General features: G+C 44.9%; 2 protein-coding genes across 2 annotated transcripts; one reads left to right on the forward strand and one right to left on the reverse strand.

The window, feature by feature from the left end:
• Positions 1-20,323: 20,323 nt before the first annotated feature.
• Positions 20,324-59,114, reverse strand: LOC129332441 (cytochrome P450 2J5-like). The gene is made up of 9 exons (XM_054983574.1): positions 58,935-59,114; positions 46,764-46,926; positions 45,902-46,051; positions 38,894-39,054; positions 34,267-34,443; positions 25,948-26,089; positions 24,725-24,912; positions 23,333-23,474; positions 20,324-21,094 (listed from the first exon to the last, which is right to left on the reverse strand). The coding sequence occupies exons 1-9, from the start codon at positions 59,106-59,108 to the stop codon at positions 20,916-20,918; spliced, it is 1,476 nt and encodes a 491-aa protein (XP_054839549.1). The 5' UTR covers positions 59,109-59,114; the 3' UTR covers positions 20,324-20,915.
• Positions 59,115-86,063: 26,949 nt separating this feature from the next.
• On the forward strand, positions 86,064-111,053 carry LOC129331984 (cytochrome P450 2J2-like). Its single transcript, XM_054982710.1, has 9 exons — positions 86,064-86,246; positions 89,910-90,066; positions 91,482-91,622; positions 93,719-93,879; positions 95,914-96,093; positions 98,921-99,062; positions 105,810-105,997; positions 107,747-107,888; positions 110,878-111,053. Exons 1-9 carry the CDS (start codon positions 86,064-86,066, stop codon positions 111,051-111,053), a joined length of 1,470 nt encoding a protein of 489 aa, XP_054838685.1.
• Positions 111,054-111,593: the final 540 nt, after the last annotated feature.

The raw sequence follows: 111,593 nt of genomic DNA on the forward strand, positions 1-111,593 counted from the left end.
CGGGACCACAAGTGACGCCTGACACAGGTTGGACACTAGTCAGCTTCCCGCAAGTGTTGATGGGAAATGTAGGCATCCTGGTCTTGCAGCTTGACTCTCTGACTGCTGTCCAATGGACTTTTCAACTGTCACTTGTCCAACATTCTGCCAAGCTGCCTACATTTCCCGCCAAAACTTGAGGGAAGCTGGCAAGTGTCCAATCTGTGTCAGGCATCACTTGAGGTCCCGCTCTGAGCTGTGGTGAAGGAGAGCCCAGCTGTGGTCCCCTGAGGCCACACTCTCCCCCCCCCCAGCTGCGGCTCAAAAGGAGGCAGGAGGGGGTGAAATTCCAAGGGATGGGGGGGGTGGAGAGCCTGGAGGTGGCAATGGAGTCCACTCTCCAAAGCAGCCCTCTAGTCCAGGGGAAGGGATCTCTGTCAGCGGGAGATCAGTTGTAACTCTAGATATCCATCCACCACCTTGGGAAGTAGGGTTGCCAGCTCCAGGTAGGGAAATTCTGGGGGTTGGGGGGGAGCCTGGAGAGGGTGGCAATGGAGTCCATGCTCCAAAGCAGCCCTCTACTCCAGGGGAAGGGATCTCTGTCAGCTGGAGATCAAGTGTAACTCCAGGAGATCTCCAGCCACCACCTAGGGACTGGGAAAACGAGTTGTCAGCTTCAGGTTGGAAAATTCCTGAAGAGGGTGGAGTTCAGGGAAGGATGGAAGCTTAGCTGGATATAATTCCATAGAGTCCCCTCTCCTACGCAGCCATTCAGGGGAACTGATTTCAGTGGCCTGGAGATCAGTTGTCATTCCAAGCCTCCATCACCGGCCAGAGGTCGACAGCCTGCCTTCGATGACAGAGCAAGTCAGGTGGAGAAGAGACTTTGAGGTTGCAAACCTCTCCTGCTTGCTCAGGGGCAGAAGGAATCGCTGCCTCATGCAAGGAAATCCAAGTCAGTAAGCAGAGAATGTTTACGTTTGCAAATCATGCACCCTTCCTGCCTGTGTGCACCCTTCCTTTTCTGAGATAAATGTCTTCACAAAGTGCATGGAGAAAAGTGGCGCAGTCACTGCTATTGGTCTTTAGGTCTCAGCTAGATTCCCAAGTTCACTGGGGTCTTGAGTGTGCATGTGGGAATGTGCTTCGACATAAGCCCCACTGTGCACCACAGCATTTAGTTCTGCGTGAAGGCCCAGTGCTCTAAAGGGTCTTGCAGTTGCATGGTGGTACTTGCAGAAGGCTTTGGTCAGATGAGTGAAACAGTTGCAGCAGAGTGTATTGGGAGAAGTAAGAATGAGTCCTAGACTATGAAGGACGACTTCTTACCTCTAAAGAACTTGAATTGAACCTGAATATGAAGGGAGCAGCTGATCAACTGGTGCAGTGGGCCTACTCAGCCTAGCCAAACTATACTACCATCCTAAAGAGAGTCACCCCTTTCTAAGCCCATAGACTTCAGTGGACTTAGAAGGGTGTGTTTACGAGTGCACTGCTAATCTCCTTAGCCCTGACTCTTGGGGAAGTGCTCCAAGGGGGAGTTTTTTAAAGTTTAAATTGCCCTCGGTGAAAATGGTCACATGGCCGGTAGCCCTGCCCCCTGATCTCCAGACAAAGGGGAGTTTAGATTGCCCTCTGAGGGCAATCTAATCTCCCCTCTGTCTGGAGATCAGGGGGTGGGGCCACCAGCCATGTGACCATTTTTAAGAAGTGCTGGAACTCTGTTCCACTGCATTCCCACTGAAAAAAAGCCCTGAATATATCTACCTAATGGACAAACACTTGAATAGACTGACCTCTTGTTGAGGAGCAGCAAGGGAACGTTATATATAATATTTGGAATGCTTAAAGACTTTATGGTCAAAAGCAGGATATAAAAATAATGTTTAAGAACTCCTTTGCAAACGCTGCTGAGTCCCCACTTGCAGAAGTTAGGTGGGTGGCAACCCAAGACATGGCTTTTCCAGTGGTGGCACCTCACCTTTGAGATACCATTCTCCCCCTTGGAGATTCAACTGGCAGCTACATTACTGTCCTTTAGATGCTAAACCAAAATATCCTCCTAATTGAAGGATTCCATCTTTTAAAGATATTTTGGTCATCTTATTAGACTACTTATTTATTTGTGGGGTTTTTTTGCTTTTATTTATGTTAATTATAGTCTGGCTTTCTCACTGAGACTCAAGGTGGATTATATAGTCTAATTCAATTATGATCAGCCATAAGAGCATTCAGTAAACAATGATATTTATATTTTGTACATGGTTGGACACATCCAGCTGCAAATATTTTTACAGTTGCAAATAATAGTCATAGGAGTCACTAACCAACCATCCTCCTAATGAAAAGTTTGGATTTGGGAAGTACAAGAGCCTCACCAGGTAAAAATATGGTATTTCTGGTTGTAGACATTTTCTGTTATCCCATCAGAAACAAAAGAATATTGTTTACATTACTCCCTTGATTTGTTTAGGACAAAAGAAGGTGTTTGCATATTCAGAAAAGCCACAAGGAGATATTTCCTTCCATGTAGCCCAGAGGGTGAGGACAGTGGAGTGCAAGCAGTCAAGAGTAGAGATGGGCACGAACAGAAAAAAAAACGAGCATGATGTTCATTGTTCATTGCCATCCATGAACAGGGACTCACGAACAACCACGAACATGGCCCTGTTCATGAACATGTTCATGGTTGGCTGTTCGTGGGGGCTTGCAGGCTCTCCTCTAGCCATCATCCAAGTCAAGATCCCTACTGCACCACTCCCAGAAACCTGACCTGAGCAGGCACCAGGAAAGGTACCAATAATAAATAATAGCTTGGCCAAGAGCCTGGCAGCAGCCCTGGAACTCGAAGGGGTAGATCCCTATCCCACCACACACAAAGAAAATTCAAGCTCCGATGCACTCTATCAAAATGCCAAGAGCAGCTGTCTCTCCCTCTCCAAAGCCAGCGCTGAAAGCCCCCCTCCCCACTGGTCTTTGTTCCCTTGTAACAAATTTGGAGCTCCACACTTGAAAGGAAGACCTGCTTATCAAGCTAAATTGGTCTTAGACGGGTTTCCAGGGCAACAGCTAGAGTTCAGACAGACAATCCCTGCCTCTGATTGCCAAGGGAATTGATTGCAGGTGCCAGACTGTCTGGCTTGACGAACAGCAACGAACCGCAACGAACAAGGCTTGCAATGACCACCTGTTCGTTTAGAATGGGGCCTCACGAACAGCTTGTTCGTATTTTTGTTCGTATTTCTGTTCATGTCCATCTCTAGTCAAGAGTTCCCATCACCACAACAGTTATCTTGATTAACATACAACTGCACCATAGCTCCAGCAAAAGAATACGAACCACAGCTTTAATCTGTAATCACCCGGAAACATCACTTGCTGATAAACCTCTCCCAGCTTAATCCCCAACTGATCACAAGGTAGATTTAATAATACCTCTGTCAGGATATCACATTCTATTTGAAATAATTTCAGTCGTCATAAACATCCAAGAATTGGGATAGCAGCCGGTCCAGGTGGATATTGTTGTCTTTTTCTTTGCAGCTTTACAAACTCTACAACCAGGTAGCACAGAAAGAGCAGGGTAAAGATGGTGCTTAGAGCCAACATTTTTCTGCAGCTTTTTCTGGGTACTGAATAGTACCTGTCTATTGTGCTGTGGCGTAAGAGCAGAACCCCGGATCCTACAATTGCTCTCCCGTGGGTGTGTTTCCAATCACCGTCCACAGATTTCCATCTGCCCCTTCCTTTTGGCTTGGTTTCTTCCAATCTCACACCTGCTGTTTTAGAAACTTTCTCAACTGAAGTATGTTGAATATCTTATATAATTTAATGTTACAGCTCTTTGATATCTACAACTGATAATTAAACTGAGTTGCTCTGACTACACCCTTTAGCTTATGAAAGGCTCCCCATCTTGCCAGAGACTTGAGTCTGTCATATCTACAGCAGTAAGAACGTAAGAAGAGCCTCACAGGATCTGACCAAACGTTCATCAAATCCAAGATACTGTTTCTAACAGTACCTAACCAGATGCTTCTAGCACACCAATTTCCATCTCAGCAATTAGGATTCAGAGGTATCTTGACTCCAGACATGGAGGTTCCAGTTAGCAGTGCTCTCCAACAGCAGGTAAAAGTTACCAGTCTAATGAGCAAGTCTGTTAGACTCTTCTAACCAGCAGCAAACCATGTTTGTTTTAAGGCAGTGGTTCTCAACCTTTTTGGTCCACCTTTACTTGGTATGGTGACCCATCCAGGGCCAGTCCAAGGTTTTCTGGCACCCTATGTGAACTATGACCTTGGCGGCCATATAGTCCAGCATTCCATTTTCTGTAGTGGCTGACCAGATGTCAAGAAACCATCTAACGTCATACAAAGAGTGCTTCTGCCTCCACTATGAACCCCAAGCAACTGGCATTTTGATGTCCACTAGCTGTACAAATGGTGGCTACATTCCAGGCTTTGACCACCCTCTCATCTATTACTTCCTCTAACCTCCCTAAGACCCTCACTGTACTAACCATCAGGACACATTTCATTTGATTCTTTATGAATCAGCATGCATATGCAGTGAAGGGAAAAAAACAACTCATGCATTGTTGTTGTTGTTGTTGTTGTTGTTGTTGTTGTTGTTGTTGTTGTTGTTGTGGCATTTCTAGCCCGCCCTCCCCATCAGAGGAACATGGAAGATCCTGTTTCCAGGGTCAGACATTGGTTTCTAAAATACTTGTGAAAGCCTTGCCTCAGATTATCCAGTGTAGTTGGTTCTTCTAAGAACCACTTCACACATGACGATCTTCCTGTACAGATATTATTCTATGCAGGAAAATATGTATACCTATTATTTGAAATCAAGTGCCACATTTAGCTTACTGAGACAGCACAACTAATTGCACCCATCACAGATGAGAGCATATGTTCTTTCTCTACAAAGCTGAAGTGTCATTGGAGGGTTGGATGTCCCAGGCTAGCCTGACCTTACTAGATTGCAGAAACTAAGCAGGGACAGTCTTGATTAGAACTTGGATGGAAGACCACCAAGGAAGTCCAGGGTCACTACTCAGAGGCAGGCAATGGCAAACCATGTATGTTCATCGCTTACCTTAAGTTGGCTACAACTCGACAACACTTTCACAAGCATAAAAATGGCGTAGTTTTCAACTTCAGTGCAGTTTAAGAGGTTTAGTGCAGTACAAGCTGTAAAAGCATGCTTACTTTCCATCTCAAATTAGAAGACACATGTTGTTTTACTGTTGGAAAAGAACCACCATGCATGGAAGAAGAGATGCTACACAACAGCTGTTTACTCCAAACCATATAACACGGAGCATTAGATCATCTTTAACCACATTTTTAACCATCTCCAGAGTGTTTGACAAGTAGGCTTTCATCCGTGCCTGCATTACGATAAGACGAAAAATTCAACCCACACATTACTGATTGTGAGTAGGAAGAGTAAGAAGTCTCCTTTACATAAACATGTGATATGTGAAGAAGGTGATATAACAAAGAGACTTCTGTTCCACATGAAGTGATCACAGGGCTTCCCCTGAGGCCAAATACCTGAGAGCTAAATTACACAAGACGAATTGCACGTGTATAACACGTGAACGCACTTACATGTGTTCCCCCATTGCTTTCCTGTTCACTCACAAACCCCAGTCACACTACACGTGATCTTCACTTGATCCCATGCTCGGACTAGCACGTGTTTCTTCCCATTGCTCCCAGACTAGAGAGGAGAAAATGTGTCTTAAGGTTTGTACTTGTGAGATTTACATCTGTCTTATTATTTGCAGAATTGTGGCAAATTTGCACCTAAAACCAAATAAGAAATTATGGTACGCCAGCAACTTAAATCTGTTTTTGTATATTAGACAGTGATTTCAGGGGGGATTGCTCATGAGCCAAGCTTTTCCCTCTCTGAACATGTACAGTGGTTGTTGATTTTTTTTAATGTCAAAATTCAGAAGGAAGAGATCAAATCAGGGTAACAACTAAAGGATCTACACGGGGTAAAAGAAGGAATTTCAAAAACCACAAATCGCATAATGGATTAAATTCGCTATAAAAGAACAGCAAGTAGATATCAGAATCTGGGATGAGGAAATTAAAAAAAGGATGATTACTATGTATTAATTAAATGCTATAAATTGTACTACGAGATCTGAGTGATATAAATTATAATATGTATCATAAATAAGAATCTGTGTTGCTTAAGGCAACTCTTACGCCATTAATTCCAATGAAAGCTTGTGAAGGCATGTGGGGTAGATTTCTTGGAATACAAAAAAAGTTCTTTACAATGGAAAACTAGACATCAGGAAAGATAATTTTACCAGCCTTCTCTGTGACATGTTAGTTTTCTGTGTCCTCAGAGTTATTTCATAAAATGCCATATCTGATCCTCTGAGGTATCTGCTCTAGTCTGATGTGATATAGGACTAGGACCCGGGTTTGAATCCCTACTCTGTGTGGTTTGCTGTGTGACTTTGAGCCAGACGGTCTGACCTACCTCACAGGGTTGATGTGAGGATAAAATGGAGGAAAGGAAAACAAGGTAAGGTGTTTGGGTCCCCACCGGGGAAAAATGTGGGGTATAAATGAGGAAAATAAATAGAGCCCAGAAAAGTTTTACCACTTCTGTGACTGTTAGAGTACAGATCCTTTGAATGAGGACATCAGATGCCCTGGACGCACATGAATTTGCCCTATCCATACTCATCCCGTTCGTCCTCTGATAGGCAGCGGCTGTCCCAGGTCTCAAGCAGGGGTCTTTCACATCACCTGCTATTGGATCTTTGAATTGGAGATGCAGGGATTGAGCCTGGCTCCTTCTTCATGCAATTAAGAGCCAAACTACAAGTGACGTCTTACACAGGTTGGACACTAGTCGGCTTCCCTCAAGTTTTGATGGGAAATGTAGGCGTCCTGGTTTTACAGCTTGGCTCTCCATTACAGCTGCAAGACCAGGATGCCTACATTTCCCATCAATACTTGAGGGAAGCTGACAAGTGTCCAACCTGTGTAAGACATCACTTTTAGTTTGGCTCTAAGTCACAACAACAGACCTTGGTGTGCAAAGAACCAATAGAATCAAAATCACCATCTATGAGCTAATGTAAAGCCCACCAAGTTTCTTAAAGGATACTTTTGGTAGCTTTATTAAATCTCCACTGTATAATGTCTGCCACTGTATATGACTATTGCAGTGATGTGTATCAATGAAATATTGCTATGAAAAAGAGTTTTTTAAATAAACCAAAACTAGTGCATCGATCATAACATGAATGATAATGGAACAAGACGCACAAAATCAACAACCAGTGCACAATCATAAGAATGACAGTGGAGCAAAATATACAAAATCAACTCATAACAAGAATGATAATGGAGCAAGATGCACAAAATCAATAACAGGTAGCCGGTAACTTTCCCGTTTCGAGAAGAAATCTTCATCAGGTTCAATGAAATATCTGGCTTCTGAGTAGTTATCCACTATATACAACGCAAACAGTCAACTTCTTCAAAAGGGAATGAGTCGTATACTAAGTATGATTCTCATAGAAGAACTGAAAGAATAACACAGACTCTTTCCACAAAAAGTAAAGCATACACAGCAGGCAGAATCTATAGTGTAGTGGTTAAGAGCACGGAACTCTAGTCTAGAGAGCCGGGTTTGATTCCCTACTCCTCTACTTGAAGCCAGCTGGGTGACCTTGCGCTAGTCACAGCTCTCTGGAGCTCTCTCAGCCCCACCCACCTCACAGGGTGTTTGTTGTGGGGATAACAATAACATACTTTGTAAACCGCTCTGAGTGAGCATTAAGTTTTCCTGAAGGGTGGTATATAAATCCAATGTTGTTGTTGTTGTTAACAATCATTACCACCATACTCAAAAATATAAACCTGAATTGTGCATTAAACAAAGGAAAATCTTACTATGCCTACACAAATCAATAAAGCACCTCTTACCACTATTTCTCAAAAGCAAAGCATCTGAAATATACAAAAGTATACAAGAAAGAACCATAATATGCACGACTCTCTACTTCCAGTGGACGCAATTGCAACGGTTATCATGAATATATATACCTTCGCTTCACTTTCTTTATTCCATGCTGACAGACCAACGGGTCATAAGCAGACCAATTCAGTAATTCAAAGACACAAAATAATACAGTTCAATTAAAAATTGACCAAATAACCAAAAATAATATATACAAAGCATAAAATATGTCATTGGGGGAAAAAATCATTAAAAACCAGTGCTTTTTTTCTAAAAAAAATGTTTAGGGGTACTCTCGGAGTTGGTTTAGCGAGAATTCCAACATTTTAAAATTTTTACTTTCTTCCATTAGATTAACAAAATGTTTAGGGGTATGCGTACCCCTGCATACCCCCAGAAAAAAGCACTGTTAAAAACCATAGATAGAAATTTTGCCACAGCAAGAGTTACACTTGGGTCAATATCAGCTCAAAGCGTTGTAACTACTTCTTGTTTTGAAACACACCCCCATTTCTGAATATATAGTGAGATCCAAGTTCATGCTTCATACAGTCGTAAAAAGATGCCAAATAGTATCTAGAGTCACAAAATTGTTCAGAAAAGGGAATCCCCAACAACCTGCCTGTTAATTCCCCTAGTGGCAAAACATTTCATCTAGCCGTAATGAACAGCATTCTATATTTAGGGACAGCATTTACAGAATGTAGGTAAGATCTTTAGAACAGGGAGACCCAAATAGTACAGAGAACATACCCTTCGTGCTCTACAGCTGGTCTCCGTTTATTGAAGTGTAACATTTTGGATTTAATCGGTTTACATGCAGAGTGGTATTCCATTTGTTTTAAGGTCTCAAAAGATAAACTCAGTCTCTGTAATCTATCATCGACTAGTTTTTGCCAAAACTCCAAAAACCATCTTTAACCAGTAGAAGTAAGTAACTCTTTTCTGAAGAATGAACAATTTTGAATCTAAAAATAAACACTACAAACCAAGCTTTTGGCTTCTAATGATGGTTCCACAAATTCCAGCCGAATGGCTGGACCCGTGATATACTTTGGCAAACCAGACATGGAGTGCAAGAAGGAAATTAAACAGGATTCCAGAAGGGCATTTACTTTAACTAGAAGTTCGACTCCACCCTCTGCCATTCTGGAAGGAAAGTTTAAAGCTGTCCCTTACTCTCTTCGGCTTTGCTCCTGTCCCCTAAGAGAAATTGACTCAATGGAGCACATCTTCTTTAACTGCCCAAGTCACAGTAAAATTAGAGCGGAAACCATCAGTCCATTAGTAGAAAGATTCCCTGGAAGTTCAAACAAAATCAAACTTGACTATCTTTTGTCTGATCGGAATCACCAGACAACACGTCAAGTAGCAAGATTCTGCGCCCAGGTCTACGAGCAATGTAAATTGCATAAGGCAGACTGAATGCATTTTAACCTTTTAAACAACTAATTTATGATGATCTTATTTTTCTACTCTTATATTTATTCATCGTTCTTCTCCTGTATCCAGTCTTGACTGTTTTTAAACTGATTTGCAAATGGTCGCAGACTTGACTAAACAGGATTCAAATTTCTCATTTACTTTGGCAATTGTCAAGGGTACCCCAAATAATAGTAATGGAACTACCTTGGCCTTAAATATCTGGATGGCAGCTGGCAAGTAGCTACCTCCTGAAGTCCAGAAGAATCTCAGAAGGGGAGTGTACGGATGCCAACTTTATGGCAGCAGTCATATGGCTTGTCCATGACATATTATAAGGAAAAAGGACACCTAGATACTGAAATTTATTAACCTACTCAATTTAGTGGCCATCCATATTCCATAAGAGGTGATAAGCTGAAACAACTTTATAAAATATAATGACTTTATATTTTTTAGTTATTTATATCTAAAAACTCTTGAGAGGAATAAAGCACAAATGTGTCTAATAGGTGTTTTAGCCCCACATGAGATTGTGAGATCAATACGGCATCATCTGCATAAAACAAATTAGAAATAGGGGTCTGAAACAGGTGGGAAAGATGAAAGCATTCACCTGAAGGGCTAACTTCTACTATCGTTTATATATAAATTAAAAAGGAAAGCAGCCAAAAGACTTTCTTGGCAGACACCTCTGTTCACTTGAATTCCTTCGTTAGTTGACGGGTATTTCCACATCTTACTAGAGCTGTGTTATTCTGGTACAGTTTGTAAATTAGCCAGAGAAACTGGCGATCAATGGAGGTCTTTGCTAGTTTTTCCCATAGCCTGGCTTGAGGTATGCAATCGAAAGCATTTTTAGAACGATAAAAGTCGCAAACAATTTACCTCCAGGTGGTTTACTTCTCAGCCAAGTGCGCAAGAATAGTGCAAAGGTCCAGGACGGAGGAATGTTTTTAAAACCAGTCTGGGAAGGCATAATGACCTGGTTGTCTGTAAACCAAATTTGTATAACTAAATAGTAACTGTGTAGTTTTCCTAGGCAAGATAATAAACTAACTGGCCTATAATTTCCTGGAGAGACATGATCCCCCTTTTTATATACAGGAGCAATTATTGAATTTGACCATGATTGTGGTATAAAGCCATCATTACAGACATTTGTAAAAAAGGGGGCTAAAATCCTACTCCATCCAGAGACATTACTCTTAAAGAGTTCATTGACAAAATCTGGGCCAGGAGATTTACCCACTTTAAGGTTTCTGATAAACTGGCCACTTAGTCCACTGTTATTGGGGGCCAAGAGAGGAGGTTATCTGAAAGGCTAAGTATGTTGCTAGTTGTAAATGTAATAGGTGAGCAAAACATATTCCCAAAATTATTTCTCCACACAGAGCAATATGACAGTCCATTTGGAAAGTTGCTGCCAGGTCCTTGTTCACAAGTGCCCAAAAACCAGAGGTATCATACCACAAATTCTTGTCACAGCCACTCCCTGAATGTTGGCAACAGCTTGTAGTTCTCACACGGTTGGCAAAAATTTCTTGTGCGGCTTGCATTGCAAGATCATAAACAGAAAGCTTAATGAGAAAGTTACATCAAATGCAGCTATGTTCACTGGTTACAAAAAATTTAAGGGGCTCAACCAAGGAACCATAGCCCCTTATATGCACACCCACACATTCATACTCACACACTGCCTTACAGATCTTGCAGCCTGACACACACAAACACACACACACAGTCAGAATTCCAAAGATGCCTACAGATTCGAAAAGGTGGGGGATCCCTGATCTAGATCACCGGTCAAAAGGAATTCTACAAGAACAACTTCAGGAAACGCAGGTCAACACATCATTTGGTGAAAATCTAAACAGGCACCTATATAGCACATCTAGTTGATAGTTGCAATTATGGATTCGCTGCAAGGCAAAGAATTTCGCCCAAATGCACGAGTCGATTACATGAACCAGAATGATGTTAAATGTGTTTACGTGACTCTCAGTCTCTCTTGGGATCCTCCTCCTGGTAAATGCATCTAGTATTGCAAAAGCAGCTGCATTCTCTGCATTAGTTAAGCACATACTAGCCTTTCAGTCAACAAGACTTATTATCCTAATTAATTGTATTCTGATAATAACTCCAAAGGGTAGCAGCCAAATGAAACAGAAATCAACAGGTACTTTGAAGTCTAACAAATCATAGCCCTGCCAAGAGATATTACTTTGACTAATCTGCTGAAATGGCAGTTTGAGACAATGATTATAAATTACAATAATGGCCTTAGATTATTGTGCCAAGTTTTAGTTTCTAACCCATAGGACTTATGGGTTTGTGTTATGTGCCGTCAAGTGGTCTCCAACCTATGGCGACCCTATGAATGAAAGGCCTCCAAAACATCCTACCATTAACAGATTTGCTCAGATCCTGCAAACTGAAGGACGGGGCTTCTTTTATTGAGTCAAGCCATTCGTTTTAGGTCTTCCTCTTTTCCTGCTGCCTTCCACTTTTCCTAGCATCATTGACTTTTCCAGAGAATCTTGTCTTCTCATTATGTGACCAAAGTTCGATAGCTTTAGTCTTGTCATTTTAGCTTCTAAGGAAAATTCAGGCTTCATTTGATCTAGTACCCACCTATTGGTCTTTTTGGCTGTCCATGGAATCTGCAAAACTCTCCTCCAGCATCACATTTCAAATGAATCAATTTTTTTCCTGTCAGCTTTCTTTACCGTCCAACTTTCACATCCATACATGGCAATGGGGAATACCACAGTTTGGATCATCTTGATCTTGGTTCCCAGAGAGACATCTTTATCTATAAGGATCTTATCTAGCTCCCTCACAGCTGCTCTTCCAAGTCTCAATCTTCTTCTGATTTCTTCATTCCTGCTGGTTGATGATTGAGCCAAGAAAATCTTGAACAACTTCAGTTTCCTCATTGTCAACTTTAAAATTGTGTAATTCCTCAATAGTCATTACTTTTGTCTTCTTGATGTTCAGTTGTAATCCTGCTTTGGCGCTTTCTCCTCTAACCTTCAATGGTAGTCATTTCAAGTCTTCACTATTTTCTGCTAGTAATGTGGTGTCATTTACATATCTCAGATTGTTAATTATCCTTCCACCAATTTTCACTCCATCTTCTTCTAGATCTAACCTAGCTTTCCTTATGATATACTCTGCACAGAGGTTGAACAGGTAGGGAGATAATATGCATCCTTGTCTGACACCTTTGCCAATTGGAAACCATTCTGTTTCCCCATATTCTTTCCTGACCGTAGCCTCTTGTCCAGAGTACAGGTTGTGCATCAAAACAATAAGAGTTGAGGCACTCTCATTTCTTTTAAGAATATAAGTCCCGTGGTGCAGAGTGGTAAGCTGCAGTACTGCAGTCCAAGCTCTGCTCACGACCTGAGTTTGATCCTGGCAGAAGCTGGGTTCAGGTAGCCCCCTCAAGGTTGACTCAGCCTTCCATCCTTCCGAGGTTGGTAAAATGAGTACCCAGTTTCCTGGGGGTAAAGTGTAGATGACTGGGGAAGGCAATGGCAAACCACCCCATAAAAAAAAGTCTGCCAAGAAAATGTTGTGATGCGACATCCCCCCATGGGTTAGTAATGACTTGGTGCTTGCACAGGGGACTACCTTTACCTTTACCTATATGGCACATTTTGCCCTATAATAACCAGGGCTCTTGCTCCATTCAAAGTGTGCACACTGCACCTCCAGATCTGAACATTGTACCCTTGGGGTTACCTCCCTGATCCTCTCTCACTCCTGGTTGAGAACGCTGGATGTTTGAAGCTCTCTTCCTCCGCGGACTGTTTTCTACTCTCCTGGATCAGTAAATATACTTCCCCTCCCCTCACTCTATTCCACCTTCTGCCTAGCTTCCTACTAGTCTCTCTGTGTGTAACCATTGTGTTATCACTCCTCTATGTATGTGTGTGTGTGTGTGTGTGTGTGTGTGTGTGTATGCATTTTCCTCTTTTAATAAAACACTACTCTTTGAATCTAAAGCACCAGTCTCGTCTGCTACCTTGGGGAATGGACCCCGTAGACATTGGTGGAGATCCTGATGTTAGCCCTCTTGCATAGCCTTACTCCTTGCTGCTAATTCCCTTGTACACTGTCTTACTCACAAGGAGACCAATTCAGGTAACAAATGCTGCAGCTTGATGGCTTCTCAGGGGCCAAACTCATAGGTGTAAATGTAACATCCCTGCTGCGAAATGATTCTGTTTCTTCTATAAAACAAAAGTCCAGCAGCACCTTAAAGACTCACAAGTGCCACTTGCCATTGCAAACTTCATCAAGAATCCCCCACCAGCAGCAAAAGGCAGATATTCCAAGTGGCTGCACAGGGCGGTCAGGCAGCCTCCCAAAGGTCATGCATTCTGGAATTCCCAATCCCAAAGTACACATAAAAATGGTGTTTCAGGTTGTTCCAGTGATTTTCTAGAATGGTTTGTTTGTTTGTTTGTTTACTGCACACCTTTCTCGCAGCAATCCAATCAAGAGCTGGGACATTCCGTTGGGGATCCTACCAAACAATCTACAAAAGACACGACGTGAACTATCGAGATATATGTTGACAGCAGCCAGAATAGAACTGGAAACCAAATGGAAAGCAGAGAATTGTCCAACTAGAGAAAACTGGGAAGATAAAATGGCAGATTATGAAGTAATGGCAAAATTAATGCATTATATAAACAAAAGACTGGTTAAAGAATCTGAAAAGAAATGGGGAAAGTACTATTCATATTAGAAATAAGAAACAGATTAATTCTGAACTACAGGGTTTTTTCAGTTTCTGAGTGAAGAGAAAAGTATTCATTCTAGGCAAAGCAGACAACATGCGTGGAAGCCTGAAAGGATTCTTTGTAGTTCAGTCAGGCAATCTGTGTGAAGCCTAAACTGCGTGTTTCTGAGAGAAAATATTCATTCTGGGCAAAGCAGGCAGCCTGTGCGGAAGCCTGATTCTCGTTCTAGTTCAGTCAGAAAATCTGTGTGAAGCCTGAACTGTGTGTTTCTGAGAGAAAATATTCATTCTTTCTAAGTCGGGCAAACTGTGTGTTTGCTTGAGAGAGAAAGTCTGTGTGTATCAGAGGGCCAAGCTACAAGTGACAAATGACACTTGAACAGCAAGTGGATTGAGTGGAGGGCAAGTGAACAGGGAGAAATACACTTGCTGTTCAAGTGGCATTCGTCACTTGTAGCTTGGCCCTAAGTGAGAGATTGATCTATCTAGGTCAGGCAAGCTGTGTAGAAAGTCCTGAATAAGTCTGTGGAGTTTATTCTCTTAAAGAAGACCTGTGTGAAAAATTACTTTGTGTGACTGAGTCTATGAAAGAGAAATTTTAAGAACAGATAACTATCTTTGAAACCACCCAGCTTAAGAAATAGTGTGAAACCAATACACTTCATGTACTAATAAAGGTTTATTTTGTTTTTGGGGTTTTCTTGTTCACCCCAGAGTAGATGTGATTTCTATACATCCGAGTCTTACTCTCAGGGCCACATAGTCCCATGAAGGAGCCTAATGCTTCGGCACATTATTCAGCGAAAAATTAAATTAACTACTTTGGAATTTAATTCCCGGTGGCAGCATTATCTACCCAGAGAACAAGAGGTTTTAAGGCGAAAAAATCTAACTATATGACTCCTGACATACTTCTACACCAAAAGACACCTACTTCACAAGCCTGTAAAATCGACCCCGCTGTTCAATCTGTTGGAAACTAAGGAGGCTATAGATCAGTGGGAAGACTTTGTTCTATGCAAATTTGGTAACATTATTTTTATAAACAGCTGCCTCAGTCCCTCAAATACATTCCTCATTGAAAATAAAAGTCCCCAAACTCCAGAACCCTAAACACTACATGGTTTTGAATCCCAAGCCAGTAACATCACAATAAAAATTCCCCCTCAGAATCCTAAACCTGAAATTATAATGATTTTTTTCTTAGAGCATAGTTCTACTCTAGGCTCCCACCATTGCTCAATAGAAGAGCAAGAGCAAAAATGGGAGGAAAATCAGTTTCACGGAATACCATGATGTCACTTCCATGTCCATACTAGGAAATGATGTCATGACATTCTGTGATACCCTGGGAATTCTCCAAATTGCAATGGTCTGGGGAAATTCCTAGCGTGTCACTGATGCTGTGGAATCACAGTTTCCACTTCCCGTGTTCCCCTATTGCTGCAGGCCTGGAGCCATAAATGAAAGAGATAAAGAGATAATAACAGAATTAAACTTCATGCCAAATTTTCCACCCCCGCCCCCATGTGTAGGGGTTGCCAGGTCTCCTTGCCAACTGTCAGGAAATTGGGATGATGGTGTACTGCTTTGCCAGCCTCCAGTATCAGGTTACAGTATCTCTTTCGGTTTCTCAAAATAACAAGGCCAAATGAGTATCTGAAGTCCAGAGTCATTCAGGCTGAGGTCAGGTTTTCCAAGTATCAATCAAGGCAGCATGGACAATTCAGTATCTACATATAAATATTGCACCCACTCCCAGAAGCATCTCTTTGGAGGCGACTCTCTAGAGCCTGAACGCCCACACATCACACACCCAGGCAGCTTCTCGGGGACAGTTCTGTAAAGACTCACCTTCACTATCAATAGGCAGCTGGTGAAGAGCCAAAACACGTGCACTTTGCTTCCTTGCCTGTAATTCTGCTCTCAGCCTTCTTCTGTGGCATTTCAAACCCACAGGCAGGGCTTTTTTTCAGCTGGAACGCTGTGGAACGGAGTTCCGGCACCTCGTGAAATTAATCACATGGCCAGTGGCTCCAGCCCAAATTAGTCACATGGCCAGTGGCTCTGACAGGGGGGCGGAGCCACCAGCCATATGACCATTTTCGTTGAGGGCGATTTAAACTTTAAAAAGCTCCCCCCCTCGTTCCAACTGACCTAAAGTGATCTGTCTGGAGATCAGGGGGCGGGGCCACTGGCCATGTGACCATTTTCGCGGAGGGTGATTTAAACTTTTAAAAGCTCCCTCTTTGTTCCAGCTGCCCCAAAATGATGTCATTGTGTGGTCCTGGGAGCATGAGCGCACTATGAGCACGCGCATGTGGTACCGGGGCACCTCCTCCCACCAGGAGTAGCCCCCTGTGCTGGCAACCCGCTGAGTTCCACCACCTCTTTTCCCAGAAAAAAACGCCCTGCCCACAGGTGATTCCAGAGGGCTGGGAGAGGCTAACTGGCCTTCACCTGCTGAATTAGAGCTGAAGGGTGGAGGTGATTATGAAACAACTTTTGGCTGTAAGTCCAGGCATGCCTGCACCTCATTTCCCTGCTGGTCAGCTGCAGTTAATTCTGGGCTGGCCACACAGGGCTCCTCTTCCTCTAAGGAGTCCCCCCACACACACTGTTGCTGAGCCCTGGCTGCCTCGACAGGTGGGGGGCGCAGGCAGGTTCAGCACTTACCCTGTTATTCCTAAAATGCTATATTTTAGGCTGATTCTTTTTAAAAATAATACTTTAGGACTTAATTTATTGAAAGTTTCTAGTCCAGATATAGGGTGTATTGGAATAGAGGCAACTGAGGGTCTCTCTAGATGTGCAGGTTTTTAAAGAGTTGAGTCTGGGTTAACAGCAGTTGTAGGGAATGGCTGTTAAAAGATAAAGGTGTACCTAGACAGCCTCAAAATGCCTCCGGGGGGGAGGGCTCCTGCCTCCCCCCTCAAGCCATTTCCCTGTGTCAAAATAGCACAGAGAGAGACTTTTTCCATGTTTTTACTGCTCCATGTACAGCTAATACTACTTGTGTGTCTAGAGAGATTCTTAGTATGCCTGGATACAAGAGGGGGGGCAGAGAAAGAGAACAATGAATTTGAGAAGTTTCTAGCTCAGAAAAAGAGATATAACCCCCACACAGAGTATAATTCCCCTTTACACTAGAATCATACTCTGTGTAGGGGTTCTCTCTCTTTTTCTGATTTAAAACCTTCTCAGATTCATCATTCCCTTTCTCTGCCCTTTTTTTCTCTCTCTCCTGTTCATCTTGCAAAAAGCAAGGCGGTTTTTCAGAGCTCTCTTGTTCAAGCTTGCAAGAAATACATCCGTATGTGCAGCTGGATTAGCTAGCCTCTTGTAATAAGGAATAGTGTTATTTAGATTAGGTTTCTTTCATTGTCTGCTGCTACAAAAATTCAAGTGAATGAACCCGCTTCAATAAAAACAAATTTTATCTGTTGCAATACACTGGCCTGAAGAGGGTTTCACTACACAGGATTTCTCTGCTTCCTGACTGTGCAACTTTGCTGCGTTAACATCAACATTTTCCCCCAATAATGTGTTCTTCTTTACATGCTATCCATTTAAAAAGGGAAAGGGTTTTGTTTGAAGTCATGAATGCAGTGGATTTTTGTTTGCAGATTTCTCTTTGATTTGACTACATTGGTTAATTTTAGATAATTTGTGTGACCTTATAGGTTAGATCCAGACTAACTTGGCACTTTTCAGCCATTCTCTCTTCTCACTGCAGACGCACCTCCCGTCATTCCTGTCTGCTCCACTTGTATAAAATTCAATGAGCTGTTTTGGCTGATTGGGGCTGGGGGCGCTCTTATTCATGTGTGCCCGCTTCGGAGAACAGAATAGCAGTTTCTGGCAATTCCAGATATCTCTTCCACGTCAGGAAGGCTCCCGCACTACTAATATTTTGCAAAATGTGTAAGACTCCCCACCCAATAACAACCCCAAAGCAATTCTGCTTTGTATTAACATTCATTAATACTATTATTAATATTATTAGTACTAATATTTAGTATTAATAATCATTAATACTAAGCCCTCCTATTCCTACACATCCCTGGGGAGAGATCCAGCCCCCTTGCAACAGAACGTCAACCATATACTCTTCCTTTGTACATTTTATTATTATTTTTTAAAGTCACAAAAGAAGAACTAATTGTGCTGATCAGTGTTTCCAAGAGACGCAATATCATGAGAGCATGAGCAGACTCAAATCCATCACAGACATCATCTCTGGCTGCTATTTGACCCTCCAGTGACATCGACACAACATAAGCCTCTATGCAAACACACCACAAGCAAGGGAGGGGGAAACCTGAAGATGTACATGTCTGTAATTTGCAAAGTGACCCCCCCCCTTCCACACGTACACATAATGCTAGGTTAGCCCAAAGAAACCGACCAACAGGAGATCAAGGTCAAGCAAAAGGCAATACTTTTTTCATGTAATGCAGAATTAATATGCATAATTCACTGTTACAAGATGCAAAGATGGCCACGGGCTGACACCACTTTTAAAGGGAAGTCAGTTCATTCACGGCTAAATGAAGCCTCCATGTTCAGAGGCAGTGCAGCTTTGAACATTAGTTGTCCGGGGGCAATGGCAGGAGGGAAGCTGCCTCATTCGTTCCCTAGTTATGGGCTTCCTGGAGCCATCCGGTGGGAAGCAGGATGTTGGATGAGATAGAATTTTACATTGCAGATCTTTAACAAGTCAATCCAGTCCAAACCCATGGTTCTCCTCTGCGTAGGACCTGACCTAACTCAGCAGAGGTTTTCTTTATATATTTTTTAACAACAATAATATTAATCGTTCATTTGTATACTGTTCTTCTGGCAGGGCTGGATCGAGTGGGGGGCATGGGGGGTAGCCTGCCCCCGGCACCACCAAAGAGGGGGCGCTGGGCACGGCTGGCAGCTGCCGGGAGCGCGCCAGAGCTGGCGGCTTGCCATGCGGGAGGCTGAGTGCAGGGTTGGGAAGCCCTCGCCTACCCCGCCGATGGGGCGGCTGGCTTGCCACATGTGCAGGACCTCCCAGCTCTGCACTCAGCCACCCGCGTGGCAAGCCGGCTGCCCCAGCGCATGCCCACACCGCGGCCAGCTCCACGGTGCACTGGGAGCTGGAGTGGCAGGCTTGCCGTGTGGGCAGCATGGGGCAGCGGGGCAGGTGAACCGTGCAGAGGTCCTCCTAGCCCTGGGCTCAGCTGGCCATGCGGTAAGCCAGCCACCCCAGCACACGCTCGTGCCACCGCTGCCAGCTCCACGGTGCACCAGGCACTGGGGCAGCTGGCTTGCCATGCATGCAGCATGCCTCCCACCCTGCGTGACAATTTCATGGAAGTGACATAATCATGCAGCGCCAGGAGTACACGCGTGCTGTGTGCACATGCGGAGGGCCGGACAAGGGTTGTGCCAGGCGCCGGCAAGCCTAGATCCAGCCCTGTCTTCTCGACAGATGACTGCCCACTCAGAGCAGTGAAGAGTCAGGGCTGCTATCTCCACAATACAGCTGGGGAACTGGAGCTGAGAGGAGTGGCTTAGCCAAGGCTGCCTGGTGAGTTCATGGCAGTAGAAAGATTTGAACCAGCAAAGTGCTGGATCACAGCTCAGTTACTGGGAGTATCTCTACGTGTTACTTGGTACCTAGGGATGCTCAAATGAACCTCGTTTCATGGGTCCCCCCTCCAACTTCCCATGCACTCGCTCACACAGTCATACTTCAATTTGCTCCACATGAATACGTTCATGTGTTTGATATCTGTTCCCCCTCAACCACTAAAAGTATCCCAGTTTCCCCCACATCCATTCATTGGAATGCAGATCTTGACACTTTCTCCCACCTTAAAGAAATGCAAATTGACAATTCAAAGGAGCCTACAGGAGGTTGTTGTGGGTTTTCCGGGCTGTATTGCCGTGGTCTTGGCATTGTAGTTCCTGATGTTTCGCCAGCAGCTGTGGCTGGCATCTTCAGAGGTGTAGCACCAAAAGACAGAGATCTCTCAGTGAGATCTCAGAGATCTCAGAGATCTCTGTCTTTTGGTGCTACACCTCTGAAGATGCCAGCCACAGCTGCTGGCGAAACGTCAGGAACTACAATGCCAAGACCACGGCAATACAGCCCGGAAAACCCACAACAACCATCGTTCTCCGGCCGTGAAAGCCTTCGACAATACATCGAGCCTACAGGACTTGTTCTCACAGCAAAAACAGAGCTGAATTGGTGCTTTGCCCTTTGTAATCAATCATTTGCAGATGCCATTACACAAAGGGCGATCCCGTGAAAGTGGCATTCACAAGTGCGGAGCAAGAACAGCCTGCACGTGAATGAAGGACTACACATACAACCCTGCACTTGAGCATCCCTAGGTAGTTAGTAATGTGTAGAGAGAATCTTAGCCACAACCGTACATGTGAAATGTCTCTTAGGCTTGGAAATCTATAAAATCAGCCAAGAAAGGTAGTTAAGTAACTAAGAGCCAGTGGCCAAAATGCAGGCATGGGGGGAGCCATATAATCCTGGAGCAACTCGCCAAGCTCTACATTCAGTTCCCGTTCCTACAGGCAATTTGCGCAACGTATTTCAAATCCTTTCTTGGAAATCATGAGAGCTAGATAGAAACTTGTCTTGTCTATTAAGATTCTCGGGTTTCTGACAAAGCCAGAAGCAGAAAGCCATACATTGTTGTCTATAAGTGCCATACAGCTTTCCACGCACAAGCAACCACAAGACACAACAAAAGGCCTATCGAGGAACAGCACAGATCTCGAAGTGGTGCGGCTGCAAGGTTGCCCCCCAAATAGGTTCCGTGTTGATTTCTTTCACTCCGTCTGGCAGTCGGAAGCTGAATTGCCTCAGAAGGTTGGAGAAGAAAAGAAAGAGCTCTGTCCTTGCCAAATGTTCTCCCAAACATACTCGATGCCCTGGGGGGAAAGAGCCAGAGGAGAGAAGTAAGGAAGGCGATAAGCATTTGTTGGTTTTGGTCTTTCCCTTGGCTCATTCGTAGCATAAAGGAGCAGGTTCATAGCGTGGAGATGCTGCAGGATGCAGGCCTAATGTAGCAGCAGGAGCAAGGGGTGCCTTTCATCAGGTTCTGCTGAGAGCCAGCGGCAGTCCTTCCTGGGAAAGAAAGACTTTGCCACCGTGCCTTTGTAACATCTGGATTAAATTACTGCAATGTGCTTTATGTGAGGCTGTCTAGAAGCTATCATTGGTACAGAATGCTGCAGCCAAAGTGTTGTTGACTGGAGTAGGTCGTAGGTACCATATGACTCCAGTCTTGTTCCATGCACACTGGCTGGCTTCCAATTTGCTTCTGAGCCCAATTTAAAGTGCTGGTGTTCGCCATTACAGCCCTATATGACTCCAGGCTAGCATTCCTTGAAAACCACCTACTCTCATATAAACCTGCCCAATCTCTCCGGTCATCATCAGAGGCCCTGCTTTGGGTACCCCTGCGATCTGAAGCTAGATAGGTGACCACCCAGAAAGGGTCTTCTCAATTGTGGCACTAAAATTTGGGAACTCCATCCCCCGTTCATTTGTCCCCTTCTATCTTCCCTGTAGCCCGGCAATCCTCCTGCCCCAATCCCTCAATGTTCAACAACAGCTCAGTTGTTAAAGGTCTAAAGAGGAGAATGCTGCATCTCAGCATCGCCTTTTTGAAAGTGGCACTAAGCTTGTCCCACCCCAAGCCTGCAACTAGTGTACCATTTCCCCTTTTAAGTCAGAATAAACAAGATTTTTCTTTGCTCTGGCTTGATGATGATGATGATGATGATGATGATGATGATGATGATGATGATGATGATGATGATGTCCGGCACAGCCCTCCCCACCGGACTCAGAGCCAAGCTACAAGTGACGCCTGACACAGGTTGGACACTTGTCAGCTTCCCTCAAGTTTTGATGGGAAATGTAGGCGTCCTGGTTTTACAGCTTGACTCTTCATTACAGCTGCAAGACCAGGATGCCTACATTTCCCATCAAAACTTGAGGGAAGCTGACAAGTGTCCAACCTGTGTCAGGCATCACTTGTAGCTTGGCTCTCAGCCCAGGTCCTCCCCTCCCTGGTGCACCCGAACCCCTTACTTGAGCAGAGGCAGCCAGAAGAGGTCAGAGCTCAGCAGGTGCTGCAGAAGAGGAGTGGAACAAAGATGCCGACACCCAAAGAGCCTTCACCATCTACCCGGGCAGTAATGGGAGCCAGGCAGAGGCCAAGAGAAGGAACGCCCCAGCATACAGCAGTGGCAGGGGTGGACAGAGCAAGACCCGGCCGTCATCTGGGGGTGGGAGCATGGGTGGAGGGCGGTGGCCGTAACCTCGGCACACTGAGCCCAACTCAGCAGGCGGCCTTGTTCTGGAGGGAAAGGCCAACCAAGGGTGAGTGGCAGGCCAGAAACCCCATCACACAGAGCACATTAGAGGGAAGGGAGACTGACAAGCCAGAGACGGCAGGTGATTGGGAAAGGAAAAGGGGGAAGGGAACCAGGAGGGAGATAAAAGGGTTTCCTCCCCATGAGGCCAGGGTTGAGAGGTTGGTTGGTATTGTGAGAGAGCAAGAGAGAGGGAAAGAGAGCATGTGCAACCTGGTAGGAGAAGGAAGAGGGTCAAGCAGCCCTCTTCCCACCACAACTCTGAGTCCAAGAGAGGAAGCCCAACCCCCTGCCCCCGGCCCCCACGTGGTGGAAGGCAGCATGGAGGAATGATGGGGCAGTGAGGCGGGTGTGGCCAGGCCTGACAAATAACAATAACTGCACTTATATACCGCTTTTCTAGGCAGATTAGTGCTTCACCCAGAGCGGTGAACAAGTTAGTGTTATTATTATCCCCGCAATACAGCTGGGGAGCTGGGGCTGAGAGGAGTGGCTTACCCAAGGCCACCTACTGAGCTCCTGGCAGTAGTGGGATTCGGACCAGTAGAGTGTTGATTCACTGCCGAACCACTTAACCTTAAAAGAGAAAGTCTTGGAAGGCCTAGAAACTATGCATCAGACTAGCATGGCATGGTGTGGAAGGTTTCCAATAAAGCAGGCACATGATGCCTTCCACTTGGTCTGGTGGGGGGGGGAATCCCCATGTGCAAACAGTCCTGAATGGATGCGGAACGAGTGCCGATGCCCAATTCCCTTAAAGTAGTTTTTAACTATCTGTGCAGTTACCTATAGAAAACGGGATGAAGGCTTCTCGGCAGGTGAAATTCCCATCTTTGTCGAGGAAGTGGCTCGGATTGAACTGCCGGGGTGTCTCCCATTCATTAGGATCATACAAGGAAGAAGCCATGTTTGAAAATATTACAAAGCCCTGTGAGGACAAAGCCAAGAATTCATTTCTTTCTCTCAATTTAACTCCAGAGAAGTTGAAGGAAATGAATATTGCCCCATTTTTCAGTACACAAAGAAACATCTCTTGGCAAAAGATCTCAGGAAGAACGCAATTGGAAATCATACTAACTTTTAATCATGTAAGAACAATCCGATAATAATCTAATAATCTCACCCTATATTTCCTGGAGGCTGCTCAGATAAGCAGATAAACAACTACTGGTGGTCCCTGGCCCCAAGGAGGTTTGCCTTGCCTCAACCAGGGCCAGGGCCTTCTTGGTCCTGGCACCTACCTGGTGGAACTCTCTGTCTGTGGAGGCCCAGTCTCAACGAGATCTGTTATTATTTCTCCAGACCTGCAAGACAGAGATGTTCCACGAGGCTTATGGGGGTTGAGGCAGATGAATCATCCAAGCAGCCCCTCCCAATAGGAGGCGATATGTGCCTATAAGTGCCAGCACAAGAGGACATGTGCCAATGCTCATCCAGTCTCTGATTCTGGAGCTAAGGCCTCCTATTTGGCCTGCCTCCCATGAACTTGTATTAGACATTGCTGTGAATAAGGAACTGGGGGAAATAAAAGCCCTCTGCACCCCAAAGCAATCTTTGAATCACTCCAAAGCACACAGCCCTGAATGCCAGAGACCGTCCCCTACAAGAGGACATGTGCTAGTGCTGATCCAGTCTCTGATTCAGGAGCTATGACCTCCTACTTGGGCTGCCTCCCAGAACCTTGTATTGGGAACTGCTGTGAATAAGGAACTGGAGAATCCAGAAGGAGAATCCATTCACACACCTTTGCAACTCTATCCTTGCCCCCTTTCCCAGAAGGGGGGTTGAAACTGACAGAGGCTGTGGGGAGGTGAAGGTAAAATAAACTCTCTGAGGAGCATCTCTGCTGGCTCTAGAGAGGTGGAATTGACAAAGCCTTCCAAACTGTCTTTTAAAATTCAACTTCCCAGCTAATATTGCATCTCCATGTGAGCGTCCTTGTGTAAGAGGTCTTGTGTAGAGCAACTCAGAGATGCCTCATTATTAATCAGGACAGTTACATGTCAAGGTCTACAGGATAGACCTAGAATTCTCCTGTGTTCCTTGCATGCCAATGAAGCCTTCGTAACCAAACGCTTTAGGAACCTACACCAAAATAAAGCGTGAAGTAAGACGCTGCAAAAAATATATATTTGCACCATTTTCTCAAACATTACAAGGAAAGAGGTATCTGTTTACCTTTTTAACGGGAAACTGCCGAATCATTGTGTCTTTCATGCATAACCTGGGCATCCCCGTTGAGACAACATTGCAGAAGCGCTGGATCTCGTGAATGACAGCGTTTGTGTAGGGCAGGTTTTTGCGATCCTCATAGCAGATTGTTTGGCAGGGAGTCAAAACAGCATCTATCTCCATTTGGACTTTTGCTGAGGAAAAAACAAACCGATTATCCATACCTAGAGTTAGCACCAGGAGACACACTTATTATTCCTATATTATTAAGCAGAACAAAACAGAGAACTTACAGTGTGACAAAACAGACTTTCACACACCTCAACAAACCTTCTCTCTCTCTCTCTCTCTCTCTCTCTCTCTCTCTCTCTCTCTCTCTCTCTCTCTCTCTCTCTCTCTCTCTCTCTCTCTCTAATGATGATGATGATGATGCTCAATTTATATACCACCCTTACGGACAACTTAATGCCCACTCAGAGTGTGGGCATTAAGTGTGTTATTATTATCCCCACAACTATCACTCTGTGAAGTGGGTGGGGCTGAGAGAGGTCCAAGAGAGCTGTGACTGACCCAAGGTCACCCAGCTGGCTTCAAGTGAAGGAGTGGTTAATCAACCCCGGCTCTCCAGATTACAGTCCTACCACTCTTAACTGCTACACCAAACTGGCTCCCAAGAACCACTACAAACTTGCCTAAGAACTGAGGGGCAGGAGTCAACTTCAACTTCTTGAACATGAGGACTTCTTGTCTTTGGTCTAAGAGTGTCAGACACTGGATGAGGGGAAGAGCTAGGTAGATAATGCTCAGATACCCAAGAGTGAACCTCTCTTTCCTTTGGAGCGCATGAAGGATCAATCCCTAGCATCTCCAAGTACAGGGATTTGCGTACCAGGTTAATTTTTGGTGGGTAGTCATGTTGATCTGCAGTAGAACAGCAAGATTTGAGTCTGGTGGCATCATTAAGATGAACAAGATTTTCAAAATGTAAGCTTTTGAGAGTCTGAGCTCCCAGGGACTCTCTGTCTCTCGAAAGCTTACACCTTGAAAACTTTGTTGGTCTCTAAGGTGCCACTGGGCTAAAAAATCCTACTGTTCAGATGTTAGGTATTCAGGAAAACTGCTCTTCCTGAGATCCTGGAGAACCATAGGCAGTCAGATGATATTTAGCTAAATAGACCAGTTGGTCCAAAACAGTGGAGCATCGGGGACGGATCTCATTCTCCACTCACCTTGGATATCAGGATAAGCCACCATGTAGAGCAACGCCCAGGAGAGCGTGGTGCTGGACGTCTCTGTCCCACCCATGAACAGGTCGAGTATGCTCTGGATCATGTTATCTTCATCATAGGCTGGGTTTGGCTGATCTTTGGTCTACAGGACAAGTCATATGAAAACGGAGTGTTACACTTCTGTGGTGATATTTATGATGATAAATCCTAAAGGGCTTGTGGCTGAACATTCACATGGGGAAAGAAAGCATTCTAATGTGTTCCCTCTGTCAGGTTCTGATTGTGTTTAAGCCAAAGAGACTCCATTTTAACTTGGTCAGTGTGTCAAGTGTGCTTCTTGCAGGTGGGAAGACCGCTGCTGGGAGCCTGGCAGAGGGAGAGAGACTGTTATCGTCTGCATACCTCCGCCTTCCTGCCGCCCTTGAGAAACTTTCCTTTTCTCACCCTCGGGCCGTTTGTTTTGAGAACTAAGGGGGAGGATGGGGCCTGGGGAGATCTGCCTATTCTGTACCTAATCCTTTGCTTGGCATTCGTAACAATTCTACAGTTCAGCTAAGATCAATGTATCTTGGAATGTGTACTCTATTTGTTGACTATCTTCAGTAAAGCCTTTTGAAATCAATGGACTTTTGTCTTATTGCAAGAGGTGGGCTGAGTTGCAACTTTTAGCAAGCCACGGTCTGACACCCTCGTCATTTCTGAAAGCAAATCTCATGATGCTTGTAGTGCTGTCTCCACCTACAGTAGTTGGATACTTAGCAATATTTCAAGAAACAGAGAGCATAATAGAGATAGTTTGGTGAGACATAGAGAAGACAGCAAGTCAGAAAAGCTATATAGAAGGCAGACAGAAGCAAGCATTAAAAAAGACACTTTCCAGACATTGGAATTGCACATACTGGGTGGCCAACAGCTGATATGCGTGATCACAACCATTGGCTGAAATGAGTGATGCACAGATTTTCAGCTTTAATTAATACGAACCAAAACTCTGATAAATCATGGTTTCGTGTAGCATGTACAGAGGATGTACCTGCATGCAAAAGCCATGGGAACCATATATGTCACCTGGATAGCTCACACTCCTGACATGTGTGGTTGGCAAGCTTCCAGTACACTTGTCTGAAAATGTCTGAAAAGGGTTAAGAGGAAAAGAGTGTGGCTAATCTCATCTCTCATCCAGCTTCTTTCATCGTCTCCTAAACAACCTCACTCTTATTTTAATCTCTACTATGGTCTTCTGTATTTTATTCTCCCTTTATGATTTCGTTTCGTTTCGTTTCGTTTCGTTTCGTTTCGTTTCGTTTCGTTTCGTTTCGTTTCGTTTCTTTCTTTCTTTCTTTCTTTCTTTCTTTCTTTCTTTCTTTCTTTCTTTCTTTCTTTCTTTCTTTCTTTCTTTCTTTCTTTCTTTGCTGATAAAGCCACTTCAGGGCTGTCATCTCTGGTTTAGGAAATTCCTAGACATTTCAGGGCAGTGTCAAGAGAGGGTGGAGTTTGGGGAAGGAGCCAAAAGGAAATGTGATGTCACATCCTGTGATGCCTCGCCCTGTGATGTCACATCCAGGTCAAAAGTCTGCTAGTAGAAATCATCCCCTTCCTGTGCGGTCACTTCCTCTCACCAAAATTCAGATTTTAAATTTAAGTTTCCCACTTCATATCACTTCCCTTTACCTATTTCTTCCAGTTTATGTCATATAGGCTTCTGTATATATGTGTTCTAGGCATACTAACCTCAAATATTTGTGCTGCTATAACGGGCTACTAATCCAATTACGTACTATCCAACCTAAAAAAAATTTCCAAAGTAGTCTTCAAGTTTTTCTCAGTGTTAAGGAAAAAATCCATTCTGAAGGTCCATAGCAGAACACTTACCAACAACAGCCACATCCCTCTCTCTATCCCCAACCAGCCTTGGGCGTTTATGTCTGCAGATGAAAATCGGTTTCTCCTAATCACTAGACAATACGATGCCACAGAGGAGAAACAGAAGTCCTAAAGCATCCACCTTCTGTTGTCTTCTGTAGTCATTCTAGGACTTTGGTTTCTCCAAGACTCTATGGAATCCTATTATATAAAAGGCAAGCCATGTTCCTGACAACTCACTTCTTATCCTGGTGCACCTCCAGAGGGCACTGCCATGGAGGGAAGCCACAACAAGGCAGCCCGTCCCTTCAGAGAGCGCGCCACAGCAGGAAGCCCAGGCTGGGATCAGGAGGGGGGGGGGGGAAACAAAAACAAAAAAGGGGTCAAAAACTACAATAGGAGGAGGAAAAATAGTCAAGTAATATGTATGAATATAAGTTGTGTATATATATTTAAAGTAACCAATGCTCTAATTAAGTAAATTCATAAATAAGTGATAAAAGTGCTTATAAATACAGATAGTACCTATAAATACAGATTATTCTATGTAAACAATACGAAACCGCCAAACCAGGTATTGCCAGCTGCAAAGGATACAGTCTTTACTGAAAATCTAGTATCTGTTTCATCCTTTTTCTTTCAAAGCAGCTGAGAAGATGTGAGAAGAGCATCCAGACAGGGAATGTCCAAGGTAAGTATCCACAAAAGTCAAAATAAGTATAGTAAAGTCTTATCTCTTTCTTTCAGTAGGTGATGCCAGAAAGCCAGACTGCCTTCCAGAGCAAGGAACCCTTCCGCCCAACACAGGGCCGGCAACAGGACTCGGTGTTTCGTCAGCTGGACTTCTTCAGGGGTGGTGTAAGAGATCACCTCATGAGTCTTTAAAAGTCAATCAATATAATAAATAAATGCAAAAAACTACACAATTATATGAGTGAATCAAATGTTAAAAGCAGGTCACCAATCCATTAAGCATGCTCTTCTCATATGGTACAATGGGTCTCTCTAGCGGTGGATACAAGCAACTGCACCCCAAGCCATCAATATATACAGGCAATAGGACAATGGCTCAGCAAAGTTCTGAATTAAAGAACCCTTCAGCTAGAACAATGAAAAAAAAAGATTACAGATAACAAGAATAACAAATGTCACTATTGAGTCCATTTGGTTTCAAAGAGTTCAAGGTATGGATCCAGTATGTTTCCTTACACAGTAGTTCCTTCTGTACCCAGCTTCGAATAGAATGTAACGCTGTAAAGGAAAATTCCGCTTCAGTGGCATGCGTGCTAAGAAAATGCTCACCCAATGGCGCATCAATAACCTTCTTTCTAATTCGTGATAGCTGTTCCAAAAGGCGAGTTTTCAGGGGACGAATAGTGCTACCCACATACAAAAGATTACATTTACAGATTATTAAATAAACCACAACAGAAGACTGACAGATGGTAAATTGTGTCAGATGCAAAGTGAAGTCCGTCCCAGGAATCAAAAACTGGTTGCTGGTTAAGGCAAAAGAGTACAGCCAGCAGTGGCCACAACAGAAATGTCCTATGGGTGTGTTGCTTTGCTGTCTGCTTGGTATGAAATCTGAGCGCACAATAAGGTCTTTAAGGTGGCATGATCTTCTAAGACCAATAGATGGAGTCTCTTCATATCTCTTAATATCATCCAACAGTGGCCAATATTTAAGAACTATTTTTTTGATGAGATTGGACATGGGACTGGAATCAATAGCCCATCTGATATGATTTTTATTCTGCCTATGCCTATTTACAAAAAGATCTGATCTATCCACTCCTGCAGCTCTAAGTTGTGCCTGCTGAACAATTTCCCTGTGATAGCCTCGACTCCTGAAAGCAAACGCCAGGTTTTCACTTTCCCTAGTGTAGTCTTCCTGATTGGTGGAATTACGTTTAAGTCTCAAAAACTGGCCATATGGAATATCGTTTTTAAGAAACGTTGGGTGATAAGAATCATAGACCAGTTAGGAATTGCAATCATTGTATTTCCTGTAGGGTCTGATACCAAGAGAATTATTTGCTCTGAGGAAGACTACCACATCAAGAAATTTATATGTGTAATATCTGATTGCCAAGTGACTTTGATATGTGAGCTTGGTCTTAGAAGATCATGCCACCTTAAAGACCTTATTGTGCACTCAGATTTCATACCAAGCAGACAGCAAAGCAACACACCCATAGGACATTTCCGTTGTGGGACGGACTTCACTTTGCATCCGACACAATTTACCACCTGTCAGACTTCTGCTGTGGTTTATTTAATAATCTGTAAATGTAATCTTTTGTATGTGGGTAGCACTATTCGTCCCCTGAAAACTCGCCTTTTGGAACACCTATCACGAATTAGAAATAAGGTTATTGATGCACCATTGGGTGAGCATTTTCTTAGCACTCATGCCACTGAAGAGGAATTTTCCTTTACAGCGTTACATTCCATTCCAAGCTGGGTAAAGAAGGAACTACTGTGTATGGAAACATACTGGATCCAAGCCTTAAACTCTTTGAAACCAAATGGACTCAATAGTGACATTTGTTATTCTTGTTATCTGTAATCTTTATTTTTCATTGTTCTCGCTGAAGGGTTCTTTAATTCAGAACTTTACTGTCCCATTGTCCTATTGCCTGTATATATTGATGGCTTGGGGTGCAGTTGCTTGTAGCCGCCGCTAGAGAGACCCATTGTACCGTACGAGAAGAGCATGCTTAATGGATTGGTGAGCTGCTTTTAACATTTGATTCACTCATATAATTTTGTAGTTTTTTGCATTTATTTATTATATTGATTGACTTTTAAAGACTCATGAGGTGATCTCTTACACCACCCCTGAAGAAGTCCAGCTGACGAAACACCAAGTCCTGTTGCCAGCCCTGTGTTGGGCGGAAGGGTTCCTTGCCCTGGAAGGCAGTCTGGCTTTCCGGCATTACCTACAGAAAGACAGAGATAAGACTTTACTATATTTATTTTGACTCTTGTGGATACTTACCTTGGATATTCACTGTCTGGATGGTCTTCTCACATCTTCTTCTCGGCTTCTTTGAAAGAAAAAGGATGAAACAGATATTAGGTTTTCAGTAAAGCTGGCAATACCTGGTTTGGTGGTTTCATATTGTTTACATAGATTGATCTGTATTTATAGATACTATTTGTATTTATAAGCACTTTCATCACTTATTTATGAATTTATTTAATTAGAGCATTGGTTACTTTATATATATATATATATATATGTGTGTGTGTGTGTGTGTGTGTGTGTGTGTGTGTGTGTGCAACTTACATTCATATTTATTATTTGACTGTTTTTCCTCCTCCTATTGTGGTTTCCCACCTCTTTTTGTTTTTGTCCGGTGTAGGAGGTGCCCCTTTTTGGGATCAGGAGGAAAGCAAGTGACAATGCTCATCCACCGCCTTCACCCAGCTGGGCTCAGGAACGGAGCCGGTGGCAATGCCCACTCCTTGCCATCACTCAGCTGGGATCAGGTGCAGAGCAGGTGGCAATGCCTGCCCCCCTTCACCCAGCCAGGTTCAGGCGTGTTGCAGGCATCAATGCCCCCCCCTCACCTGGCCAGGATCAGGTGTGTTGAGCAGGCAGCAATGCCTGCCCCCCCCTTTCACCTGGCCAGAATCAGGCACAGAGGAGGTGGCAATGCTTTCCCCGTACCTTCACCCAGCTGGATCATGGAAGAAGAGGCAATCCCTGCCTGCCTGCCTTTCCCTTTCTAGAGCCCGTTGTTATTTTTCCCCACAACGGGCTTTGTTGCTAGTATTATATAATCCACCCTCCAAAGCTGTCATTTCTCCCAAGGAAACTGATTTCTGTATTCTGGAGATCACTTATGATTCCGGGAGGACTCCAGACTTCACAATGGGGTTGGTATCCCTACTTCAGTTCTACCTGGATTTTCCCAACCTGATTTTTTAGGACTTATCTGTCTTTGTACTTTCATCCTTGTGCTCCACCTCTTTCCCCTTTCATTACTGTCTTTCTGTCCGATTTTTTCTCCTTTTTTGTCTTTATCTCATTCTCTGCTCTAACCTGTTCCTTCACTTCTTTCCCATCATATTGTTTCTTCAATTCTCCTATTCTTGGTTTTACTTCTGGGGTCACACCAGAAGTTACATCGTGGGTGACATCAGAACGAAGTGTATTTGCATGGGCTAGCAACTTTAAAGCTTCAGCTTTGAGCCCTGTGACAGGAACAGTACTGGTAATAAATTTAAGTTACTTTCGTATCTGTGCTTTACGTACCTCTGGAAACTATTCATGTTCTTCCAGTATTGACATAACCCACTATTGGTTCTCCCTCTTGCAGTTTGGCATCCCATTTATGGATGCATTCTAAATTGTTTTATTCCTATATTGTTTTCTTTCGGTCTCCTGCTTCTCTCTCTCTCAACTAACTGTTTTGAATCCTCTATTTCATCCCAATATAAATTATTATCTCTCTACTAAATCTCAGGGGCCCTTTTTTTTCTTTCAGATTGGCCACAGTTGATCTCTCTGTTTTTTCTGCTTTTGCACAAACACCGTGCAAAAAAGATTGGGTAGAACCGAACAATTTATCAGCGTTTACTCCACAAATCAAATCAAAGAGAAACTCATTGGTCAAACAAAAAGGTCAACAGGCGCTTGAGATGACAAGTGAAAAAGCAGAAGAGAAGCAAAAAAAAAAAAGATGAACTGAAGAGGGGGACTACAGGAATAAGCCCAACAGGGTGACATGGTCTACAGGCAGGGCCGGATCGATGGGGGCAGGGGGGTAGTCTTCCCCCGACACTGCCAAAGAGGAGGCACCGGGCACAGCTGCCACCCCGGGAGAGCGCGGGCAGCAAGACAGGGGGCATGCTTGCAAGACAGGACAAGACAGGGGACGCGTGTCACAGAGCAACGTCATCATGCAGCACCAGGAGCGCGTGCGTGCTGTGCACACGTGCAAGTGGCCGGACTTTGGTTGCCCTGGGCACCGGCAACTGTAGATCTGGCCCTGTCTACAGGACAAAGATAGAGGCTACATTTTTATAAAGAATTTTAAAAAAACCAAAGATGATGGGAATCATGCAATGAGAGAATAATAGAGCTTCAAAAACAAAGTTGGTAGCGGGCTTGGTTGCCGCAGAACTGATTGGGGGTCTTCCAAACTATTTTAAAAATCCAACCTGGAGCCTTAATGGATAGATTAGCATTCAGCTACAAGCTGTGCCCCCTCCCTATATTTGGAACTACTCCCTTTGTCACCCTGATGGTTGGCTTTTCATATTGTGGCATATTAGAACATAGATTCCAGTGGCTGGTCTGTAAGAACCAAGGTGCTTTTTTGGGAGCAAATGAGCAAAACAAGGGCCATTTCCACATGGCTTACCTTCCCTCAGAATGACCTGGAACATCACACAAAAACCGCAGAAGATCGTGTTTTCTCATGCATTGTACAAACACAATGAGGGCATCTTCCTGGCACGATTTCTCAAGTCATCGTGCCTCGATGCCACTCTCAAGGCACGATGGTGTCAGAAATCGCACCAGGAAGACGCCCTCAGTGCGAGAGTATAGTGCTATGCCGGGATGTGCAGAATAGCCCTATCTCTTGCTCAGCGCACCTGCATGCTGCTTTCACAGGAGCTTCCTTTGTGTGATTAACTCTGCAAGTGAGTCAGGAGGGCAGAGCGTCAATTCAGCTCTGTTTCCACTGCAAGAACAAGCACTGTAGGTTCCTTTGACTTGCCGATTTGCATTTCCTTAAGGTGTCAGAAAGTGTCAAGATCTGCATTTCAAGGAATGGATGTGGGAGGTGGGGGAAACTGGGATTTTGGCAGTATTCAACAGAGAATTTCCTTGTCAAAGATTCCCTAGCAAACAAAGGCATAGCCAGAGCTATTTCTTTACATAAATGTAATCCAACAGTTCACATTAAATTTCAAACCACATTGTTATCAGAAGGGAAAAATGGAAAACACTGGTGCCTCACAATAAATGGGATACTTTTAGCAGTCCAGGAGGAAATGGTATCAAATGCATGAATATACTCATGCGGAGCAAATGGAAATGTGACTGTGTGAGCAAGCACATAGGAAGTGGGAGGGGGAACACATGAAACGAGGTTCACTTGAGAATCGCTAGGAACTTAGTAACGTGTTATTTTGACTCTCAGGAGTCTCTCAAGGTCGGTATTGCTTAGACTAGCTCTCCAGGGTCTCAGGTAGGGATCTTTCACAATCACCTGTTACTGGATCTTTTTAACTAGAGAAGTCAAGACTGAATCAGGGACCTCTTCCACTAAGCCACCCCTCACTGAGGGGCAGGAGGAAAGGGGAAACAGAGGTCTGCTGTAGGAGGGAAGAACTGGCAGAAATCGCCCCCTTTTCCATCGGGGAAATCCTCTGAGGGATCCAGCCGCATGTATTTTCAAATCAGTCCTAGCATCAAACACTGCAGCTGCTTACCTTCTCTAGTTGAGCGAGATAATAATCAATGAAATCTTCTGGGCCCTCTGGAATACTTCTTCCCTGATGCTTGCGGATCTCGTTCCTTATGAATGAGCGCACAGTGTCACAGCCAGAAAACACGAACTTGTGAGGGCCTGGGATGTAGTGCATAAGCTGGGGCAGGAAATCATAGAGCTAGAAAGAGGCAAATCAGACAGAAGTGCTGAGAAACTGCAAACATCTGCAAGATCCTGGAAGTATCTAGTAATAACGTTGTCCCACGGGATCGTCTTCTTCAGTATGAGGCGCCCTACATATTGTGTGGGGCCATTCTCAAAATAGTTTTTGGTTGATCGTAGCTGTTCTGTTTGTTGTGTGAGGTTGTTATTGTCTTTCTATTTTACAACACCAAAAGAGCCCAAGCTCAAGGAAGTATAGCAAGGAGTGGACGTCCAGGAGAGGCAGTGAAATTACGTCAGGGGAGATCGGACCCCCCAAGCCCTCCCCCCCAGAGAGGGGAGGCAGGCTGGAACAAGGTGAAAGAGCTTAGGGGGACTGGCAAACCTCCTGAAGCCCAGATACCAGTTCCTGAAGTGGGGACCAAAGAAGGAGCCAACATGGCTACTTAACTGTTAACTGGGAGTCCAGCAGGCCGAAAGAAACTACAGCAAATCAACCAGATTCTTAACAAGACAAGAAAAAAAACCAATTCTTCACTGACCCTACTGCCTTCCTCTAAGTAAGTGGACAGATTTATGATTATACGAGGTTATACGGGGCAATTCAGCCTAACTACGTGAGCTGCTCGAGCAAGCTGGGAGGGGCAGAGGAGAGGAATTCTAAAGAGGCTCTCTCAGAGCGGAACTACAAGTGACAAAAGGCACAGGTTGGACACTTGTCAGCTTCCCTCAAGTTTTGATGGGAAATGTAGGCAGCTTGGCGGAATGTTGGACAAGTGACAGTTGAAAAGTTCATTGGACAGCAGTCGGAGAGCCAAGCTGCAAGACCAAGATGCCTACATGGCCAGAACAGATAAAAGAAAAAGAGGAAATTAATATAAAAATTGCTCTCATCTCTAAATTGTTGTATATTACTGTCCTGCTAATATGATATATCTTTGCTAAATCCACCCCCCGCCCCCCACTCCTAGAGAGATTATGGATCTAAGATGCTGGAGTAGAAGGTAAAAGAGGTGAAATGTGATCTATATGTAATATACATGAAAGAAAAAATTACTAGAAGTATAAGATACAGAGCAAGGGGATTAAAAATATAGAAATTAATAAAAGGGCATTTTGAAGGTATAAGCGGCGCTAACTACATATATAATGGCTTTCTATATATAGATGGATGACTGTGTGTCTTGAATGTGAATCTCATAAATGTTATGGCCTGTTGTCACCCCTTCCCCATATATTATAAAAACACAACAAAAAATTTATTTTTTAAAAAAAGGAAGTATAGCAAGGAGTGATAATAACACTCCTTCCCTTTTCAATTAAGTAATAGATTTTATAAGTGAAGTCCTTAACATGGAATATTCAGTCACTCAAGTTATTAAGCCACTAAAGTTCCCTCACAAAATACATTCAAACTTTCATTACATGTGACTACATTTCATTTTTCCATTTCTACAGGGTTGCCCTGCACGGAGAAACACTTTTTTTACTATGCACTTTTGTGATCTTGGCTGTGCAGGAGGAGTTTATAATGTAATAGATAAATCCACCAAAATGTTCAGGTTGGAACATAGTGATAGAATTTCTTTTTTTATATGACACGTGGGAGCATGGTTCCAGGAGGGGAACTTAAGACATATCTGCAGTGCTTCTGAGAGCCAAACTAAAAGTGACGTCTTACACAGGTTGGACACTAGTTGGCTTCCCTCAAGTTTTGATGGGAAATGTAGGCATCCTGGTCTTGCAGCTGTAATGGAGAGCCAAGCTGTAAAACCAGGGCGCCTACATTTCCCATCAAAACTTGAGGGAAGCCGACTAGTGTCCAACCTGTAGTTAGTGTCCAACCTGTCCAAACTTGTAGTTTGGCTCTCAGAGGCTGTTCATTCCTGGACTTTTATTGGCCTTGCCCCAAAAGAAGCCTCAGCATTCCGTTTGTTCTTTCAGTTCTTATGTTCTCTGCATTGAGGAGGGGGGTAGAAAGGGTGATGCCACAGAGGTGGGCTAACATCAGCATGCACTGATTGTCTACTTCCGTATGTGGCCAATAGGGGGTGTTGCTGGCATGCTGCTCCATAATTGGTGGATGTCATTACAGTTGATATGGATGGTGCAGTTTATATTATATGCTGTCCTGTTAGTATCACCTTGGCCGTTTCCACGTTACTCACCTTCATCTGGAATGCTGCACAACGTCATGAAAAAAACGCAGAAGATAGCATCTTCTCGCATGAGTTTTGCGCGACGTCGCAAAAAACTAGCACGAGAAGATGCTATCTTCCGCATTTTTTTCATGACGTTGCACAGCGTTCTGGATGAAGGTGAGTAGTGTGGAAACAGCCCTTATTCCAGCTGAATATTTTTGGAGAATATTTTCACTCTGGGGAGAGGGCATAGGATACCAATTATCTATGCTTACATCATGCCAGCATCAGGTAAAGGGAGTCCCCCGTGCAAGCACCAAGTCATTACTGACCCATGGGGGGATGTTGCATCATAACATTTTCTTGGCAGACTTTTTACGGGGTGGTTTGCCATTGACTTCCCCAGTCATCTACTCTTTGCCCCCAGGAAACTGGGTACTCATTTTACCGACCTCAGAAGGATGGAAGGCTGAGTCAACCTTGATCTGGCTACCTGAACCCAGCTTCTGCTGGGATCGAACTCAGGTCGTGAGCAGAGCTTGGGCTGCAGTACTACCACTCCGCACCACTGGGCTCTTGCACTACATCTGCATAAGCATGCGCATAAATGTAATAATAGTTCTAAAAAGAGTCATTTCCATGCATATATCATGAATATGCCTATATCTATCTCTCCTATGAGACACAGAAGGAGGAATGCCTTTTTAAACAATGTACCAGGTATGCATGTATCCCATAAATTCATTTAAATTAAATTAAATGATTAACAATTTTTTTAAAAAACCTCACATCATGATTAATCAGGGTACTATTTAAATGACTGAACAATTTACGATTGGCTTAATTGATTAAATAATAAATCAATTGACTAAACATTGCAAACCTACTTAATATTTTTTTACAAAAAAATAATTTTAGGGGAAACATTCCTAGAAATGTAGCTAAAAGTATGTATGTATGTATGTATGTATGTATGTATGTATGTATGTATGTATGTATGTATGTATGCATGTATGCATGTATGTATGTATGTATTTATGTCACTTATAATCCACTTTCCCCACAGAGACTCAAGGCAGATTACACACAGTGAGATTAGTACAATCAGTAGCAAGGACATTTCCATAAACAATGTCATAGGCAGGGGTCATTTCATAGAAAAAGAGCTGGAGGAACTCATTAGCATAACTCATTAGCATATGCGACACCCCTTGACAGTGTATCATTAGTATAACTGATTTGCATATGCCACGCCCCGACATCACCTATCCTGGCTATTTTGGACCCAATCACGGCCATTCAGGGCTGAAATTGGGCCCAAAATGGCAAAAAGGGGCTGAAAATGGCCAAAAAGGGGCCCAAAATGGTCAGGATGGGGCTGCTGCTGAGTGGGAGAGTGATCCACCTCCTGTCAGAGGCCTGATCTGGGCCATTTCAGCCCCAATCCAGGCTGAAACGGGCCCAAAATCGCCGAGAGTCAGGTGGGCGGGGCCACCTGACATGTGACCTCTTTGGGGAACTGCTGGAACTGCGTTCCTGTGCGTTCTCCCTCGAAATGAGCCCTGGTCATACGATTTTAAAAAGACAAAGCATTAACAAGAATCCAATACTGAGTTGAAGAATTACTGAAACAAAACATAATCAGTTCGAGGACTGACGTTTGACAACACGAAGCACAGATAGTATATAGGAGTACATATTCAAAGCAACAGATAATATGCAAGGCAACATAGTGGTGGAGTCTATGTGTTAAATGCATAATGTACAAGCAAATTCCATTTGTGCAGTAAAAACAAAGTGATACATACAATAAAAAAACTGTCTTCTACCTTTGAAATCTGCTTTTTCTATTATGGTATGGCACGATTTAGGCAAGGTTTTTCTCTTTTTCATGTTTGTTTACCTGCGTTACTTTCCTTTCTGTAACCGTACTTTTAATACTTTGGTTATTGGATGTCTTATGCATTTGAATTTTTTATATATATTTTATAATCCACTTCGAGTCTCAGTAAAAAGGGCAGGCTATAAATGAAGTACATGCAAAAAAAATTAAAAATAATTTTTGTATCAATCTCATTAGAATTTCATAATTTGCCAGTACTTTGCCTGAACTGGAGGTAAATATTACATCAAAAGGCCCGCACACACATTGATGATTTGCACAGGGCGGCTAATCTTGTAATCTAGACAGAATCTTTTCTCAAGGAGATTCTAAGGACCCACACAACTACCTCAAATCTTTACAAATTGCCTAGCAACATTGACATCTTATCCTGCTTCTTCCAGAGATAAGAGGAAAAAAGGAGAAAAAAAAGGTTTGCTCACATATTGCCAGAAAGTACCTCCAAGTCTGAACATACGCTCAACAAGTTCTAGCAGCTGATGGAACTCTTGGTTGTCACTGGGGAAGCGATGCCCAAAGACAACGGCGCAGATTACATTCGAAACGGCATGCATGAGATAGGCAGAAGGATTCATGGGCTTTCCTGAAATGGGAGGAAATTGTGCTAATTGTTAGACGGTTTTGTGGATTGGGCTGTGATAGCCTGATAAGACCCCAAAAGTCTGCAAGCCTCATTCTACAAGCCAGTCAGGTCCCCAGGAAATAAAGTCTTAAGCAGGGGGGGGGAAAGACTTACTTTAAAAAACAACTGCAGATAAAATGTTTACCCCACTCTTTCCCTTACCGAAGGGCTGTTGCAAAGATGAGGTTCTAAGAGCCACTCTCCCTATTAAAATAAAAAGTCCAGATTTCCCTGTTCCTCCACCCCAGCCAGTATCTCATAGGCTTACCGCTGGAGAAGGTTCTAATTGGCCTAGCAATGCCCTGTTGATGCTGACATAGGACTGCTTCCAGCTACTTCAGTCTTCCCTCTGGTCCTGCTGAGGTATTCTTCCCATCTTGTCAGGCAGACTCAGCCCCAGATCTTCTAGCATCTTCCTAGGCTACGTGCGCTCTTTTCTCCTGCCTTCTCCTTCATGGTGAATCCTCGTCTTCCACCTCATAGTCTCTCAAACAAGACAAAATACACACTGAGGCTCAAGTGAAGAGAGGCACAATGCTAGCTGGGAAACGTAGGAGTGTAAAAGATGAAGCCGAAGGCTTTGTCAAGTTCTGTCTCTACAGAGCCGGAAAAGAAGATGGCTGCTCAGGGAGTTTGTCTATTTCTTCTCCACATCCTAGAAGGCTCTATCAGTTTCACCTCCTCTTCTGGGATCTCGGGAGGAAATAAACAAACTCCCTGAGCAGCCATCTTCTTTGCTGGCTCTGTAAAGAGGGAAATTGACAAAGCCTTCCGATCTATACAATCGTCTTCCCGGCTAGCATTGCGCCTCTCTTCACTTGAGCCTCTATGTGTACTTTGTCTCATTTGGAGAGACACTGAGAGCGGAACTACAAGTGACAAAAGGCACAGATTGGACACTTGTCAGCTTCCCTCAAGTTTTGATGGGAAATGTAGGCATCCTGGTCTTGCAGCTTGGCTCTCCGACTGCTGTCCAATGGACTTTTCAATTGTCACTTGTCCAACATTCCGCCAAGCTGCCTACATTTCCCATCAAAACTTGAGGGAAGCTGACAAGTGTCCAACCTGTGCCTTTTGTCACTTGTGGTTCCGCTCTCAGTATCATTCATTTCTTGGAAGATCTCAGCTGGCCACCTTCTTCAGCCTTCCAGCTAGTTCTCTCAACTGCCACTTCCAACTGCCATTTCTATCGCCTCTCCTGAAGGTTCCATCCAATTAGCTGCTTCCAATCAGCTGATGACACTTGGGCCGTTTCCACACGGCTTACCTTCTTCCGGAAAACAGCGTCTTCAAACGCAAAATCATGCTAGGAAGACGCTGTTATCGCGTGAAATTGCGCAAGAAGACGCTGTCTTCCACAATAACACCATCTTCTTGAGCAATTTTGCGTGTGAAGATCCTGTTTTCCAGAAGAAGGTAAGCCGTGGGGAAACGGCCTTGGTCAAGCTTGGGCCGTTTCCACACTACTCCCCTTCATCTGGAATGCTGCACAATGTCACACAAAAAAACATGGAAGATAGCGTCTTCTTGCCCGAGTTTTGCGCAATGTCGTGCAAAACTCACGTGAGAAGACGCTATCGTCTGCGGTTTTTTCATGACGTTGTACAGCATTCCGGATGAAGGAGAGTAGTGTGGAAACGGCCTTTGTTCTCATTGGCTCTGGAACCCTGACTTTATTTTTATTTATGTCATTTATAGTCCGCGTTTCTCACAGAGACTCAAGGCGGATTACACAGTATGAGGTTAGTACAATCAGTATCAAGTTCATTTAATTACAATACGATGAGCTAAATAGATACTAGTTTAAAAGACATAGCATTAGCAAGGAGCCAAGACAGAGTAAAAAAAAAATACTGAAGCCGAACATAATCAATTCTCGGGCTAACATTAGACAACATGAAGCGCTCATTGTACATAGGAGTACATATTTAAAGCAGCAGATGATAATGATGACGTCTATGATCCCCAAATCGTTAGTGAAGCATCTGAGACGCCATCCCTACAATACATCCCTCCCAACTGAAAACCGTTTCCACACTACTCACTTTCATCCAGAACGCTGTGGAACGTTGTGAAAAAAATGTGGAAGATAGCATCTTCTCGCGCGAGTTTTGCGCGACATCCTGCAAAACTTGCACGAGAAGATGCTATCTTCCATGTTTTTTTCGTGATGTTCTGCTGCATTCCGGATGAAGGTGAGTAGTGTGGAAATGGCCCCATTCTCAGCTTGAAAGCTCTTCTTTACAGACCTTGCAACTTCTCCATTGCCTCCCTAGAGAATGTCTTTTCAAACCTTCCTCTCTTCCTGCTAGAGCACCACCCTGGGGTGTGTAACAAAAAATAACTGCAAGGGCTGAAGTTACAAACAGGAGCCTCGATTTCTCTTTGTAGAGAAATGAACGAGAAATCAAAATGTTATCTTGCTCTTTAAAAGAAAAATGAGAATAAGAGGAACCAATGGCTATACGTGAAAAAGGGAATTTTGGAAAAAGAAATTCCCGCTCCATTACAACTCTTTCGAAAATTCATTAGAACCCTGCTGTCTTCTTACAGAACCTCTATACATAACCCAAACACCACACACACACACTTTTGTGGACCTACTGGCTAAGAATATAAGCCTTGGTACAGGAAGTTTTTGGTTGAAATCTCATGGCAGCCATGAACTTCCTAGGTGTCTTAAGGTCAGCTGCTCTGAGAGCCAAACTACAAGTGACGTCGTACACAGGTTGGACACTAGTCGGCTTCCCTCAAGTTTTTATGGGAAATGTAGGCATCCTGGTCTTGCAGCTGTAATGGAGAGCCAAGCTGTAAAACCAGGATGCCTACATTTCCCATCAAAACTTGAGGGAAGCTGACAAGTGTCCAACCTGTGTAAGGCGTCACTTGTAGTTTGGCTCTCATTCAAACTCGTCTTCTCTCCCACGCTACCTGTCAGGTCTTTCATGGTATCCCAAAGCACTTCACTGCATCACTCATTGTGTATGAGTTAAAGTTACTTTATTGATGAGCATACCAGTATCAAGATAGCTGTACAGGGTTATTGGCTGGAATGGGGCTAGTAACTAAAGCTAAGGGAATTATAGGTCAAAACCCTGCCCCCCAATAGTGTGGGAAAGTCTGTTAGAGTTTGAGCGCCAAGTGTGAAAACACAGGGAGGAAAGCATAAACATTTCACAGTCTTTAGGGCTTTCAGACCCTTGGTGCATTCTCTGCTAAACTTCAAGGTCACTTTGCCAGGCCAACTGGGGACTGTTACTAAAACATTTGCAATGCAAGCAATTAAGAGTTCCCTCCCAGCTCAGGGACAGAAACTTTATATACTTTCAGAGGATCAGAACATTATGCAGAAAGACAATCATGGCAGATATGCTGGGGTGTATCTGACACTACCATTTAGAAATGCAAAGCATGGAGCAACTTTCACACAGCCCACAGAACAGAGGGATACCCTTTGTGTGTGATAGCTGGTAGGTGGGAAGGACTGCGCCAGGGTGACGGGTAGCCTGCAGACTGGGCAAGGTGGGGTGGTGTTTCCTTTATTATATACCACACACTCAACCAGGTTTCCAAAGCAGCTATGGCAGATAGCAGCAGAGGGCTTGGCTTTCACTCCCTGAATACACCCTCAGGGCAGACTCCCCAAAACAGCTGAAAGCATGAAGACCAGAGGGGAGGAAAGATAACATCAACTTTCGATGGAACTGCTGATGCAGGCTCCGAGATCTCGCACAACCTCATAACTTTGTGCAAAAGCATTAAACAGCTTCACCTAACCTGTAGGGAGAAAAGACAAGTCCCTTCTTTGATTCCCATGTCACGAAAATGAGGATAGGCAAAAGGCTATTTTTAAACAAAACCAGAGTGCAGAGGTGAGCCCTGTTGTATCATTGGGCCTTACTCTGGGGGGATAAGTATTTTTCTTCGGGATCCGACACAGAAAGAGACTGTGGTGGACTGTACCATTGGGTATAGTACATACTCTCGCTTGCTGAATGTAATTCCTCCACATCATTTCACGTATCGTGTTAATACTCATACTCTGTTTCAGATTCGTTTCAGATTTCTGCATTGCACAAAGGATTCCCCCAACCTGTTGATTGCATTCATTTATATTGTGGGATCCATTTTGATTCTCAGTCAGAAAGGTGGACCATAAATAACGTAAATAAAAATGACATAAATAAAATAAATATAAAAGGAGAAAAATGCTCTACGTTGGAATGCAACCAATTGCCCGTTAGATGGTATAAATTCCAACCTGCAGACACTTGGGCCTATACTTGAAGTCTGATCCTATGAACTTTTTGTGTGATCCTAAGGAATGCGAATGGACTTTAAAAGTATCAACTGTTTATAGGTAGTATCACCATGGCTTTGCACTAGCACTTTATGTAGAGGTCTGTATATGAAGACTGTGTGTATTGCTATATATTGAATGGCAAATTGAACTATGCAATAACAATAAGAATATTTTTGCAATTGTTATGTTTATTTCGTTAGGTTGTCTCGATTATTGTTCTCTGTTGCTTACATTGGAATGCAGCAACGCATGACATAGGATGGAGACGGAGCTTAGGTTCCCTCTTTGTGAGAAGGAGACTTTCTGCTTGAGGTTTAGAAAAATAGGAAACTGCTCAATCTTACGCCAAGTCCCTCCTCCTTTTGCTCGCTTTGCAATCGACAATTTCATTACCTGTAAAACAGAAAGTCTCTCTACGTGAGACATCTGACACATGAAGAACACGTGTCGGGAGATACAGTGGTAGCCAGGAAGCGTAGGTTAAAAAGACAGAGCCAGTGGCAGGCAAAGGCTTTGCTACACACTGGAGCTGTGTGAAGGGGCTGTGAAATGCCAGAAGGAAACTTCAGCCCATTATAACCTCTCCAGGTCCAAGCCCGGCTCTGGAAAGCAGCTCCAGCCTATTTCTGTTCCTCACTGCCCTCTGGTTGTGATCCCACACAGGTTTAGACTGGAGAGGTGAAACTGACAGAGCCTATGGGGAGGCAAAGATGAAAATGACAAACATTCTGAGGAGCAATCTCCACCAGCTCTGACTTTTTAAACGACACTTCCCAGCTAACATTGCATCTCTCTACACTTGACGAACATGCACCAAGGTATCTGAGAGCCAGTTTGGTGTAGTGGATAAGACTGCGGGACTCTAAACTGGAGAACCAGGTTTGAATCCCCGCTCCTCCACTTGAAGCTAGCTGGGTGACCTTGGGTCAGTCACAGCTTCTAGGAGCTCTCTCAGTCCCACCCACCTCACAGGGTGATTATTGTTGTGGGGATAATAATGACATACTTTGTAAACTGCTCTGAGTGGGTGTTAAGTTGTCCTGAAGGGCGGAATATAAATGGAATATTATTATTATTATCTCATGTAGAAAGACTCAAAGATGCTTTCCCCTATCTGCTTGCATTATGGGAAGGATGCTATCTTGGGCAAGGGGTGCAATTCCTGAGAATTTCACCCAGTTAGCAGTGGGACACGATTCCCAATACAACCAACAGAGACAACTATAAAATGGATTTCATAATATTACTTGTTCCTGATATTACAGAATCTGACTCAATCTTTTACAAAAAATGGCTTGACTCGAGCATTTTTATGAAGAACCAAATAATGGGGAATGGCACACTAAAGAACTTCTGCCAGGAATAGATGAACAGACAGGACTCGCCTTTCCCCATGAAAGAGAAATGCAAATTGCTTTGTCTTCTCAGCAGATGGAAACGTGCCAAACCCCCGCTAGTTCTGCCAGCCAATCTGCATAATACGCTTCACTGCCACAAGCTCAATATAATATAATCCTTCCCAGAAAGATATCCAGGAATTTGAAAAACAAAAACTATGGAGTGCCTTTAGGTTCAGCCAAATTAACACACAACAGAGTGCAAGCTTTCAAGTTCTCCAGAATTCTTCATTAGGCTGGATGTTAAAATGCACACAAAATTGGAGTCCGGGAGAAACATTTTCAAGCCACAATCTCTGAGTCTTTTGTGAGCATTCGCGCAAGTCTGCATAGATATAATTGTGCTGGGTGAAGCTGGTATCAAGTTGCATGTTTGGTTCTCTCGGAAGCAGAAGCAAAAATGGAACCATCCAAATGAAAACGCAAGTTTGGTGTTGGAGAGAACTTGTCCTCCATCATAAAACTGCAGTTCCCCGAGGTGCATGGGGCTAAAAGCTACAGTCTGAATCAAGGGCGCGTGCTGAAGTCACTCACAATCACACAGCCTCACATACTTTAATATTATTTGAATCTTGAGAAATCTCAGCTGCCTTGGTAGTATTTTGAAAGTGAATTCTTTCATGGAGCCATAAGATAGCAAGAGCAACAGAAGAAAACTAGATGAGAAACAAAAGTGTTTCCCGAAAGCCTGGCGTGGGCTTTCGGGGACCACAGTTCTCTTTGTCAGATGCATCTGGCGGGGAGAGCTGTGGTTATCGAAGGCTTATACTACATAGGAATTGGATGGTCTAGCTGTTTTACTGCTGCAAACTAACAGGGCAAACTCCCTTGAAGCCTCACCCAAGCCAACTGACCCCGAAAGGACACCAAAAGGAGATGTTTACATTTACTAGCAAAGGAGTGTTTTGGTTGCACCCTCCCTTTCCCCCCCCCCTAACTGCATCTTCTCTCTCCTTCCCTCCTCTTCTATATTTGACCAGTTTCTGTACTATGCATCTGACGAAGAGAACTTGATTCTCGAAAGCTTATGCTACAATAAAATTGGTTAGTCTTAAAGGTGCTACTGGACTCTTTTTGAAAAGTGTAGGTATTGTCAACTGTGCTCTACCTTTTGTGTTCATAAAATTCTCCACTAGGTGGCAGGCTTCCTCTTGGATCTTGTATTCCAGGCTTCTCTTCCCCAGGCCCAAGTTTTTCAGGACCATTATGGCAAATCGTCTCTGAGTCTTCCATGTGTTGCCAGTTGCGAGCATAATACCTGCAGCCATTTAAAAATCAATTACAAACTACTGTGAATACTTTTTATTTGGAGGGGGGGAGATAACACAAGCTCCAGAATATTAGAATGTAGGGGCATCTGCAGAAGCACTAAGGTTGCCAACCTCCAGGTGGAGCCTGGAAATGTCCAGGAATTACAGCTGATCTCCAGATGACAGGGATCAGGTCCCCTGAAGAAAATGGCTGCTTTGGAAGGTGAACTGTATGGCATTAACCCCTGCTGTGATTCTACCCCTCTCCAGACCCTGTCTTCCCCAGGCTTTACCCCCAAATCTCCAGGAGTTTCTCAGCCCAGAACTGGGAACCTTAAGAAGCACAAATTCTGATATAACCATCTCCCATGTGTATCCTGGACCATCTAGCACTCCTTAGGAGAGCTGTTTGCTGTAGAAGCAGAAGAGTTACGCTGACTTTGATACAGAAACGGTCTGATTCTAGAAGCCTTCTATACATAACATGACCCCCTCTTTTCATGTCCAGTAGGGTTCCCAACCTCCAAGTGGTAGCTGAAGGTCTCCCGGAATTACAACTGATCTCCAGGTGACAGAGGGAACAAATATTTCTTTGCAATAATGGCACATAAAACGATAATAATGGCTTTATAAAAATGGCACATTAACTATAGAGCTGGTATCAGGGCTCTATAACAGGAAATATCCCCTCTGTTTACTATGAAAACAACACAATCTTACCTGTTCTGTTTGCCAGCGTTTGGAAGAAGGGGGTTATTGGCCGGCCAGCAAAATCTTCAGGGTGGGTTGTGAGACCATCTTTCACTGCTTGATATCCATTCAGTACAATCAAAGGAAACCGACCAAACCACAAAGTGTAGATATCCCCATAGGTTTTTGTTTCCTGTAGAAAAATACTGATAAGTACCTGGTCGAATTTCCTCTAGAATGATACGACTTGTGATTTCCTGTAGACCTACACGACTTCACCATACTGAATACAACTCACAAATAATGCACAATGGGCCCATATGTGTCCAAGTTAGCCTTTACTGGCATATAGCAGCAATTCAAGTTATCCACTTACAAAAAAGAAAAAACAAAGTTAAAAGAATACTGCATCCTGTTAAATCTGCCATGTAGAATGGCCAAAGGCATAGTATTGCACCTGGCCAAAGAAAATGCTCTACGAAGTTGTGTCACCTGCAGGGGAGATAAATATGGAGCCATCCTCCCTACAGTGAGGGGAATTTCAAAGCTCAGGGGCGAGCAGGTTTTAGTGGCCAGGCTATATAACTTCTGGCGCTCGATATCTAGCAACCTACTCTTAATTTGATGAAATGCCGCGTTTGATGTTAACATAGACAGTGAGTCCACAGATATACCCATGCCTTTAATTTTTTCCATGATATATGCTGACCAGTTTGACACATTGGACTCTGAAAGCATTTGATATATAAAGCTCCCAGGGTCAGAATTATAATGTAACTGTAGCCAGTATTTAAATGTCATAAGCCATGCCCTCGTTTCCACTAAAATTAAACCAGTTTCTAAGCAAATAACTGCACCTGGAACACACCTCGGTAGGCCCAGGATTTTTCGCAGAAATTTAGATTGAACACATTCAATGACCCGGTCAAAGGCCCTAATCCAGATCGGAATACCATACAATAGTTGTGAAGTCACTTTGGAAGCAGCTGGTACCTCTGGTACTGGTACTGAAGTACTAATGTCAGATGTCTTCTCTGCATACTTGCGGTGGGTGGACCAAGTCGCATTATATTGAAAATAAATACCTAGGTATTTATAATATTTAACTTGTTCTATCTCCTTCCTGTCCATGGAATGGACCCATATAAAGCTTGACAAATCTCCTATTCCAATGATCATGCAAAGAAAATCTGACTCAGCCACGGTTAAGCACTTCTAGGTGCCACTGAGTTCAACTGGAGAATTAATTAACTAATTCAGTTACTCTCTGAAATAAATGTGAACAAATGCTTATTTGTGGCTGCATTGGGCTTGATTTAGGTAATAACAGGTTTGTGGAATAGTTAGGGTCATAGGTGTAAACTTGGGGGTGGTGAGGGACTCAAGCCCCTACCCTCTCCCAATTTTCTGGGGCTGGGGGGCTGAGCCTCCCCCAGGCAACCAGTGTCGGGCAATATTGACAAGCTCACATGAGGGACATAGTTCCAATGGCGGCTGAAACACCGGACTGCCAACCCTTCCTGTTTTATCATATTAAAATTTCTATGATTCTTTGGGGCTTTGTTCCTGTTTGCTAGTAAGTATTTGTGTATTTATTTAGAATTTATAATTTAGAAAGGAGTCATGGTTTATATGAACAATTTACACATAATAGTTACAAAATAATTAAGAGACTCTGAAGGAAGAAAATCAGGCTAACGGAAGACAAGATTTACATGCCAGCAATAATATATACACCAACTAGGGATCTCAGACCCCTGGTGGGGGCAGGGGATCCCCCGTCCCCGCTCCCCCACCCCTCCCCCACTTACCTAACGGGCAGGGGGGCGCACCTTCCCTGCATGCTCCCCTGCAGTGCTGCGCGCTCCTGTGCGCAGCAGCCACCGGGATCGGGCCTGTTTTGCCCAAATCTGGGCCACTGTGGTGCACAGCAGCGCTCCTGCGCTCCACAGTGCCTGAAAATGGGCCCGGTCTGCAGCAAAACGGGCTCGTTTTGGGGCACTGTGGAGTGCAGGAGAGCTCCTGTGCTCCACAGAGCCTGAAAATTGGCCCATTTCAGAGCGAATCAGACCCGGTTTGAGGTGCTGTGGGGCGCAGCAGCGCCTGAAAACGGGGCCCTTCCGCCGTGTATCAGGCCCATTTTCAGGAGCGCTCCTGTGCGCTGCAACGCCTCAAAAACGGGCCCGATCCACGCTGAAATGGGCCCGTTTTAAGGTGCTGCAGAGCACAGGAGCACTCCTCGCTCCACAGCGCCTCAAAACAGGCCCCGTTTCAGCATGGATTGGGCCCGTTTTGAGCCCTGAAGTGGCATCATCACGCCTGTGGGGGCACGTGTGTGCACCCCCTCTCCCCCAAGGTAAGTGCCAGACCCCTATCCCCCACCCAGAGTTTGAGGGGGCCTGGCAACCCTAACCCCAACCAATGCAAAAGAAAATTTTTATGAGATGATTTTCCAATTCATTTTAGACATTCAAGAAGGAGAGATATAGATCTTTGGAGACATGAATGGGATAATGGATCCAGAAAGAGGTGGTGGAAAAAAACAAAGGAGGCAAACTTCCCAAAAATGTTACAATTGGAAGATGCTTGGAAGATCAAAAATTTTCTGACAGACACCAAACATATTCAAGGATTGATAGGTGCTGGATATTAAAAACCTTAGTTATTAATCTAGAGAGTGCAAAGATACAACCAAGAAGCTTTGCAGCTCAAGATCCATTATTAGTAACATGGCAATAAAATAGAAGGGGAAGATGGAGATCAAATGATAATCTTTCATTACAAGAAGACTTTGTAAAAAAATGTTGCTAATATCATATAATGTTTACCATTTACAACATCATGGTAATTCTTCATTCACATATTCAGATTTCTCGAGAAATTGATCTTAACGTTATAGCTAACGAGTTTATTAAAAGAACATCAGTTAGAACAAACTCCTTCAGTGTAATGGTTGTTGTGGGTTTTCCGGGCTGTATTGCCGTGGTCTTGGCATTGTAGTTCCTGACGTTTCGCCAGCAGCTGTGGCTGGCATCTTCAGAGGTGTAGCACCAAAAGACAGAGATCTCTCAGTGTCACAGTGTGGAAAAGGTGTTGGCAGGTCATTTATATCTACTCAGGAGGGGTGGGGTTGAGCTGAGTCATCCTGTAAGAGTTTCCCAGGGTGTGAGAGATCTCTGTCTTTTGGTGCTACACCTCTGAAGATGCCAGCCACAGCTGCTGGCGAAACAGCAATACAGCCCGGAAAACCCACAACAACCATCGTTCTCCAGCCGTGAAAGCCTTCAACAATCCTTCAGTGTAACTGAAGTAAAGGGAGTTATGCATTGTTACATCATAACAAGTGGGTTGTACTTAGATGAGGCAGCCTGATTTGGTTTGCCACTAATCGTATCAACACATGCCAACTATTGGGGCAGGGAAACTGGGAAGGGTAGGTGGTATATGGAAGGAGAAGATGTTTGTGGGAGCAGGAGAAGGGGCAATAGGGGAGTAGGAGAATATTGGATTTTATTGTAATTTAGAGAATGTAAGTAAAGGAACAGTTTGCATTGTTAATTAAAAGTTAAAGTTGTATTTCAGCTGTCTGAAGATTTTGTTGAAGCCAAATGTGTTTTGCAAGTTGAACCTAAAAAGCAGAAATTTACTATGCACAGGGATGCAGTCATTTCCCATAAACTTAATTACGTGGTTTTGATAATGATTTGTTCTGAATGTCTGTGTTTTTAAGGTGGAGTTTTTAAGCAGTGTGCTAAGAAAGCAAGGTATATAAAATCCTAGGTAGCATAACTGTGAGTTTTCTTTAGGGTCATGACCAGGGCTTTTTTTCTGGGAAAAGAGGTGGTGGAACTCAGTGGTGGAACTCAGGACTGCACAATGATGTCACTTTGGGTCAACTGGAACAAGGGGGGAGTTTTTTAAAGTTTAAATCACCCTCGGTGAAAATGGTCACATGGCCAGTGGCCCCACCCCCTTATTTCCAGACAGAGAGGAGCTTAGATTGCCCTCCACGCCAGTGGAGCAGAGGGCAATCTAAGCTCCCCCCTGTCTGGAGATCAGGGGGCCGTGCCACCAGCCATGTGACCATTTTCAAGAGGTGCCGGAACTCCGTTCCACTGCATTCCTGCTGAAAAAAAGCCCTGGTCATGACAATGGGAGCTGTTCTGAATTGCTTCAAAATGTGCTTGTACTCACTTATTGGCTATGAGTTTGAAGTGAAAAGAAGATTGCTACTAGTCTGGACTCTGTACATTGCTCAGAAACTGAGTGCACAGCAGCTGTTTTGTATTCTGCCCTAGCTCAGAGATGTCACCTATGCATTTACCAAATGAAGGCATCTGTGATGCCACAACTTAAGTCAATTTCAGTACGAAGTCACCCTTATGAATAAGGCAGAAACAAGATTCCTGTAAATGAACATCCAGGAAAACTTAAAAAATGTTCCCCTACAGGCTTTTCTGTGTTGCCTTTCCAGTGTCAAATTTGTGACCATTAGTTTTTTATTATGCACATGGTACATACATTTGCAACTCTTAAAGTGACTATCCTAAAAGTGAATTTCAAATTCAGGACACTGCAGGAGATTGTTGAGATATCACTATAACCACTGGTCTATTTTCACCTTTTCCTAGGTTTCCTCCAGCCCAAGGGAGCCCCTCCCTAAATCCCCCATATACCACATACAGTGGCAATGGAGGTCCCTCCCTTTGACGTCACTGGCTCCTCCCTATGATGTCACTAGGCCCCGGTTCTTTTAAGGACCTAGCATAGCAATGCCTCTGGCCCAGTCCCCCCCACCCCAGGAAATTGGGAAGTCTACACCCTTGGTTAGGGTGAAAGATATAGTCTGGCAACCAACAAGAGACCAGGGGAAGGCCCAAAGTGGGTGCCATCGGTGATGGTGCAATGTCACTTCTGGAGAAAACTCAGAAGTGGTAAAACCATAGAGTTTCCAGTGATACCTAGAGAGGACTGATTTCACTTCCAGAACAGAAATGATGTCATGTCCTCTCTTGATTGCCAGGGGGCAGGGCATCCCTTTGACGGAGGCTTGACAATCCTATGAATAGTATGTTTATAGCCCTCTACCCAAAATTATTGAGTTGGATCTAGAGGTAATGCTATTGTACAATTTAATACTTCCATAATAGTTCACTCACCCATCAAATTGATTTTGAAATAGGTTCAGGAAAAGCCAGCGGGGGAGGGGGATCTCACAAATACCTAAAGTAATTTTGGGGTCTTTTTCAGCCCAGGGAGTCACCGGGTATTGCTGCTGAGCATCAAACACCAAGTTGTCGCACATTCAGCTCAGCTCCGTGTTTTGCTATCTTCTGGGCATGGACATGGAGGTCCCAACCGTATGAGTCTATGATCAGTAGAGGAGAAAGGTATCATTATTTTCAAGGAACCCTGAAATGGTAAGTGCCACGCTAGGGCAAGCAGCTGCCCCTAGCACTGTAGCACTGCCCAACAGCAGGGAGCCAGAAACTTTACCTGTAACCAGGAATAGTGCATTCCCTGTCAAGTAGCATCCACGTTGTGCCACTCAGGGCTTTTTTTCAGCAGGAACGTGGGGGAACGGAGTTCCGGAACCTCTTGAAAATGGTCACGTGGCTGGTGGCCCCGCCCCCTGATCTCCAGACAGAGGGGAGTTTAGATGGCCCTCCGCGCCGCTGAGCGGCACGAAGGGCAATCTGCACTCCCCTCTGTCTGGAGATCAGGGGGCGGGGCCACCAGCCATGTGATGATTTTCTCCAAGGGCAACCCACTGAGTTCCACCACCTCTTTTCCCAGAAAAAAAGCCCTGGTGCCACTGCTGCCCTCGGGATCCCTGGCTTACCTTTCCAGGCCCGGCCTGTGATGCAGGGATGGAGGGAGGACGACCGAGAAGGCCAGCGAACGTTCCAAGGCACCTGCTAGCAGTGAGCAATTTCCCGGGGGTTTGTTCTCTTGCCCACTGGTCTCTGGTGATCAGTGGGAGGTGACAGGCCCCCCAGAGATCACCCACCACCTGCAGGCACCCCGGGAACACAAGTGGTGCACAGGCTCCCAGAGGGCTCATAATCGCTTCCAGAAGTGACACTGTTGCACTGCCCATGAGAGTGCTGCCGTGCTTTGTTTGGGGCTGATTTTTGCTCCCAAGGCCAGTATGACAATATCCTCACGCAAGTGCCAGGAGCACGCAGGCAGAAAAGATCCACACTGGACGCATGAGATATGTACCAGGTCCCCCCTCTCATGGGGAGGATATAGGGAGCTGGCAACCTTACTGCCAGTTCACAGTGGTTTTACATTGGTGGGAGGGGGCAACTGTCCCATGGGGGCACCCAGCTTATGAGGGTGCCCCTTATAAGAACGTTGTCAACCCAAAGTTGGATGAAAATGGCCAAACTCATGTTCAGAATTGTAAGTGTTGTCAGGCTCTGGCCTAGCTCAGCTATGTGGTGGCTGAGCTGAATAACACCTGCAGAGCAATCTCTAAGAGCCAAGCTACAAGTGACGCCTGACACAGGTTGGACACTTGTCAGCTTCCCTCAAGTTTTGATGGGAAATGTAGGCGTCCAGGTCTTACAGCTTGGCTCTCCATTTAATTGAAGTTTACAGAAACCCCACACACACATACCCAGTGGAGGGGAAGGGGGGAGCCCGGCAAGAGCCCAACACCTGCCCTCCCATCCTGACCGCATGTTCTCCCTCCCATAGACTGCCACTCTGTAAACTTCAATTAAATGGAGATCCAAGCTGCAAGACCAGGACACCTGCATTTCCCATCAAAACTTGAGGGAAGCTGACAAGTGTCCAACCTGTGTCAGGCATCACTTGTAGCTTGGCTCATGTCTCTCTGGGAACCAAGATCAAGATAATCCAAACTCTGGTATTCCCCATTGCTATGTATGGATGTGAAAGCTGGACAGTGAAGAAAGCTGACAGGAAGAAAATGGATCCATTTGAAATGTGGTGCTGGAGGAGAGTTTGGCAGAAACCATGGACAGCCAAAAAGACAAATAAGTGGGCACTGAATCAAACCGAGCCTGAATTATCTCCCTAGAAGCTAAAATCACAGGACTAAGGCTATCATACTTTGGTCACATCATGAGAAGACAAGATTCTCTGGAAAAGTCAATCATGCTAGGAATCGTTAAAGGATATTTAACTTTTTAATAACAGTAACAACATGTTAAGGCTGTAAGATTTGTAAGATATATTTCTCATGTTCACTCGTTGGTTTGTTCTTTGTCGTTATAATGTTTTATTGTTAACTGTTAAAAATTTAATTTAAAAAAATTTAAAAAAATAATGCTAGGAAAAGTGGAAGGCAGTAGGAAAAGAGGAAGAGCTAAAATGAGATGGCTGGACTCAATAAAAGAAGCCACGTCCTCCAGTTTGCAGGATCTGAGCAAGTCTGTTAATGATAGGATGTTTTGGAGGTTTTTCATTCATAGGGTCACCCTAGGTTGGAGATGACTTGATGGCACATAACACACACAGAGACATGTAGCAACAGTAAGGTTTTCTTGTTTTATGTCTGTTGCCTGTGTAAGAGTGCTTTAAGCTTTCTGCAAACACTCCTTGAGCTAATAATTTTTATTTAAGATGAGTCTGGGATTCATGACTTGGGCATGGGTACACCCCAGAACGAACCGAGAACTGGAAAGCGAAGGCCTTTGGGAAAGTTAGAGCTTTCAGTCTGTTAAAAAGAGAACACAACCCACCTGCCTGATGGCTGAAGTGGCTGTAATAAGTGCCCAGAATTATATTTTTATATTTATTTATATTTATATTTATATTTAATTTATATTCCGCCCTCCCCACATCAGCAGGCTCAGAGCGGATCACACCCAAATTTAAAAACGTATTTCATCATATATACAATTTAAAATCATAAAACATCCTAATACATAGATTAAAATACATGTAAACATATTCACACACACACACATATATATATATGTGTGTGTATATATGTATGTAAACACAGTGGCACATAATCCAGACGACCCCCTATTTAGCCATCTCCAGAGTATTTTGCCAGGGATGTATGAGAGATGGAGGTGTCACTGGTAGGGAGGGCATACGTGCTCCCCCCACTAGGGGGCACCGCCCGGCATCAACCATATGCCTGGCGGAATAGCTCCATTTTACAGGCCCGGCGAAATGCTATTAAATCTCGCTAAATTAGGAGGAAGGGAGGCAGTGTTCTCAACAGGGTTTTGTGGCTCACTGCTAACTTGGGGGCAGTGAAAACCTTTGGGCTAGCCCTGCATGTTATTAGGCACCCAGAAACTAAGATAGCTATCAGGAATAGTTCTTCCGTGGTTTTGTTCTTATTTAGTCCAGACAGACAAGAAACTCGGAGAATTTCCACTGGCAAGGCAGAGTCAGCAGTATGGGATTTAACAAAGATTCTCCCTCAAATTTTGACTCCCTTGTCTGTGCTTTTTAATAGTTCTGTCAGGCTGCTATGTAAGCCTGTTTCGAGCTTTAGGGTTGATTGCTATCAGTATGGGAATGGCAGCTTCCCATGCTGTGAACCGTAGCCTTAAAGTTGTGGCCAACTGGCTTAGGGCAAAATTGAATCCAGGCAATATAATGCTATTAAGGAAAGTTGACGTCTTGGTTGGGAGTTATCTTCCAGCTTCGGGTAAGATGAGTCAATCTTTAACAAATTGTTTTAAAAGTATAAAGAAGTGGGCTCTTGTACCCGAGTCTTATGCTAGAATAAAATTTTCATAATCTCTGAGGTCTCGCAAGACTTCTATGTATTCACTTAAAGCTGTGCGACTATTGGAAGAGGTGCTCACTTCTAAACTTACGGAACTTTTCAAGACCTGCTTGCTAAGTAACGCCACGCGGCGCTCTCCTTCCCCAGCATAAAATGCAGGCATTTCACATCCGTTAACAACTGAACATATTTAGGTTTTATTTTCCATATCTAGTATTTATAAATAGACAAGAGGGGGACCTGCAAATACTTGCGGGGAGGAGAAATCCCATCCCCAACAACTAGTCTACTCCCCCCCACCGCGGCATTCTTGTTCTCTCTCTGCACCATCCCCTCTTCCTCCCAGGCATCACTTGTAGTTTGGCTCTCAGAGCCAAGCTACAAGTGATACCTGAAACAGGTTGGGCACTTGTCAGCTTCCCTCAAGTTTTGATGGGAAATGTAGGCATTCTGGTCTTGCAGCTTGGCTCTCCATTTAATTGAAGTTTACAGAGCAGCAGTCTATAGGAGGGAGAACGTGGTCAGGAGGGGAGTGCAGGTGTCGGGCTTTTTCCAGGACACCCCCCTTCCCCTCTGCTAGGTGTGTGTGGGGGGGTTGTAAACTTCAATTAAATGGAGAGCCACGCTGTAAGACCAGGATGCCTACATTTCCCATCAAAACTTGAGGGAAGCGGACAAGGGTCCAACCTGTGTCAGGCATCACTTGTAGCTTGGCTCTCAGTCCCTGCTTCCCCACCCCCCCCTTTGTCAAGCTCACCAGCCTCCCTCCCTATCCTATCTCTGCTTCCACTGTTCTGTTCCCAGCCCCCTCTTTTCAGTGCTGCAATTGTTGCTGCCACCGTATTACGGATTAACAAAGCAATCTATCACAATGGCGAGGCTTCCATTATGTTTTCAGGAAATACATGCTGAGCATCCCATAAACCATTTGGACCCCAATGCTTGGCAGAGGACACTTAACCTTACAGCCGGTTTCCGACTACGCTATGCTGCGAGAGATTGGCTAGGCAATCCAAAACAGTGCGGTGTTCTTACAAGATTTTTATCTTCAGGAACTCTGTTGCTCTGTTATGGTTTGGGTTTTTTAAAACTTTTAAAGAAACTTTTGGCATTTTTCTGCAAGCTTGGGGATCCCTTGGGTTTGTAGAAATGTCCCTCTTAGCCCACAATAATCCCATTGTTCAGATTTTTTTGATCCACACAGTGGGGCCAAATTGAAAAATAGATATATAATACCATAACTGAGCATCAGGCTATATTTCATGGCCATTTGTCTTATTATACCAAAGCAAACTCAATTTTCCATCCAGCTGCCCAGGTAGGATTCCCAGATCCCACTTTTAGTGGGCAATCTCCCACCTTTTCCCTGATAATGGTAAAAAAGTAAAGGTAGGCCCCTGTGCAAGCAATGAGTCATTACTGACCCATGGAGGGACGTCACATCATGACGTTTTCTTGGCAGACTTCTTGTCATGGGGTGGTTTGCCATTGCTTTCCTGAGTCATCTACACTTTACCCCCAGGAAACTGGGTACTCATTTTACCGACCTCAGAAGGATGGAAGGCTGAGTCAACTTTGAGCTGGCTACCTGAACCCGGCTTCCGCCAGGATTGAACTCAGGTCATGAGCAGAGCTTGCGCTGCAGTACTGCAGCTTACCACTCTGTGCCATGTGGATAGTATTTCCCCCAAATATTGTACCCACTCATATGTTTGAGAAGACTTCCACAATACGCTTGTTTGCCTGCACAGTTCTTTTATCTAGGGTTGTGTACATGAAAGATATATACAAAGCTTTGCTGGAGAGCTTAGAGGCAGGCACCCAGGCTGTGCCTCTCTCTTATGACGGGGTTAGAAGTTTAAGGCTTTTCCCTATAATAAAGAATAAGCAAACACACAAAAACATACAAAAATGCAAATGAGATCTGTGTGGATGAAGAATCAAGCTGGGTAGCCGTGATAGTCTATCTATAGCAGTAGAAAAGAGAAAGAGTCCAATACCACCTATAAGACTAACAAAATTTTTAGTAGGGTATGAGATTTCGTGAGTCACTGCTCATTTCTTTAGATATCTATAGCAGTGACTCGTGAAAGGGCATACCCTACCACAAATGTTATTAGTCTAATAGGTGCTACTACTACAAAGAGGCTCCCACAGGAGAAAACGCTCAACAGCTAAACAGCAGTTCTCCCACCATATTCTCAATATTCATCAAAAATTCTGTTTAACAATTGATTGAAGTGCTACATGCTGAGCGCATTTCTTGCCTTTTAATAATTGTTGATGTATCTTTAAATGGTGACAAGTTTATATGTATTCTGTTTATTGGATATTTATTGATTGTATGAACTATTTATGATTGTTTGCACTTGTATTTAGGAAATGAAATGCACTTAGCACGTAGCACTTTAATCGATTGTTAAATAGAATTTTTGATGTCTATTGAGAATAATTGGCGTTAATCCTTTGGGTGGGAGAACTGTGGTTTAGCTAGTCTTATAGGTGCTGCTGGACTCTTGCTCTTTTCTACTGTGCGGATGAATGTCTCCCACATGTTTTCTGAAATCACAGTTAAGATTATTCTGCCCATTCGTAAATAAAGCAGGAGTCTATTATTATTATTAGTAGTAGTAGTATTCGTGTTCGTATTCGTATTCGTATTCGTATTCGTATTCGTATTCGTATTCGTATTCGTATTCGTATTCGTATTCGTATTCGTATTCGCATTCGTATATAATTATATAATTATATAATAATAATAATAATAATAATAATAATAATAATAATAATAATAATAATAATAAACCACCCATTCTCAGGGGCTCTGGGCAGTGAACAACAGTTAAAATCAATAAAAACAAGAAAATAATAATCCTAAAATCAACATACAATAAACAATAATAAAATAAATTAACCAAATACATTAAGGTGCAATTGTGGGGAGAACTCCCCACCTACCACATGTTTTCTGAAATCACAGAATGGTGGGAGGCTGACATGGCACCATCCCCTTCAACCACCAAACGCCTGGCAGAACAGCTCTGTCTTACAGGCCCAGCGGAATGATAATATGTCCCACTGGGGCCGGGTCTTCATTGACAGAGTGTTCCACCAGGCTGGGGCCAGGACTGAAAAGGCCCTGGCCCTGGTTGAAGCGAGGCAGGCTTCCTTAGGGCCGGGGACCACCAGTAAACATTTATCCGCTGATTAAAGTGGTCTCCGGGGAACGCACAGGGAGAGGCGGTCCCGAAAATTTTGAAAAATAAAACTGGAGTATGCAAAAAAAGATTCTTTTGTCAGTACAAAATTGCAACCACAATGCCCACACTGTAGCCACACAACAGCTACAGTTAGAGAGCATGAACAGCTCTGTAAACCTCCCCCCCAGCCTTCGCTTGCCAATAACTTCACTTTTCACTTTCAACCTTCCTGGCCCAAAACCCAGTTAACTGATTCAAGTCCTGGAAAAGAAATACCTCCATCAGGGTGTCGCGATGCAATCGAATGAATTTCAGCTGCCATAAACTTCCGATAATTGGGAGAGCAGTCGGTCCCGGAGGAAATTGTCTTTTTTTCCACTGCAGTTTTACAGACTGTATGATCATGTAGAGTAGGAGGACGAGAATAAATACGGTACTTATTGCTGCCATGTTAAAACTTTCCAGTCTACAGAAAAGTAACTCTCTATATTTCAAGCACGAGCTGATCAGCCTTATACTATTCGTTCAGGCATCTTGTGGGCGTGCTGTATTTCTTATGTTTCCTTTGGCCCTGCCTTTTTTGGAACTTGTGATTCCCAATGCCACACCTATTGCTTAAGGCATTACCGAAGTTCAAGCTTGTTGACCTAATTATATTATAGAAAGTTGTGATTCCCAGTTGAAAAATGTCTCAGTCGCCCTGTTATTACCTGGATAGGCTCCTTGCAAAGTAAGGGGAAATTAGCAAACAAGGAGCAGGCTTAGCAAGAGGTCAGTAACTAGCGGGATTTCCTACAAACTTTTATGGGGTCCCTCTCATGAAATTGCCAACAAGACGGATGCTTTTTCCAAGACAAAGTTAGTTTTTATTGAAGTGGAAATATATCATATAGGGCTTTTTTTCTTGGGAAAGAGGTGGGGGAACTCTCACCCAGGGCAACTCCTGGCAGGAGGTGGTGCCCCTGTCACTATGCACACACGCGCAAAGCACACGCATGCTCCTGGGACTGCGCGATGACATCACTTCCGAGAAGTGATATCATAACGCATGGCATGGCCACCCCCTGGGAGAAAGAAAGAAAGAAAGAAAGAAAGAAAGAAAGAAAGAAAGAAAGAAAGAAAGAAAGAAAGAAAGAAAGAAAGAAAGAAAGAAAGAAAGAAAGAAAGAAAGAGGGAGGGAGAGAGGGAGAGAGGGAGAGAGGGAGAGAGGGAGAGAGAAGAAAAGAGAGGAAGGAAGGAAAGGAAAGACATAGAAAGACATGGAACGAAGGAAAGAGAAAGGGAGGAAAGGAGGCTTCAGCTGAGAGGAGGGGAATTCCCCTCCTCTCAGCTAAAGTTTAAAGCCTGTTTGGGGCTTCTCTGGGGAAGCCTTGGGCTGCAGGGAGAGGTGCCAGAATGCTGTTCTACTGCATTCTGGCTGAAAAAAAGCCCTGAATACCCACACAGATAGACAAAGCACAAGCATACAGGAGCCTAGAAATACAGCACGCCCACAAGATGCCCGCTAGCTTGAACAGAGGGAAAGCATAGGTTTCAGGGAATATTTACCCATCAGAGGTCTGCTGAAGAAGGTGCTAACAGCCATCGTTTCTTTGGGGAGGGGCTCAGACCGGAATCTGAAGATACAACGCTTGGACACTGACTGGGTCAGAACTCACTGAAAGGACCTGGGAATGGTCTTGGGCACTAAAGACTTGGATTTTTGTCTCCTGGGAGTGATTAGGACTTTGAGGTATTTTGATCAATATTCTGGCCAGAGACGTGGGACACAATTGCTTACTGAGGTTCCTGCCAATAAAACAATTCCATTTGGGGACAAGAGGGGCAGTTGCTTATTCAGGTGCCCAATAAAACTATAATTCACCAAGTATCTCTAAAGATCGGTGATGTGTTACTGAGTTTTAATTAAAGTCTTCTTCCAGGAAGATATAACACTCTCCAGAGGTGAAAAATGACTCCTGACATCTGGATAAGGTTGTTCCAGGGCCAAACGGAGATGAAAGAGGTGGGGAGAAGGAATATGTTAAGAGGGAATATTCTCAGGACCTTTTATTGTCACACAGCTGCAATTTGTGAGCCTGCGGAGGCGGAGATGCAATAAGCTTTAATCAGGGGTCATTTCGTAGAAAAAGAGCTGGAGGAACTCGTTAGCATAACTCATTAGCATATGCCACGCCTCTTCCCATCACCAGAAGTGTGTCATTAGTATAACTGATTTGCATATGCCACACCCTCTGACGTCACCTGTTCTGGCTGTTTTGGACCCAATCCTGGCCATTCAGGGCCGAAATTGGGCCCAAAATGGCAAAAGGGGCTGAAAATGGCTGAAAAGGGGCCTGAAATGGTCAGGATCAGGCTGCTGCTGGGTGGGAGAGCGATCCACCACCCATCAGAGGCCCAATCCCAGCTGTTTCGGCCCCAATCCAGGCCAAAACAGGTCCGAAATGGCTGAGAGTCAAGTGGGCGGGGCCACCTGTCATGTGGCCTCTTTAGGGACCTGCTGGAACTGCATTCCTAGGCATTCCCCCTCGAAATGAGCCCTGGCTTTAATCGCCCTGCATTTCATTTGTTCTTATAACATTTTGTCCTACTGGACATGCTGTGCTCCTGTGCTATGAATTACATCAGATTGAGAGGTTCACACACCTTTAATATCACAGCCTTTGCAGCAGGGATTACATCTTATCACTCACCTTGGGACATATGAAGCAAATCATTTAATACGATCATGCTACAACACCTTATGGCTTATACCGTATTATCAATGCCTATAATCTTGCAAAATCAAAAAGAGTCCAGTAGCACCTTTAAGACTAACCAACTTTATTGTAGCATAAGCTTTCGAGAATCACAGTTCTCTTCGTCAGATGCATGTCCGCCCTCCCCTCTCCACCTATATATCTGACCAGTTTCTTTTGGCCCTCCATGCATCTGACGAAAAGAACTGTGATTCTTGAAAGCGTATGCTACAATAAAGTTGGTTAGTCTTAAAGGTGCTACTGGATTCTTTTTGATTTTGCTACTACAGACTAACACAGCTAACTCCTCTGCATCTATAATCTTGCAGTAAAAAACCAGACATGCATATAATAAAGATCAGGGCTTTTTTTCTGGGAAAAGAGGTGGTGGAATTCAGTGGTGGAACTCAGGACTGCCCAATGACGTCACTTTGGGTCAGCTGGAACAAGGGGGGAGTTTTTTAACATTTAAATCGCCCTCAGCGAAAACAGTCACATGGCTGGTGGCCCCGCCTCCTGATCTCCAGACAGAGGGGGGTTTAAATCGCCCTCTGTGCCACTCCAGCAATCTAAACTCCCCTCTGTCTGGAGATCAGGGGGCGGGGCCACCAGCCATGTGACCATTTTCAAGAGGTGCCGGAACTCCGTTCCACCACATTCCAGCTGAAAAAAAGCCCTGGTAAAGATCATTTTAAAAAGGCCTTTTGGCAATCTGTTTTCAATGTTGGCTATCAGATGTGTCTGGGAAGTCCACAAAGACAACCTAAAGTAAGCAGTTCTCCTATTAACATTTGCCCCTCGATAACTTGCATTCAGAGGTATTTTGCATCTGAACGTCTTGTGGCAGTGAATTCCGTAATTTAAGTCATGAATCTAATCCAAATCAATTTCATTTTGCCAACCACACAGTCTAGTGTTCTGAGAGGGGAAATAATTTCTATCTACACACTAAGCACAATTTTGTAAATCATGGATAACGTTGTCTGACTTTTTCAAAAGTAAACCCAGAAAGTCTTATCCTTTCCATAGAATGTGGGTGTTCCTGCTCTTCATTATTTTGGTTGCATTTTTACAACCAAACAGATATGTTAATATTTGCAAAATGAGAATTTATTAAATGGGATGAAGCAGAGGTGATCCCTGGCCCCAAAGATGTTCACCTAGCCCGGAGGAAACTAGGGCTATCGTTCCACTGGGCCTATAAAACAGAGGTGTTCTGCCAGGGTTACGGTGTTTGAGGCAGGCAGATTGTCCTGTTGGGGGGGGGGGTTGATCTCCCCCCCTGGTCATGTTGTCTGTTTTCTACAGCTTGCCACTCCCATCTACCCCCTGCCATCTAGGGGATCTGAATTTTGCTTCTGCAATATTGAGCTCCACACTGAGAAGCTGTTTTATTGTATTTATAGTGCTGGTGGATCTTATTCTATGTTGTTGTTGTTTTATCCGTACATGTATTAACTGATGTTGTTACCTGCTCTGAGCCCATTCACAGGAAGAGCGGGCTATAAGTTTAATAAAATCAAAATTCAAAATTCACAGAATTCACAGAGTTGGAAGGGGCCATACAGGCCTTCTGGCCCAACCCCTTGCCCAATGCAGGATGAGCCTAAAGCATCCCTGACAAATATTCATCCAGCCTCTTCTTGAAAACTGCCAGTGAAGGGGAGCTCACCACCTCCCTAGGCAGCTGATTCCACCTTTGAACTACTCTGACCGTGAAAAGGTTTTTCCTAATATCCAGCCGGTACTTTTCTGCATGTCATTTAAGCCCGTTGCTTCGAGTCCTACCCTCTGCTGCCAACTGGAACAGCTCTTTGCCCTCCTCCAAATGACAAAATCAATTTGAGGGCCATCTGGAGCCAGATAACCATCTTGTGGGCACCCTCATGTAGTGCGCAACCTGTCCCCTACAGGGGTCTCTTCCCCCAATGGACTTGGGAGGGGGCTCCTTGGGTCCTTCCCTTTATTGGGGTTTCGCTATTGCTGAGTCTTCCCTCTCTATCTACTGTCTGTTCTTTGGGGGCTGTAAGAATGGCATGGGGGGGCAGTAGCCAGATTAGCGGCAAATGATTGGCTGCGCCAGCATGTGCCACTCTTAGGGGGCCTCATCAGCTGCCGTTGCCTGATTGGTGGGTGCTGCTAGGGTTGCTATGGATGCCGGCATGCTTGCTGTGCCATTTGTGCTTTCTGGCAAGGTGTAATTGTTGTTCCCCCCTGTGCAATGTCCATAGAGAATGGATCAGTGCCTCGGCAATTGTGTTGGCGTCCATTCACCTCCAACGTGCTGACCGTTAGGACTGTGTTGCCCCCCCCCCTTTACTACTCTATCAGTGATAATGTCCTGAAAAGAAAACGTTCTAGATCCACTCTTCTCTGCAAACTGCCCCGAAAGGACAGCTGGGCTGTGGAAAGACTCCACAAATGTTGCTCGAGAGTTAAACTAAGATCCAACCAAAAAGAGTAATCAGTCAGCCCCAAAGTGGGTGAAGACCGCTCCCCATTGTTGATGGATAGGCAAAGATAACTTTATTAGGCTACTGATGAGGTGAGCCCTGACACACAAAAGCTGATGCTGCAGTAGATTGGCATGAAGATAAAAGGTAGATCAGAATACAGGATTGCTGAACTTGAATGAATCCACACATTCAGAACAATGGACATCACCACCATCCAGGATTAAATAGGGACACGGGATTATTATTTCACTACAGATGCTACTTTTCTGCATTGCCTCACCTGTTCCAATCAAGCCGATTACATTTTGCGTTGTACCTTTGCGTTGTGACATAACCTGTAACCACTTGCTTTATTATTATTGTTGCTATTCAATATATATTGAACATGTGTATTAAATTCACGAATGAGATCATGAGACAGAAGGAGGCGTGTGTGTGGTACAAAAGTGAGGTAAGGTGAAATTCTTGGGAGATTACAGATGTTGTGAAGCTGAATGGACTAAATCCCTGGGAGATCGTGAGTGGGACGAGTATAAAAAGCAAGATGGCAAATGGGGTGACAGAAAAAGATTACAGAAAGAACATGCCAATTAATAAGATGGAAGGTTATGGACAAGTGGCTCAAAGCAGAAATATTTACCAAAGTTATTTATTTTATTTTACATAATTTATAGTCCGCTTTTCTCACTGAAACTCAAGGTGGATTACACCGTCAGTACAATCAATAGCACAACGTTTCAATGTACACGTAATGGATATATACATGCATAAACAAATTCCATGACTGATATATTAAACAATGTAGGAACTATCCAATAGGATCATACTTATAGCAATCGTAGTGAAGTCTATGGTCCCTCACTGTTTACAGTAATTTTAGTGAAGTCTGTGGTCCATCTTTATCCAATGCCAAGCAAACCAAAAGATTAAAACCAGAAGTGGAGCCGAAAGGGTCAGAAGCCAACGTGAGATGGTGAACCAAGGGGAACTAGTTGAAGCCAGTTGGAAATGGCTAGTTCTTACAAGCCAACAAAGATTTTGAAGCCCTATATAAGGCTCATGGGATACGAGGCACGTTAGATGACAAAGTTGGTGCACCAACTATTGATTATATTGTATTCACTCGCACTATGTGTTAAATTGTGGGTTCAACAGCTCTTTATTTAGCAGGAACACAACAGAACACAAGGCAGACTGAACAGAAGCCCTCAATATATATACCACAATATCACCAAAATCACCGTTACCAACTAACTAATCAATTGTAAAAAAAACTTTTAGAACACGTTATGTGCAAAATTACAAAATTTACTCACACAATATAAATATCAGCAAGTCATTCTAGCCACTTCTGTTAGGACAACTATAACAGTGTGTATATTGTCATTCCAATAAGCATCTTCAACAACTATAACAGTGTGTATATTGTCACCGCATACGCCGGTGAGCGAGCTGTAATTAGGAGAGAAATGCTGTTTGACGTGCTGTATTTGTAACTGCTCTGAAGAAGGGGATACCGGAAACGGGACCTCTTACTGGCTTGAATTTAATAATTAATTTTGTGTTAAAAGTCGACTTGGGCAACAATTTTGTGCTTTGTACATATTGAGTTCTGCAGGAAACTGTATGATATTGTACAGAGGCTACTGTAGCCCTTTGATAAGCTTGGATGTTTCTGCAAACAACAGGGGCTTGGTTTGAATGTTACACCACCCCTTTGAGGATGCTTATTGGAATGACAATATACACACTGTTATAACAGAGGCTTTTGTAGCCCTTTGATAAGCTTGGATGTTTCTGCAAACAACAGGGGCTTGGTTTGAATGTTACACCACCCCTTTGAAGATGCTTATTGGAATGACAATATACACACTGTTATAACAGAGGCTTTTGTAGCCCTTTGATAAGCTTGGATGTTTCTGCAAACAACAGGGGCTTGGTTTGAATGTTACACCACCCCTTTGAGGATGCTTATTGGAATGACAATATACACACTGTTATAGTTGTTGAAGATGCTTATTGGAATGACAATATACACACTGTTATAGTTGTCCTAACAGAAGTGGCTAGAATGACTTGCTGATATTTATATTGTGTGAGTAAATTTTGTAATTTTGCACATAACGTGTTCTAAAAGTTTTTTTACAATTGATTAGTTAGTTGGTAACGGTGATTTTGGTGATATTGTGATCTATACCGTTACTCTCTCTTTTTGCATATTGTGATTCTCAATATATATACAGCAGCTCCACCCCAAGAATAACTGGTAGCCAATGAGAACACATACTTTACAATACCATCATTTGCATAAACTATATACAATGTATGAAGTAGGCAGGCCACTGATTGGCCTTTATTATAGAGGACCGATTGACTGCTGCCTTGAGAAAGTAACCAGTGATATTGCAGGGATTATGGACCAATGAGAATTGCAGGCATTGGGAGCCTTGACTGAACCTTAAGCTCAACACAGTATAGTGTGTTACAATCAATACAGTAAATACCTTAGAGGCCTTGCTCGGCCAACTCAGCCCAGTACACAACACCATGTAATCCAACTTGGATCTCAGAGTCTCTCTACACAAGACATCTTTCATGGGGACACTCAAATGACTTAATTTCTGTGTGGTCTTGTAGTCATAAGAACATAAGAACATAAGCAAAGCCATGTTGGATCAGGCCAGTGGCCCATCCAGTCCAACATTCTGTCACACACAGTGGCTAGAAATCCAGTGCCATCTAAAGGACTGTCAGTGAGGCCAGGACACCAGAAGCCCTCCCACTGCCTTCCTTCCAGCACCAAGACAACAGAGCACCACCTCCCCACAAAGAGAATACCATCTATCTCCTGTGGCTAATAGCCACTGATGGACCTCTGCTCCATATATTTGTCCAGTCCCCTCTTGAAGCTGGCAATGCTTGTAGCTGCCACCACCTCCTGTGGCAACGAATTCCATGTGTTTATCACCCTTTGTGTAAAGTAGTATTTTCTTCTATCTGTTCTAACCCGACTGCTCAATTATTTCATAGAGTGCCCACGAGTTCTTGTATTGTGAGAAAGGGAGAAAAACACATCTTTCTCTACCTTCTCTAACCCGTGCATTATCTTGTAAACCTCTATCATGTCTCCCCTCAGTCGTCTTTTCTCCAGGCTAAAGAGCCCCAAGCGCCTCAATCTTTCCTCATAGGGAAAGTGTTCCAACCCTTTAATCATTTTAGTTGCCCTTCTCTGTACTTTTTCCAGTGCTATGATATCTTTTTTAAGGTGTGGCGACCAGAACTGTACACAGTACTCCAAATGAGGCCTCACCATCGATTTATACAGAGGCATTATGATACCGGCTGATTTGTTTTCAATCCCTTTCCTAATAACCCCTAGCATAGCATTAGCTTTTTTTATGGCAGTCGCACACTGTGCTGACGTTTTTAGTGAGTTATCTATCATGACTCCAAGATCTCTCTCTTGGTCAGTCTCCGCCAGTTCAGACCCCATCAACTTGTATTTATATTTTGGATTTTTGGTTCCAATGTGCATTACTTTGCACTTGGCTACATTGAACCTCATTTGCCACATGGATGCCCACTCTTCTAGCCTCGACAGATCCCTTTGGAGTGCCTCACAATCCTCTCTGGCTTTCACCACCCTGAACAATTTCGTGTCATCTGCAAATTTAGCCACTTCACTGCTTAATCCCAATTCCAAATCATTAATAAACAAGTTAAAAAGCATTGGACCCAATACCGACCCCTGTGGCACCCCACTGCTCACCACCCTCCACTGTGAGAAGTGCCTGTTTATACTCACTCTCTGTTTCCTATTAATTAGCCAGTTTTCGATCCACAAGAGGACTTGGCCCTTTATCCCATAGCTACTGAGCTTACTTAGGAGCCTTTGATGAGGAACTTTGTCAAAAGCTTTCTGGAAGTCAAGATAAACAATATCTATCGGGTCTCCCTTGTCCACTTGTTTGTTCACTCCCTCAAAGAACTCTAACAGATTGGTGAGACAAGATCTTCCCTTACAGAACCCATGCTGAGTTTTCCTCATCAGCTTTTGGTCATCAATGTGCCCACTAATTTTATTTTTGATAATAGTTTCCACCAACTTACCCGGTATTGACGTCAGGCTGACTGGCCTGTAATTTCCCGGATCTCCCCTGGAACCTTTTTTAAAGATGGGGACAACATTAGCTACCTTCCAGTCCTCAGGAACAGATGCAGAGTTTAATGACAGATTACATATTTTTGTGAGGAGATCTACAAGTTCACACTTGAGTTCTTTCAGAACTCTTGGATGTATGCCATCTGGGCCTGGTGATTTATCAGTTTTTAAATTATCTAGCAGTCGCATAACCTCCTCTCTCGTCACCTCAATGTGACTCAGGTCTTTCAAAACCCCTCCCAAAGTCAGTGCTTCCGGAGTGGGCATGCACTTCTTATCTTCCACAGTGAAGACAGAAGCAAAGAACGCATTCAGCTTCTCGGCCATTTCCCTATCACCCTTTAGTAATCCTTTTACGCCTTGGTCATCCAAGGGCCCCACTGCCTCCCTAGCTGGTTTCCTACTTCTAATATATTTAAAGAATTGTTTATTGTTTCTCTTTATGTTCTTTGCAATATGCTCCTCATATTCCCTTTTTGCCTGTCTGATCACAGACTTGCACTTTTTTTGCCACAGCTTATGCTCCTTTTTATCAACCTCACTCCGACTAGTTTTCCACTGCCTAAAAGAATCCTTTTTACCTTTTACAGCTTCTATTACATTGCTTGTTAACCATGCTGGCCTTTTCCTAAACCTATTTGTGCCTTTCCTAACCAGCGGTATATATTTAATTTGAGCTTCCAGGATTGTAGCTTTAAATAGTCTCCAAGATTCCCCAAGTGTTTTGACCTTTTTTACTTTCCCTTTCAGTTTCTTCTTCACGTACCCCCTCATCTCAGAAAAGTTACCCCTTTTGAAGTTAAACATGGCTGTGTTGGTCTTATTTGGCAATTTCCTATTTATACATATGTTGTACTCAATAACATTATGGTCACTGTTCCCAAGTGGTGCAATCACATTTACATCTCTCACCAGGTCTTCAGCATTACTGAGGACCAAATCCAGGATCACCTCTCCCCTAGTAGGTTCTGTAACCATCTGTTCCATAGCACAGTCATTGAGACAGTCTAGAAACTCACTTTCTCTCCCCCGATTCGAACACCCATTGGCCCAGTCAATGTGTGGGTAGTTAAAATCACCCATTACAACACAGTTTTTTTGTTTAGCAGCCATCTTTAATCCTGTCATCATTTTATAATCCTCCTCTATTTTCTGATCTGGAGGGCGATAACAAACTCCCACAGTTAAGTTTCCATTTGGGCCCGTAATTTCAACCCATAGCATTTCCAGAAGCGAATCTAATTCAGTTACCTTCTCAATCTTACTGGAATGTATACCTTCTCTGACATATAGAGCCACCCCACCACCAACCCTTCCCTCCCTATCCTTCCGATATAATTTATATCCAGGAATCACCGTGTCCCACTGATTTTCCTCATCCCACCAAGTTTCTGATATGCCCACAATGTCTATGGATTCGCCCAACACTAAACATTCCAGCTCCCCAATTTTACCTCGGACACTTCTAGCATTTGTATATAAACACCTGTAACTTCCCCGGCACACTTTGCCTCGAGACGTAGTTAGGTCATCTGCACTGTTTGTCTCCATCTCAGTTGACAACTCTAATCTATCTCCCTGTAGAAGTGTTATACCTAGCCCTTCATCTCTCTGAGATGAACCATCCTGAACCAGAGACACTTTATCTCTTGTCGGCTTACCCCTAGCATTTAGTTTAAAAACTGCTCTGCCACCTTTTTGATTTTAAGTGCCAGCAGCCGGGTTCCTTCTCGGGACAAGTGGAGACCGTCTCTCTTGTACAGCTCCCGCTTGTCCCAAAAAGAATCCCAGTGCCTAACAAACTTGAACCCTTCCTCCCTACACCATCGTCTCATCCACGCATTGAGACTCCTGATCTGCGTTTGTCTCTCTGGCCCTGCGCGTGGAACAGGTAGCACTTCTGAGAAGGCTACCTTGGAGGTCCTGGCCTTGAGTCTCCTGCCTAACAGCCTAAATTTTTGTTCCAAGACCTCACGACTGCATTTCCCGACATCGTTGGTTCCAACATGGACCACGACCGCTGACTCTTCCCCAGCACTATCTACCAGCCTATCTATAACACGCGTAATGTCCGCTACCTTCGCACCAGGCAGGCAAGTCACCATACAGTCAGAACGCGGTTGTGCCACCCAGCTATCTACTTGTCTAAGGATCGAATCACCAACTACCAAGAGCCTCCCTCCCGCCCCACCCAGGGATGGTTCCTTGATGCGAAAGGAAACCTGCTCACCAACTGAAGAAGAGGTCCCTTCTGAGGGCATGTTCCCCTTATCCTCAGTACGGTGCCCTGATTCCACAAGATCCTCATTCTCCTTGACAACAAGAACGCTGCCATTTTTAGAGTGGGACACATCTATCCTGTCCCTGAGAATCTCGTCCTCATGCCTATCTAACTGTCTCCGCTTCTCCAGGTCAGCCACCTTGGCCTCAAGGGTACGTACTCGTTCCCTGAGAACCAGGAGCTCCTTGCAGCGAGCACACATCCAGGACTTCTGACCAGAAGGCAGATAGTCATACATGTGACACTCAGTGCAATACACTGGAAAGCCCCCAACCCCCTGCTGGCATTCTGACTTCATTATTCTGTTTTAGGAATAACACACTAAGAGGAAAGAAAACGGCTATGATCCCCCGGCTAAGAGCCCTTTAGCTCTCGCCCTTCGGCTCGCACCAAAGGCTCGCGCCCCTGCCCAGCAGTTGCCTTTTCAATGCAAAAGGTCACTTCCTGCTAAGCACAGGAGGTGAGCACAAAGGGGGGGTGTGGCTTGTACTCCAGCAACCCCCAGCAGCCTTACAAACACACTCACCCTCAAACACAATCAAGCCCAAACACACTCAGCCTCAAAACTACACTCAAATCAACACAAAACTACACACAAAAAGCCCCAAAGCTAGAGAGGACCACCCTTAGCTTCTCAGCTTAACCCACCACAGCCAAGAAAGGCAAAAAGCCCTTACCTCCTCTAGCAGCTGCAGACCATGTGCTCCTGAGCCCAGGTGACTCTGCTCAAGTGTACTCTGTTTCCCTAGCAACACGTGTATCCACAATGAGAAAACAAGTGTAAGTTCTTTCACCTGAGCATCCCCGTGTAACAGTCTCTGTACATGAGACATCTTACATGAGAACGCTCAAGTGTAGGGAGACGCAACGGTAGCCGGGAAGAGTAGTTTAAAAAGAAAGCTGGCAGAGATTGCTCCTCAGAGAGTTTGTTCATTTCATCTTTGTCTCCCCAAAGGCTCTGTCAATTTCACCATGGAGGCAAAGATTAAATTAACAAACTCTCTGAGGAGCAATCTTCACCAGCTTTCTGTAGAGAAGTGAAATTGACAGAGCCTTTGGCTCTGTCTTTTTAAACTACACTTCCCAGCTAACATTGTGTCTCACTACACTTGAGCATCCTCATGTAAGATGTCTCATGCAGAGAGACTCTTAGAGCCAAGCTACAAGTGATGCCTGACACAGGTTGGACACTTGTCAGCTTCCCTCAAGTTTTGATGGGAAATGTAGGCATCCTGGTCTTGCAGCTGTAATGAAGAGCCAAGCTGTAAAACCAGGGCGCCTACATTTCCCATCAAAACTTGAGGGAAGCTGACAAGTGTCCAACCTGTGTCAGGCGTCACTTGTAGCTTGGCTCTTAGATGTCTTGTATAGAGAGAGACTCTTAGTGAGAAAGGCAGACTAAAATAAACAATAATAATAATATATTATACCTCCTGTGTCTCCTTGCTCCGGTTGGAAGTATCACCTTTATTTTTCTTGAACTTTTCCCTGCTTCATATGGAATAATCTTGTATTTCACAAGACTTTTTATATTGCAAGATTTTCTTCAGGTTAACTGTCTTCAAACTTCAAACTTCTGGCCAACCACAGCATAAATAGGAGAGCATGGGGGTGTATCTGTGTATGGATGTGTGTGTGAGTCCTGTTCTACTTATGTGTCATTTGTTTTGTCCTAATAAATGTTGCATGTATGGGGAAGTAACCTAAAATCAAGTGGTCCTCGCATTTGTGTTGCCCTAGCCTCCATTTTATTTGCATGTTTATATCGAATGTTCCTAAAGCTGGAACCTCCAGAGACAAGGTAATCTATCTGTCTGTGTCACCGAATCAGGAGGAGAACTCGACACACACACGGAGTACAAGACTACGGAGAGCCAAAGGAAATCATGCCATTGTCGAGAGAAATGGGGAAGACGCTATGCAGACGCCACAGCACAAGATTCTACAGCGTTGCAGCAATGCACTGACTCTTCTCCCCCCCACACACACACATTGTTTAAACACAAAGACATGTTTAAACATGGCACGAAGAACTAATCTGGCTGCCTCAGAGAGTTATGTGATTTTTGTAGAAATTAAAATGGGATTTACGTCTATGTGTCATGAACTCTGTTTAATATAAACGTTCCAAGTTCATTCTGTGTGATCATCTGCCCTCATTTGCAAGGGCTTTTTCTGAAGCCCTTCAAGAGGAAACACTGATGTTCCCGAGGTATGAGTTTTTACACTTTAGAACTCAAGTTTCTGGGTTCATTGCTAGCTTCTCAAAAGGAACTCAGATGCCTACGTATAACACAAATACATTCCTTTCTGGGTTGCTCTAATCGTTACTTCCTTCACAAGTTTGCCTCAGAGAGCCAAGCTACAAGTGACGCCTGACACTGGTTGGACACTTGTCAGCTTCCCTCAAGTTTTGATGGGAAATGTAGGCATTCTGGTCTTGCAGCTTGGCTCTCCATTTAATTGAAGTTTACAGAGCAGCAGTCTATAGGAGGGAGAACGTGGTCACATGGCATTCTTCCAAGGCCTGATTGCCTGGTCCTCCCTTAATCAAAATGTTAATCCCCTCCTACTCCTGGGTCAGGTGCCTGATTAATGCTCTCTGCACCATGCCTGGGACGGGGAACATGCCGGCCAAGGTCGAAGCTTGCATCAGCAGAAAAATGAAACAGCTTAACAAGGCACATTCAGTGTCGTGTAAGGCACATATTCAAAGGCATATATAGGCCAAAGATGGCACTTTAGGCAAGATGGAAGGACCCAGAGCTCATTTTGAGGGGGAACGTGCCGGAATGCCGTTCCGGAAGCTCTTGAATCTTCCCATGTGATTTCTTCCTCCTTCAGCTCTGCAGGCTCTGCAGAGGAGGTTTAGCTGCTTTGAGTGAGTTCATTCTGCCTTTTTCATTCGTGAGTGAGAGAGAGAGAGTGCAAGTGTAAGCAGATCTGCTGGGGTCGCCTTTGCAGAGGAGGCTTTAGCTGCTTTGAGTTCTTTCCGCTTTATTTTCATGGGTGAGTTCCTGCAGCTCTTTTTCTACGAAATGACCCCTGGATGGACCTATGGCACCACTACCTCCTCGGAATACAATTCTCTTCCGCGACAGCAATACAAACATCTCGATAGTAAAGAGTGTGGGATCATGCCTAATGGAAATAAACATCTTGCTAAAATCTAAAATCCAGAACCACAATCTCCCTCTTTCAGAGAATCATGCTTCAGATAATATGGCTACAGAAACCAGGGTATACTAGGACAAATCTGTGAGGTTTCCTCTTACACAGGTGACAGGCCTAAGAAAGAAAACGATCAAGTTCAGCCTGATTGGTCTGGTTGGATCCAGACTAAATTGACAATTTCTGCTGATTCCCCCTTCCTGCTGCAGACTCCTTCATGCAGTTCCTCAAGGTCCTCTGTCTCTCGGAGTCTGTCTACACAAGACATCTGACACCTGAAGATCACCTGTCAGGAGATGCAATGTCAGCTGGGAAGAGTAGTTTTAAAAGACAGAGCCGGTGGCAGGGCAAAGGTTTTGCTATACACTGGAGCTGCGTGAAGGGGCTGTGAAATGCCAGAAGAGAAACTTGAGCCCATTATAACCTTTCCAGGTCCAAGCCCAGCTCTGGAAGGCAGCTCCAGCCTATTTCCATTCCTCACTGCTTTCTGGTTGTGATCCCACACAAGGTGAAATTGACAGAGCCTTCATGGAGACAAAGACGAAATTAACAAATTCTTTGAGGACTGATCTCTGCCAGTTCTGCCTTTTTAAACTACACTTCCTGGCTAACATTGCATCTCCCTACACTTGATAAACACGTGCCAAGGCATCTCATGTAGAGAGACTCTCAGAAGAAGCATTTTGTTGGGATCAGCGGGCTACAGTGGGAGATGGAGAGGCAGGAAAGTTCCATTCCGCTCTTGGCAAATTTAGTCTGGACCCAACCCAAAGGAGATAAAGTAACTTGCATTGTGAATTACCTTTTTCTGGAGAGACTATGCACATGAATGCATGTACACCTTACACATACATCTGCTTTTAAGAAAAAAACTCATGTGCATTCTCTTTATGGTGTGTTCATGGAAACATCGAGATGAGACTACTATAATGCACTCTACATAAGTCTGCCCTCAGAGTCAACAAAGAGACTCCAGGTGGAAAAGAATGCAGCAGCTTGGATATTATTGGGACCCATCTGGGACATGTATATCTCCTACACAGTTAAACTACGTGAGACGAATTACACAAGGACACTCAAGTGAAGGGAGATGCAATATTAACTGGGAAGCGTAGTTTGAATTTCACCTCTCTCTACAGATCCGGCAAAGATCATCCCTCAGAGGGTTTGTTAATTATTGCAGAGCCTTCTGGCAAAGAGGAAATTAATAAACCCTGTGAGGAGTGATCTTTCCCAGCTCTGTAGAAAGAGGTGAAATTCAAACTACACTTCCATCTTTCATTGTGGGTGGTAGAGAGTGCTGTCAAGTCATAGCTGACTCATGGGGTTTTCATGGCAAGATACCAACAGAGGTGATTTGCCATTGCCTGCCTCTGCAATCCTGGTCTTCATTGGAGGCCTCTCATCCAATTACTAACCAGAGCCGACCCTGCTTAGCATTTGAGACCTGATGAGATCGGGCTTGCCTGGGCTACATCCAGGACAGGGCACAGCCCCGTTACCTGTCTTTAAAAGCCCTATAGAGAACTGTGCCTGGAAAATAGAGTTTAAACACATTCCTAAAGATTGTCAGGTCTGTTGCCCACAGTCCCTCCATCTTCACTTGATTTGCAATCATCCTCTGTATGTGTGTGTGTGTGTATAGTTTTTCACACAGGCCGTCCAGCTCCTGGGAAGACAGCACGCTTATCTCAGATGGCTCGCCACAGAGGCCTTGAGACGGTTCCTGCCTACTCTCCCACTGACTATGCCCAGCTGGTTGGGCACTGAGGGTGGGGGGCTCACAGGGAAGGACTGGAACCTTGTAGCAAGCATTCCATACGTCATTCTCAGCAAGAGTTCTGTGTACAGCCAGACGCTTTATTTTGCTTCTGTGTAATCTATGGACATATATACGCTTTAGTTATGGTTTCCCAATAAAAAACCTTGATTCAAGAGAGCTTGGATTTCTTGCTGCAAGGGGGGAATCGGCTTCAACGCATTCTGTTTTCCGTAGCCTGACAAAGATGCTTACGTAGGAGCAGCTCATCTGTAAAAGTACAGCCACAGAGCGTTTCATGTTCCTGCTCTCTGCTGCTCTCTGCTGCTCTCTGGTGGTTTGAGAGATCTGCCTTTATACCAGCAGTCCCAAAGGAACTCTGTGTCCTAGGCAGATTTCTCTTCTCTCCATACCGATCTCTCATTTTCCTCCAAATTACACTCTCGTTCAGCACAAGGCAACTAACACACACGCACACACACACAGGTTCTGCTTTTGGAAGACAGAGGAGCTATTCCCTTGCCTACATGCTGTGGTAAACCTCTTGTGCAAACTTCACACACATGTTTAGCTTCTACTATCTGGCTGCTTCGAAGTTAGCTTGGGAGTTTAATGCCTCACCAGAAAGTCAAGGAGTTATAACTTTTGCTTTTGCTCTCATCCCTCAGAGATGGCCAGGCTCAGAATGCTCCCATCAGCTGTCTGCCCTGTCCCCCTTCCTGGCTCTCTTCCCTTTTCCTCAGGAACATTTTCCCTCCCTCCTTTTTTTATAATATATTTTTATTTTTTTAAAAAAAACAGAATCATAATAAGAGGGGATACAGAATGGAAAAAAACCGATTATCCTACTATATAAAAGGCTAAGTGTATTCAAGACAACTCACTTTCTACCCTGGTGCGCCACCAGAGGGCGCTGCTGTGGATGGAAGCCCAGATGAGGCAGCCAGACCTCCAGATAGCATGCCATGGTGAGAAGCACAGGCTGGGATCAGGTGTAGAGCAAGCAGCAATGCCCCCCACCCCCACCCCCCAACTTCACCCAGCTGGGATCATGAGCAGAGCAAGTGGCGGAGCCCATTTCCTCTTCATCCAGCTCAGATCAGGAGCAAAGCAGGTGGCAATGCCTGCTCTCCCCTTCACCCAGCCAAGATTAAGAGTAGAGCAGGTGGCAATGCCCATACCCTGCCTTCACCCAGCTGGGATCAGGAGCAGAGCAGGTGGAAATACCTGGAGATTTTTGGGGTGGAGCCTGAGGGGTAGGTGTTGCCTTCTGACACAGGAGCAAAGCAGGTGGCAATGCCTGCTCTCCCCTTCACCCAGCCAAGATTAGGAGTAGAGCAGGTGGCAATGCCCATAACCTGCCTTAACCCATCTGAGATCAGGAGCTGGGATAGGAACAAAGCAGGTAGCAATGCCTGCTCCCCATCTTCACCCAGCTGGGATCAGGAGCAGAGAAGAGGCAATGCATAGAATATGCATAGAATATGCATAGACAGTGGCACTTTAAAAACATAGGAAATTTGTTGTATTATTGCTAGTATTGATGTATGCTTTGCCTTATGTACATGTGATTAATTTTTTCATTGATATTTAGTACTATTGTTAGGCACAAGCACTTTACATCTTTACCTATATAGGAATTTTGTTGACCTTGTTATTGAAATATGCCCTGCCTTTTGCACATGTAACCTACTTCTATGCATATACTATTTGTATGCTGATATTAATGCTGCTACTGTAAGACGGTTTGCTTTATATTCATGTAAGCTATCTGTATGCACATATTGAATTTATTGGCATCTAACTGTTTTTGAACATATCAAGTAAATTGGATTTGACTCCTTTGGTGCTAGTTAGTTTATCAAAACGGGATATCAGGCTGGCGGAACCCGTCAGGCTCTTCAGCTCAATTTTTGGCTTTGGGCTGTAACCACTAGACCATGCTGTTTTGTGAAGAAGTTCCAGAAGGACGTTAACATCTGCACAATAGAACCAAAGGACAAGAGACATTACGTACAACATCTCCAGTGTATACAACAACATCTGATTGGAGAAACTAAACCGGTTGGACTTTTTGATCAAGATGGCCTGTATCTTTATTGAATTATTTGGATTGGATATGTATTGAATTGTTGAATGACATGTTTATTATGAATTATTTATCAGCACTTTAGCACTCTGTATTATGCACTGAACTTTACAAAAAAAACTTTATATAAATTTACAAAATTTACATATCACTATTTCTGTAGACCGAGGTTTTTCTTTTTATGGTGTAGCATTTACTCGGAGGAGCCCCCTGTTGTTGAAGGGATCAGGAGCAGAGCAGGTGGCAATGCCCTCCCCCCCCCCCACCATCACCCAGCTGTTGGCGGTCCCTGGCCTCAAGGAGGCCCGCTGAGCCTCGACTAGAGCCAGGGCGGCCGGCCGGCCGGCCCCTGTCCTGCGGGGCAAGTGAATGGCGTGGGCAGCCTCGCAGCTCCCCGCATTGCCTTTTGCCTGCCCTGCAGAACAGGGGGCGGGTGGCTGGCCCCTGTCCTGCGGGGCAAGTGAATGGCGCGGGCAGCCTCGCAGCTCCCCACACTGCCTTTTGCCTGCCCTGCAGAACAGGGGGCGGGTGGCTGGCCCCTGTCCTGCGGGGCAGGTGAATGGCGCAGGCAGCCTTGCAGCCCCCCCGCACTGCCTTTTTCCTGCCCCGCAGAACAGGGGGGGTGGCTGGCCGCTGTCCTGCGGGGCAAATGAATGGCGCAGGCAGCCTCACAGCCCCCCACACTGCCTTTTGCCTGCCCTGCAGGACAGGGGGTGGGTGGCTGGCCCCTGTCCTGCGGGGCAGATGAATGGCGCAGGCAGCCTCACAGCCCCCCGCACTGCCTTTTGCCTGCCCTGCAGGACAGGGGGCGCACGGCAAGCTGGCCACCCCCTGTCCTGCAGGGCAGGTGAAAGGCAGAGCAGGGAGCTGCAAAGCTGCCCGTGAGCTCCCGGCAGCTGGCAGCTGCTCCCGGCGCCCCCTCCCTGGTGACGCTGGGGACAGACTACCCCCCTGCCCCCCCCTCGATCCGGCCCTGCCTCCCTGTGAAAGCTGTCCATTGGAAGACTATGGGCAAAACTGGGAGATACATCCATTGATAAAAGATTGTTACACCTGATGATTAAGCTTCATGAGAACAATGAACTCCAGATAAGGTCCGCACAAGATGGCAAACTGTCTAAGAAAATCCCAGTCCAGAAGGGATTCAATGTTTACATGAGACAGATGCCCCTGCCCCAAGTCTTGCAGGAAGGAAGGTACCAGTTCTCATGTATGCTGAAGACGCGGCCCTCCAGTCCCAAACAAAAATTGGTTTAAAGCGTGCCGTAAAAAAATTTAGCAATCAATGTGATACTGAGCTTCTGACAATTAATTACTCGAAATCCAAAATTATATGTTTTAGTAGACACTTTAAAAAAAACTAACTGGGAAATAAATGGGAACACTATAGATCGAGTTAAAAATTTCCAATACCTAGGAGTCATCTTTACATTCAATGCGAACTTCAAAGCCCATACGATTTCATTGGCAAATGCTGCAGAGAAGAGTGCGAATGCCATCCTTAGATGCTTCAGAAGAGAAGGTGCAGGCTTTATACCTGTAGCCCTGAAACTATTCCAAACAAAATCATTAGCGCAACTCTTATACGGATCACAAATGGGACTAACTGCTAAGGTTAAGATCTTAGAAACAGTTCAATCAAAATTTCTCAGATCTCTATTTAATGCACCTAGATGTACTCCTAATGTCATTCTTAGGCAAGAAGCTGGTTTACCCAGAGTTGAAATAAAAATCTGGGAACATGTCATCTATTACTGGCTAAGAATTCATCTTGAGCCAAAGGGTTTAATTCCCTTGTTGTTAGCTTCTGACCCTTATCCTACATGGTGCTCCAAGATAGCTGATAAAATTAACCTGGGCCATTTCCAGACGGCTTACCGGCCCCCGGAACGTCGTGCCACGGTGCGGGGAAAACGTGAAATATCGCGTTTTCTCGCGCAAGTTTTACGCGACGTCGCGTTTTCCCCACACCATGGCGCGACGTTCCGGGGGCCGGTAAGCCGTCTGGAAACGGCCCTGATTGGCTTGGACCCAGTAACCCTGTTTGATATGGGATTCAACAAAGCAAAAGATTTAATCACCCAAAGACTAGCTAATATAGAGTCCCAAAATGATGAGGCAATGCTTCCTCTAAGAGCTTTAAAAAAGGACTGAGTTACACCATATCCCCATATCTTTCGGACATTACAAACGAAAGATGTAGATAGCCCATCTCTAGAGCACGATTCGATGCATTCCCCTCTGCAGTTTTGTATGGGAGATTCTCCCGCCTGCCTTTGCAGCAGTGCTGTTGTCCCTGTTCAAATAAAGTGGTCGAAAATATCACACACATACTGCGATATTCGAATTCTGCAAATTCTATCAAGAAGAAAGGATACAATTAATTATCCCACTACTCTATAGATTTAAACCATTAGAGTATTACATGGATTTTAGTCCCGAAACCCTTCGGGTATATTTTTTAGAGGATAGCCAGAGAACTGTATCTTATGTAGTTGCAAAATTCTGTGTGACGGTACTCAGAAAACGGAATCATTTGACGAAGGAAATGTCAATTGCTGGGAAGTGAACTAACGAAGTGAGTGAGTTTTTACTGTTAGATATATATACATATATGTGATTTTATCTTCTATGTATTTACCCATTTTAAGTATTTAAAAACTGTTCTTTTTATCTGTATTTTATTTGGCAGGTCTTGTGACCGTAATAAAGCCTTTGATTGAAGGCTGTCCACCATCCTGTTTTAAATGTGTATTAATACGCTGCTGTTTTAATGATGTTTTAATGCAGATGAATTTTTATTGTATTTTAATATGTTGTTATCCGCCCTGACCCCGCTCGCGGGGAGGGCGGAAAAGACATTTGAAATAAATAAATAAATAGATTATAAATAACAGAATACATAAAACACAAAGTATTTCTCCCTAACATCCCCTTCATTTTTTTTTAGATAGAAAAGAGTCCAGTAGCACCTTTAAGACTAACCAACTTTACTGTAGCATAAGCTTTCAAGAATCACAGTTCTCTTCTTCAGATACATCAAGTGGAGCGCAAGTGAATGGCAAGTGAACAGAGAGGAATACACGTGAGTCTGTTCACTTGCCAGGCAAGTGTAATTCGTCATTTGTAGCCTGGCTCTCAGAAGAAACCTCTTTTTATCCAAGGGTAACAAACCTCTCTTTGTATCCAGTATTGCTCTCTGTTTTCTCCTACTGCCACTTGGAATGGTGGTTAGCATGTGGAGGCACTAGTGCATCTCATAGGCATGCCATGATTTGCATATGCCACACCCCCTGACATCACCTAACCTGGCTGTGTTGGAAGCAGTCCTGGCCATTCAGGGCCGAAATTGGGCCCAAAATGGCAAAAGGGGGCTGAAAATGGCCAAAAAGGGGCCCAAAGGGGTCAGACTTGGGCCGCTGCTGAGCAGGAGAGTGATCCACCACCCGTCAGAGGCCCGATTCTGGCCGTTTGGGGACCAATCCTGGCTATTTTGGGCCCAATCCAGGATGAAAGGGGCCCAAAATGGCTGAAAATCAGGTGGGCAGGGCCACCTGACATATGACCTCTTTGGAGAACTACCGGAACTGCGTTCCTGCACGTTCCCCCTCAAAATGAGCCCTGGCACATGCTAATATTTATTTAGGTCAAAATGGGTAGTCGTGTTCGTCTGTCTGTAGCAGTTGGAAAAGAGCAAGAGTCCAGTAGCACCCGTAAGACTAACAAAATATGTGGTAGGGTAAGAGCTTTCGTAAATCACAGCTCACGAAGAAGTGGGCTGTGACTCACAGAAGCTCACAGTACCTCAAATTTTGTTAGTCTTATAGGTGCTACTGGACTCTTGCTCTTTTCTACTACTATTTATTTATCATTTTCCAGCAACATGGATCCCCTCGAGGAGGAGGAACAGCAGCAGCAGCAACGGAGGCCATGGGGCCTGGTTTGCTTGCAAAATGGTTGGCAGTCATCTGTTGAGGAGAAGGACCAGCCACCAAGACATTCAGGTGCTGCTGCGTCTTCCCTGGAATTCCCCCCAATTGCAAAAGCAGCACATAAACTCCCAAGCTGTTTCCTCGTGTCAAAATCGCACAGGAGGAGGCTATTTCTCTGTTTTTACAGCTCCGTGTGCACAGAAGAATCCAGGTGGAGCAACAAAATCACACTTGCTATTTTGGAAAGGAGCCCTGCCTCCCTGCTCTGTGGCACTCCCAGCCCATTTGGGCTTTCTTTTATTATTTTAACAGCCATTCCCCACAGCTGCTGTGTGGCTGCAGGGAACTCAAGTCGGGTCTGGGGAATCCGGACCCAAATCTTTACACAACACATCTGACTGGTGAAGAACACGTGTCTGGACATGCAATGTTAGCCGAGTAGGGTAGTTTAAAAAGACAGAGCCGGCAGCAGGCCAAAGGATTTGCTCTGCACTGGAGCTGTGTGAAGGGGCTGTGGAATGCCAGAAGGGAAACTTCAGCACATTATAATTTTTCCAGGTCCAAGCCCGGCTCTGGAAGGCAGCTCCAGCCCATTTCCATTCCTCACTGCCCTCTGGTTGTGATCCCACACAGTTTTTTGACTGGAGAGGTGAAATTGACAGAGCCTTCAGGGAGGCAAAGATGAAATTAACAAACCCTCTTGAGGAGTGATCTCTGCCAGCTCTATCTTTTTAAACTACGCTTCCCGGCTAACATTATGCCTCCCTACACTTGACGAACATGCACCAAGGTGTCTTGTGAAGAGAGAGACTTTGTCAGCAGCCCTCTGAGCTATGAGCACATGTCCGCGGCACCTGATACCGTCAACCACACTGATGCAAAAGCGGCAAACAAAGCACAAAATGCATCTCATTTTAAATTGCAAACATATCAGCAATTTTCAAGGGGAGTACGAACTTGAGAAACAAACGGGCATTATGAGCAGGGGGCTTTCCCATTTGTCAGGATCAAAGCATCACTAAGTCAAGACCTGGAAGGTAACAATAACGCAATTAATAAAACTAATAGAGGGATGAGCGATTAATAAACTGCCTGGAGATAAAATGCAATAAGTGACTAATTAAGCCACAGGCAAAGAGCAATAAGTGATCGATTAAACCGCAAGGTGGTGCAATGATTGATTGAGTAATTTGCTTAGGTAATGTATAATTTGGCAATGGTTTGGCAAAGAATAGTATGCTATAGTGGTTAAGAGTTCTGGAGTAGTACCAGGAAGTCTGGGGTTCAAATTCCCGCTCAGTCCATTAGTACATGTAAGTTTCCCCATCAGGGCAATTAGCTAGGTGATCGTCGTGGGTCAGTCACAGCTCTCTCAGAGCTCTCTCAGCCCCACCCACCTCACAAGGTGATTGTTGAGAGGATAATAATAACATTCTTTGTAAACTGCTGTGAGTGGACGTTATGTTGTCCTAAGGGTGATATATAAATCTGTTGTTGTTGTTGTTGTTGTTGTTGTTGTTATTTCAGCACCTGCCAGCAGTGTTCACACAAATAACAGTGAAATCATAAGCAGAGATACTCCAGTCTAAGCTTAGGATTTCATTGATCTGTGAGAGCTTAGTCTAGGCCTCCTGTACTGTTTTGTGCAAGATGTAGGCAAGCACAGGCTGCCGTGGATGGCTGAAGAAAAGGAACTTCTGTTAAAGCTTCCTTTTCTACCCCATTACTGCCTTAAGAGAAACTCCACCCTTTATTGCATTCAACCACTCAATCACAATCTCTAGGACAATTTTTTAAAATATGTATATATTACTATAACAAGAACATATTCAGCACATCTCCAATTCTGAAAACATGTATACAAGTTCACATGTTATCTTACCATTTGTTATTTTTAGTACATGGCAAAAGGGAGCTAACTTTCTGTGGTGGGAAATCTCTGCCAGGATTGGGTCCCACCAGCAGAATTCGGTTCTTGCTAGGGCAGCCCCTCACCAAAGGCTTGGGATGGAATAAAGCCTGCCTGCTCTTTCCCAATTGCTGGTCTAAGTATCTGGCTGAAAGTGATGTACACAGCCCAGAAAAGTTCTTAACCAAAGCTGGTAATTTTATTTTAAAAGAAGAAGAGAGAATACAAGCAGTTGGGCAAGGCACCAGACCTGGGCCTCGACCCACTGAACACTAGAGCGCTATAGAGACAGATACAGAATACAAGTTAGCATGCAAGACGCAGCAATACTATAAGACAACTACAAAACCCTTTTTCCCCATTCCAGAGCCCTGGGACACCCCCCCCCCATTGCACAACCGAGAGACTTAGCTAGTCACTGCGTGTTGGCAAATGAAGGGTACCAAGTGCCTGATTTGTCCCTCTTTTATAGGGAGATATCAAAGGCTTGCTTCATGAACATCCTAATCAATTACGTTGTCTTTGTTCTTGAAAGACAGTACCATTGAGGGTATTCCATGTAAACATGAGTTCATACATCCTTTACCTCTAAGATAGACTGCATCTTTGATATGCATTTGGCTACATTGTAAATTACGAAGGAATGTTCACACTTTATCGGCTATAGTTTTGGGGTGTCCTGTTCTTTCCCGGAGATAAGCTGTTTGCTGTTTGCCCTGGCCCTTATCACCTTGCTCTTTGGTGATATATATGCAAAAGGCCAGAGGACCCTTCAAAGGTCCCAAACGATTAACAACTTTCATGGCCTTATCTGTTCCCTGTCACAGAGGGTGAAATCTTCTCAGGAAATGCACCTTTTGGAAGAGAGCTTTTGGACGATTTCTTTTTCCCAAACTGTAGCTGGTTCTCTATTTCTAACATGGGCCAAGAAGGCCTGGTTCCAACCCACTGACAAATTCTGACGACGCTTTCAATACATTCCTTCGAGCAAGAATGAATCCCTCTTTAGATACTATGCTGAATTGCATACTTGTCCTCACGTCTCATATTCTTTCAAACTGAACTTTTATCCAAGATGAGGTAATCTTTTCCCAATAAAACTCTATGCACATCTGAGCAGCTTTAAGGAAATCCAAAACAGCCTTCACATCTGTTTCCCCCATGTTTCCCTCCAAATCTCAAAGCAATGCTCTAGAATCCAAAAGTAAATTAGAGCCCATTGTGTCATTAAACATTTCCGATATTCTTTCCCCAAATCTTGTCGCTATGAGGCATTCAAGAATATGTATTTTAAAAAATTGGATTCAAGTTTTTGTAGCAATATAAATATATTTTTTAATTTGTTTTAGTTCCATCTTCCTCTGATAGCAAAGTTGATCAAAAGTCTTACATTCCTTGGATACATGTTATATATCATACATTTCATTTCATCTCTACAAGTTCCATCATAATTATATTATTTTCCACTAAGCAATTATCACTATAAGTCTGCTTTCTTTCATTCTAATACTTCTTTACTCTCCTCATTCATTTGATTGTGTTTTGCTGACATATAGTTGTGTCTCTATTTTATACTTCCGTTTAACCTATCTATAAAACAGGGTCCATTTTTGTTTCCCATCATGTCTGTTTTTTTCTTTTATTAATTCTGTCAGTGTGTCCATTTCTGCCGTCTCTAAGATTCTCTCTATCAATTCTTCTTTTGTTGGTATATCTGTGTTTTTCCAGTATCTGGCATATACTATTCTTGGTGCTGTTATTTATATGGATTATCAAATATCTTATTTTCCCTATTAAACTCCTCCGGTATTATGTTTAGTAGGAGCAGTTCTGGTTTAAAGGGTATATTTGTTTCTAGCACCTCTTGCAACAATTCATGTATCCCTTTCAATATTTCTTCATTTTTTTACATAGCCACCATATATAGAAAAAGGTGCCCATTTTCTCTTTAAAAAGAGTCCAGTAGCACCTTTAAGCCTAACCAACTTTATTGTAGCATAAGCTTTCGAGGATCACAGTTCTCGAATCACTGTGATTCTCGAAAGCTTATGCTACAATAAAGTTGGTTAGGCTTAAAGGTGCTACTGGACTCTTTTTGATTTTGCTACTACAGACTAACACGGCTAATTCCTCTGCATCCATTTCCTCTTACACTTCCAGCACTTATTGGGTACTTTGCTTTGCTAATTTTTCTGGTGTCACATACCACCTATAAAACATTTTATATAGGTTTTCTTTAAAGGTGGTTGATTTTGTTATTTTGATGTTTGCTGCCCATGTCTGTAGCCACTGGCCCAGATCTATGCCGTGCCCCAGATTTTGTTCCCACTTTGCCGTATGGACTTTGCAGCACCAACAAATACCCAGCATCAGATTATTTAGGGCCAAGCTACAAGTGACGAATGACACTTGAACAGCAAGTGTATTTCTCCCTGTTCACTTGCCCTCCACTCAATCCACTTGCTGTTCAAGTGTCATTCGTCACTTGTAGCTTGGCCCAGAGACAGCTAAGTCCGGTGGTAAGCAACACGGGATTGAGTCCCCTTCTCCAGACGTATCCGACCACATTTCATCACCATCCCAAAACATAGTGTGGGACATGTGCTATGCTTACAAGGTAAGCCCACCTTGGAAGCAAGCAAGCAAAAGTCCGGACATCCCTCCAAGGGATGGGGGTGGTTAACTGCCTTTCAGGGTCCAGGGCCGTCCCACTGAGAATTCTCATTGCAAGGTGGGAGTGGTTTGGCTCCAGGAACAGGGTCGCCTATTAATAAGGAAGAAAAAGGAGAGGAGAGGGAGAGAGACAGAGCACTTAACGGAGGGATGACCAAAAGGACCGGCGCTCTTCAAATAACTTAGAAGTGGGAGATTTTCCAAAAGAGAGGGAACCTGGGAGCAGGAGAAAGGCATGTGTGAGGGGACACTGTGGCTACCCGAATTGTTCCTCCTGTTTGTCATCTCCCTCCAAATCTTTCACTTTCTGAAACTGCAATGGACAAGACGGCAGCTTCCCCCGGGACCGAGTCCTCTCCCCGTGATTGGCAACCTGTGGCTCCTTGGCTTTCAGCTTCAAGGACAGGAACTCATGAAGGTAACGATTCCTGCTTGAGGATGGGGTGGAGGGCAGGGACTCTATATCCGGTGGAAAGAGGGAGCCCTAGCTCTTGAAAACTCCTACCCTGGAAATCTAGTTGATCTCTAAGGTGCTATTGGATCTGAATCTTGCTCTTCTACTAGACCAACAGGGCTACCCACCTAAAACTATCTTCATGGTGGTGTAGTTTGCCCTGGGGCTGGCAAGACGCTCCCTTTGATCCCCGCTCAACTCTGTAGCTCACTGGGTGACCTTGAGCCATTCACTCTTGCTCAACCAAGCCTACCTCAAAGGTTGTTGTGAGGCTTCAGTGGAAGGGCGAATTACGGCAGTTGCTTGAACTCCTTGGAGGAAAGGCAGAATAAAAAAGGGTGGGTGGATGGATGGATGGATGGATGGATGGATGGATGGATGGATGGATGGATGGATGGATTTCTTCAGATAGCAAGCAGTCAATGAATCAGTTTGGTGTACTGGTTAAGAGTGGTAGGACTCTAATCTGGAGAGCCAGGTTTGATTCCCCACTCCTCGGCTTGAAGCCAGCTGAGTTATCTTGGGTCAGTCACAGCTCTTCCAGATGTCTCTCAGCCCCACCCACCTTACAGGAGGTTGTCATGAGAATAATAATAACACACTTTGTAAACTGCTCTGAGTGGGCATTAAGTTGTCCTGCAGGGCAGTATATAAATCAGTTGTTGTTAACCTATGGACTTCAGGGCAGATGCAGCCAACAAACAGAATTGCCATCCACATAGTCTGCAGGAGATCTCCAGGAATTAGAATGGATCTCCAGACCACAGAGATCAGTTCCCCTGAAGAAAAGGGCTGCTTTGGAGGGTGGGCCCTCTGGCATTAAACCACACTGAGGCCCCTCCTCTCCCCAAACCCTGTTCTCTCCAGGCTTTGCCCCCCAAATCTCCAGGAATGTCCTAACCCAGATCTGGCAACCCTACCCGCAAAGAGATTCTGTCCAGGCCCCTCTTCCCCTTCCAGCAGTCTTTACCTTTCTTTCCTCACCTTCTTCTTTCTCTTTTATCTCTCCTGGATGAGGAGGCTAATATCCTAGGCAGCTGCCTCCCTCTTCCTTTTGCACACCCTCCCCTCCCTGCTCTCTGAGTGAAAAGGGGAGGGCAGGATTCTTTGACAGAGAGGGAGCTGCACTGACGTGCCTGGCAAGGGGTTCCAGGTGCCTCTGCACGTGGCTTTGTCTGCAACATCTCCTTCTCCAGAGCCTTTGGATCGTGAAAGGGGGTGTGGTGTCTCTACTGGAACTGAAGGGATGAGGAGGAAAGGCAAGGCCTGGGGAAGTCTCTTTGGGATTCCATGCATTCCAGGCCCCTGGTGCATACTGGGAAATGTAGCTCTGGCAGCCAATGGCAAACTTCCTGGGCACTGTAATTCCCAGAATGCACCAAGTGCGATGGACACTGTGCATTCCAAGCACAGGAGGATGGGAGATGCTACTTAAATGTCTCATTGTCTTGGCTTCCTCCTGGAAGTCTCCCAGAATTACAGCTGAACTCCAGCTGACAGAGATCAGTTCCTGTGGAGAAAACGGCTGCTTTCGGGGGTGGGCTGTATGACATTATATCCTGTTGAGGTTCCTCCCCTCCCCAAACTCTGCTCTCCCCAGGCTCTGCCCCCAAATCTCCAGGCGTTTCCCAGATTGGGTTGGCAACCCAGCATTTGCTGCTACCAGATGCTCAAGAGGTCTTTCCTAGCCCTGTGAGCTAACAGGCCTAGGAGCAGGCTACAATAGTTCTTAACTCAGAGCTAAGCTACAAGTGACGCCTGACACAGGTTGGACGCTTGTCAGCTTCCCTCAAGTTTTGATGGGAAATGTAGGCATCCTGGTCTTGCAGCTGTAATGGAGAGTTAAGCTGTAAAACCAGGACGCCTACATTTCCCATCAAAACTTGAGGGAAGCTGACAAGTGTCCAACCTGTGTCAGGCGTCACTTGTAGCTTGGCTCTCAGTCACGGAAAGGCAGTTTGGGGAGAGGCACTTTGGAGCAGAGAAGCACTGCAAGAGCAGGGAAAGGGTTCAAAGCTCCCACCGTTTCCTTGGTCCAACTCACCCCCTCTCAAAACCGCTTTTTCTTGAAGGAAGTGGGGGTGTTGTGAAAGACCGCTCCCCGAGACCCTTGGGAGCAGCTGCTACAGCTCAAAGAAGACCATCCTAGGCTTGCCAACTCTAACTTGGGAAATTCCTGGAGATTTGGGGGGCGATGCCTGTGGAAGAGGAAATTTGGGGCAGGATTTCGCCTAGAATCTATGGCATACCATAGATTTTGCACTCGGAAGCAGCCGTTTTCTCCAGGGGTCCTCATCTCTATAATTCTGGGGAAATGTCAGGCACCTCCTGGAGGGAACAAGAGGTCACAGAAACATAAAAAATAAAATCATGAACACTAACTAAATATAAATCAAATTGCTTTTTTATATATTACAATAAAGGTTGTAATCACATACCTTTTGCACTTTTAGTAGTGGAGAGTGCCCTCAAGTCAGACTTGAATTACGGCGACCCCTAGTGGGGTTTTCATGGCAAGAAACTAACAGAGGTAGTTTGCCATGGTCTGTCTGTTCAACCCTGGTCTTCGTTGGAGGTCTCCCATCTAACTAACCAAGGCTGACCCTGCTTAGCTTCTGAGATCTGACGAGATCAGGCTCACCTGGGATATCCAGGTCAAAGCAAATATTCACTTAATAATCTATAAAAAGGCAACTTGATTTATATTTAGTTGTTCACGGCTTTATTTTTGTATTTCTGTGACCCACCTGGAGGTTGGCAACGCCAGACAATACCAAAATAGCAGAGCCCAGTAGCACCTTTAAGATTAACCAGTTTTTTTGTAGCATAAGCTTTCAAGAACCACAGCTCTTTTCTGATGAATCGGGGGGAGTAAAAGAGAACTGTGATTCTCAAAAGACAAAGAGAACTGTGATTCTCAAAAGCTGACGATGCATCTGACAAAGAGAGCTGTGTTTCTCAAAAGCTTATGCTACAATAAAGTTGGTTAGTCTTAAAGGTGCTACTGGACTCTGCTATTTTGCTACTGTAGACTAACACAGCTAACTCCTCTGGATCTAGACAATACTGACCTTGATAGACCGCCTGGCTCAGTAGACGGCCACTTTATGAATTCTTTCATACATGCACATGTAAAAATAACCCTTAAGACAAACGTATTTCTATCATGCTTTCTGTTCAAAGTGCTTTTCATCTATGCTCCCTGCAAGGTAGATATATCAATAGTAGCATCCTTGTGTTGTAAATAGCAATGCTGAGGAATAGCTGACCCACGTATGGGTTGCAGTATGTTATCTGTCTGCTTCCCTCCTCCTGTACGTTGATGGGCAGGACCCTGGAATCGACCCCATCTTGGGACAGTTAATATCTGTTTAATTGTTGATTTTATGATCTGAACTGTATTGCATTGTTTATATTGTACTGTATTTTTATAAACGTTGTACCTCGCCCTGGGCCCACTTGCGGAAAGGGCGGGTTAGAAACGTAATTTGTGAGCCTTTCTCTGTTTCTCCCCTCCCCTCCCCACACACACACCCCTTGAAGAGAAAAATACCATCCCAGATCTCTGACGGCTTTTCTTCCGCTGTGCTCTAATTGTTTCCTAATTGACAATTCTCGACTTCCTAGCTCGCAAGCACCTATGGAAACATTTTCACGGTGTGGATGGGAACGAACCCCATGGTTGTGCTCAGTGGCTACAAGGCAGTCACTGAGGGCATTATTTCTGAAGAGCTTTCCGGAAGGCCGCTGACGCCATTCTTCAGGGTCATGATGGGTGACAAAGGTAAAAACGAATTTTCTCCTTGCTTTTAAAAAAATTGTGCACAAATTGATCTGCTCCCTTTTCATTCTGGCACGGCCCTGCTTCCTTTAACATGTCCAGGAGAAGAAGCGGGGGGGGGGGTAGGCCCTTTCATTGCTCTGGAAGGCCAGTGAGGGACAGAGGCAACCTTAGCGGAGCCAAGTTGCCCCCAGAGGGCTAGCAAGACCACACCGCCTACTTTCTTCATCCTGCTGCTGTTATGTTTAGGGTAGTTCTCTTGTCTTTTTCACTCCCCCTTGATTATCCTGAAAATGGAGGAAAGAGGTTGTTCGACCACACCTGAAACTAGGGATTCCATTCCCCTAATGGGGTCAAGGGAGGTCCCCCACTCCCAGCCTCTGCCCCTGGCCACCTCTCACCTGGTCGATGGTGGGGGAACCATAAATTGATCTCAACAAGTCTTTTTAAATTCAGAGTGCAAGAAGTGCAAACATTACACGCAACAAGATTAATTACAATCAATTACCATTCATACAATTCATCCCATTTCACAATTTCACAGACTCGTATGTTCCATCAGCTCCGTCTGGAGAAATAAACACAATATTTACGTCCCTGAAAACAATGACCAACTCCTCCCGAGTCATCAGCTGTGATTGCTGTAAACATGAGAACTAAAGTGCAAAAAGTGCTGTGCAAAAAGCAAAAAGCAAGGCTACTGTCCATAATGTATATAATCCTCCGAACGATGTTCCTGCCCTACGGATCATCGGCGGCTTCCGTTTCGCACGTAGTACTCTCGCGCCATGCTTCCTCAAGGGCAGAGTCAAACTAGTCCAGGTTACAATCAATGACGCCAATGCGTTACTCCGTTCCAGCTTCACCAATTCATTAAGGTCAACGTTGTAATTGTAATTGATTGTAATTAATCTCGTTGCATGTAATGTTTGCACTTTGAATTTAAAAAGACTTGTTGAGATCAATTTATGGTTTAATTTGTCGTAGGGAATCCTTGCTAGCAATTAGTTATATATATTCCCTATATTTTGGACTTTGTTCTAGTCGATGTTGGGGGAAGGCAAGGGAACAGGCCTGGGAGCCCCACAGTGTGCCCCCGCAGGCTCTAGAGCACTTTCTCATTGTACTGGGTGGGAATGATGCCATACCTGCATAACATGGGTTGCATGCAGGGCTGATTTGATAAAAATCAGCCCCCAGTCTAGCATTTGGGGGTAGTTGTATCATTCCGGGCCTGACAAGTGCTCCAGAGGGCACAACAGTCCTCCTGAAAGCCCCCTCCCTCTACCTGAAGCTACTTTTCTGACTTCATGATATACAAATCATCTCATCAGTCTATGAAAAGGCAAAGACAAATCCACTGTAATGCCACCACTTTTACTCAAAAGCAAAAATCTGCGTTCCCCTTCCTGCCGCAGGTGTCTTCCTTACCAACGGCCACACTTGGAAACAGCAGAGGCGCTTTGCCTTTACAGCGCTCAGGAACCTGGCGACGAACATCCAGCACCGAATTCAAGAGGAAGCCCGCCATCTCGTGGAGGTGTTGGCAAGCCAGCACGGTAGACTCCCCATCAAACCACTGTAATGCAGACATGCTCTGCTATGGGGGCCGCTTCTGGAAAGCTGTGGAGTCGTGCCCTTTGCTCCATAATCCTGGACAAGGAGCCAGAACTGCCCCCTCTGCCCCATGCCCTCCTCTTCCACTGCACCTCCCTTTTGGGAAACGGGGATTGCTTGTTTGCTCTGGCATCAGCTAATCTCCCTGATGAGGTCAAGGCAACGGCTGGTGGACCCAAAAACAAATTTTGGCTTCTGTGCCTCAAGGAGACGGTTCAGGGGTTGATGACACCACCCGTTGAACCTGGCAAGAGGCTGTCCCTTCCCTTCCTCAGAATTCCACACGAGGAGATGGACTTCCAATGCTGGGCTTCCTCGTGAGAGGAAGAAGTGACCCAAGCTTTAGAATGCTCTCAAATCAGCCATGGAGGTCAGATGTGATGAGTTCTTCAACTGGAGCATGGAATGTTAAAACTGAGCCACCAGCAAGACTGGCTGAGCAGCCAGGGCCATTCAGTTTGCGGTGACGGCAACAGACAAGCCGTTGCCCTTCATTGCTCATCAATTTTGCCAGGGTCCTAGCTCAGGAGCCTTTTCTGGGCAGCTCCACGGAGCTGCTCAGCTCAGAGCTGTGCAAGAACAGGTGATGGGTGGGCCTACAGCCACTATCTTCATTGCTGCTGTTGGGGTCTGAGCCAAGAGATACCGGTGGAGCAGCAAATCAGGGGCTGTTCAACTCAGACCTGACTGGTGCTGGCAGGGGACAGGCGATGGCTGAGACATCGCTGACGCTGATATCTAGGGTTACCATTTGCCCCACTTCTGATGGCAAATCCCCTGCTGGTGCTCAGTCCACACACCAGTGCTCAGTGGGGCAGCTGAGGAGGGGAGGGGAGGGGAAGAATGATGCCGCAACATCGTTTCAGCTCAAAAAAACTGGAAGTGACATCACCCTGCCGTGTGACACTCTAGGAATCATCCTAATCTCAATGGTAAAAACCATGAGGATAGTTTTAGAATGGGTCTGCTGGATTTGAGTCCAGTGGCACCTTAGAGACCAACAAGATTTTCAGGGTATAAGCTTTCAAGAATCAAAGCTCCCTTCTTCATACTTGTTTCTGAACAATCATAGAATCATAGGGTTGGAAGGGATCTCCAGGGACATCTAGTCCAACCCCCTGCACAATGCAGGAGATTTACAACTACTCCCCCCCCCACACACACACACACCCAGTGACCCCGTACTCCATGCCCAGAAGATGACAAAACACTTCCAGAATCTCCAGCCCAACTGGCCTGGGGAAAATTGCTTCCTGACCCCAAAGTGGCGATCAGCCCTACCCTGGACATGTAAGAAGGGGCCACAAGAACTAAGCACTGATGTAACCCTTCCTGCCCTCCCTCTCATGAACTGCCCAGGTTCACAGAATCAGCATTGCTGTCAGATGGCCATCTAACCTCTGCTTAAAAACCTCCAAAGAAAGAGAGCCCATCGCCTCCCAAGGAAGTCTATTCCACTGAGGGATCGCTCTAACTGTCCAGAAGTTCTTCCTAGAAGGGGGCTCTGACTCTTGAAAACTTTCACCCTGAAAATCTTGTTGGTCTCTAAGATGCCATGGAACTCAAATCCTGCCATGGTAAAAACCGGAAATCGGGGGGATTCCTAGAGCATCACACAACGCTTTTGTTTTTTCAGCTGAAAATGGTATCGCAGAGTCACACAAAGCCTCCACACCCCAATCCCTCCATCAGCTTCCAGCCAAGGGCTGGCCGTGCTTCTTAAATCCAAGGCGACCAGCCCTGCAGTGCTGTCAATAACTTGGGGGCTTGACTTAGCTTGTTCCTGCCCACCAGTGGCCCTTCAGGGTCCACCGGGAACTCTCCAAATATGTTAAAGGGCCGTTCTGCAAATATGCAAACAGTTCCTAAGTTTTAAAAGTGCCAAGTGGAGAGGTTCAGATTTTACACCACTTGGAATGACTAAAATCCCCTTTCTGCTTTCCTTGGTTCCTTTCCCTCCCTCATTGTTTGCAAACTTCTCTCTCTTTGACTGATTAATCCCGGGGTCAGGATTGGTCCCTTTCTCTTGTATTCACAGGGTCAGCCTTTGAGCCCAAGCCCCATATGATCCATGCCGTTGCCAATGTCATCTGCGCGACTGTGTTTGGTTACCGCTTTCCCACAGAGGACGAGTCTTTCAACAAGATGATAAAAGCCATCTATTTAATTATCTTGGTCCCGTTCACTGCAACCGGCAGAGTGAGCATTTTAGCACTGAGCCTTTGGGATTATTATCGGCAGAATTGTTTCTCTTGTCTCTGTTTATGTCTCATCCTCCCCCTCCCAAGGGTGGTTCAGCAACACATCCAGGGCCGGCGCCTTCATTGAGGCAACCCCGGCAATCGCCTCCAGTGCTGAGGGGCCAGAGGGGGTGCTGGGGCCAGGGGCGGAGGCGCTCACCGTGGAGTTGGTGGCAGCAGCATGCAGGCGGCTGACCAGGAGGGATGGGAAGTTGCCTGTGCGCCACCCCAGCCACCTGCCATGCCTGGCTCGCAGCTACTGCAGCCTCTCAGCTCTCCCGTGCTGCTGCCACCGCTGCCAACATGCGCCCCCGGCCGGGAGCTGCAGTCACGGGCCAGGCACAGCAGGCATCTAGTACGGTGCGTGGAGCAACAGAGCAGGAGGGCTAGGAGGATGCACGCCCGCCTCCCCAGCCACCCGCCGTGCCTGGCTGGGCCAGCAGCCTCTCAGCCCTCCTGCCCAGCCGCCTTCCACCCCGCAGTCCAGGTGTGTGTGCTCTGCATGCACATGCACGAGGGGGCAGGAGCAGTCCTGAAGCTGCCCCCCCCATGCCTCAGGCGCCAGAAACCCTGGCACTGGCCCTGAACACACCTACTAAAATTGGAATGCTACAGAGATGATCTGCATGGCCAATGCACGTGGTTCTCCCCTCGTCCATTTTATCTTCACAACAACCTTGTAAGGAAAGTTTGGCTGTGAGGAAGTGACTGGAGGATTATCAATTAAGCTACACAACAGTGGGAATTTGAATTCAGGCCTCTCCAGCACTAGTCTAACAACACCACTATTCACTCAACCGCTCACGAGCCACACGTAGCTCTTTCACAGGCCACCTGCAGTACTTCATCTAATTTCTGGTTCTGGGGGGATTGCTCCAGGCCTCTGACAGTGTGCCCGGAAGAAAGGTTGCCAAGTCCCCTTATTGTCCCAGAGGGAGGGAGGACCCAGCGCTTACCTTTTCAGCGCTTGGGGATTCTCCTTGTACACGCACTTTGCATCGGCACGATGATGTCACTTCCGGGAAGTGATGTCATCACGTAGGGCAGGGGTGCACGCGTGCAGTTCACTGCAGGCTGATTTGGGCCCCAAACGGGCCTGATTTGGCTCATTTGGGGCCCAAATCGACCTGCTGCAAAGCATAGGAGTGTGCCCAGAAGACCCGCTCTCCCACCTTTCCCCCCGCTGGCCAGGTAAGTAGTTGGGAGGGGCAAAAGTTGGGAGTGGGGGATCCCGAGGAATGGGAACTCTATAAGCAAGTATGGCTGCATTGAAAAAGACATGGAACTTGTGATGGGATAGTTTTAAAGCCACAGAGTAAAACCATGTCTGTAGGCCAAGACAAATGTAGTGACCTCTCTAGCGGGCAAGCCATTCAAGAAAATGTCAGCCACTTCCAATGGTAGGTCCTGGCAGAAGCGCCACCATGGTGTACTGGTCAGAGCAGGGCTATGCACTCTGTAGCTCAGGGAGAGCTACATTCGCAACCTCGATTGACCCAAAGAGCCACATGGGGTGGTGTGCAGGGCATACCTAGGTCTAGGCACATTGGTGTTATCTTGAAGCATAATATGATTTGGCCCTATATTCATCCTACGGCTAGGTTGACTTTTCCATAACAGACCCATCCTGAATTGCTAAATGTTACGGTTTTTATTCAATTGACTTTAATATTTTTTGGTTTGCATTTCAACTTTTGTTAACCGCTTCACTCTTTAAAGAAATGGGATGTAAAATATTAAACGTATGGATACATTTTAAATAGGGAGGGGTGTTTGTTTTTTTTTGCAAACACAGCCTCTGCAGTTGCTTCAGAGAACAGCATGAGGACTGGGGTGGTTAACTCTTTCCCTCCCTGCTGTTTTCTTGCTGAAAGATGGCAAACCGCCTGCTTTCGCTACCTTGAAGTGGGTGAAGAACGATTCCAAATCACTCCAGTGAATGCCTCAGCCCCAAGGACAGTTGCTCACCTCCTTGATCTCTCTTTGCCCACAGCTCTATGATGCTTTCCCGAGGATTATGCACCGTCTGCCAGGACGCCACCAGCAGGTCTTGAAATACAATGACTTCTTGCATAAGGAGGTGAAAAAGCGGATCCAAAGCCACAAGGAAAAATGGAACGAAGGGGAAGAACCACAGAACCTTGTTGACTTCTACTTAGGTCACATGGAAAAGGTAAGAAAGGGCAAGTTGCCTTCAGCCAACTCCTGCATAGCTTCAAGAGCATCAGGATATTCAATGTGTAGTGTTGTATAAGGGCTAGAGTGTCGAACTAGGATCTGGAAGAACCAGGTATGAATTTCTAGTCTGACCTGGAAGCTTGCTGGCCAGTCACTTACTCTCATCCTACCTCATAGGGGTGTTGTGAGGAAAAAATGGAGAGAATTATGTAATAATAATAGCAACACCAACAGTGTGCTAATTTACAGACCTTCTGGACAGATTAGCACCCACTCGGAGCCGTAAACAAAGTCAGTGTTATTATTCTCCCCACAATACAGCTGGGGCTGAGAGGAGTGGCTGACCCAAGGCCACCTGCAGAGCTCATGGCAGTAGCGGGATTTGAACCAGCAGAGGGCTGATTCACAGCCCAACCACATAACCATTATGCTACAACAGCTCTCTGTAAGCCACCTTCTGTCCCAGTTGGGAAGAAAAGTGGGGTAAGAGAAGTAAATAAAATAAATAAAGATCCAAAGTGCCCTGGATGCACTTGCTGGAAAACTCCAGATTTATTCCTCCAGATGCATCTCTAGAAGATTACCTGACTTTCCAAAATGGCTTCTCAGGGGATCGTGATGGACTGCAGAGGAAAGAAGGGCCATGGAATGTTCACGGAAACTCAACTTATGGCTTCCCTTTGCCCCAAGTGCCAGCCAAATGCCCCCAAGAAGCTTATATGGTGGAATGTTTCCAACTGAAATCAAAAAAGCATTCTCAAATGCCAGATAGCTTCCCTCAACCCCTAAATCTTATAAAGACACACAGGCAAGATGTTGGTAGCATGATGTAGTCCCCACTGCAGTGCAGGGATCAGCTACAGCCTGTTATGCTGCCTATAGACTGCAATCATAGACTATAGATTATAGACTGAGCCCGCTGATGCGGGGAAGGCAGAATATAAATGTAATAAATTAAATTAAATTAAATCAAATTCTCAGACCTTGTTGAGTATATGCTAAGCAGATGAGCTGATGGGTTGCCAGCTTCCAGGTGGTAGCTGGAGAGCTCCCAGAATTACAACTGATCTCCAGCCAATGACAACATTTTCTCCCCTGGAAAAAATGGCTGCTTTGGAGGGTGAGCTGTATGGCATTATACTCTGCCGAGTCCCTCCCCTCCCTAAACCCCACCCTCTCCAAGCTCCAGCCCCAAAATCTCCAGGAATTTTCCAACCTGGATTTGGCAACCCAAAGGCAGGCAGAAGAGGGGCAACCATGTGATTCAAGGCCCTCTGGATCCATATTGATTGACTGACTGACTGACTGACTGACTGACTGATATCCTGCTTTGCTCTCCAAATGCAGACACAAAGCAATTTACCTCCTCCTCCTCCATTTATCCTCACAACAACCCTGTAAGGTTGGTTAAACTGAGAGAGTATATGGCCCAGAGACATCCAGCATAGTTCTACGCCTGTATGGGGATTTGAACCTGGGCCCCCAATTCCTAGTCTAACACCCTAACCACTACACCAAGCTGGGTCTCAGTTCTCCAGGATTTACACCCCGTTAATTCTTTTTTGGTCTAGGGTTATGCTAGAAGGGAACCTTCTTAGTGGGTCAGAGTAGATGCCCTCAGAAGGTCCCTGAGTGGTGCAGCTGTTCCAGGGAATCCTTTGTCTAAGGGACTTGCCCCCACACAGAAAGGCACCCTCTACCCCTTCCTTCTGTTATTTGATTCAGGACTCCATGTATTTTAAAGCTCGGATACAAAAGAGACATCAATGAAAGCAGCTCCCATTTGCTGACCCAGACTGGATATAGTTACAGAAACTGTGCCGGAGGAAAAGCTTTCCCATTCCCAAGCAACCTCACGCGCCTTGTGAAAGCCTGCTTCTGGTTTTCAGTACTGCAGCAGCAGAACCGAATGCTGTGAAACAGCAAAGTAATTTTTACCGTAGTGCGTGATGGCCAGAAGGAGCACCTTTTGTAAATGAGAACATCGGCGTGGAACCATTCTGGGTTCTGTTTTTGGAATATGGCAAAGAGTTGGAACCCAGGAGTTCGCCAAAGCCTCTAACATTCCGTCTGACATCAGCGTTGTGTGTAAAGTGCCGTCAAGTCACTACTGACTTAGGGCAACCCCAACAAGGGGCTGTTAAGGCAAGCAAGAAGCAGAGGTGGTTTGAAATTGCCTTCCTCTGCAGAGTCTTCCTTGGTGGTCGCCCATCCAAGTACTGTCCTTCCTCAGCTTCTGAGATCTGATGAGATCGGGCTATACCATGCTGTCTTCCTTCCGACTTCGCGTTAATGACACATTATAAATTAGAGTCTCTCTACACAAGACTTCTGACACGTGAAGAACAGGTGTCAGGAGATGCAATGATAGCTGGAAAGGGTAGTTTAAAAAGACAGAGCCAGCGGCAGGGCAAAGGCTTTGCTATACACTGGAGCTGTGTGAAGGGGCTGTGAAATGCCAGAAGGGAAACTTCAGCCCATTATAACTTCTCCAGGTCCAAGCCCGGCTCTGGAAGGCAGCTCCAGCCCATTTCCATTCCTCACTGCCCTCTGGTTGCCATCCCACACAGTTTTAGACTGCAGAGGTGAAATTGACAGAGCCTTTGGGAAGGCAAAGATGAAATTAACAAACTCCCTAAGGAGCAATCCCTGCCAGCTCTGTCTTTTTAAACTACACTTCCCAGCTAACTTTGCTTCTTCCTACACTTGAGAAACACATGCCAAGGCATCTCGTGTAGAGACACTTACATTTTGATCATTAGGGCACCCTTAAATTAAAATCAGGCTGCTTATTAATGTTCCTTAACATGTTCCACTTACAGACCAAAGATGACCCGAAGTCCACTTTCAGTGAAGACAACATGGTCCAAATTATGATTGACCTTTTAATTGGAGGGACAGAGAACACCGCCTCCCTGCTGTGTGGAGCACTGCTCTTAATGGTAAAACACCCAGAAGTTCAAGGTGGGTAAACGCAGTTGCAATGTCTAGTAATAACATTTGCATGTCTGTTCCTTAACCCAAAATCATGTGCCTGACTGCACATGCTCAAACCATGGGTGCAAAATGCACATCCACCGTGCATGAGGTACTGGGAAGAAGGGCCACATCAGTGCCTTAAGTCAAGAAGTGCAACCATAAGTAAGATTGTAAGAACATAAATTCAGAGGAGTCAGCCGTGTTAGTATGTAGCCGCAAAATAGTAAAAAGTCCAGTAGCACCTTTAAGACTAACCAACTTTATTGTAGCATAAGCTTTCAAGAACCACAGCTCTCTTCGTCAGATGCATCGTCAACTTTCAAGAATCACAGGTCTCTTCATCAGATGCACCGTCCTTTTAATTCATTCATTTCTTATCATCCTTTCCTTATGACATCTGCAAGCCTTACTGGCAAGATCATCTACCTTCTCTGTTGAAGCTCATTCCTTGTGGAATGTATTGGCAGCTCTTCCAATACAATCCGCAAGGAATTGGCAGATACTCATCCAATGCATCTGACGAAGAGAGCTGTGGCTCTCAAAAGCTTATGCTACAATAAAGTTGGTTCATCTTAAAGGTGCTACTGAACTCTTTTACTATTTGACAGCATAAAAAGAGCCTTGCTGGAACAGACCGGTGGTTCTTCTAGTCCAGCGTCCTCAGGGCCGGCGCCAGAGGTTTTAGCGCCTGCGGCAGCGTGCCGTGCGCCTCTGCGCGGCGTGATGACGTCATCGCAGACGTCATCACGCGCCGCAGGGGGGCTGGGCGGCATGCCGACTGCCGAGCGCAGAAGCTGCGGGCTGCTGCTGGAGCGGCGCGCGGAGGCTGCTCCGTGCGCCGCCCCAGCAGCAGCTCATGGCTTCTGCGCTCGGCCGGGGCGGAGGAGTGCGCAGCAGAGCTGAGGTGGCTGGCTGCAGCAGTAGCTGCAGCCAGCCAGGCAGCCCCGTGCCGCCGCCGCCACATGCCCCAGCCGAGCGCAGAAGCTGCGAGCCGGGGCTGGGGAGGCGCGCGGAGGCTGCTCCGTGCGCCACCCCAGCAGCAGCTCACGGTTTCTGCGCCCAGCTGGGTTGAGGAGCGTGCAGCGGAGCTGGTGTGGGCTGGCTACAGCTGCTGCTGCAGCCATCCAGCCAGCTCCGTGCCGCCGCCGCCGCATGCCCCAGCTGGGCGCAGAAGCCGCGAGCCGCTGCTTGAGCGGCGCACAGAGGCTGTGCCCGGTTGCCGTGTGTGGCGGCGGCGGCAGCAAGGGGCTGGCTGGCTGGCTGTAGCTGAAGGCAGCCCAGTCACGCCAGCTTCGCTGCGCGCGCCTCCACCCCCAACACCCCCTCCAGCGCCCCTCCCGTGCACACGCGCCCGAGGCCACCGCCTACCTGGCCTCCATGGGCGCGCCGGCCCTGAGCGTCCTTTCTCACACAGCAGCCAACCAGTTATTCTGTAAGGCCAACAACAGGGCATAGAGAGGCCAAAGTCTTCCCTAATGTTGCTCCCTAGCACTACCATTCAGTTTACTGCCTCTGAATGTGGAAGTTCACTTTACTCGCCATGGCTAGTAGCCGCCTGTTATGACCTTTACTTTCACTAGGGTAGATTTTGCCTTTAATCTTTCCCTTGACACCCTCTGGGTAGTTTGCTGCCACCAGGAATATTATATTCCAACATTTTTTATTTAGTTTTCCCTTTGGTAATGTTCCTAAGCGTCAGGCTCCTTCGTGGTTCTATGTGGCCCTGAGGATAGGAATGGGATATAGCAATGACAGCTACTCTGGGATATAACAAAACCAAAATAAACTTTTATTTCTTCAAGAAGCGTATCGGTTTCATAAAAGTAGTTCTCGGTTCTTAAAGTTACTTCATTTACTCTCATTCACACAGATCTCTTCTAAGGCTTCACACACAGTTAGCCTCCTTCACTAGACTCAATAGTTCTCTCACAAATACTTCAAATATAGGCAGCACACAGCTAGCCTCTCTTTCCCTGACTCTCATTCACAGAAATATGAAACCTGCTCAGGCAGCACACAGCTGGCCTCTCTTTCCCTGACTGAGTGTCCTTTCACAAACATGCTCAGTTCAGGTTCCACACAGGTCATATTTCTCTCATAAACACTTCAATATACTCAGGCAGCACACAGCTAGCCTGCTTTCCTCGGACTGAAACTTTGCTCTCCACTCCCAGTCTCAAACTGCATTCACTCCGCCCCCACTCTCAGTCATCAACCAATCATATCGCTCACTCATCCCTCTCTTTCACCCCCACTCTTCACCTATCTCATCAAGCATTTAAAGACACATGCACACATTTACTTGGAGTCATTATACCGCCAATGGACCTCTCTTCCATGAAGCTGTCTAGAGGCATCTATGCTTGTAGCCATCCGCTGGCACCAAATTCCGAATTTTAACCACGTATTGTGTAAATAAGTATTTCCTCTGGTCGGTCTTGAATCTATTGGCCATCAGCTTCACTGGATGTCCCGAAGGTCTAGTATTATGGGATAGGGAGAAAAAATTCTCTCTGCCCTTCCTTTCTACCCTGTGTAAAATTTTATAAAACTCTTATCATGTTCTCCCTCAGTTTAGAAAAGTCCCAGACTCTTCAGTCTTTCTCCTTGGGAAAGGTGCTCCAACCCTTTTAATCATCTCAGAGTGTCCCTATAGGAGACATCTTACACGGGGATGATCAAGGGTAGGGAGAGGCAAAGTTAGCTGAGAAGTGTAGTTTAAAAAGACAGAGTTGCTGGAGATCACTCCTCAGAGGGTTTCTTAATTTCATCTTCGCCTCCACAAAGGGGAGGTGAAATTGACAGAGCCTTCAGGGAGGCAAAGATGAAATTAACAAACCCTCTAACAAGCGATCTCCGCTGGCTCTGTCCTTTTTTAACTGCCCTTGTGTAGAGAGGTGACATTGACTATGCTTCTTGGCTAACATTGCTTCTCCCTACACTTGAGCGTCCCCATGTAAGATGTCTCGTGTAGCATCTAAGTTGCCCTCTTCTGTATTTTTCTGGCTCTGCAGTGCCCTTTTTGCGATACAGTTAACCAGAACTGCCTATAGTATTCCCAATAATGCTACACCATAGATCTACCCAAGGGACATTATAACACTATCCGTTTTCTTTTCAGTCCCTTTCCAAATAATCCCCAGATTGGAGTTTGCCTTTTTTTACTGATGCCATACTCTGAATTGAGAACCCTAAGATCTTTTTCAAGCTTGTTTTCAGCCAATTGAGAACCTATCGACATATATTTTAAATGAGGATATTTTGTTCCAATGTGCAGCACCTTACACTTACCAACACCCTTTGCCAAGTTGCCTGAATGGAAATGGAATTCACCTACTGCAGTGGGTTATCTGACGAGTAGGTTGCCAGGTCCCTATACCCTCCCAGTGGGAGAGACGACCTGGCGCTTAACTTGTACCTCCAGAGTGGCTTTTTTTAGCCCGTGCGTGCTCTCCCAGTGCATGCGTGATGATGTCACTTCTGGGAAGTGATTTCATCATGCTGGCCACGGGCGTGCTCCCATGCTTTGTGCAGGGCTAATTCTGGCCTGTTTGGGGCCAAAATTGGCCTCAGAAAAGCACAGGAGCATGCCTGCAACCAGTGTGACAACATCTTTTCAGGAAGTGATGTCGTTGTGCCCCCTGGGAGCACGCCTGGTGCACACCTTCCCATGTTGCCTGCCAGTGGTGGGTAATCTCCAGGGGGCTTGCCACCTCCCACCAATCTCCAGCAAATGGCAGGCAAGGGGGCAAACCCCTTGCAGATTGCCCACCACCAGTGGGCCCCTGGAAGCCTAGATCAGCGGGCAAGGGGGCAAACCTCCAAGAGATTGCCCACCACTTGCAGGCACCTGGGAAGCCTACCAACAAGGACTGTGCAGGGTATGGTTTTGCCAACCTCCAGGTGGGGCCTTGAAATCTCCTGGAATTACAGCTGATCTCCCAACTACAGAGATCCGTTCCCCTGGTTTGGAGGCTGGAATCCTCTATGGCATTATGCCCCGCTGAAGACCCTCCCCTCCACTGTTGTCTCCAGGCTCTGCCCCCAAAGATGCATGACTTTCCCAACCAGGCACTGCCAACCTTAGCATGGTGCTATGTAAGAAAGAAAGATGCAAGCAGGCATTTTTCCCCCAGGTTGGATAATGCCAAGACAGAAAAAGCTGAAAAGTTTTTGGAGGAAGAGCGTGCAGCCTTGAGGGTGGGAGTCCCACATTGCTCTTCGGGCATCAACTGCAATTGAAGGGGAGCTTGTTCATCTGTGCTGTGCTTGTATATTTTAAATTAAGCCAGCATGACAAAGCACGGCTTGCTTACTGGAAGGGAAGTACACTTACTCGCATTGCCCTCAGCAGTTCTCACTGCTCGGAAGCATGGAGAGCACATAACAGCTTCTTTAAATATATACTGTCAAAAATTAACTTGATTCGTTCCCACCCCGACTAGAGGCAGGCCTCATCTTCTTAATCGTTTTCAGAAAGTAAAAACCTTGCTTTCCTAAGCCTCTAGGCCTTTCCCAGGTATTTTTTCTGATCAGAACTTCCCACTTTGAAAACATCTGAGACAGTCAGTAGAATGTAACTTTGCACAACTCTGCAAAGCCAATTAACTTACCAATGCTTTTGTTACTGGAATTGATCTCCCTGTGAGTAGGGGGGAATTAGGCTATGCAAAAGAGGTAACAAGCGAGATCCTCCATCAATTTTTATGGGGTCCCAAAGAAACTGAAAAGAAGAGTGTTCTTTGAAATGAGTAGTTTTTATTTAAAAGGGAAAACTCACGCACACAAGAGACAAACAAACGGTTCACACAAACACTCCAGAGTCCTAGGAAATCAGCCAGAGGTTGGAATAGAGTGGGGAATTTGGGATATAATTACCATCAGAGGAGTAACGCAGTCCACGGAGGAAGAGGGCATGTCCTGGATCATCGGCCAGAGAGGAAGGTTCAGAGAGAGAGACTGCAGATACTATGCTTGGGCCCCAATAAACGTGTACAATTTGAGTTGGGCAAAACCCTGATTCTTATAGGAAAAATGAACCCTGAGACTGGAGAGCACTTCATCCATTAGGACAAAGGACCTTAAAGGTCAACTCCTGGGAATGACAGAGGTTTGAGTACCTTTGATTGGTGCTACCGGAGTGCAGCAAAAGAACTGCGTTGGTTTCTCCTGGTGCCTTACAAAGGAACAGCAGTTATTTAAATGTTCTCGGAGCTTAGCTGATTAATTTAGAAATTTGATTAAGCGTTCCCAGGATGAAGTTTTAAATTTATCAGAGTTGATTGATAGCCCTCAGTTGCAGGACAGTATGAATCAATAGGGGAAAGGGAGCTTGGAATGTAGTGTGGATGACTCACAAGTACCATTATTGTTAAAGAAAGTACATTCCGCAGCATGGAGGGGACAGGAGCCAATCACACCTAGTCAATCGGCATTCACGCACATTCCATTCACAACTCGCTCTCCCGGGCGGGAGATGACAATGTTCTGCCAGCTGGGCAGTTTGCTAAAATGGCTTGTTTCCTGATGCAAATTATGGCACATCTGGTTCAATGGCTTTATGATTTGTATAATAAGCAGTTATAAAAACAGTGGAGGCTGGACGGACTGCTCACACTTTGTTTAATCCCAGTGACCAAGATGTGTCTTGCAGCAGAGTTGGGGGATTGCAAAGCACCTGGTAAAAGTTTTCGGCATGAGAGATTTATTTATGTATTTTGTTTATACCCCCACCTTCCCCTCTCAGTGGGGACCCAAAGCCCCTTGCATCATTCTCCACGTCTCCATTTTATCCTCACAGCAGGGTAGGCTGGGCAGTGTGTGTATGAGGCTGGCCCCCGGTCACAAAGCAAGCTTCCACGGCAAGTGGGGATTTGATCATGGATCTGTCAGATCTTAGTCTGGCACTCTAATGCATTACACTCCTTTGCCTTGAGTCTCTCTACACAAGACACAAGAACGCTCAAGTGTAGGGAGACATGATGTTAGTCAGGAAGCGTAGTTTAAAAAGACAGATTGGAAGGCTCTGACACTTTCACCTCTCTGCACGAGGTGAAAAGACTGAGCTGGCAGTTTGTTAATTTCATCTTCTCTTATCCAAAATCTCTATCAATTTCACCTCCCCTTCAGGGAGACAGAGATAAAATTTACAAACCCTCTGGGGAGCGATTTCTGCCAGCTGTGTCTGATCCCAGCCGGGTGAGGGGGGAGGGCATTTCCTCATGCTCTGTTTCTAATCCCAGCTGTTGAAGGGGGGGGGTTGCCTCTTTCTCTGTGATTCATCCCGGCTGGGTGAAAGAGGGATGGGCATTACCACCTGCTTTGCTACTGATTCCGGCCAGGTGAATTACAACTAATCTTCAGACTAAAGAGATCAGTTTCCCTGGAGAAAATGGCAGCTTTGTAGAATGGATTTTATGGTATTATACCCTGCTGAGGTCCCTCTCCTCCCAAATCCTTCCCCCACCTCAGGCTCTACCTCCAAAGCTCCAAGACCTAAACCCAGTTTTGGCAACCCCCAAATCTCCAGGAATTTTCCAACTTGGCATTGGCAAACCCGTTTTGGATTTTGAATCATCTATGATTTCAACGTTTGAAAGTTCTGTACTCTGGGAGGAAAGCTGCATATTAATATTTTAAATTGTCACTCCAAAACATGCCCCATTGAGGGCCAGGTCAGTAGAAAGAAGCTTTCTAACACACCTGTTTCTCACGTGCCTTACTGAACCCTAGAAAAAGTTCTAGAGGAAATCAATGCTGTTTTGGAGCCTTCCCAAACCGTCTGTTATGAGGATCGCACAAAATTGCCATACACCAACGCCGTAGTTCATGAAATCCTTCGTCTCATCAATGTTGTGGGCATTGGACCTTTCCGGCTATGTCTGGAGGACACCACACTGCTTGGGTCCCACATTGCAAAGGTACAAAATGTGCCCCGTAGACATGGGCTGTACACAATCATTGTTATTAGTACGAGGGAGGTGTCCAGTGGAGTGCCACGGGGCTTGGTCCTGGGCCCAGCGCTTTTCAACCTTTTTATAAATGGTCTGGATAAGGGTGTGAAGGGATTATTAAATTTGCATGTGATACCAAACTGGGAGGACTAGCAAACACCCTTGAAGATAGGGATAGAATTTAATGTGATCTGAACACACTGAGAAAGTGGGCAGATTTGCATAAGATGCCATTTAATATGATTAAGTGCCAGGTTCTCCACCTGAGTAATAAAAATGCAAAGCATGCTTATTGGATAAGGGATACACTTCTGGGTAGCAGTGTGTGTGAACAAGATCTTGGCATACGGGTGGATAGGAAGCTAAATATGAGCAGTCAGTATGACGCAGAAGCAAAAAAGGTGGATGCAATTTCGGGATGTATCAACAAAGACATAACATTCAAATCACAGGATATCATTGTCCCACTATATACCACATTGGTCAGGCCCCACCTAGAGTATTGTGTGCAGTTCTGGAGGCCTCACTTTGCAAAGGATGTGGACAAATTGGAACGGGTGCAGACGAGAACAACCAGGATAATCAGGGGCCTGGAGACCAAACTCTATGAGAACAGACCGAGGGGCATGTGAACGTTCAGTTTGGAGAAGAGGAGATTGAGGGGAGACATGATTGCTCTCTTTAAGTATTTAGAAGGCTGTCACTTAGAGGAGGGAAGGGAGCTGTTCCTGTTGGCCGGAGAGGATAGGACTTGAAACAATGTGCTTAAACTACAGGAGGGAAGGTACCAGCTAGATGTTAGGAAAAACTTCATGTTAAGAGTAGTTCAGCAGTGGAACTGGCTGCCCAGGGATGTGGTGGGTTCCTCCTCATTGGCAGTCTTCAAGGAGCAGCTGAATGAACAGTCGTCAGGCATGCTCTAGGCTGTTCCTGCATTGGGCAGGGGGTTGGACTAGCTGGTCTGTAAGGCCCCTCCCAACCCTATGATTCTATGAGTTGAAACTTTACAGGTACTAGGAGCCGTATCAAACACAAAAGAGTAAGGGAAGATCATACTTGATTGGAGCAAAGGTCCACCCAGGCTGGTCTGCTGTTTCCTCTGGGTCTCAGCAGGATGCTTCTGGAAGTCCCATTAAGAGAACCGGAAGGGAACAGGCTTCCTTCATTATTTGTCTCCAGCCTCAGGTATTCAGAGGTATACTTCCTCTGAACATGGAGGTTCTGTTTAGCTTTCATGATGAGCGATAGAGGCTGAAAGCCCATCTTCCAAGAATTTGGCTAAGCCCTTTTTAAAACCATCTCAGCTAGCAACTGTCGCCACTCGCCACATCTTGCAAAATACGCAGAACAGAATTGTTCAGGAGGCCTGTGTTATAGAAGGAGAAAAGCTGGCATGTGATGGTTTGAGTCCAGTGGCACCTTAGAGACCAACAAGATTTTCGGGGTATAAGCTTTCAAGAATCAGTGCTCCCTTCTTCAGACACGAGTCAAGCTTTTATCTTGTAATCTGCCTGATGCTTTCTTATTCTGTTATCTGCCTACTGATGGACTGAAAAGATTTTTTTATCATACTTGTAATCCACTGTAGGTCCCACCAAGAAAGGAAGACTAGAAATGAAAATAATAAAATAGATAAAAGTGAACACATTTGCCTATAAGATTGAGTTTGCAGCACTTAATTGATATTTTAAAAACCAGGGATTTCTTGCCTTCCAGGGAACCCTTGTGTTGCCTAACATAGTCTCTGTTCTGGCCGATCCCGAGTTCTGGGAATCACCTTCCGAATTCAATCCAGGGCACTTCCTTGATTCCAAGGGCAACTTTGTGCTCAACAAAGCCTTTATAGCTTTCGGAACAGGTAATACATTGTTGCTGTCTTCTTTTTTTTTTACTAGATATTTTAATTTTATTATTGATAGCTGGGGGAATACAGAATAAGAAAATATTTACAAAATGTTTTATAGATGGCACTTTACTCCTATGAAGATAGCTAAAATGTCTCTAAATATGCCAAACAAATGTTGGAAACGTGAAATTAAGGTGGGTACATATTACCATATGTGGTGGACATGTAAAAAAGCGGTGTTTTGGAAGATGACTCATAGAATGATCCAACAGATTCTCAAAATTTTTCTACTAAATCATATAACGGCTCAGATGAATAAAAACCAAAAACATTTGATTCTGAATATAATTACAACAGCTAGAATTTTATATGTGAGATTTTGGAAAACGACAGATATCCCAACACAAGAAAATCTGATTGAAAGAATACATGAAAAAGCAGAAATGGGTAAATTATCCAGTTTATTGAAAGATATAGTATGATATATGATGATATTTGGGACCCTTTTTACGACTGGATACAAAAGAACTTTGAAGGAACTTAATTCCAAGTTAAGTTGAAGACCTTTATGGACAGTGCTAAAAATGAAGGGGAAAATTGTAATAATAAGCTGACCTATGGATTACAAGAAGATAATAAGAAAATATATCTGACTGAACGGTGCAATGTATTTGAATTGTTGCTGTCTTCTTCAAGGGGTGAAGCAAGCTGAGATTTTCATGCCTGATAGACAGAAGCCCCTTTAGGGAGTTGTTCATGACTGGCAAGCGGAAAGGATTTCGCCTGCACAGCTATTGCTGCTCAGGAATAGGACACAAAGAAATGTTGGATGTATTGTCGAAGGCTTTCACGGCCAGAGAACGATGGTTGTTGTGAGTTTTCCAAGCTGTAATGCCGTGGTCTTGGCATTAATGCCAAGACCACGGCAATACAGCCCGGAAAACCCACAACAACCAACAAAGAAATGTTGTTGCCACAAACCCACGTCCAACTCAGGCTTAGGCTGACCCTTAGGCCCTATCCTGTGGTAAAACTTCTCCTCTTTAAGCCTGTGAAGCTGTATACTGGGCTGGGAAACCTCTGCATGGTTGATGTTAAGCTTCAACTTTCCTTCTTGTCCCACCCTTAAGAAATATTAAAGATGGTTACCCAGCCAAGTCTTAGTAGGGGACAGATCAGGGGTTTGCGCTTCCCTTTAGCAGAAACTGGCACACAAGGCTTGGGGAGGTTCAAAAGGTAGCAGAAGGTTTATTTACAGAAGGTTAAAATCAAAAGGCAGGTAGGCAGGTGTTTGAACTGAAGTAACAGAAAGGTTTTTATATAGCAGCTTCACTGGTGTGAGGCACAAAACTCTTGGTTTAACACTAGGTTGCTGGCTTCTTTCAGAGGTTGACACTGCTTCACCGATGTTACACTTTATATACTCAAACACAAACACAGCACGACTTTCCCTCCTCTCCAGACTTAAGGGTGCTCCACTGAGACAAACCCTTGCTAGATACTGGGCAGGCGTTATAGTTATGAGCTATAACCCTGTTACTGGCACTGAAGGGGAGACTCCGCTCTCTACCCACTTCCTTGGCCCTCTATAATTCCCAGATCTCTCAAGTCTAAGCAGAAGTTAGTGCTGGCTTTTCCCACTTTAGTCCGAGGACTAACAGTGCTTCATAAACATTATTTCCTCTCACAGAGTATTCTCTGGTTGACCCTCTCTGGTCTAAAGCCAGGCTCCAACTCCCTTCCACTCTCTTGTTTTCTCTCCCACTCCAACTGGCAGCTTCCCCAACATGCCATCCCCAACTGCCATTTCAAGCTAGGCACATGGGGGGGGGGACCTGTCAATCATATGCTCACTGACTGGAAATCTCAGCCTCTGAAGCTGAGTCCGTCACAGTTGTCTTGTGGGAACATCTCAGAAGACCAGCTAGTCTATTAGATTTGCATCCGTCAGCACCCTGCAGATCTCACAAACTGGGCACTACACCGTCTCACGCCATTGGTCCACCCATCCCAGTATTGTCTACCCTGATTGGCAGCATCTCTTAATCTGGGGATGGAACCTGGAAACTTCTGCGAGCAAAGCATGTGCTTCACCATCAAGCTATGCACGCCCCCCCTCCCATACAAGCAAAAGAACTTAGACTAGAGAAAAGGCAAAGCACCCAGGTGGGGCAAAAGCAGGCCTTTGTGGGAACAAAGAGGGCATTAGTTGTTGTGGATTTTCCGGGCTTTATAGCCGTGGTCTTGGCGTTGTAGTTCTACAACACCAAGACCACGGCTATAAAGCCCGGAAAATCCACAACAACCCTCGTTCTCCAGCCGTGAAAGCCTTCGACAATACAAAGAGGGCATTCTTGGAGATTTTATTTATTTTATTTATATTTAATTTATATTCCGCCCTCCCCACATCAGCAGCCTCAGGGCGGATCACAACCAAGTGTAAAAACATATTTCACCATATATACAATTTAAAATCATAAAACATCCTAATACATGGATTAAAATACATGTAATGTAGATGGAGTAATGGATCAGGGAGTGATTTTTATTAGGGATAAAATATTTCTTGCGGCGATGATTTCACTGCCTTAAACAGGTACATTTATATGCATTGCTCTTGTCCCCCACCCCACCCTGTTCTACAATCCCTGTCCAACTACATTATTTTTCCTTACGTGGAATATTTGCTGTTAGATTCAAATGTTACCCTATCTTGTAATCTGCTTAGGGAGTGGCTGATGTTATCGTATTTTGTAATCCATTTACCGATAGACTGAAAAGTTTTTTTGTAATCCGCCTTGGGTTCCATGGAGAAAGGTGGACTATAAATGAAAATGAAAATGAAAATGAAAATGAAAATGAAGGTGGCAGCGGTTGGGTATACCATGATATGCAAAGAAACATAAAACATAACCAAAGCCACACCATAATGCAACTTGGAGTTACTTTTTAAGCCCCAAGCCTTTTTAGAAATAATTCTACTCCCTGACTTGTTTTGCAGGGCGCCGTGTATGCCTGGGAGAACACATGGCTTGGGAGGAGCTCTTTATCTTCTTCACTACCGTGCTCCGTGCATTCGTAGTCCAGCTGCCAGAGGGAGAGCAGGAAGCCGATATCAACAGCATACTGAAGTCTCCGCGGCAACACCACTATAAACTCCGTTTCCTTCCCCACTAAGGAGTTTGGCAGAGAGGATAATCTCAAACGAGGAGACCCAGATTCGAATCCCTGCTCCGCCATGGAAGCTCACTGAACGACTACGGACCATTCAGTTTAACCTACCTTGACAGGTTGTTGTGAGGCTAAAGCAGAAGGGAGAGGACAATGTTGAAAGCTGCTTTGGGCCTCTACAGGGAACAAAAGAGGGTTGTAAGTACATAAATAAATAAACCTATGTGGATGCAGTTCATTTCCAAGAGCATTTGTTTAGGGAAGGCAAGGAAGGCATTGTAGAAAATGTCCATGCCCTCCCTTCTCGCTGGCTGTGTAATCTCAAATCTCCACAATGGGATCATTTAGGACCCAATCCTTCCTTTTGCTCTCTGGCATCCTTACGCAGAGTTTCCCACAAACTGCCCTTGCAATGACTGGTTGGGGAAGGTTGATAGAATTTAAGACCCCTCCATGTTTGCATCTCATAGCCCACCTTGTCACTCTATCCTTACTCCTGTTCCCAGCACACATTTTAAATGCCTGTGTCCTTTTATAAGCAATGGC

This window comes from Eublepharis macularius, chromosome 6 (assembly GCF_028583425.1).
Source record: "Eublepharis macularius isolate TG4126 chromosome 6, MPM_Emac_v1.0, whole genome shotgun sequence".
Lineage (NCBI taxonomy): Eukaryota > Metazoa > Chordata > Lepidosauria > Squamata > Eublepharidae > Eublepharis > Eublepharis macularius.

What these genes read in the sequence shown, in the direction of transcription:
- LOC129331984 (XM_054982710.1), top strand. Translation starts at nt 86,064, where the DNA reads ATGTGTGAGGGGACACTGTGGCTACCCGAATTGTTCCTCCTGTTTGTC. An exon ending in ACTTAGGTCACATGGAAAAG is followed by an intron (nt 96,094 to 98,920) that starts GTAAGAAAGGGC and finishes TTCCACTTACAG; the next exon opens with ACCAAAGATGACCCGAAGTC. An exon ending in CTTTATAGCTTTCGGAACAG is followed by an intron (nt 107,889 to 110,877) that starts GTAATACATTGT and finishes CTTGTTTTGCAG; the next exon opens with GGCGCCGTGTATGCCTGGGA.
- LOC129332441 (XM_054983574.1), bottom strand. Translation starts at nt 59,108, where the DNA reads ATGGCAGCAATAAGTACCGTATTTATTCTCGTCCTCCTACTCTACATG. An exon ending in AACGCTGGCAAACAGAACAG is followed by an intron (nt 46,052 to 46,763) that starts GTAAGATTGTGT and finishes AAATGGCTGCAG; the next exon opens with GTATTATGCTCGCAACTGGC. An exon ending in GAATTTTATGAACACAAAAG is followed by an intron (nt 39,055 to 45,901) that starts GTAGAGCACAGT and finishes CTCCCATTTCAG; the next exon opens with GAAAGCCCATGAATCCTTCT.